This window comes from Podarcis raffonei, chromosome 1, assembly GCF_027172205.1.
Source record: "Podarcis raffonei isolate rPodRaf1 chromosome 1, rPodRaf1.pri, whole genome shotgun sequence".
Classification (NCBI taxonomy): Eukaryota; Metazoa; Chordata; class Lepidosauria; order Squamata; family Lacertidae; genus Podarcis; species Podarcis raffonei.
The window spans coordinates 14994826-15139004 of NC_070602.1; the positions used below are offsets into that span (position 1 = coordinate 14994826).

General features: G+C 45.6%; 1 protein-coding gene across 2 annotated transcripts; it reads right to left on the minus strand.

Moving 5' to 3' along the window:
- Positions 1 to 38220: 38220 nt before the first annotated feature.
- On the minus strand, positions 38221 to 91506 carry LBHD2 (LBH domain containing 2). Of its 2 annotated transcripts, none has more exons than XM_053367654.1 (4): positions 91278 to 91506; positions 47372 to 47459; positions 42746 to 42935; positions 38221 to 38593 (listed from the first exon to the last, which is right to left on the minus strand). In XM_053367654.1, exons 2-4 carry the CDS (start codon positions 47456 to 47458, stop codon positions 38523 to 38525), a joined length of 348 nt encoding a protein of 115 aa, XP_053223629.1. In that variant the 5' UTR covers position 47459; positions 91278 to 91506; the 3' UTR covers positions 38221 to 38522. The 2 variants fall into 2 exon arrangements, with proteins under 2 accessions (XP_053223629.1, XP_053223708.1); XM_053367733.1 differs by lacking the exon at positions 91278 to 91506 and adding an exon at positions 48168 to 48301.
- Positions 91507 to 144179: the final 52673 nt, after the last annotated feature.

Here is a 144179-nt window from a genome sequence, read left to right on the forward strand (position 1 = left end):
AATTTCATCTATTAACAAATCATTTTTACATACTCCTTTTTAACATTGTTACTAAAACCGCCTCATTTCATTCCAACATCATTTTAACATTCATTTATTTTGCAGTGTTTCTGTAAATAGTCCTTAAATTTCTTCCAATCTTCTTCCACCGACTCTTCTCCCTGGTCTCGGATTCTGCCAGTCATTTCCACCAATTCGATATAGTCCATCACTTTCATCTGCCATTCTTCCAGAGTGGGTAAGTCCTGTGTCTTCCAATACTTTGCAATAAGTATTCTTGCTGCAGTTGTGGCGTACATAAAAAAGGTTCTATCCTTCTTTAACACCAATTGGCCGACCATGCCCAGGAGAAAGGCCTCTGGTTTCTTCAGGAAGGTATATTTCAATACCTTTTTCATTTCATTATATATCAACTCCCAGAAAGCCTTAATCCTTGGGCACATCCACCAAAGGTGAAAGAATGTACCTTCATTATTTTTACATTTCCAACATTTATTATCGGGCAAATGGTAGATTTTTGCAAGCTTGACTGGTGTCATGTACCACCTGTATATCATTTTCATAATATTCTATCTTAAGGCATTACATGCCGTAAATTTCATACCTGTGGTCCACAACTGTTCCCAGTCAGCAAACATAATATTATGTCCAACATCTTGTGCCCATTTAATCATAGCAGATTTAACCGTTTCATCCTGAGTGTTCCATTTCAGCAGCAAGTTATACATTCTTGAAAGTATCTTAGTTTTGGGATCTAACAGTTCTGTTTCCAATTTTGATTTTTCCACCTGGAAGCCAATTTTTTTGTCCAAATTGTAAGCCTCCTTATTTGATAATAATGCAGCCAATCTCGCACTTTATCTTTTAGTTTCTCAAAACTCTGCAATTTCAATTTATCTCCTTCTTGTTCCAGAATTTCCCAATATTTCGGCCATTTGGCCTCAATATTGAGCTTTTTCTGAGCCTTTGCTTCCATCGGTGACAACCACCTTGGGGTTTTATTTTCAAGTAGGTCCTTATATCTTATCCAGACATTAAACAATGCTTTCCTGACAATATGGTTTTTAAATGCTTTATGTGCTTTAACCTTGTCATACCACAAGTATGCATGCCACCCAAAAACGTTATTAAAACCTTCTAAATCCAAAATGTCTGTGTTCTCAAGAAGCAGCCATTCTTTCAACCAGCAGAATGCTGCTGATTCGTAATAGAGTTTAAGGTCTGGCAGGGCAAATCCACCTCTTTCCTTTACATCAGTTAATATTTTAAATTTTATTCTGGGCTTAATTTTGTTTGCCATTCTTCTTTCGTCGGAATCTCTTCTTGCTTCCATTTCTGGGCTAACAATACTCTTGCCGCTGTTGTTAATGTCCCACACAATTTTCAACAGGTATTGAAGCAAACTTTCAAGATGGAAAAGTTAAGCTTGCATGGCAAGAGAGGGGGGTCAGATATCCTTAGCCAGTATGGCTAATGTTCAGGAATAATGGGAGTTGTAGTCCAACAGTACTTGAAAGGGCTGCATGCTCACTGCTCAACAAGGGACACATTCACACCATAAAGTGCTATGATACCATTGTAAACAGACAAGGCGACCCCAAAGAAATCTGGGAGTGGTAGTTTGTTCAAGGTGTTGAGAGTTATTAGAAGTTCCTCATCCCCCTCCCAGAGCTACAATTCCCAGAGTTCCCTGGAAAGAGGGATTGATTGTTAAACCACTCTGGGAATTGTAGCACTGGGAAGGGACTAGGAGTTTCTTAACAACTCTCAGCACCTTCAACAAACTACAGCTCCCAGAATTCTTTGGGGAAGCCATGACTGTTTAAAGTGGCATCATATTACTTTCAAAGTGTTAATGCTGACCTTTAAAGCTCCGAATGGCCTCGGTACTGTATACATGAAGGAGCGTCTCCACCCCCATCATCCAGCCCGGACACTGAGGTCCAGCACGAATGGCCTTCTGGCGGTTCCCTTGCTGCGAGAAGTGAGGTTACAGGGAACCAGGGAGAGGGCCTTCTCGGTAGTGGCACCCGCCCTGTGGAACGCCCTCCCAGCAGATGTCAAGGCAATAAACAACTATTTTACTTTTAAAAGACAACTGAAGGCAGCCCTGTTTAGGGAAGTTTTTAATGTCTGACAATGTATTGTTTTTAATATTCGGTTGGAAGCTGCCCAGAGTGGCTGGGGAAACCCAGCCAGGTGGGCAGGTTATAAATAATAATAATAATAATAATAATAATAATAATAATAATAATATGCATGGTGTGGATGTGACCAAAGACAGGATGAAAGAAATCTGCTTTAAACATCTCTCCTTGTCAAGCAGATAGAAATGTATTTTTCTGGTGAACTTCTGAATTATGAGCAAGAATCTCCTCTACAGTAAAAATAGTTATTATTTTCTGGGGCCGTGCTGCCTACCTACCACAGAGCAAATGCTTGGTGTTTGCTGAGTGGCAGCCAGGAAAAGGTCTGTCCTTTTTCTGAGCATGCAGAATGTAAATGTAAATAATGTCCTTTGGCAAGGAATATCTATGCAGTTTCCATTCAACATCTGTAGAGGACAGTGGTGGCGACTACTGGAAAGCACGACTGAGTGAAACGAAAGGCCACAGGCACGGACAAAGGCTTACAAGGATCAGGCCCCGAGTAATTGGATGCATTAAAAAATAATGGTGTCCTCTGCTGAGCTGGCTTAATAGGGAACTGATGAGGGTGACATTTAGCAAAGAGACAAAAATTGATATATAGCTTTGGATCACACAGAATCTGTCTCTGTTGGAGTCCTCACCTGCTCGCCGTTTCATTCCCTAAAGCCAGCTATGCATGTGGCTTCTGTGGCTTCTATACTGACAGAGTTGGAAGGGACTTTTGAGGGTCATTTAGTCCAACGAGGGATGGCCCAAGATATGGCACCTGAGGCGGACCCCAAAATGGTGACAAGGAAGAAGGGTGAGGAAAGATTTACCTCAGGAACAAGGCGGGAAGAACAGTTTTACATCAAGATCTGCTGCCCTGGTGGATCCTGCCACCTGAGGCAGTCTCCTCACCTTGCCTCATGGTTGGGCCGGCCCTGAGTCCAACGCCCGGCAATACAGGCAAGATGCAGTGTTGAATTCATGGAAGATACGGCACCATAGCCTGCCAACCAGGTACCGGCCAGATATTTTGGCCTGCAGTTTCTATCAGAGCCAGCCATCCTGTTCATGGTGCGAGCCAGCCATGCCCTTTCCCAAGCTGCACCATTTCATTCCCTTCCCCCTGTCAATAGCCAGGCATTGTTCTCTGTCCACTGAGCATGCACAGTCTTCATTGGTCGGTCTTTGGCAGTGTCAGATTTGGGGCAATGTGAGCAGTTCCCCACACAGGGTATCGAGCCGAGGGGGCGCAAAATTGAGAAGATCCATGATTGAGAAGATCCATTTTGGGGCGCCAAACCTTGGCCTTGCCCAGGGCGCAATACAGTGGTACCTCGGGTTACATATGCTTCAGGTTACAGACTCCGTTAACCCTGAAATAGTACCTCGGGTTAAGAACTTTGCTTCAGGATGAGAGCAGAAATCATGCTCCGGTGGTGCGGCGGCAGCTGGAGCCCCTATTAGCTAAAGTGGTGCTTCAGGTTAAGAACAGTTTCAGGTTAAGAACGGACCTCCAGAACAAATTAAGTACTTAACCTGAGGTACTGAGGCATCTGATCATAGCCTGCATTTTAATCAAGGCTTATATTTTGATCAGATTCCTGTATTCTAAAAATGACCTTAAAGAAATATATATTTGTAAATGTTTGTATCTCTCATGCCAGGCAGAAACCATACTCTGGCAGCTGTTTATCTTCTTGATCAAGGGCCCCCCTGATCTATAGCAGTGTCTCAGGGTTGTAAAAGGAAATTACAGGCTAGGAGCAAAAGGTCACACTGACCATACAAATTATAGAATACAATCAAGGTTGCAAAAACACAATTAAATAGTAATAATTATTGTGCCTCCCATTAAACTTGAGCCACATCTTCCTAAGGTTAAAAGGGCAAGAGCTAATACAAACAGCAACTGCACTAGGCGAAACTGCTTTGAATCTTTAGAATTTAGAATTTAGCTTAGCTTTTGCTAAGTTCCCTTTCTTCTAAAAAAAAAAAACTATGTTATGAAATATATTGGCTTAAATGTAATTATGCAAAGGATTTAGAAAGTAAGAAATCATAGAATCATAGAAGAGTTGGAATAGACCATGAGGGCCATTGAGTCCAGACCCCTGCCAAGCAAGAAAAACACCATCAGAGCACTCCTGACATATGGTTGTCGAGCCTTTGCTTGGTGACCTCCAAAGAAGGAGATCTTTCATTGATAATGTGTGGGAAGATGAACAAAAAGATCTGTTCAGATAAAATTAGCCACCATCTGTTTTGGAGTGAATAGGGCAATAGGGCAAAAGATGAAATGTTAGTTAAGGCGCCTAGTCTAGGGCAAAAGGTTATTTGGTAATTAAGGTGCCTGGTCGAGGTAAATGTAAGATATATGACTACTTATTTGCCAATTATAAATAGAAGGAAATATAGCTCTTTGTCTCCCATAAAAGGTAATAGGAAATGGGTGTATCTTTTATGATTGGTTCTAGCAAACAGCCAATAGGAATTTTAACCAGGCTGATTGGACAGAGGCAGCCAAAGGAGGAGCAAGGGGGCTGAGCTGAGGGAATATAAGTGCTGGCCATAATGGCAGGAGGCCAGGCCAGAGCTTGGTAACCATATACCACTGTGCCTCTTATTTATTTGTCTGACAAATAAATTATTATTTTAATTTCTCTATTGCTGCGTTGAATATTTCATTCCAGCTAAGCGTTAACCACAAGCAGGGTGCTACATTTTATGGTGCCTCTGTGACTCGGATAAGTGGTCTGCTGGAACGCAGCCCCTTCGCCTTACTGGGCAGGGTACAAGAGGGATGACCACTAACTGCTTACCCAGCGCGCACTGGAACATTTTTTCCAGGGGAACGCAGAAGTCTCGTCTGTCTGATACCCTGCCCACCGACGGCGACGGACCGGGGGGAACCAGAGAAATAAACTGGGAACCAGCTAAGGGTAAGTGCACAAAGGGTTTTGGCCCTCCAATTAATTAGGAGGAAGAGAAGTCCTGATCAAACTTCTGCGTCTCAGTAAGGGGAAACTGAGTACGCTACATGGCTGGGTACATCAGATGGTGATCTGATGTAGGGAAAAGGGAAAGGTTGGGAGGTAGAGTGTGGTGAAGTATCCAGCGCATTGTATGTGTGAGAAAGTACAATCTGTAAGTGTGGAGTAGGTACTACTTCGTTTCCCAGTAAGGCGAGTGTGTGAGTGACTGAGTGGATACTTCACAGGCCCATATAATGGGAGTTGGAGGTTCAAAGGGGGGAAATACACCTCTTGAATGTATGTTAAATAATTTTAAGAAAGCCTTCTCAGGGGCATATGGAGTCAAAATGACGCCAGAGCGCTTGAGAACGTTATGTGAATTAGAGTGGCCGAAACAAAATACTGAATGGCCATCTCAGGGAACCTTTGATATAAATTTAGTAAGCAAACTTTGGTCTAATATCGCCAAAGAAACTGGAGGGTGCCCAGAACAATTTTCATATATAGATTCTTGGCTGAGCACATTAAATAATAATCCTCCATGGATAAGGGAATGCAAAGTCCAATGATGCAAATTATTGGCTGTAAAAGCCGAAGCTAGGAAAGGAATCTTGCCAAATAAACTCAAACCCATTTTTGAGGGACCAGAGGAAGAGGTGCTTCCACCTCCACCCTATGCTCCACATCGAAGGGAGCCTAATCCAAATACTCCACCAGTTGTAACCCCAAGGCAAGAAAGTGGAATGAATAATGGGGGTGGAGTCACAGAACTTGATTCCTTGATAGATTATGATAAATATCTTCAGGAGGCCTTGGAGTCCTATAATAAAGCCCAAGCAGAAGTGGTTATTCCACCTGTGAGTCCCAGTAGAACTCCATCTACAGTCTCCTTTAGTGGAACAACCAATTGCCCACCCCAAACCCCTGTACATCCAAGTCCTAGAGAATTATTACAGGAGTTACAGGGAGACCTTGATCGGTCAGCAAGCAATACAGCAAGGCGTATAAAGCTGCTAAAAGAACGCCTTGGGACAGATACCATCCCCTATGATTTGAGGCCTCTAGAGCAAAGCGAAGAGAAAGGTCACGTAGTAGCCCCTCTCAGAAGAGTATTTGATGCACTTGAGGAGCCTGTGCTGGTTAATGGGCAACCCGGACCACGGCCACCTCGAACTTCGACCCTCCAGTACATTCCATTCACAACTACGGATCTGATGAATTGGAAAACACACACCCCATCTTTCGCAGAAAAACCTCAGGCTATGATGGACTTGGTGACTTCAATAGTAAATACTCATAGTCCTACTTGGACAGATTGCCGCCAACTCCTGAATACTCTGTTCACCACTGAGGAAAGGAGAGACATAATTGAAAAGGCACAGATATATTTGCGTGAGCAGGCCAGAATGGGAAATATTTTTAATATTGCCCGTCATCTCCAGGATAACTTTCCCTTGGAAGATCCTAATTGGGATCCAAACAATGCAATTCACCTGGCCAGGCTTACCACCTACCACCAGACGCTTGTGCAAGGTATCCGCAGGGCATGCCAGAAGCCCACTAATATGTCTAAAGTCTCAGAAGTAGAACAGAAACCAAATGAGAGTCCGGGAGACTTTTTAGAGAGGCTGCAGGAAGCCTATCGTATATGGACTCCTTTTGACCCTGAAGCCCCTGAAAACAGCAGAATGATTACTGCTACATTTGTGGCCCAGTGTGCTTCTGACATTCGTAAGAAAATTCAGAAATCAGAAGGATGGGAAGGGATGCTGATGAGCCAAATTATGGCCATTGCACGCCGAGTTTATCGGAATAGGGATGAGGCTGAGAAACAAGAGAAGAAGAAGTGGCAGAAGGAAAAGATGGTAATGCTGGCCACAGCAGTGATGTGTTACCCATAACACTGTTTCGTGTTCAGTGTGCACCCACAAAAGACTTAAGTTGTCACCTTTTGAGCTCCTGTATGGGAGGCCACCCTCCTTTGTTCAGGATATTCCAGCTGACCTCAAACAAATAGGAGACCATGTGACACAGGGACAAGTGCAATCTCTCTCCCGTGTTTTTGTCTCTCCCCCGTGTTTTTTTGTTTGTTTATCTTAACAGGTGGGCCCTCAAGCACACGCCTTGCAGCATTGCCGAGCCGATTCATCAGTTCCAGGCTGGCATAGCGTATGGGTGAAAGAGTGGAAACATGATCCACTTGCACCTAAGTGGCGTGGACCTTACACCGTCTTGCTCTCTACTCCAACAGCGGTGAAGGTAGCTGAGGTGACCCCCTGGATTCATCACTCCCGTTTGAAGAAATCCGAAGGCAGTTGGACGTGCAAAGGTGACCCCTCTAATCCTTTTTTAAACTGACTCTCTCCAAAAAACCCCTGTATCTAGCCCTATGGGGAACGGGCTAGGTCACGGGCAACATTAGACGACTGGCCTGCTGCAGCCACAACCTGGAAGCTGGCTGACCTGCGCACGCCTGAAGCTTGAGGAGCGTCTGAACCAGCGATTGTGAACGGGAAGATTCTCTTATACAATTGATTGACTGCCCCCCCCTGTGGAACAATTATTAGAGATATTACTCATTGGGGATCCTTGGGATATATGTTTTGGTCTTGGTGGTTCCCCATTTCTGTCACTGGAGGAATTATATTGGGGCTAATATTTTTTTGTTATCACAATAAGGTAATCTTTTGTGGAAGGAATGCATATACTAGACATCAACATGATTTTATTATTAATCCTGATCCCTTGGGAAGGGGAAGGGTCCTTGAATTTGAGCAAATTTGCTAAATATGGATTCCGCCATGACCACAATATGTGGGTAGGCTTAGCTGAGATGGTAGCCAATGTTACAAATAGGACCAATTGTCTTGTTTGCTCTCTTGGGCCAGATGATTCAGAGGGAGGTATGCCCTTATTACCGATACCATTAAATGCCATTGGTATGGTAAGCGAAATGCCACACCAAACAGAAGTACAGAATTTCCCCGGATGGAACTCAACTAAACCGATACGAGTTATACCTGTACAAGGGGAATTCTGTGTACATAAATCATCAGAGGCAGCTGATTCTACCATGATAGGCTCTTCCCATTGCCACTATACTTGGGATTATATTAAGAATAGTCAAACCTGGGCAAACGGTACTACCTATCGAACTCGGAATACCTTGCCCTGTGCACCTCCTTTTATTCATGCATGGAAAATGGTGTGGAACATAACTGTGACAGAAAAAGGCAATCTAACTTACTGCACTGTGAACTCTGTACCCCTTTTGATATTTCGCCTTATGCACTCCACATACCAAAAACCTCAGACCCGATGGTTGTGGTGGATATGTGGAGAATGAGCATACAAGAAACTCCCTTCCAAATGGAGTGGGACTTGTTTCCTGGGATGGGTATTACCACCAATGTGGATTATGCCCACTAGTTCAGCCAAGCGTACACGAAGAAACGCTGATATTTCTCATATAGCAGGAGGAAGTACCCAAAGTTGGAGCGATACTGATGATTGGCCACCAGAGCGCATTATAGCCTATTATGAACCTGCCTCCTGGAATCCTGATGAGCTCATACAAGGGGCTCGGGATCCTATTTATAATCTAAACAGAATAATTCGATTGCAAGCAGTAGTGGAACTTGTAACCAATGCAACGGCCCAGAGTTTGAGACTTATTGCACAACAGTTGGATGAAAGTAGAGCCGCCATTTTGCAGCTGAAAATGGGAATGGATTATGTACTTGCCAGGCAGGGAGGCCTATGTGGAGTCTTGAACTTGACAGGGAATGCCTGTTGCTTTAACATTTCTGATAATGGTGAGGCAATCCGTGTGTTGGCCACAAAGATGGAGAATATAGCACATGTCCCAGTACAAACATGGGAAGGATGGGATATGGGATGGCTCACCAACTGGTTACCAAATGTCGCAGGACTCAAAGGGATACTATTGTCTTGCTTGTTTTTCTTGACGGTAGTAGTAATGGTTTTGTGTATGGTGCCATGTATCATTTCATGTTTTAGAAGTACAATTAGCAAGATGATTTCAAATGAAACTCTACCTCATATCATGGCCCTATACAGAGCTTTACCTCAGGAATATGATGAAGGTCAAGCTATCAAGGACACTTGGGAAGGTCCTTGAGCTTGAAAGGGGGGAATGAGGCATCTGATCATAGCCTGCATTTTAATCAAGGCTTATATTTTGATCAGATTCCTGTATTCTAAAAATGACCTTAAAGAAATATATATTTGTAAATGTTTGTATCTCTCATGCCAGGCAGAAACCATACTCTGGCAGCTGTTTATCTTCTTGATCAAGGGCCCCCCTGATCTATAGCAGTGTCTCAGGGTTGTAAAAGGAAATTACAGGCTAGGAGCAAAAGGTCACACTGACCATACAAATTATAGAATACAATCAAGGTTGCAAAAACACAATTAAATAGTAATAATTATTGTGCCTCCCATTAAACTTGAGCCACATCTTCCTAAGGTTAAAAGGGCAAGAGCTAATACAAACAGCAACTGCACTAGGCGAAACTGCTTTGAATCTTTAGAATTTAGAATTTAGCTTAGCTTTTGCTAAGTTCCCTTTCTTCTAAAAAAAAAAACTATGTTATGAAATATATTGGCTTAAATGTAATTATGCAAAGGATTTAGAAAGTAAGAAATCATAGAATCATAGAAGAGTTGGAATAGACCATGAGGGCCATTGAGTCCAGACCCCTGCCAAGCAAGAAAAACACCATCAGAGCACTCCTGACATATGGTTGTCGAGCCTTTGCTTGGTGACCTCCAAAGAAGGAGATCTTTCATTGATAATGTGTGGGAAGATGAACAAAAAGATCTGTTCAGATAAAATTAGCCACCATCTGTTTTGGAGTGAATAGGGCAATAGGGCAAAAGATGAAATGTTAGTTAAGGCGCCTAGTCTAGGGCAAAAGGTTATTTGGTAATTAAGGTGCCTGGTCGAGGTAAATGTAAGATATATGACTACTTATTTGCCAATTATAAATAGAAGGAAATATAGCTCTTTGTCTCCCATAAAAGGTAATAGGAAATGGGTGTATCTTTTATGATTGGTTCTAGCAAACAGCCAATAGGAATTTTAACCAGGCTGATTGGACAGAGGCAGCCAAAGGAGGAGCAAGGGGGCTGAGCTGAGGGAATATAAGTGCTGGCCATAATGGCAGGAGGCCAGGCCAGAGCTTGGTAACCATATACCACTGTGCCTCTTATTTATTTGTCTGACAAATAAATTATTATTTTAATTTCTCTATTGCTGCGTTGAATATTTCATTCCAGCTAAGCGTTAACCACAAGCAGGGTGCTACAGTACCACTGTATTATGTGAAAGATTACAAAACTCTGTCCCTGTTATTTGGTCCTGTCCTAGGTTTCCTTCTGCTAACCTTGTTTCTCCCTCAGATGTGGCGATGCCTTTCTTTCTGGTTCATGGATGGTGCTAATTTGATGAATAAAGGATCTTGCTATTCCTATACAGCAGAGAAGAGGAGCCTGGTCAAGTTGATGTGACTGAAGCAAAGATTCTGTTCTGAATCTGTGTATAACATAGAGATGCATGTTATATGCTGTGCACACAACTAGATCTTTAGAACACATTCCTTCCCTCAAAGAATTCTGGGTACTGTAGTTCACCCATCAGAGAGCTGCTGTTCCCAGAAAGGCTTAAAAAACTACGGTGCCAAGAATTCTTTGAGGGGCGGGAATATGCTTTCAAAGCTTATTGAAAGTTGCTTGGAGTTGCTGCATGGCAAAAAAGGCGACCAATAAATTTAAATAATATCCCCTATTGTAACTGAAGCCATGGCTGCTGCTGCTGCTGTTGGTAGCCTTGAGGGCATTCACAGTGCATGTATATTTGCAATTGAAATTACTGAACTGTACTTTTGCCCTTTTGTGCTGCAGGGTTATGTTCCTGATTACATAATCCATACAAGTCAGGCAAACCCTTTCCCTGTTATCAGTGATTCCATGTAGCCCTCCAGATGTCGTTCAGCTATAACTTCCCTGACCGCTGGGCCATACCGCTTGGAGCTGATCGGGTTACATATGCTTCAGGTTACAGACTCCGCTAACCCAGAAATAGTACCTCGGGTTAAGAACTTTGCTTCAGGATGAGAACAGAAATCGTGCTCCGGCGGTGGAGCAACAGCAGGAGGCCCCATTAGCTAAAGTGGTGCTTCAGATTAAGAACAGTTTCAGGTTAAGAACAGACCTCTGGAACGAATTAAGTACTTAACCCCAGGTACCACTGTATATAGGATAGCCAAATAGAAGCTTCATGTTCAGATGCAGTGTACCTTTATTTATTTACTTCGTACAATTTATATACCTCTTGATTGTGAAAACCAAGCAACCAACCAACCTACCTCAAAGTGGTTTACCACAAGAATAAAACAGTAAAAACAACAGCTACTGAAAACATTCAAATTATAATTAAAATCGGTAATGAGCTAAAAAAAACAGATGAAATCACATGTAAAAATTATGCATAGCTGAAAAGCAGACACTATGAGCAAGTGGCAGAGAAAGTCACTAGCTTCACTTGTGAACTCCCAGAAACTTCTGAGTTTCAATTTAGGAATTGGAATAGCATAGATGAGGCCTTGGACTTCTCCAGCGAGGCTGTTCTAACGTTCTTGACATTTCCACATTGAAATTGCTCTGTCCCAGACTCTCCCCAGTTACCTTTCAGCAAGGCAACTTCTGTCTCCCCTCCAGACATTTCCAGCACTGTAATATCCTGTTGTCACGTAGCATTGGGTAGGTGTTCAAGCCTTTTAAGTGTGGGTTTCACTGACAATTTCCCAGGGTTAACAGCAGACAGTGTGTTTATTTGAGAAAAATAGAAAACAAATTCACCGTAAACCGGAGCAGTGCATGGAACTCACAACCTCCAGATTCATCTCTGCCCAAGTAATCCCCTCAACTTGCATGCCTCTCTCACTCCCAATTATCAGCAGGCAAAATCCAAGCAGAATGTCAAGGCTGCCTTCAGCTTCAACTCCCACATTCATTTACTAAAACACACACACACCTCTGCTGCCTTGCGAGATATCTTCAAGGGTGGAAAAGGCTCAAGAGTAAACCTTACACAAATCCAGAGTTCCTCAGATGGTTGGATGGCACCTTGTAACCTTCCGGCAACTCCTGCAGCCAAGCTGGTGGCAATAATAATAATAATAATAATTTATTTGTATCCCGCCCTCCCCGGCCAAAGCCGCCCTTCCCGGCCAAAGCCGGGCTCAGAGCGGCTAACAACAAGTAAAAATAAAATCACACAGTCAATTAATTAAAATACATTCTAAAATCAATTCAGAATCAAATTAATAGCAACCATTGGGCTAGAGTTCTATGAGGATTACAGAAGGAGGGGGTCAGACTGTGCCTTGGCCAAAGGCTTGGTGGAACAGCTCCGTCTTGCAGGCCCTGCAGAAAGATGTCAAGTCCCGCAGGGTCCTGGTCTCTTGTGACAGAGCGTTCCAGCACGTCGGGGCTTTCCTTTGGACCACATCAGCCAGGCTTGTCATCTGGGCAGCCCAGGACCTCCGCACACACTGCCCAGGCTTGCAGTCTGGGGAGGTCACTTTGGTGCTGCAAATGCAGCAGAAACAAGGGTGGGAAAGGGAAGGTTCAGTATCCCATCCTGCATGCAGTTGTACTTATGGAAACCAGGCCCCCCTGTCCATTCTGCTAACCAAGGGGTGGGACGCTGCTGTAGTTTGGGGAAGAACTCTAGCTCATAGAGGCTTGGCCATTTGCTTAGCCTTCAGAAGGTTCAATCCCTTCCTGTTGAGAATTCCGTTCCACCTTAAAGAACAGACGTGTGGAATTGTTGCATGGCACACGTCTGTTTACATTCCAGCACAGCTTGCTGGGAACTTCCGTTTGTGTATAGCTTTTGCTTTAGCTGTTTTCTCCAAGACGACATGAGAGAGAGACACCATGTTTCTTTGTTCTGATTTATGTGTAATAAATCTGTAGCTGTAGCATGATTTACGCCTCATGCCTACTTCTGTGTGCGAACCACACTCTGCTAATTGCATGCCCTGGCTTTTGAAGTTCGGGTCGCTGATTTACGTTGGAGCACGGGCCAATGGAAGGAGACATCCGAGCTGGGCTTGCCAGCTGGCCTCCTGGCCCCTCTGCATGTTGACACTTCCTGCCTCCAGGTAGGGATGGGAACATTCCTTTTTTTTTTTTTAAATAAATTTTTATTGATTTTCCAACACATATTAAATAACAATACAAAACAATACAAAAACAAACACACATATAAACATGTATAGTTTCTTAACCTTCTTTTCCTTAAACCTTCTTTCAGCGACTTCCCCATACCCCCATACCCATTTCCTAACCTGGAAATTCTGGAGAGCTGTTCCTAGTCTGTGTGGACAGTACTGAGCTAGATGGAGCAAGGGTCAGACTCAGGGGAAGGCCACTTCCTGTGCTCCTAATGACATTCTTAGCATCCCACGCAGTTGGGCCATTTGTTGCAGCAGGGCGTGAGGACAGCATCGTGAGGTCGCTGGGTCCCCCTGAAAACCCTCGCCTCTGGAGAGAGTCTTGCACCTCCTTAGCGCCCATCATGACTTATGAAAATGTTTACCATGGTGTTTTTATCTTCACATTTGCCCTTTACAAATAATTGATATTAATCCAGTACGAGCCTTTGCTGCTAGACTGCTGGCTCTGCCCAGGGATTTCTTTTCAAATTTAGCACCTGCAAGCGCCTCGGCAAGATGGGAAGAAAGTGGTGCTCTGGGGCGACCTGCCATCACCGCACCACGGAGGCGGGAGATGTTTCTGTTCCTTTGATGGGACCAGAACTTCCTGCACTAATTGCTCGGCGTTTATTTCAGATGCTTTGCTCTATTGTGCCCATCTCCTATTTATACCCACCCTCTTCAATCCCTTCGTGAAGCACAATGAAAGGAGAGGTCGAGAGGACACATTACATGAAAAGCTGTTTTCAACTGGCTTCCGCATCTCAGATGGATGAGGATAAAGGACTGCATTAAACGGGTGGGATAAATTCTGCAACTGTTATGGTGTAAGAGCGTAAGAAGAAACACAGCTGGATCAAGTCAAGGCCCATCTGGTCCAGCATTCTGTTCTCACAGTGGTCAACTCCATCCATCCATCCATCCATCCATCCATCCATCCATCCATCCTTTTGTTGGTATGCTGCCTTTCCATAGCTCAAACCATGTTCAAGGTGGCTTGTTGTTGTTTAGTTGTTTAGTCGTGTCCGACTCTTTGTGACCCCATGGACCAGAGCACGCCAGGCACTCCTGTCTTCCACTGCCTCCCACAGTTTGGTCAAACTCATGCTGGTAGCTTCGAGAACACTGTCCAACCATCTCATCCTCTGTTGTCCCCTTCCATTCTTAAGGAAATCAGCCCTGAGTGCTCACTGGAAGGACAGGTCGTGAAGCTGAGGCTCCAATACTTTGGCCACCTCATGAGAAGAGAAGACTCCATGGAAAAGACCCTGATGTTGGGAAAGATGGAGGGCACAAGGAGAAGGGGACGACAGAGGACGAGATGGTTGGACAGTGTTCTCGAAGCAACCAGCATGAGTTTGACCAAACTGCGGGAGGCAGTGGAAGACAGGAGTGCCTGGCGTGCTCTGGTCCTTGGGGTCATGAAGAGTCGGACACGACTAAACGACTAAACAACAACAACAGTGCCCTGAAACCCACGTTTTGTGCCACCCCACAAACTGAGTAAATGACACAGCAAACCAGGGTCACAAGTTAATGCCCCCCACCCAACTTCGTACATTATTATGGTGCTGAAGTGTGAAGAGACGCGTGATGAAGAGAAAACGTGAATCACTGATATCTCCTGTTGCATCACCGCCATGGTTTGTAACAGCTGGAGCTGTAACGGAAGAGGCAGGAAACCAGTGGCCATCCAGATGTTGGCGAACTCAACTCTCCCCAACCTCAACCAGCATAGCCAGTGATTCTGGAATGATGTGAGTTGGAATCCAATAACACCCAGAGGGTCAAAGACTCTCTGCCCCTGAGCTATAGCTACTTGCAGGTAGCTGCTGTGTCACTTGAAATAATCTTGCTAGCCTGTTTGGAAATGATACACCATATATGAGATATGGAATCCTTTTGACTTACTGAATGCGCTTGCTGTGTGTTTTTCTTAGAAATCTCTGAGGGTTCGTATAAACCCAAGCCCCTTCTCAGAACTGCGAGGCAGAGATAAAATTGAAGGAAGTAGGATGGCAATGATATCTCTTGATTAAATGCTTGTTTGCACGATGCACCCTCAGCATTTGATCCTGGTATTCATGAGAGGTTGTTGCCATGGTGACACAAACCTGTCAATCTCGATTCATATCCTTAACATCTTCTGTTTAAATATCACCTGTTTCAACTGCAGTTTGCACAAGTGTCCCCCAAAGGCTCCGCTCATCAGCTTCCACAATCTCTATCTGAAATTATCTTGCTCCTCAGAAAAGATTTGTAATAAAAAAAAGAGCTTAGATAGAAATATGCAACAGAGAGGCTGGCTGGATTCTAACTTGAAAAGGCTTTTACATATCTTTCAACAGTCATTTTAATCCTGCATTATCCTTTACAGTAATTTCAGTTTGCAGTGAATATATGACAACAACATAACAATAAAATTATCACTAAAAAAAAAATTACAGTTAAAACCACAACAGAACACATGTTTGTAGCTATTCTCACAAATATATGTATTTTTTGTGCACACTTTGTCCGAGCAGAAACTGCATCACAAAATTTGGAGAAGTGTGAATTTCAAAGGATGGCTGTGTTCCAATTCTTGTATTGTTTGAAAACCATGGATTAGGTAGATTCACCTTCAAATGTTAACTGAATCAATTTCTATCCCATTCCTAACTGGAGGGCCTTATGATGCCCACCAGAGCATTATAACAAACAACCAAGAACATTAACTGAAGAAAGCAGAAAGCTGGTGTTTTCTCATTTCAGTGAGCTAAGCTACCTGGTGATACCCATCGCAGAGCACCTGAACTTCAGATCTCACAGCAGGAGAGGAAACTTGAGAGGTCAGAGATGGCTCATAGAATGGTAAAGGTAAAGGGACCCCTGACCATTAGGTCCAGTCGTGACCGACTCTGGGGTTGCGGCGCTCATCTCGCTTTATTGGCCGAGGGAGCCGGCGTACAGCTTCCGAGTCATGTGGCCAGCATGACTAAGCCACCTCTGGCGAACTAGAGCAGCATGGAAACGCTGTTTACCTTCCCTCTGGAGCGGTACCTATTTATCTACTTGCACCTTGACATGCTTTCGAACTGCTAGGTTGGCAGGAGCAGGGACTGAACAACGGGAGCTCACCCCATCGCAGGGATTCGAACCGCCGACCTTCTGATTGGCAAGTCCTAGGCTCTGTGGTTTAACCCCCAGCACAATGATGAAAAAGCTTAGGATCTCTCTCTGGGAGCAGAGAGAGGAAAGTTTACTGAACTGCATAAATGAAAAAGCTGGGTATGTTTAGCCTGGGAAAGACGAGACAGAGAGAGGAGATATGATAGCTACCTTCAAATATCTTAAGGGCTGTCACATGGAAGATGGAGAAAGCTTGTTTTCTCCTGCTCTGGAGGGTAGGACCTGAACCAATGGATTCAAGTTACAAGAAAGGAGAGTCCAATTAAACATACAGAAAAACTTTCTGACAGTAAGAGCTGTTCAGCAGTGGAACAGACTCCCACGAGAGGTGGTGGACTCTCCTTCCTTGGAGGTTTTTAAGCAGAGGTTGGATGGCCATCTGTCATGGATGCTTTAGCTGAGATTCCTGCATCACAGGGGGTTGGTCCCTTCCAACTCTTCAGTTCTATGATTCTGTGACATAGGACTGAACTGCATTGCTTGTTTGCAGTGCGTTACTTTGTTGTTTTGTTCATATACAGTGGTACCTCAGGTTAAGTACTTAATTCGTTGCGGAAGTCCGGACTTAACCTGAAACTGTTCTTAACCTGAAGCACCACTTTAGCTAATGGGGCCTTCTGCTGCTGTCGCGCCGCCAGAGCACGATTTCTGTTCTCATCCTGAAGCAAAGTTCTTAACCTGAAGCACTATTTCTGAGTTAGCGGAGTCTGTAAGCTGAAGCGTACGTAACCTGAGGTACCACTGTGATGCTTATATGTGTGTGTTTTAAGATTATTCTGCACTAAAGCTTTGAAACTCATTATTGGGGTGGAAAGCTCATTTATTCCTACACAAGATCAGGTTCAGGGATTCTGCTGAACAAGTCTAGCAATGTTAACGACTCATAGGCCACCAGAAGGCACTTCTGCGGATGCTGCGTTCCCTGCATAGCAGGGTCTCTCTGCTAATGATTTCCACTTGGCCTGATTGAAAGGTCAGTGGCACCTCAGGCCACCTATCCTATAAGCTATCAATGGCTTCCCCCTTTTCTCTTCCACTTATGTTTCACTCTCCTTTTCTGCAAACACCCCATTAGACACAAACAGCTATTTCTGTGCCATCAACACATCTCAGATGACTTTGCTCAGTGCAGTGTATAATTATCCAAACTGTGAAAAAGTAGGAAAAACTGATAACGGAACTCCTATGAATATGGCCGCGACAAAATGTGAGACGTTTATAAACGTCGCTTGAAAAAGCAGATTTTTTTTTTTTTAGGTTTTGGCTGGAGAGGTGAGGGAAGAAAACAGGTTCACAAGAGAGCTACTTCTCACCTGAGCACTTGCTGACCTCGAAGAGCAGCTTTTATTGATTTGTTCACCCTTCTGGACACAAACTGATGGTGCGTTTCATGAAATACATTTGGAAAGTGAACATTCTGTGCTGGTTTCACCATGCTAGAACTGTCCTTATTTACCTGGGTTGCTCCAGATTGCCAGGGTACAAACCTGCTTTTGCTGGTCTGAGGTTGTCTTGTGAACATTCTTAGCATGAGTTGCGAGAATGATCATCCTTCAGGGTTTACCTCCCTTCCCAGGATCTCTAGAGTGCATATATCAAAGGGGGATGTGGGTGCCTCTTGTGGGCAAACACAACATCTTGCTGCTGCACCTGAAAGGGGACCGGCCTTGTCCAAATGTTGAAGTCACTTGCAAGGGCTGTGTTGTGTGTCAGGCTGTTAGGCAAGGCTTACCTTTCCCCCTTCTCTGTAGATACCAGCACAGAGCGAAAGTAGTCTTTTTCCAGAATCAGAAAAGTTTATTAAACACAGCACAAAATCCAGCATCCGTTCTTACTGTGCAGGTGCTCCCAATTGAGTTCCTCCCACTTCCCTCTAGCTACTTCCATCTTCCTGTCTCCTAGCCACGTGATCTCTCCACCAATAAGCCTTCTGAGAGGCCACCTAATCCAATCGTCTAGCTCTAGGACTGATAGGCTACACACTTTCTAGTCAGGGAGAGTTAACCAGCTCTCTCCCCTCCTGTTCTTCTTCCCCTTGTTGTTCTCCTTCCAGTTCGGCCCAACTATCAGTCTCCGAACTGTGTCCCTCCACAAACCATTGCTCTAGGTCAATACTATCCTCCTGCTTGTGTGGAGCTTCGGGATCCCAGCCTTGCTCCCACCATTCCTCCTCAGAGCCAGTGTGGTGTAGTGGTTAAGAGCAGTAGTCTCGTAATCTGGGGGACCGGGTTCGCGTCCCCTCTCCTCCACATGCAGCTGCTGGGTGACCTTGGGCTAGTCACACTTCCCTAAAGTCTCTCAGCCCCACTCACCTCACAGAGTGTTTGTTGTGAGGGAGGAAGGGAAAGGAGAATGTTAGCCGCTTTGAGACTCCTTCGGGTAGTGATAAAGTAGGATATCAGATCCAAACTCTTCTCTTCTTCTACCCCTCAGCCTGACCCCTGACAGTGTGTGTGTGTGTGTGTGTGTGTGTGTGTGTGTGTGTGCTTTGTGTCTTGCAAAAGCATAGAGAGTGCTCAGCAGCCCCAAAACTCACCTGGTGCAGGGCAAGGGAAGACCGCAGAGGTTGCAAGCACTTTCTGACCCCTGGCAGAGAAAATTCCCCCCAGGGATGGATTGCAGAATCTCTTCTACAAGGCTGCTCCTCTTTGCTTCATTTTCACCAGGAAGAAGGCCCAAGGCCACCCAAATGCTTTTTAGGTCAAATATTTAAAAATCTGTGGAAGGCACACTATTGCAGAGCAAAATTACAATACACCGTAGAGATGCCAGCATTGTATAGTTGTGTGTACAGTGCCGGATTAAACCCAGTGGAGGTTCCCAGGCAGTCTAAATCTCGGGGCTACTCTTGTGCAAGAGCTCTAGTGCAGGGGCCTGTTCACTCCATTGGAGATTCCTCCATGAACTGGATTGCACATGCGCAGACGTGATTTCTGGCACCATGGAAGCAAGTCCCCACACCACGCTGTGCCAGTTTAGTGCAGCATGCGGGGACTCGCTGAATGGGCAGCTCAGCTCAGGGGCAGCTCATGGGCCGGTTAAACAACCCCTGTGGGCCACTTGTGGCCCATAGGCCTTAGGTTGCCGACCTCTGCTCTAGTGGAATAACATTGAACTAAGAAAGCTTAATTGCAATTTTCTTTCAAGATCAAATCAATATTATTTTGATCCGTTGTCATGGGGCCCCTAAAAGGTGTGGGGCGCATAGGCCAGTGACTACTCTGCCTTTTTGGTAATTTGGCGCTATGTGTTTATGTGGAGGGTGGGGAGAATGTTCAGGACAGTGATCTTTACTATGACAGTTGGGATATTGTGAAGTCTGTCCTTATTTTCATCTGTGAAATGTTGGAGGGTGAGTTTTAAGCCCTACCCAGGCACAACTGCATGGAAGGACATGCTGGCTGGCCTACAGGACCGGCCCTACCATTTGGCAAAGTGAATCAGGTGTTTCAGGCAGCGTGGGGAACGTAGCACAAGAACAAGATGGCGGGAGGACAGAGTTGTGTGTGCCACTGAAGATGTGACCGCCATCCCATAAGCTAGGCAGCTGGCCTCAGCGGTGGTGGAGGACTGTGTCCTGTTGCCTACATAGCCATGTGGAAGGAAGTATGTGGAATGGCCGGCAGGATGCCATCTTGTCCATCGCTTCAGGCAGCAAAATGTATTGGGCTGGCTCATGCAGAATACATGCTCTGCCACTGAGTTAAGGGCCGCTCCTGCTGTTTAGGGGCAAGCTAAGCAATGAGGTTATGTGGCAAGCAATGGATGTCTTCTAGTAAACCTTAAAATGCTTCTCTGCCTATGACGGCAGCTTAGCTGGCAGAAAAACAACAATAAGTGATGCTGTGTTTTTTGTTTCTTTGTTTTTAAATCAATATATGGGCTGCCTTTCAAGGTAATTGTTGTTTCTGTAAGTGTGGCTTAAAATCTAAAACCACAATGGACAACAAAAGAAACGCATAGCCATTATTGATCTTTCTGCTGCATTCAACTCTGTTAATTGAAATAGACGGCGGGAGAAATTTCAAATCACCAATACCGACTTCAGACATTTACTATTGATCTGAGAAAAGAGGGTCAGAGTAAGTTTACTTGGTGGGATGACTGTTGCAAGGAGTGAAGCAAAGTTGCATTCTGGCTCCCACTTTTTTAAAACTTTTATATTAATGTTTTGGTGCCATATTTAGCCAACAAAAACTCTCCACCCCTCCAAGAATTAGGAACAGAAATATATGCAGATGATTTAGTGCCCTTCTCTCTTTCCCAATCGGGACTTCAAAATCTCTTGGAGGTGTATCAGCACATGTTGTAAACACGAAAGATGTTGAAAAGCAGCGGGAGGCCCCCATTTTAAAAAACACGGATTTGTTGGATCTAGAGGGATTTAACATTAGATTCGGCTGGCATGCTTATTTGTGGCATGATAAAGGAAAGATCCACAGAGGCTTCTCTAATCATATCATTAGAGGCTCGTTATTAGAAGTTTGGAACAGGAACAAAAAGCTGATTGAAAGAGACACCCCTTGGTGGCTTTCACCAATTGATATCTTAACAACAAAAAAGTTAAATCTGGAATGTGAAAGATGGACATACGAAGATCTCCTAGTTAAATCAGAAAGAGGGTGGAAAATTAGACCGTACGAAGAGCTAAAGGATAAATTAACTGGATGGATACAATTTCACCAAATTAATGCGTTATGGTACGATCATAAAAAAATAGGAATGAGTGAAAAAAAGTCCAGGTACCAGGTGGAAATCTTAGAAAGTAATACTAAACTTTTATCCAAAATGTATAACCAACTGTTAGACTGGGATACTAAAGATGAAGAGGTGAAAGGAGTCATGGTCAAATGGGCCAGAGACCTTGGATATAATCTGGAGTTTGACAGATGGGTAAAACTTTGGAAGAAAGGTATGAAGTTCACAGCATGTGCTGCTCTCCGAGAAAACATGGAGAAAATGATGTATCGTTGGTACATCACCCCGGCAAAACTGGGGAAGATGTATAAGACCGGAGACAGCACATGCTGGAAATGTAAAACTAAAGAGGGTAATTTCTTTCACATGTGGTGGACCTGTGACAAAGTGAAAAGATTTTGGGGACAAATTTACGATGAATTAAAAAGAATACTGAAATACACCTTCCCCAAAAAACCTGAAGCGTTCCTTTTAGGTATGATCGGAGAGGAGATCAAAAATGAAGACCAAACATTCTTTCAATATGCAATGGTGGCCGCCAGGATTTTGTTAGCGCAAAACTGGAAAACTTCCAATATCCCCACCATTAGAGAATGGCAAATGAAATTATATGAGTATATAGAATTAGCTAGAATGTCACAAAAAATTAGGCATCAAAAAATCGTTAAGTTTACGAACGACTGGAGTAAATTTGTAAGTTACATTGAAATCAATCTAGGTATTACCAAAATCACAGTGGGCGGAATCTAAAACCTGCGATGTAAAGAGCTGATATAATACAATCTGCAGATAAGCGATGAGTTTATTTTGCCTAAACTGAGATGGAAGGAAGTCAATTGAGTGATGTTATGTTGGTTTGTTTGTTTTTTGTTTATAGGCGTTGTTTGTTGTTGTTGTTTGTTTGTTTGTTTGCTTTTTTTCTTTTCAGTCTTTTTTCTTTTTTGTATTGTTTGATGTCGTTTCCAAAATATCAATAAAAAGATTAGTAAAAAAAAAGAAAAGAAAGAAAAGCAGCGGGAGGCCCCATTAGCTAAAGTGGTGCTTCAGGTTAAGAACAGTTTCAGGTTAAGTACGGACCTCCGGAACGAATTAAGTACTTAACCCGAGGTACCACTGTATATTTGAAATACTGTATTTCTGTGCTATTCCCTCCCCCCCCAAATGAATTTCATGTGAGCGACAAACTCAGCAGTTATTTTAAATTTTTGTACTAGCACCACCTCGTTTGAACATTTTGCCCTGAAAGTTCACACAGTGATGGTGTGCTTTGGAAAGTATCATATATTCATATTATTCTGCCAGCTACCGTTTATTCTTCAAACCTGCACTATTTTGCAGGAATTGCAGGCAATAAATTTCCCATGGTGAACTTGTTCCTACACAGCCTCTAATGACACTCCCTAATTTGCAAAGTGACAGTGCTCCATGTCATATTATCTAGTCATTACAAGGCTTACTCTGTAGTCTATTAATTTTAAACCCCCGTTCAGAATGTCAGGCACAGAAACCGCTGCTTCTTAATTTTGGGTTGGGAAAAAAAAAGGCACAGGAAAGGTGTCTCAGTGAAGCAAAATACATTGACTTCTTGGATTCCTTACTGATAGGGGTGGCAACGAAATCTGATGTAGTTCATAGTTTATTTTTAATATATTTTATTAAATTTCTACAAGTTTCACATAGAATTCCAATACAGTGGTACCTTGGTTCTCAAACGCCTTGGTACTCAAACACCTTGGTTCTCAAACACAAAAAACCCGGATGTAAGTGTTTCGATTTTCAAACATTTTTCGGAAGCCGAACATCCAATGCTGCTGTCAGCTATTGTTTCCGGGGCGCCTGCACCAATCAGAAGCTGCGCCTTGGTTTTCGAACATTTCGGACATCAAATGGACATCCGGAACAGATTACGTTTGGCACTTTTGTTTTTGCTATTTATTTTGCATTTTTGTTTTTGAAGCTTTTTTGGTTAATTTGTTTTTGTGACTGTCTGGAACCCAGTTTAGCTATTGATTGATTGATTGATTGATTGATTGTGTGCTGCGGAAATGGATAAAAGCCACCCATCCAAACTATGCCGTGCAGGTAAGGGGAAAAAAATTTAATTTTTATAATCTACAATACTGTCTTATTTATTTTATAGTACAGTGCATTGATTATTGCTTTCATTTTATGGATCAGTGGTTTCGTTAGACAGTAAAGTTCATGTTAAATTGCTGTTTTAGGGGTTGATTTAAAAAGTCTGGAACGGATTAATCCGTTTTGCATTACTTTCTATGGGAAAGTGCGCCTTGGTTTTGGAACGCTTTGGTTTTGGAACGGACTTCCAGAACGGATTAAGTTTGAGAACCAAGGTATCACTGTACATTTAAAAAAAAAATCTTTGTTTTATCGACTTCCCATTCCATTTTCTGTGGGTTTTTAAAAGTCTCATTGCTGCACCCTATCTTTGCCCTTTTATATCGTAACCATAATACAATGATATAAAATGATTTCTGTTGCTCATAGTTCAAATCCTGCTGGCAAATTCATCGTATAATAATATTTCTTTAAATAGTCCGAAAAAGGCTTCCATCCTTCCATAAATGCAGTTTGTGGGATGTGAAACACAAGAGAAGTAAAGTACAACATCCCTAGAGTGGACATAAAAGGGGATGTCTGGACCAGCCAGTCGGAACTTCCTGTTTCTCCTGTCTGGGACAGACTTCCTCTGCATGTGACTAGAGGTGGGTGTGACCTCACCTGCCCAGGTAACAGAAGAGCAGGACTGGTCAGCCATCTCTCTCTGACCACATTCGTTGAAGAAGCAACATCTGCTTCCAGCCAAGAGAGGACAAAGAGACTGTCTCATTATGGGATAGTTTCCAGGTGTATATTACTTTTCTAAGCTAAGTCTGCCTTCTGGGATCCAATTGTGAACAGAATGTATGAGTAAACTCTTTTTATACTTTTATAGAAGAATGTGTCGTGTCTATCTTTTTATGAGGGACTAAATGAGGAATTACCAAAAGGAAAACGTATTTTAGAGGCTTTTAGAGCAAATGCATCCGCTGTGCAAGTTTAAAAAGGGGAATGTTACTCTGCTAAATTGTAGAACTTGTTAATACAAGTTTAAAAGGATAAAATCAAACAATATATCCTCTCCTGCATCCCTGAACATTCCCACACAGTTCATATTTTAATGTCGCAAGTACTGCCCTTCAGCATTGAATATTCCAGGATCACATTCACCCAGTGCTATACCAGCTGCACTGGCTCCCGGTGGAGTACAGGATCAGGTTTAAGGTGCTGATTTTAACCTTTAAAGCCCTATCCGGCCTAGGACCCTCGTACATACGGGACCGCCTCTCCTGGTATGCCCCATGGAGGACCTTACGGTCTGCTAAACAACAACACCTTGAAGATCCCGGGCCCCAGGGAAATTAGGCTGGCCTCGCCAAAGCCAGGGCCTTTTTGGCCGTGGCCTCAGCCTAGCAGAACACTCTCCCACAAGAAACCAGGGCCCTGTGGCATTTGACATCTTTCTGCAGGGCCTGCAAGATGGAGCTGTTCCACCAGGCATTTGGGCAGGATGAAGTTTGACTTACTTTCCTTTGTATAAAACAAGCATGACGGAGGCCCCCAACCCGCTCACAGGTCCTTGTATGATCAGTGGAAACAGTTGGTCCTGGCAAATATTAACCACTTTCAATTCCAACCTGATAATTGCCACCTGCCCACATTTTGACTTGTCTGAATTAATTCTGAGATGTATTTTAATTAATTGATGTCTGTTTCTATTCATATTGTGTTGTTTTTATGATGTTAGCCGCTCTGAGCCTGGCCTCAGCCGGGGAGGGCAGGATACAATTAAAATAATAATACAGTGGTACCTCCGGTTAAGTACTTAATTTTTTCCGGAGGTCCGTTCTTAACCTGAAACTGTTCTTAACCTGAAGCACCACTTTAGCCAATGGGGCCTCCTGCTGCTGCCGCGCCGCCAGAGCCCAATTTCTGTTCTTATCCTGAAGCAAAGTTCTTAACCCGAGGTACTATTTCTGGGTTAGCGGAGGCTGTAAACTGAAGCGTATGTAACCCGAGGTACTGCTGTATATGTTGAACTTAACTTGGTTACTGTTTCTTTAATTCAGAAAGGCTAAAGTATAAGGTTTCAGAATTATATTCTAATGAAAGGCATCATTTCTCTTAAGTGTGAAGTATCAAACAAAAGGCATAAACAAACAGAAAGCACTTTAAAAAGCCATCTCTGGATTAGCAGAGTGTGTAACCTGAAGCGTATGTAACCTGAGGTACCACTGTAATAATAATAATTGTTATTATTATTAATATTCCTGCTTGTCGTTTTCTTAGGTTTGTAATTGCTCTCTCTCTATATGTTAACTGCACTGCGGTCTTCTTCATCGCTGAATCCTAGATGCAACTTGGCAGTCCCCACCTTGAGAGAAAGAGGTCAAAACGGCAATCGCCCTTCCCTCGGCTTCTGTCACCCGCCTTCATTCTTTGCTCACTGGCTAATGAGGCTCCTCTGAAACATTTATGACCGTCTTCACACAGCCAGCAAAGTTCAGCCGGAATAAAGCTGGCAAGGAAGACGCCAAAGGAAGCTCTGTGCTCTCTGAGTCCCTCAGTCTGTTGGTGGGTGTTAATGAAAGCAGCTGCGCCACGCTGGGCAAGGTGCCTTTGGTGAAGGCGTCATTGCTTAGGACTTTCTTTGTGAAATTTTAATAAGTTTATTGGGGGCATTGGTTGTACTCGAAAGCAGGAACTTTTCCAGCAGCGCAGGGTACAGCTGAGACTGCTGATGAGTCATGGCCGCCTCTCCATTTGTACGCCTCACTGTGCCCAAAGTGGCTAATAAGTTGCTAACAGGATACACTTTAAGAAGTATTAGAATCAAGTAGAAATAATATCTATAAAAGGTAAAGGGACCCCTGACCGACTCTGGGGTTGCGGCGCTCATCTCGCTTTACTGGCCGAGGGAGCCAGCGTACAGCTTCCGGGTCATGTGGCCAGAATGACTAAGCTGCTTCTGGCGAACCAGAGCAGCGCATGGAAATGCTGTTTACCTTCCCTCTGGAGCAGTACCTATTTATCTACTTGCACCTTGACGTGCTTTCAAACTGCTAGGTTGGCAGGAGCAGGGGCCGAGCAACGGGAGCTCATCCCGTCGCAGGGATTCGAACAGCTGACCTTCTGATTGGCAAGTCCTAGGCTCTGTGGTTTAACCCACAGCGCCACCCACGTACCTTATAATAATATCTATAAGTGAATAAAAAAAAACCCAATCCATGCAACATCGCATAAAACAATATAAATAGGTTAACCCAGTGTTTCTAAAGTTTTTAATCACTTTCAGAGCAAAAATTTGCTCGTGCCACGCTGATTTTTCACTCCTCTTTTCTGATCTTTCATATTTGTCAGAATTAAAAATCCCTGTTCCACATCTAACCATATTCAGAAAATAAAGAATGTTATTTTGATACTGTGCAGGGCCGGATTTAGGTCTGATGAGGCCCTAAGCTACTGAAGGTAATGGGGCCCTTTATATGTCCAGCTGTCCTTTGTCAACAACAAATTAGCGCTGTTTTTTGTGTTGAATATATGCTATATGCTAATTTATGGACCTAATAGGTATCTAAAGCCATTTGCACATGAAGAATGTAGGCACCCTATATATAGAAATAAGCAAACCAGTGATATTTTAGGGAGCAGGCTAGCAGGCGGGGCTCATTACTTACATCATAGGAGCCTACACAACACAAAACACTGTTGCTGTATGTAGGTTTTGTTTGTTTTTTATCTTATATTTTGGTAATGTACATCCAGTTTTTCCCCCTTTAAATTTTTTTGGGGGCCCCAAGAGGGTGGAGCCCTAAGCTATAGCTTGTTTAGCTTAAACGTAAATCTGGCACTGATACTGTGCTATACTATGTTATTCTGAAAATGTTTAAATGTTTCTTTGATTGCCCTTGAATCTTCCTGCCACATTTGTCATTCTGTTTTGCTACACCAGTGGGGCTCACTGCAGCCTTTGAGAACTACTAAGTCAACTTGTTTCTAAGACTCAGAAACCAACTCCTGAGGGATAGCTCTGTTGGTAGAGCATCAGACTCTTAATCTCAGGGTTCAAACCCTGTGTTGAGCGAAAGATTCCTGCACTGCAGAGGATTGGACTAGATGATCCTCAGGATCTCTTTCAACTCCATGGTTCAAACAGACAGCTAAAGACGGAGCCTTTTCTGTGGTGGCTCTCCATTTGCGGAACGCCTTCCCCGGAGTCTCTCACCTGGTATCCATGCTGTGGCTTTTTGTTTTTTGTTTTGTTTTTTATAAAATTTTTATTGATTTTCCAACATATATTATAACACATTACAAGTGACAATACAAAAACAAACGAACATATAAACATGTATAATTTCATAACCTTTTTTTCTTAACCCCAATTTCAACGACTTCCCCATGCCTCCCTTTTCTGCATCCCCATTTTAGAATTTTTCAGCAACCCCTAATCTCAATTACTTATAATTCACTTTCTTTAACCTTTTTCTCTTACCCAATCATTTATCGCTGCAAATCTGCTTTGCCTTACCCATGACATTTTAGCACTCATTAATTTTACAAAGTTCTTAAGATAAAATTTGAATTTCTTCCAGTCTTCTTCCACCGTCTCTCTCCCTTGGTCACGGATTCTGCCCGTCATCTCAGCCAGTCCCATATAGTCAATCACCTTCGTCTGCCACTCTTCCAGTGTGGGTAGTTCCTGTGTCTTCCAATACTTTGCTAAAAGAACTCTTGCTGCTGTTGTAGCATACATAAAAAACGTCCTATCTTTCTTTGACACCAGTTGGCCTACCATGCCCAGGAGAAAAGCCTCTGGTTTCTTATGAAAGGTACACTTAAGAACCTTCTTAATTTCATTATAAATCATCTCCCAGAAGACCTTAATCTTAAGGTCTCATGCTGTGGCTTTTTGGTGCCAGATAGAGACCTTTTTTGTTTGTTTGTTTCCAGGCTTTTTAGAAAACATTTTCATGCCCCTTAGAACTTTCACTCTGCTGGTGTCCTGTATTGACAATCTTATTAAAAACACAGTTTTTAATTCTGTTTTAGATTTTAGCTATTGTTTATGGTTTTAACCTTTTTTTCTAAACTGCCCAGAGAAGTTGGGTTCTTGGGCCTGTTGGGAAAGACAAGTATTGACAAATATAAAAGTGCTGTGTGAGTGAAATATCTAAACACCCTGATGGATAGAAAATGCAAAAACTGCCACAGCAAAAAGCTGGGCAACTGTTTTGTGGCAGCATCAAAGAGCTCTTCGTCATTTAAATCCAGGTTCACCAAGCTGGGTCCCTGCAGATGTTTCGGAATACAGTTTGAGCTTGTCCCCAGTTGTTCCATCAGCCTTTCAACAACCTGTGGCCATCTGGATTTTTTTGACCAGCTCCCAATGACTATGTTGGCTGGGAGGCAGGGCGATGATGCGAGATGCAGGTGAAAACATCTGGAGGGCACCATGTTGGCAAAGCCTGATTTGTATCGTTTCCCATCAGCGCTCCCATGACAAAGTCAGTCAGTAAAGCGGGGAAAATGTGTCAGGAACCAGCAGATTAAATAAGGTCTAAGGAACTCGTACCTATTTTTAGTCAGACTCCAAGTTAAATAAAGTGGCTTATTCATCGGTGAGATCCTAGATGAATTCCAAAGAGGACAAAGAGGCGTGTGTCTCAGCCCTTCCTCCCTCTCCGGCGCTGAACACACACACAGAGCTAATGTCTCCCTGCCTTGTTCCCAAAGTGATTCGGAAAGAAGTCTAAAAAAGTGATTTGCTACATCAGCACAAGGAGCTGTTTGGCTGGTTTTCTGATTACTGCATTTTTCCTCATGAAAAGGACAGGAAATGATCAAAATAGCCTTGCCTGCAAGCCAGATGACTTCACTATATGCTTCCACATAGAAGAGTCAAAGTCTTGATCAGTTCCAGAGGATGAGGAAAAAAATGTTGGTTGTGTGTTTAGACAGAAATGCTCCCACTTACCTGAGTCAGAGAACTGCCGTGTCCATGGGCTGTTTCTGTTCCCCTGCAGTGAAATGATCATTAGCATTGATGGGACTGTGTGGGTTGGCTTGATGGGGCAAGAAGAAACACAAGAGAAAAAGCAAGTTCACTCACTCACTCTTTCTGACCCTGATATCTAATAGGTCCAGTAACGCTACTTTAAGGAGAGCAGGGAAGTAATATTTGGACTTTGCATTAGCTGAGCGCAAGTCAGTCCCCTGCCCCCTAGCAATATCTGCAGTTTATTTTAAGTTTAAACATAAAAGGTAAAGGGACCCCTGACCGTTAGATCCAGTCGCGACGACTCTGGGGTTGCGGCGCTCATCACGCTTTACTGGCCGAGGGAGCCAGCGTACAGCTTCCGGGTCATGTGGCCAGCATGACTAAGCCGCTTCTGGCAAACCAGAGCAGTGCACGGAAACACCGTTTACCTTCCCGCCAAAGTGGTACCTATTTATCTACTTGCACTTTGACGTGCTAGGTGGGCAGGAGCTGGGACCGAGCAACAGGAGCTCACCCCGTCGCGGGGATTCGAACCGCTGACCTTCTGATCAGCAAGTCCTAGGCTCTGTGGTTTAACCCACAGCGCCACCCGCGTCCCATAAGTTTAAGTATATTAGCACCCAAAAGTACTGCATATGTCTAATAATATGGGAGAAGCTGGTTGGTATTTTGTATGATTCATAAATTTAATTACCAGTTCATTCATTAAGGGGGGGAGTCCAAACTGTTGTAATCCTTTTTTCCCCTCTTTTTTTTAAAGAGAAGGTTAAGATTTGGGCTCCTTTCATAGGCTATCAGAATTAATAGACTTCCTAATATGCCCGCACAATCTCATGTAGTGTGCTGATTTTGAAAAGTTTAAAAATAGGCACATGTCCCTTATAATGGAAAGGACAAGCGCTTTCTCAGTGTGTCTGAAACACTGAGACAGATTAAGAATTTGCCTTGGCTTTTTTTTTTTTTTTAAAAAAAAGAAGCACTGTGGGTTTCAGTCCCCAAATGTAGTTACCATTTGCAGCACCAGGAAAAAATAATAATAAACTGGGGTGGCAGCAAAGAAGGGGTAAGGCTACTTCTAGGTGGGAGAGCTGTGCCCCACATGTTAAGATCTTTGAAAGAAAAATAACACTGTATGTCCAGGAGTCCAGCAATGCCAGTTTAGCATGTCCAGCATAGTGGGGGGGGGCATGGAACAGTTGTCCCAGGCGCAAAATTGCTAGGGGGCACAAAATTTCAACATCCGGTGCTGCACACTTTCTGTCAGGAGTCCAGTCCTCGGCTTGATCACATAGTAAGCATAAAAGGATGATTTATTGTCAAAACAACAGATAGCTCCATAAGGCTCTAACACACCTCCCAGATCACGATGACCCTTCTGAAGATTCCTTCCAGTTACAGAAGATATTGAACTTTCTCACTTTGCACCTCCTGCTTTGTTTCCAGTCTAACAGTCCTCCCCCTAGCCTACTCTTAGGAGGGATTGGTTCAGCTCCAATCTCTTCCCGTTCTGACAAACTGCTTCCTTCTCTGTTTGTGCCAGTTTGCACTTCTTGAGAACATTGGCTGGGTTCTGCCCGCTCTCAGCCATTCCCTTGTCAACTGGCATTCCAAGGGGCGGGGGAATTGGCACTAGCCGATGCTCAGCCTGCCTAGCAGTTAACCCTCTCTGTTCCTGGCTGCTTTTTCCAGCTGGCTGCAAACCTTTCCTGGGAGCTGGCTCATTCATGACACTTCTGTTGCTGGGTTCTGTTGAAAACGGCTTCTCCATGGGAACCAGGAAGTGACCACTCCAGACAATGGAACAACTCTTCTTTTCTTATCTCTGCGGCTGTGATGTGGATGCTGTTAGGCAGTTGAATGAGCATGCGTACTCCGTCTGTTTCTCTCCCTCCCACCCCACCTCTGTGTAGCCCTGTGTGCTGGCAACCCACGCTACACCACTGCAGCAATGTGGGGAGTGAGCTCCTTGTTTTGGGGTGTGTGTGCTCTGAGGAGAGGTTGGGAGGACTCCCAGAACAGCTTGTGGGGTGAGGAGAGTGGAAATAAATCTTTTTTAAAAAAGAAGAACTTTTTTTAAAAGAAATGTTTATTATACCAGCTCATTAAATCAGCTCCATTGTAGACTTTTTAATTGACCAAATACATCTACAGGCCACGCAATTGTTGAAGGTTATATACAGATGGCAAATTACAAAAAAATGAAAGAACTACAAAGGAGCAGGTTTCAACAATATATTATTCCATAAAATCTCCCCCCCCCTTTCAAAAAAAATGCACTGCATGTAATATACTACAAAAATATGATCAAACATCTCAAGGGGGATTTTCTTCTCATTTTTAAGTTTCTACAAAGCATTTTTATCTAGAAGCAAAAATAATAATACAGGAACCACCATTAGGTTTATCAGACAAGACAACACCACTGATAAAACAATGTGATATATGCAATTTCAATAAAAGATTTGTTTTCCTAAACAGTTCCCTCTCTTTCTCTTCTCAATTCCTTGCACAGGATCTTACGCCACTTCTCACTGAGAGGGAGGTAAAAAAAAAAAGTACTTAAGTGATAAAACATTTAAGTCCAGGATCAGTACATTAACTGTGTCACTGGAGGGGTAAAATATGAGAGGGGTGTTCTGTGCCACCCTGAACGCCGGAAACTGCAAAAAAAATAGATCCTATACCCATGCATTTTCTTCAAGAGAAGGGGAAAAATACATTAAGGTAAACCCATTCGAACTGAGCAGTGACTCAGGCCAGTTCTGGCAAACTGGCCAAGCAATCTGAGCCTAGGCATGTATGGATTGCAGGATGTGATTCCCCATTAAAAAGTCATACCCTGTCATCGACAACCAGGGTACGGGGGCTGGAGTTGGAGCAGGTGTGCTGGTGGGCAGGCAGGTAAGGTGTGCTCCACCTACCGACTCTAAGTCAGGGAGAAGAAGTGACAGTTCTGATGCAGTTCTACATCATTACCTACTGGTTTTAATGGGGATTAATCTATAAACCTATGTACACTTACTTGGGAGAAAGCCCTACTGAACACAGTTGGATGTCTCTCTGGGTAAGCATGTAGGTTTGCACTCTGAGTCACACCACTGATTTTAACTGGATGAGGGTCAGAAGCTATTAATTTTCTAAATGCATATAGCAGGGTTTTCTTTTAAGCGTTAGAGAGGAAATGCAGGCTATTTGGATTCACAAGCACTGGACTGTCCTCCTATAAAAAGAAAAAGGTAAAGGACCCCTGGATGGTTAAGTCCAGTCAAAGGCAACTATGAGGTTGTGACACTCATCTCGCTTTCAGGCCGAGGGAGCTGGCGTTTGCCCACAGACAGCATTCCGGGTCATGTGGCCAGCATGACTAAACCGCTTCTGGTGCAATGAGACACCGTTAACGGAAACCAGAGCGCACAGAAATGCCGTTTACCTTCCCGCTGCAGCGTTACCTATTTATCTACTTGTACTGGTGTGCTTTTGAAACTGCTAGGTTGGCAGGAGCTGGGACAGAGCAACGGGAGCTCACTCCGTTGCGGGGGTTTGAACTGCCGACCTTCCGATCGGCAAGCCCAAGAGGCTCAGTGGTTTAGACCACGGCGCCACCCGCGTCCCTCTTACTCTGCTCATGTTGCTGATGGTAAGCTCTTAATTTACTCTGGAAGTGAACCTCACCTAAGAAACAGCTGAGTCCAGTGTCCCCCTCTTCTGAATCACATCTCATTTGCTAAAGTGATGTCTCCTTGAACAAGCCAAGTATCGAAAGGGAAATGGGAGTGGAGTACTGTGGAGCTTTGGAGACCCTGCTCTCAAGATTGCTAAGCAGCTCCAAGCCTCAATGCTTAAACACATCCATGGCTCCCAAGGCTGCGCTGAGACGCGTTCTTGTTGACAAGCACGGCTATATTCACTTCTTTAAGAACAACAACAGTGTAGCACGCAAATCCAGGAAAAGACCCATGCTTTACAACTTTGCATGCCTGCAGGCGCTTCCCCACAAAGTCACGCAACCCCTTGAAATAATGGGGAGAAGACTTAGAGGGAGCGAGGTGCCTGAAGACGCTCTTGAAATGAATGCTTCCCATGGTGGTCGCAGAAGGACACTGGTCTTTCAAACCCCTGTACCTCCTTAAGCACAGGAAGGTTGCAAATAACTTAGAGCAGGGATGGGGAACCTGTGGCCTGCCTGGCGTTACTGAACTACAACTCCCACTGTGCCTGACTAATGGCCATGCTATGTTTTGGGCGGATGGGAGTTGGAGTCTGGGGGGGCCATGGGCTGCCCCTCCTTGGCTTAGATCATTCTTGTTTCAAGCCACATGCAAGATTGCAGAGGTTGTGCACAGCTGCAGGCAGGTGGAAGGATGTCTTCCAAGGGTCAATCCTTTGGCCCCCCTGGGAATAATGTACAATGCTTTTCCCACAGGGCATACATGGACTACATTTGTAGCACCCTGCTTGTGGTTAACGCTTAGCTGGAATGAAATATTCAACGCAGCAATAGAGAAATTAAAATAATAATTTATTTGTCAGACAAATAAATGAGAGGCACAGTGGTATATGGTTACCAAGCTCTGGCCTGCCTTCCTGCCCTTATGGCCAGCACTTATATTCCCTCAGCTCAGCCCCCTTGCTCCTCCTTTGGCTGCCTCTGTCCAATCAGCCTGGTTAAAATTCCTATTGGCTGTTTGCTAGAACCAATCATAAAAGATACACCCATTTCCTATTACCTTTTATGGGAGACAAAGAGCTATATTTCCTTCTATTTATAATTGGCAAATAAATAGCCATTAACCTCTACATGGCACCTTAATTACCAAATAACCTTTTGCCCTAGACTAGGCGCCTTAACTAACATTTCATCTTTTGCCCTATTGCCCTATTCACTCCAAAACAGATGGTGGCTAATTTTATCTTTGGAGGTCATTAAGCAGAGGCTTGACAACCATATATCAGGAGTGCTCCGATGGCGTCTCTCTGTCTGGCAGGGGTCCGGACTCAATGGCCCTCATGGTCTATTCCAACTTCTTCTATGATTCTATGATTCTATGAAATAAGAATCTTACTTTCTAAATCCTTTGCATAATTACATTTAAGCCAATATATTTCATACATATATAGTTTTTTTAGAAGAAAGGGAACTTAGTAAAAGCTAAGCTAAATTCTAAAGATTCAAAGCAGTTTCAGAGAGAGAGAGAGACCTCTTCCCTTGGCCAGCTGCTGTTTGTATTAGCTCTTGCCCTTTTAACCTTAGGAAGATGTGGCTCAAGTTTAATGGGAGGCATCATAATTAATTACTATTTTTGCAACCTTGATTGTATTCTATCATTTGTATGGTCAGTGTGACCTTTTGTTCCCAGGCTTTAATTTCCTTTTACAACCCTGAGACACTGCTATAAATCAGGGGGCCCTTGATCAAGAAGATAAACAGCTGCCAGAGTATGGTTTCTGCCTGGCATGAGAGATACAAACATTTACAAATATATTTCTTTAAGGTCATTTTTAGAATACAGGAATCTGATCAAAATATAAGCCTTGATTAAAAATGCAGGCTATGATCAGATGCCTCACATTGGTAATTGGAGGGATATTCTGATATGTTGTATTTCCCCATTTATTTTTGGTCAGTGCAAAGTTATTCAGAGCAACTGGTGAAAGAAAGACAGGAGAGAACTGTCAGGTACCAAGGAGGCATCTGAGACACTCCTGAACGATTACACTATAAGCTGGGGGTTCCAGATATTCTTTGGCAAAACACATTCAGCCCACAAGGTCATTTGGTGACAATAAAAATGCAAAATTCAACTGAATTTAACATATTGTTTTCCAGGACAACTACTTTATTTTTTAAAGGGGGGGCACACCAACCTTCAGTGCCCCCAAAATAAACCACACCTTTACACACTAAGGTTGCTTTAATGGAGAAAATGTTTCTTTCCCCTCTACTACTAAAACGTCTACTGCACAGAAGTCTTTAAGTAAGTACCGGTATATTAAAATCCAGCTACTAAGAATGTATAAAAAACTGTCTTATTAAAGCATTTGTTGGTCAAATATCTCAATATGTTCCCCATGCGCTGGGGAGAAAATGTCAAGTCCGTAAGACATCTTGGAAAGGAGCCAGGAGCAATATTAGTCTGTATCACTTACCAGTGGAAAAATCTAGAATTCGGTAACTCCAAAGTTCGGAGACTAGAAAACCCTGGTTCTGTGAGTTTGTTCAACTAGCCTGCTTTATTCTGTTGCACAATATATAACAGAGTTTGAGCACTGTATATTCATTATAGGATGAACAGAGAAGCAGAAGCATTTTAAGAGCAGTCACACCAGGGTGAAGCCTAACTCTGTAAACTGAGTTATCCCTTAAAAAAAAAAAAAGCAGCAGATGCACATTTGTGCACATGTCTATGTACATATGTGTTAATTCTTCATCTTACTTTAAAAAAAACACAACCCCACTTAAAAGCCACTATTGGGAGAGTTGGTGATGTTACAGGAACTAGCCAATAGGTACCCTTCCATGCTAGCCTTCATGAATTCCAGCTAAAGCACTCTAAAAAAACCCTTCATATGTGGGTTTTCAAGAGAGGTGGGAGAAAAAAAACTTCATACAGAGGATTGTTATTAAACCACCTCTGGTGGGAGGAAAAAGCTGTTTACACAGAGGGCTGGAGATGTTATTAAATCGCCTGCTACACTTACAATGTCAGATATTTCTTCAGCCTTATTTTTCAGGGCCTGTCATTGAAAGGGGGGAGGCAGGGAAGCAAGTGATGCAAAAATGGGGGGAAGCATGAAAGGATGACTGAGGAAAAGACTTTGGGTTGTGTGCAATGTTAGTCATACATAGATCTATTGAAAGGAATAGACATGACCGACTTAGGCCCATCATTTGCGGAAGATTACATTTTCTTTAGAGTTTGATTCCCCCGTACCCAAGCACATAAAGAGTGAACTTTGGTTTCCACCATGTCCTGGAGAACTTTGGTCATCAAAGGTTTTCAAAATATTAGATCAACAGTACATTGAGAATGAAAGGTCCTTCATGCTGAAACAGATTGTGGGGTGGGTCATCGCCTTGCGACATAAAAATGAGGGCAAGAATGAGGTGCAACCGGGCTCCTCTGTCAAAGCACACACCATACAAACCTCTATTAGCTTCACCCCAGTCAAACTGTCATGGCTTCCCTCCCAAAGAATCCTGGGAACTGTGGCTTGATGAGAGGGCTGACAATTAGGAGATTACTAGGCATCACTCATGAAACTACACAGAACTCTTGTGCCAGCTTAAGCTTACGGTGCAGATAAGGCTGCTAGTATCAGTGGCTCTGTTCACGGCACCTGCCAATTTAGGGAACCTTTTTCAACCCAGTGGCTGCATATCCTCACAGGGAACATTCAAATGGCGGTGATGGATGGTACCAGAGGCAAAAATCCAGTGGATATGTAACTCTTACTTTCAAATAGCAGGCAACATGAGAACGGGCCTTTTCTGTGGTGGCTCCGATTGTGGAATGCTCTCCCCAGAGAGGCCTGGCTGGCACCATCATCACATGTCTTTAGGCGCTAGGAAAAACATTCCTTTTTACCCACTGAATCTATGGGCTGTTAAAGCTGTGGGGTAGGGGGACTGTTATTATGACTGTTTTAGTATTATTCTGTCCGTTGTTATGCTTTTTATTATGTTTTCATTATTGTGCTCTGTAAAATGTCTTCTTAAGGTTGTACACCGCCCTGGGATCTTTGGCAGTGTAAAAATTGAATAAATAATGATAATAATAATAATAATAATAATAATAATAATAATAATAATACATTCCAGCCACACACAAAAGTCAGAGGTTCCTGCAGCCACAGCTCTCTGTCTTCCATGCAGGCAAGCAAGAGGCATTGTCACAGTTCGAGCCAGGCAAAAGCACTTGAGGAGGCCACGGATCAAGGCCAGGGAGGGGTGTGGCCTGTGAGTTAGGGGCGTTGCCTATTGACAGTCCCGAGGGCAGCAGGGACAGGGTGTCAACCCCCGGGGCCTGAGGTTTTCCGCCCCCTGTACTAACGCCTCAGACCTGGCCACACACATGCACAAAACCCTCAGCAGACTAAATAGTCAAAATAAGACATTATGGTGTGAGGGACAGTACTAATTAGGCAAAAGATGCACCCCTTACCTGTTCCAGCCAGTCTTGAGACCCCAAAAATGTATGTAAAAAAGTCAGCAGGGTGTATATATCTATAACTATATATGTGTGTGTGTGTAGATATATATATTTGTATATTTAAAATGTCATAAAAATAGCAACAATATTTCCTATCAACACCCTGGAGTTAATTCGACCTTGATGTAAATAGCAGCAATTGTTCCCCTGGTTTGGCAGGGGGCGCTCAGTTACACCACGGCAGAATTTGGACCACGAGAGCATCGTTTGCACAAGTTGTAAGCAAAGCCCAGCCAACCAAACTAACACAGAACTGATTCGATTCACAAGCACTGGTGAACACCTAGTAAATGCACACTGATAAAGATCTCCTTAAACTTTTGTTTCGTTGTCTTTAAAATACACTTCGTCAGTAAAAGGCTGGTTCATTTTGATTTGCACACAAAAAGAGAGTTTGGGCAATGGGATTAGGTATATTTCCCTTGTTCTGCGCCACTTAAAAGGCAGTCCTAAATATTCTATATAGCCCAGATTCAAAAGTTAAGCTCATGTCTCTATACAAAAAAAAAAAGGTACAAAGTCAAATGGTGCCATTATATTACATCAATTATCCATAATATCACAGTGCTAGTTTTTAAATGGCTAAGAGAAAAGAGGCTTAATAGATTTAAAGAGTTCTGTAGCCATGCAAACCCTTTTCGCATTGCCACGGATTGCTGATCGTAGCCTTACTCAAACAAGGCAATTTCATTTAAAAGTGCTAACTGCGACAAATTCAGCTTGCTCATGTTTAGTTTACATGTTTCGTGATTACTTTACTAATCACTGGAATGTATTTCCGCAATGCGATCCGCTTCCTCCCAAAGGAGATTTAAATGATATGAACGCCAGCCTGAAAAGGTAAACTTTTTGAAAGGAACAGTTCTAAAGCCTACAAATTCCTGGTCACATACTAACTTAATTTTTTTTTTAGGAAAAAAAACCCTTTTGCAATTTTTAAATAGATCACTCTGACATGTCTTCAGAATATGCTAGCTTTCTGATTAAGTTCACACCAAATCTCCAACTTCTGGCCCACTGAATGAAGTTCCTCAGTCATCATCTTCAGTTCTGGTTTCAGCGGATTCTGTACTGTCTCCCATGTCCTGATGTGGCGAAGCACCTGGAGGAGAAAACGTTTACTGGCTGTTTAGTTTCAGATGAACTTTCACTCGTCTGCAACATTCAGCCGCCTGAAGCAGTCCCTATTTCATGCTAAGATCAACACTCTTGCAGCACTGTCAAGATACCAGTCCTTGATTTTATCTACCCCTTTCTCTTTTTTAAATTAATCCATTTGTTTATTAAAAGTGCCAATGGAACAAAAGGGAGGGGGTATCAAAAATGTAAACTACAAAGTGTCACCCCCGGGAAGGACAAAAATACGAAGATACAGCTCCAAAGGGATAATAATACGCATGTCATCTACCCCTTTTTCAGCCTCTTCATAGGAACACAGAAAGCTGTCTTATATGGAGACCTCATCTGCACACTTAAATCAACATCATAGTACAGTCATACCTCAGGTTATAGACGCTTCAGGTTGCATTTTTTTGGGTTACGGGTGCGCCAAAACCCGCAAGTACCGGAACGGGTTACCTCCGGGTTTCGGCGGTTGCGCATGTGCAGAAGTGCTAAATCACGCTTTGCGCATGTGCAGAAGCACCAAATCGCAACCCACACATGCGCAGACGCACCGTTGCGGGTTGCAAACGCTGTGGGTTGCGAACGTACATCCCGTATGGATCACGTTCGCAACCCGAGCGTCCACTGTACATTGGTACCTCAGGTTGCGAACGGGATCCGTTCCAGAGGTCCAGTGGGATCCCGAGGATTCTGCAACCTGAGGATCACTGTTCTGCGCATGTGCGCAGCGGCAGACCGCTTCTGCACATGCGCATGCTGTGAAACCCAGTCCAATACTTCCGGGTTTGACGCTGTCGTAACATGAAGTTTACATAACCAGAGGGTTACGTAAGCCGAGGTGCTGCTGTACCCTAAAACCGTCATGGCTTCCCCTAAGGAATCCTGGGAAGTGTCATTTGTCAGCAGCACTGAGCGTTGGTAGGAGACTGCCCTAATCCCCTTGCAGAATTGCAATTCCCAAAGTGGTTCAATGTGTCAGAGGGGTGCATAATGTAAAGAAAAATGCAAAGTAAGAAATGTAAAGTATTGCACTTGGGCAAAAAAAATGAGAGGCACAAATACAAGATGGGTGACACCTGGCTTGAGAGCACTACATGTGAAAAGGATCTAGGAGTCTTGGTTGACCACAAACTTGACATGAGCCAACAGTGTGATGCGGCAGCTAAAAAAGCCAATGCAATTCTGGGCTGCATCAATAGGAGCATAGCATCTAGATCAAGGGAAGTAATAGTGCCACTGTATTCTGCTCTGGTCAGACCTCACCTGGAGTACTGTGTCCAGTTCTGGGCACCACAGTTCAAGAAGGACACTGACAAACTGGAACGTGTCCAGAGGAGGGCAACCAAAATGGTCAAAGGCCTGGAAACGATGCCTTATGAGGAACGGCTAAGGGAGCTGGGCATGTTTAGCCTGGAGAAGAGGAGGCTAAGGGGTGATATGATAGCCGTGTTCAAATATATAAAAGGATGTCATATAGAGGAGGGAAAAAGGTTGTTTTCTGCTGCTCCAGAGAAGCGGACACGGAGCAATGGATCCAAACTGCAGGAAAGAAGATTCCACCTAAACATTAGGAAGAACTTCCTGACAGTAAGAGCTGTTCGACAGTGGAATTTGCTGCCAAGGAGTGTGGTGGAGTCTCCTTCTTTGGAGGTCTTTAAGCAGAGGCTTGACAACCATATGTCAGGAGTGCTCTGATGGTGTTTCCTGCTTGGCAGGGGGTTGGACTCGATGGCCCTTGTGGTCTCTTCCAACTCTATGATTCTATGATTCTATGATTCTATGATTCTATAAGCGCATCCTTGCAGAGAGAAAAGTTAAGAAATGGTTAAATGAGTGTTCTTGTCTTCCACCTGCAGCTCAAGGTTATGAGCTCAATGAACTTGTGAGGTGTGTCAGAGGCAAATAACTGCTCTAAGGAGAGTATAAGTGGTCTTGTGTTATCAACAATCTGTGGGATGGAACCTAACCTTCCTGTGTTGGGTCGCTGCTGTGAGGGTGCTTTGCTGGAAACACTTCATTGCTCTATTCTGCAAGCTGCCAGTCTGGAATGAGAGGTAGACCGAGGTATGACCCCTTTCTACTACAGTCCTGAATGTGTTTAACTACACAAGCGATTGAAACCTCTGAGGACCCTAGGAATGCTAGAGAACTGTTCTTCTACTAAAGGTAAAGGGACCCCTGACCATTAGGTCCAGTCGTGGCCAACTATGGGGTTGCGGCGCTCATCTCGCTTTATTGGCCGAGGGAGCCGGCGTACAGCATGAGTACGGTGGCCAGCATGACTAAGCCGCTTCTGGCGAACCAGAACAGCGCACGGAAACGCCGTTTACCTTCCTGCCGGAGCGGTACCTATTTATCTACTTGCACTTTGACGTGCTTTCAAACTGCTAGGTTGGCAGGAGCAGGGACCGAGCAATGGGAGCTCACCCCGTTGCGGGGATTTGAACCACCAACCTTCTGATCGGCAAGCCCTAGGCTCTGTGGTTTAACCCACAGCGCCACCTGCGTCCCTTGAGTTCTTCTACTACCTGTCAGTAAAAATATACTGTTGCTGACCGTACTCAACTATCTGGCATATTTTCTTCTACAAGCAACGTTCTGTGTTCAATGCATAGCTGTCAAGCTTTCCCTTTTCTTGTGAGGAATCCTATTTGGAATAAGGGAATTTCCCTTAAAAAAAGGGGAACGTTGACAGCTATGGTTCAATGACACAATTTGACGTGGAGCTGTCTGCGCTCTGCTCATGCCGTAACACAACAATGAATTCCTCTTCCCAGGAAAAGTCTGGGAACTTTAGCTCTGTGGGAAGCCATGGCTGTTTAAAGTGGCATGACACAGCCTTATAGCAATATAGAGTGCAGATGGGGCCTTCATCAGAGCAGCAGTTAATCTACCTCAGCAAGGTTGCCAGAAGTCAACAAAGCCTTCTAGGAAAGCACTCTGGCAATTGTCAAAGGGACGTACCAGGGTAGAGATGCTTCATCCTGCTGTATCCCTTTCAGAGGGGGGCAGGCCTCTCCTTGGAAATATTGGGGGGGCCTGCCCCCCCAGATGGTGCCCCTGCAAGGAGGGCCTCTAAAAGAAGGTAGGGAAACTTGGAGAAGACCACTTCTGCATTCCCATGGTCTTCAGATAAGCAGCTTGGAAGGTGACACAGAAAGGAAGACCGGAGGCCTCACAGCTCTCAAAGAGCTGGGAAGGGATGTCAGGAAATCGGCAGATTATACCCACAGTCCCTGTGGCTTCAGAGGCAAAGGGGCATGTGGGATTCTGAGAGGAGCCAGGAGGGTTGCTCTTCTTCCTCCCCGATGAAGAGCAGGACCTCTTGCGCCCGAGGAAAGAGCGAGAATGAATTCCAGTCGCCCTCTGAGGGCGAAGTAAAAGAGGTTCCGTAACATTTCGTGACTCACGAGGTGCAAAGCAAGTTCCATGGCACTTCGTGTCTCTGAGGGGCAAAGAAAGAACCGGTCCTATGAGAGCAGGATAGCTCAGTCAGGAAGAGCAAGGCACTCTTAATCTCAGGGTTGTGGGTTTGAGCCTCACGTTGGGCAAAATATTCCTATATTGCAAGGGGTTGAACTAGATGACTCTTGTGATCCTTTCCAACTCTATGATTATGTTACTTTATTACTTCAGTACAGTGGTACCTCGGGTTAAGTACTTAATTCGTTCCGGAGGTCTGTTCTTAACCTGAAACTGTTCTTAACCTGAAGCCCCAATTTAGCTAATGGGGCCTCCTGCTGCTGCCACACCGCCGCTGTGCGATTTCTGTACTCATCCTGAAGCAAAGTTCTTAACCCGAGGTATTATTTCTGGGTTAGCAGAGTCTGCAACCTGAAGCGTCTGTAACCTGAGGTACCACTGTACTCTGAAGGGTGAAGAAAGAAGCTTTGCCCTATAAAAGGTGACCTACGAATACAGTCAACCAACCAACTAATCAATGCAGCAACTAGGGGCAATATTTAGGGACAGTCAATGAAGAGGCACCATCTTGTCATATTCTTTTCCTAGAGATGTTGCACAACAGTGAGCTGGTATATAGGCATGGTCTACCCTTCCGCCATTTTGAAAGTGTCGTTTCAGGCTCCCCTCCCACCCCCTGGTAGAGGTTAAATTAAATGACCCATACTTTCAAGATCCATTTTCTGCTGTTGAGCCCTCTGCGCAGCGAGAGCCTTCTTGTCCTCCATGGATTTCAGGTCGTCCGGTGGCCAACGAAGCTCTCCGCTTTCAACATCCCCCGTCTCGGATGGCTCCACCACAATGGAGGGTAATCTTTTCGACAGCTTGGGGTACTTTTCGTGTGCCTCTGGAAAAGCCTAAGGTGATATTTCATTTCATTTTTTACATTATTTATTATTTTTTTACATTTCTCAACAGAGAGCAAGGGGCAGACAAGTCTGGCTCTCAGGCACATCAACCCACTGGGAAATTCATCAGGACATGAGGCCCTCCGAAAATGAACGTGAACTACACAAATGCAAGATCTTGTTCAGCTCAAGGAGGCGCATGGAGGAGAATTTTCTGTGGATCATGCTCCATATTAATGAGTGGAAGTTGAGAACCATTTGCATTTTCTGCTTCACACACCAAAAGGATTTTGAATGGTGGAAGACAAAAGCAAAGATTCATTAACAAGCTGATTTTCCAAATTTTAAAAAAGAAGAAAGGTCTTAACATCATCTAAAGGCAAAGGTAAAGGACTCCTGACAGTTAAGTCCAGCCGTGAACAACTCTGGGGTTGTGGCGTTCATCTCGCTTTACTGGCCGAGGGAGCTGATGTTTGTCCACAGTTTTTCCGGGTCATGTGGCCAGCATGACTAAGCTGCTTCTGGCAAAACCTGAGCAGTGCATGGAAACGCAGTTTACCTTCCCGCCGGAGCGGTACCTATTTATCTACTTGCACTTTGACGTGCTTTCGAACTGCTAGGTTGGCAGGAGCTGGGACCAAGCAACGGGAGCTCACCCTGTTGCGGGGATTTGAACCGCCGACCTTCCGATCGGCAAGCCCTAACAACACCTACTTTTAAAATAAATAAATACCTATCATGTTTGTGGAAGGGGCAGCTTCTTCATGACCAGTAGCTTTGAATGCAATGTCTTCCTGTGGCTGTATGCCTTGTTGAGAAAGTTATTTTACTAGAGAGTAATCTGGAGGAGAGGGGACGCGGGTGGCACTGTGGGTTAAACCACAGAGCCTAGGACTTGCTGATCAGAAGGTCGGTGGTTCAAATCCCCGCAATGGGGTGAGCTCCTGTTGTTCGGTCCCTGCTCCTGCCCACCTAGCAGTTCAAAAGCACGTCAAGGGCTCCGGCGGGAAGGTAAACGGCGTTTCTGTGCACTGCTCTGGTTTGCCAGAAGCGGCTTAGTCATGCTGGGCACAAGACCCAGAAGCTGTCTGTGGACAAACGCCGGCTCCCTTGGCCAATAAAGCAAGATGAGCGCTGCAACCCCAGAGTCGGTCACGACTGGACCTAATGGTCAGGGGTCCCTTTACTTTACCTTTAATCTGGAGGAGAATGGATTTAACTGATAAAGGTTTATTTTCACTCAGCTTGAAACATGCCAGAACATTGAGAAAATGAGTTTTAAAGAAAACCTTCCTTGCACCCATGTGGTTGCCTCTCTACAAATTAATGATTTGAAGCTGTTCTCATTGGAACGAGAGCCAGGGGTCCCTCCACCCACAACCTCCACGTTGCCTGCTGGCTAAAGTAGTTGCCGACCAGACATGGTTGCCATGGAGGCAATTGAAAAGGAAAAACGGTTTAACATTCGCACTCGGTCTCTGGTAACAAAAGGCAACGTTTGCACTACTAAATCAAGACCTTCATCTTCAACCCTTTTTTGCTTTACTAGCGGTGCTGCGTTATGAGTTATTCATGGTTTCTTGGGGCAACAGTCGTTTGCTGTGATGCGTTGCTATCGACGCCTCATCATTCTGGGGAAGAATATGGCACAATGCAAACAACAACTGGTGTTTAATAACCCGCTGTGAAAATGCGTGACAATCCCCAACCCAAAGCATGGTGTATGCTCAATTAACAAATATATTTTGGTAGGTGCAGAGAGGATTGCCAGTGAGCCAAATAAATAAATAGCTGGAAATATAAGAAGAGCCTGCCAGAACATCAGTTCCAGCATCCTGTTCTGGCAGTGGCCAACTAGAAGACTCTTGTAAGCTAGCATTCCGACAGTGGAGGTAGCAAATACTTGAAATGGATCCATCAGTATCAATAGGGATGGTTGAATCCATTGATTCAAGTTGATGACTAATGTAAGTCCACGGATCTCAATGAGGGGTCTACCCCAAGTAGGACTTATTTAGATACGACACTCTGTCCCAGGCCACCACCATTATATGCTTTCTCACTCATCTCGGTGCTGTCAATGCCACTTGTCGGATCATATTATTCAGGAGAATGAATGCAGCTCTGCAAGGGAAAAGATGCCTCATTCATTCGAGCACATTTCTGGCCTCAGCCCTGAATAAATATGTGTCGTCTGCCTGACCACCTGTTGAGTGGCAATGGTAGCTATTCTCAATCTCAGAGCTGCCTATGCAGTTAGCAAGAATCCTTTTTTTTTTAAGTGTAACACTCAAAATGATAAAAGCTCGTTCTGTTGTGAAGGACTACATGAGTCCTCTATACCCAAGTACCACTGAAGGAGAGAACCGTAAGAAGAAGAAAAACACTTAGTAAGTTAATATGTCTGTGTGGGTGTACATGTTCTGTTGCACTAAGTTCCAGAAACTTGGTGGATCGTGACATTTACTTGTAGTTCTTCAGTTTCTTCTGAGGGCTGGAGGAACTGGTCAGAAATATTTGAAGGTCTATCAGTAAATTTCAAGTCCTCCTGACAGCTCTCAGCAAAATGTCATCTTCATTCTCATCACTTGCTGGCAGAAGAAATTTGCCACGCACCATGGGCGTATAAATGTTAAACCTCAATACATTCATGACAATTCCCAGTAGGCTGCCTAAACTCTTAAGAATTACCAGTAAATATAAACCACAATACAAGTTCTGACATTTACTGTAACTAACACATATTGAGAAGAATTCACACAGTAGGCACAGGAATTGTTACCAGTAATATCAGAGGCGTGAAGAAACATGTGATATTCTAGCATCAGACATAATTCCCCAAAAGGTGCCATCCAGATCTGTGGCAACATCTGGGTAAGAAGTGCTCATACCTTTCGTACCTTGTTCCAAACCCCAAATTAATGAAAAACTTAAATCTCTAAGAACTGCAATGCTCTACACTCAGTTGGGCTTAAATTCTGAGTAGACATGCTTAGCCTGGTAACAGTGCAATTCTACATTCATTTAATTTGGTGTAAGTTCCACTGTGTATAATAGGATTTACACTGGGGACAAGGATGAGTTCCAAACGAGGATCCTTATTTATTCATTTGTTTATTGAACATGCACTGGCTGTGGCTGATGTAGTTCAAAACATCTAGAGAACACCAGGTTGATGAAGGCTGCCATAAAGGTGCAAATTATTATAAAGAAGTGTATGTTGCTTTAATGGAGGTAGGCAACCTAAGGACCAGGGGCCGGATCCGGCCCAATCGCCTTCTCAATCCAGCCCAAGGACGGTCCAGGAATCAGCTTGTTTTTACATGAGTAGAATGTGTCCTTTTATTTAAAATGCATCTCTGGGTTATTTGTGGGTCCTGCCTGGTGTTTTTACAAGAGTAGAATGTGTGCTTTTATTTAAAATGCACCTCTGGGTTATTTGTGGGGCATAGGAATTCGTTCATTCCCCCCCCCCCCAATATAGTCCGGCCCACCACATGGTCTGAGGGACGGTGGACTGGCCCACGGCTGAAAAAGGCTGCTGACCCCTGCTTTAAAGACATTAAGACTGCAATCCTATCCACACTTGCCTAAAGCTTACCCTTGAGTAGGATTAGACTTAACCGTGAATGCTTTTAAACCAAGCTGCAAAAGTTTATTGAATTACTACTGTTGGGTCCTGGGGGAAAACTGAGGTCTCGACTCAGGTTAAAGCCTGGCCTACTAAACCTCTGGGGTTATCAACTCAGTCTGAAAAAAGTTCATTTGGGGAACACCTTGGGATGCCTATGGATTGCTCTGACGGCATCATTCTCACCTTATTATTTTGCATGTTAATCCCCTGTAAATGGACGCCAGCCAGGACAGAGAGCAGCTCTCCAGTCTCTAAAGCAGAGGTCCAAAAACAGCTGTCCAAAATCGCTGCAGCCAGAACGGGGTACCCATTCCAAGTGTTGACCATTCCAATGCATAAATCAGGACTGGGTAACCTGCGGCCCTCCAGATGTTCTGGACTATGATTCCCATCATCCCTGACCATTGAAAGAGGCTGATGGGAGTTGGAGTCCAACATCTGAAAGGCCACAGGTTCCCTATCCCTGCTGTAGATCCTGGGTATACCTTTTTGGTTTTATGCACTTAACTGATGACATGTCCAAGTGGCTGCACACCTGATTGCTCTGCCTGGGCTATGATGAAACATTGTTAGCTGCCATTGAAGCCGGCATGAATTTCGCCCCAGGCTTCAAAGGAACAGCAAAAGAAGGAAAGAAGAAAGCCAGGCTCCTACTCCTTATAAAATGTTTTTTAAAAGAATTCTATTTATATATACGGTGTACCTGTAGCATGCCCTTCTCAGTGGCTCCAGGAAGCTAAATACTTTTGACAAACATTAAATAGATAAAATGAGTTGGCTGTAGCATGGTGTGTAATTTGCCTACATTTACCTGGCTGGAGGTGCCCCCTTCTTCCTCAGGCTGGCTCAAGGTAAATTCCTCCATAACAGGTTCGCGTGTGTTCATCACCTCCGTCATGCTGCAATTAGGAGAGGCTTGGATGAATTCCATACACAATTTAAAAATCTACTTCGAGGGGTGGCCAAATGTGTCAATGCTGGTTTCTTTCCACCTCTCAGTTTCCCAGTCTTAAGTTCAGCTTGCCACATTTCTACATCATTTCCCATTATATAAAAAAACCCAACAACTCACAAAAATAATTGCTTTTGCACATTTTGTTATGTAGCTCTCCCCAATTTACACATATTTGCAAGTACTTGCACCTAATGCATTGTAACACTGTATGCAAAATTTCCCCATGTATATACATTTTTGTAAACCTTTTTTTTTTTTTTGCAAAATTTGGAGAGGTGAATATTTCAGGAACTGTGAAACTGATAGGTTCACATTAAAGTAAGAACTGAGTTGAATTTCCTACCCCAATATACATTATAAAACTCTGTGCCCCTTTAGAATTTATATATCTATATTTACACTATACAAGTGAAGTAACCTTTGACATTTGAGGTGCATATTTTTAGATGCTACTCTATTCTTGAGGCTATAATTTGTTTTGAACTGTTAGTAATGTTGTACGTTCAACGGTTGTGTCCCACCCTTAGATCTCAGGGCGAAGAGTGAGCAATCAATCAATCAATCAATCAATCAATCATCACCAGCAGCATAATAATAACTGTAGATCCATTAAATGGAACTGTGGGGGAACTGTTCAGCACAGAATAAATACCTTGCAGCAATGCGATTGAACCGCCCTGCTCACAGCTCTGCCAGATGGTTGCTCCTCTGTCTGGGTTCTGTTATGCAAAGCTCTTTAAGAATCCTACCCTTATGAGGTATGCTTGGAATTCATAGGCACGCTGATGCTATTCTAGGGTGTTTTGAGGTTCTGCCCAACGGAACAGCCTGGAGCAATTGTTTCATGAAACAGGTGAACTGTCAGTTCTCCCCCCGGCCTCATTCACTTCATTACAAGGGAACACATTCGGGGTTAAGTTTGCCAACACCTGTCCCCTTCCCCACCTGCTCTGGCGCCCTTCCAGAAAGCGGCAATGACCTCAGCGAGACGCGAATTCTGGGCTAAGGACAATTGTACACAGTCGGCGTGGACTTAATCTGAGTCAAGGTCAAGTCTGTAAAAAATTTTTAGTAGTGTTGCTGATAGGCAATGTTCTGCCTTACCACACCAAACATATTGTTATCTTCACCCACATTATTAGGGTCTTTTTTTTGTCCTCGCCAGCCTTTTTCAACTGCTCCACCGACATTTGACTTCAGCCCTATCCACCACCAATACGTGGCCCCAACAGATGACCCCCAAGGGAATGCAGCGGTCAACTCTTACACTAGGAAAGAGATTGAAGTTACATGGACAATGCTTCTTTGAAACATATGCTTTTACTCTGTCCCACACTTACTAAGTTTTGGGAGAAAGTGCTGGACACTTGTAAGATTTTCAGAGGTGAATATGCTCTTGAACTATATACCCATTGTATGGAAATTGACAACGGGACAGAGAAAATGGATTCTACACACCCTAACGGGGTGGCATGACAACATTGGCAACAAATGAGCAGACACCTTATAGACACAGACTTTCTTTGGATAAATACAATGCTATTTGGAATGAGTTGACGCAGAATATATTAGGTTATCGGAAAGTATATGTGTATTAGGATAAGAACATATATATATTAACGTATGGTAATGTAACACTATTGTTTCTTTTTTCATTCTCGCTCACTTTTTTCTTCTTCTTTTTCTCTGTCTTCTCATAAATGAAATTCTCTTAACAAAATATTAATAAAAATATTGAAATAAAAATAAATAAATCAAAAGTTCCCTTGCTGTAGCTGAACCTCAGGAGCAGAGAACAAGCAGGGGGCAGGATGACCATTCCCCCGACACCAGAGGTGGAGAACCTCTGCCTTGTGGGCTCTCCATTTGACCTGCCAGGCCACTTCGCCCAAGTCACACCCACCTGCCCTACACCATAAGAACATAAGAAGAGCTCACTGGATCAGGCCAATGGCCCACCCAGCATCATGTTCTCACAGTGGCCTACCAGATGCCTGTGGGAAACCCGTTAGCAGGACTTGAGCACAAGAGCAATTCTCCCCTCTTGTGGTTTCCAGCAGCGGTGTACCTTGATAATATGGCACCCTGTGCGAGGCCAAAATTTGGTACCCCCTAAGCCCCCTCTCTGCGGGACGTGGGTGGCGCTGTGGGTTAGACCACAGAGCCTAGGACTTGCCAATCAGAAGGTTGGCGGTTCAAATCCCCGCAACGGGGTGAGCTCCCGTTGCTCGGTCCCAGCTCCTGCCAACCTAGCAGTTCAAGAGCATATCAAAGTGCAAGTAGATAGGTACTGCTCCGGTGGGAAGGTAAACGGTGTTTCCGTGCGCTGCTCTGGTTTCGCCAGAAGCGGCTTAGTCATTCTGGCCACATGACCCGGAAGCTGTACACCGACTCCCTCGGCCAGTAAAGCGAGATGAGCGCCGCAACCCCAGAGTTGGTCACAACAGGACCTAATGGTCTGGGGTCCCTTTACCTTTACACCCCCTCTGTTGCTTCCCAAAGCCAGGTAAGCGAGGTGCCAGGTTTTGGCAAAGGGGCACGAGGCTCTGAGAGGGTCCAAGAGCCCTTTAGTCTTCTTTCCAAAGCTGAGCATGCAGTCAGGACCCCGCCAGAGCCCTCGCAACTCCTTTCCAAATCAAGCACTTACTAGGCTTTGGGAAGCTCGGCGCCCTGTGCACTGCCCTAAATCCGCCTCTTGTTTCCAACAATTGGTATTCAGAAGCATAACTCCTCTGACAGCAGAGGTAGAAGACAGCCATTGTGGCCAGGAGCTGCTGCTGCACACCTCCAGTGTAGGGCAGGTAAAAATCTGACTCAGCTGAAAGGCATTCTGCCGGCACTGGTGAACAGCTGATTGGCAGTGCCTGCAAAGGCCTATGCAAAATGCTGGGCAAGATAAGAGCTTTGAAAGGGCCTTCTGAAGACACGTGTGGGAAAAGAATAAAAATTAAAATAAATCACACTATGACAGGTGTCTGGCTCCACTCGCCTGCCAAATGTGGCCCACAAGGTGTGTGTGGGAGATAGCTACCTGGCCCTTTGGCCAGATTCATTCCTCCTCCTGCCCTGCCCTACAAAAACCCTCAAGTTGTCCCTCATTCAGCACCAAAACAGCAGGCGTTCATGTGTATCCGTAATCATAAGAGTTACCAAGCCCCACAATTTTTACTCCCACCCTCCACCCACTCTCCTGAGCAATACTCTGCACTGTTGAGATTCTAGTGTGTGTGTGGGGGGGGGGAAATCATTTTGATTCCGAAGGCAAATGTTTTCAGGACAAATAATAATTACTGTCAAGCCTCGCGGGCTGCTCACCATGTTGATATGCATCCAGTTCATTGCCACGGACTCTGTGAAGCATATCATTAGGAGATTTAGGGCAAGGTGTCAGCAGGATGCTAATGATACCCAGCTCTATTTCTCTGTAACATCTGAATCAAGAGAGGCTGTGTGCATGTCCTAAGCTGGTGCCTGGATGCAATCACAGGTCTGATATGGGCTAATAAACTGGGCCTGAATCCTGATCATACGAAAGACCCTATGGATCAGGCATAGGCAAACTCGGCCCTCCAGATATTTTGAGACTACAACTCTCATCACCCCTAGCTAACAGGACCAGTGGTCAGGGATGATGGGAATTGTAGTCCCAAAACATCTGGAGGGCTGAGTTTGCCTATGCCTGCTATGGATAGTCAATTCCCAGGTATGGAAACTGGATTGTACACTAGTTCTGGATGGGCCTGAGCTGCCTTTAAAGGAGCTGGTGTATCACTGGGTGTGCTCCGAGATCCTTAACTGTCATTACAAGCCCAGGTGACCTCACAGCACCAACTGCCAACTTCAACCAACTACAATGATTTCTGGGCAGGGAGAGGGCCATGCACTATAGAACCATCTAGTACAACCCCTTGCAATGCAGGAATCTCAGCTCAAGCATCCATGACAGATGGCCATCCATTGGTAATTAAGACAATTAAGACTACTGCAATGTACACGGACAAGAGGGCTTTTCCAGATCTTCTAACTCAGCTCTTTTAGTTGAAGATGCACGAGGCTGAATCTGAACCTGGGACCTTCTACACCCAAAGCAAGTGTCCTGCCACTGAACAATGGTTGTACCCCCAGTTGGAGTACATGCGACTCCCCACTGACACAGTTGGAGAGGGTGTCTGTGCACATAAGTGAAATCAAATAAAGTGAGGAGCACCCTCTAAACCAATGTTTCTTAACCTTTTTCTGATTGTTGCCCCCTTCCAACCTTGTTTCCTTCCTGTGCCCCCCCCCATCCTACCAGTAGAAAGGTAGCTATTTAAATGTTTTGTTTGTAAATAGAACATGTTTTATTTAATTTTTTTATAATTTATGCAAAATACAATTACATAAAAATTTATACTTTAGGTATTTCTCAATCAATGTGACCCTTGGGCTTGATGACCAGAAACAAACTTTTTAACATCTGGCTCTGTTGTTGTGAGGGATAACCGGAGATCATTATGTTAAGGCGATTCCGTGTTAGGTTGAATAAATAAATTCACATGACTGAAACCTCATTCTCCCAAATACAAAATGCCATGAATGTTTTCTTTTCTTGGTCACTTCTCTCTTTTCTTCACTTCTCACTTTCCTCTAGTCTGTGGCTCCCTAATCTTGTGCCTGCCATGGGCCCCCATTTGCACAATTTTCACCTGTGCCCCCCTTAAAATATCCTGGGGGGCTCCCAGGGAGCCATATGGCTCCTGGTTGAGAAACTAAAGACCCTCCCTGCAACATGCTCTCCAATCCAGACCAAAAATACTGTATCCAAAAATACCCACAACTAGAATTAAGGCTCGGGGACTGGGAGGATGGAGGACAGGCAGGAAAGCAGCAGCTGCTGCTGCTGTACTACCACGCACGTCAGCTGTTAGGCGGGGAGGCTGAGCAGCTGAAACAAGACTTGCTGCACCTCCGGTCTCTTTGGGGCTTACTCCAGCCTCATTGATGTCCTCTTCCGGCCCTTAGGATGGTCTCCTTGCAAGCCACAAGGACCGTCCAGCTCTCTCCCACCATTTCCGGGTTTAATTGTTTCCCATTGCTGTGCATATGTGCTACGTCATGTGAGTCTAGCAAGCGTAAGTGGAGAATCGCCTGTACCATGTTTAACACAGGCCTAAAAACATCCGCGAACCTCTAAGCCAGATGCAGCCTATCTGCAATGTATGGCGGATCTCCAGTGTTTCAAAAAGTCTCCTGTGTTGCCAAGCATCAAGAGACTGCAGAAATAAAAGGGCCCACCCCCCCAAAAAAAGAAGACGAGGAAGAGGAGAAGAGGAGGAGGAAGGGGGCATAAATTGAGATGCAATACATCGCTGGCAAACTGCGTTCAGTTGTCTGGGACACTGCGACAAGGGGCAATTCCACTGGGAGTAAGTTAGTACTGCTTTAAGGAGGAGGCACTAACTTTCCAAGGGCGAAAAACCTCATGAGCAGACTAGATCGGGGCCTGTAATGAGATGCTACTGGCATCCCAGCTGCTCGCCACGGGACCTATCCCTCAAGAAACAGCTGCTGCAGACATGCCCAGAATTAGGAAAGACAAATGGCTCCGTCTGGGAGGGGGAAAGCGGAGAATGTTGCATGCCACAGCCACAACAGATGCCTGAATGAATCAGCTTCTGTGCTGATTAAATTAGACCATTCTCCTCTCTCTTCCCTGCTTCCGTTGCACGTAAAGGGGGGATTGTGTGGCGCAAGATGGCAGGACGGGTTATACTTTATGCCATTCCGGGGGGGGGGGCACAGAAAACCAGATACATGGCAGAGGATCAGGTTTGATCTAGGAGGAATTAAAAACGGCTCACGAGCTCCACACAGAAGTGCTTGCCCGAGGGAAGAGGCGAGGTGGGCAAGGAGCGCGCGAGTAGATAATGCCGCCTGCAAGAGCAGCGAGGCTTAAATATCGAGGTATCTCCTGAAAAATACTCCGCAGAAATACGGCTAATGGGGAGGAATTGCACCTGCCCATCCATGCAGTTGCAAGATAACAAATGGGCTCCATGCTAAGAATTCTTTATAGCTGACTGTCAGTCACCAGGAGGTTCAAAATCCCAGAGGATGGGATGCAGGGGCTGAAGCCACTGTCCTAGACTGAGGTCAAACCATAAGATGCCTCCCTTATAGTCCACAAGGGAGATGGGAAGCAGTGGGGGGAGAGCTCTCGGACAACTGGCAGAATAAAAAATGATGCGCACAGGATGCTTGGGAGCTGGCGGTTTCTGGCTAGTGTGGTCTCCAGGAAATCCAGATTGTTGCAACTTGGCACTGCGGCTTGGTGGGAAACATTGGCAGGGAGAATTTAATCGCTTCAGGAGCAGAGAAATATGGTGTGCATACCAGCCTGTAAGTAATGTGAGGGCTGAATTTCCAAAACCAAAGATTTTAAAATAAATAAATAAATGATTTAAATATGTAAGGTGCTGGTCTTCCTGACCACTGATATCAGGGGTAAAGGTAAGATAAAGGACCCCTGGGCAGTTAAGTCCAGTCAAAGGCAACTATGGGGTTGCCGCGCTCATCTCGCTTCCAGGCTGAGGGAGCCGGCGTTTGTCCACAGACAGCTTTCTGGGTCATGTGGCCAGCATGACTAAACCGCTTCTGGTGCAATGGAACACCGTGACGAAAACCAGAGTGCATGGAAACACCATTTACCTTCCCGTCGCAGTGGTACCTATTTATCTACTTGCACTGGTGTGCTTTCGAACTGCTAGATTGGCAGGAGCTGGGACAGAGCAACGGGAGCTCACTCCATCGCGCGGATTCAAACTGCCAACCTTCTGATCGGCAAGCCCAAGAAGCTTGGTGGATTAGACCACAGCGCCATCCAATGTCAGGGGTGGATCTGTAGCGACTCCACAGTGACAAATGCCACTCCGCAGATGTGCAACGGACATCTTTCCTTTGTCGTCTTTTTAACATGTTGCAAGGATGGCTTTCAAAATCAGGGCCCAGGATTGAATTCCGGCAAACAAGAGCTCCACCTGCACATGGAAAGCAAAGGTTTAAAATATGATGGCTTTTCTGGAAGCAACTTTGGAAGGGCTGTGGCTCAATGGTAGAGGATATGCTTTGCCTGTGCAAGGTCACAGGGTCAGTCTTGAAGAGCCACTCTCTCAGTGGTTTGGTTCGCACAGCAGACTAAGCCAAACATCAGCTTAGCAAGACTCTGCAAGCTCCTCAGTGGTCTTCTTTTGCTGCCATGCTACACTAAACCAAGGTTTGTTTTAGTGTGCCATCCCAACTAAGGCTCGTGGTGAAGCTCTCTCCTCATCAACTATGAGTTGTAACAAACCTGGCTGGTTCTAATTTTCTCTCCGCAATTGCTGCAGCAGGCATCAAAAACGTGTGCTGAATAGTCTGCCTTTGGGGGGGACTACAGAGAAAATCATGAATATATACAGGCTACCCCTATTTTGTGCCCATTCAAAGAATGTGCAGCCATGCACAAGTAGGCTGTGGACCATTTTCGGACCTGGAAGAGGGAGGAATGGGGGTGGAACAGGGGCAGGGTATGAGCACAGTGGGGCAGACTTAAGCATGCTCTGCTGACATGCACAATGACCCAGAATGCAACCCCCATGCAAAGCAGAGGTTGCCTGTATGCAGTGCTTTTTTCCTGGGGGTACGCAGGGGTACGCATACCCCTAAATATTTTGTGAATCTTTGTGCTTTTGTCCATTTACTGTATTTATTTTTCCCGATTTGAACTATAAAATGGTGATTTTCTTGAGTTAAAATGAGAGTACCCCTAAAGATTTTTTTTAGAAAAAAAGCACTGTCTCGTGTGTGTGTGTGTGTGTGTGTGTGTGTGTGTACACACACAGAGGGATGCTGGTAGCCCTGTGGTCTAAACCACCAAGCCTCTTGATCATCAGGTTGGTAGTTCGAATCCGCACAACGAGGTGAGCTCCCGTTGCTCTGTTCCAGCTCCTGCCAACCTAGAAGTTCGAAAGCATACCAGCACAAGTAGATAAATAGGTACCACTGCGGCAGGAAGGTAAACAGCTCTGCTATCTGTCACGGTGTTCCATGCGCCAGAAGTGGTTTAGTCATACTGGCCACATGACCCGGAAAAGTTGTCTGCAGACAAACGCCGGCTCCCTTGGCCTGAAAGTGGAGATGAGTGCTGCACTCCATCGTCAAATTCGACTGGACTTATCCGTCCAGGGCTCCTTTACCTCTACCTTACCTTTACACTCACACACACAAATAATGACAATTAAACAGCCCACAGTGCCTTTATAGGAAAAAAAACCTGGTTCGTCATATAGAAGCTGGGAATATAATGTTGACCATGCCTCTTTCAGGCATATGTCCTGCTGTGTCCTATAGTGCCTTCTTTCAGGTCAATAATTACTCTTCTTGTAAACTTTGGTTTAGAAGAAATCCTTGATCTTTGCGGATGTTCCCACACTTTTAAATTATATTCCTGCGAGGACTAACAGATGGGCAACAGAAGTGAATTCTGAGAGCCCTTATGGCTTCAAAGAGACTTATACTTCAAGGCTGGAAGGATAAACACTCACCATCCATTTCTCAGTAGACTGAAAATCTCACTGCCCTTTCTACATCTTGTAATAGCCAATATCTGGATTTCAATTCGGATGTATGGACCGCTTATACAAAGTCAGGAATGACAGATTGTTACATTGTTAATGTCAGCTGATGATGTTTTCATTTTTTGATGTTTCATATTTGCAATAATAATAATAATAATAATAATAATAATAATAATAATAAATGCACATGATAGCACCACTTGATCCATCATGGTTTGAAGGTTGATGGCATTATGAAGAAATAGCCTGTGCTCCGGTACTTTCTAGGGTTGCCATATTTTAAAAAGTGAAAATCCAGACACAAAAGTTGTTGAGCTACTTTTCTACAAAATCTCCCCAGTGTGATGTAGTGGTTAAGAGCGGTGGACTCGTAATCTGGTGAACCGGGTTCGCTTCCCCACTCCTCCCCATGCAGCTGCTGGGTGACCTTGGGCTAGTCACACTTCTCTGAAGTCTCTCAGCCCCACTCACCTCACAGAGTGTTTATTGTGGGGAAGGAAGGGAAAGGAGATTGTTAGCCACTTTGAGACTCCTTCGGGTAGTGATAAAGCAGGATATCAAATCCAAACTCCTCCTCCTCCCCCATCCCCAAATATAGTTTTTACCAATTTCACACAGAAAAAAATCAACACTTCCGATATGGGTCTGGTTTTCCCATACATTTTTGCCACTTTTTGAAAATTCCGCCCAGATGCCATTTTCGACAGATGAATCTCAGCTATATCCAGGAAATCCCAGACGTGTGGCAGCCCTAGTCCTTTCTGGACTGTACCACTTCGGCAGGAAAAGTGAAGGGTTCAGCTCCCCACAATAAAACAGTGCATGTGAAAAGGTTGCATATTGGCAGGGCAGTTAGAAGAAGACAATTCGGGGCCCGGGGCAGATTTCAGGGTTCATATTATTTTTTATTCTCACAACAAATTCCTTAAGGCAGGTTAAACTGAGGAAGAGGCTGTGTTTGGACTGTGTGCCAAACCATAGTTTCTAAAAACAAACCATTGGCTCACACTATGAAAGGGAGTAGAGAGGCCTACCTCAGTCAGGAGCCTACCTCAGTCAAGGGCCTACCTCAGTCAGGGTTCCAGGATCCAGGGAAGCCTGCAAGGACAAAGGAAATGTGCCACCTCAGACAGTCACGCCAATTCATGGATGGCAGAGGAAGAGCTGAGGGATCAACCATAGGACCAAGGCAAAAAGCACAGCCCCACAGGCCTCTTCTGCTTACTTTGCCTATTTGCATGAGAAGAGAGTGATTTTATGCTTTTGTGTATGGCTTATCCAACCTTAATTAATGTTTCTGGTCTAAGGCACGGTGAAATGGAAATCAGTTTTAGTTCTGAAATCTCTTTATTAAGCTTCCTCTAACTGGCAATATCACCGAAGAATTGATGCTTTTAAATTATGGTGCTGGAGGAGACTCTTGAGAGTCCCATGGACTGCAAGAAGATCAAACGTATCCATTCTGAAGGAAATCAGCCCTGAGTGCTCACTGGAAGGACAGATCGTGAAGCTGAGGCTCCAATACTTTGGCCACCTCGTAAGAAGAGAAGACTCCCTGGAAAAGACCCTGATATTGGGAAAGATGGAGGGCACAAGGAGAAGGGGAGGACAGAGGACGAGATGGTTGGACAGTGTTCTCGAAGCTACCAGCATGAGTTTGACCAAACTGCGGGAGGCAGTGGAAGACAGGAGTGCTTGGCGTGCTCTGGTCCATGGGGGTCACAAAGAGTCAGACACGACTAAACAACTAAACAACAACAACAAACTGGCAACAAAGAGACAGAAACCTACGAATTAGAGAAAATTTAAAAAGATATTCTGAAATCATCATTAAGTGCTGTCAGAAGGCCACTGAACTTCATCCATAATGAACTCAGTCAATATGAGATGATTCACTAAATGTAAAATTAATCTTTCACCCAGGCCGCATTTCACTGTCCAATGTTGTGCAAATTTCTTCCTGTCTTTGTCTAAAATTTAAAACACTAATTGCTCATGCACAATAAAACATTTCCCATTTTAATGGCACTTTTTACCATCTCTCACGTTACTATTAAATGCTAAAATTGCCAGTAATAAATAGTAGCCATAGCAATGGAAATGAAAACAATAAATAGTGCCTAATGAAGCAAAGGACTGAGTTCTCCTTCGATGGATGAGCTGCTCATATGCAGCCTTTATTGTCTTCTAGCAGGGAACTTTTGGGACATTTCTACTTACCTGCAGGCCTAGTTAAACTGGAATGCAAAAATGTTTTTTATAACTGATTTGTTTGTTTTTCTTTTGGTGGGGGGATCACTTTGGAAGAGGAGCTTTGCAGAGGTCAGCAGTGGGCCTGGCGAGGTTTCTGCACTCCTTAGCCAAGTGTAGCTTCAGATGTTAAAACAGGACACCTCCCTCCATGGCACAGACCTGGATTTAAACCCATGGATCTGCTGCCATTGAGCCTTGTCCGGAAAGGAAAAATGGTTGCTATACTATTCAGTGAAAGCAAGTATCTTCAAAGTCTTCTAGCACAGACCTGTGGTCTTGTTCAGAATATGTGCTTGGTAGACAGCCCTCACTTGGGAAGTGAAACTATCCCATATAGTTACATAAGAACATAATGTAAGAACATAAGAACAGCCTGCAGGGTCAGGCCAATAGCCCATGAAGTCCAGCACCCTGGTCTCACAGTGGTCAACCAGGAAACAAGCGAGCAGAACTTGAGCACAAGAGCAACACTCTCCCCTCCTGTCATTTCCAGCAACCAATATTCAGAAGCATTGGCGGTAGAGTAAAAGGTAAGAAAGGTAAAGGTAAAGGACCCCTGGATGGTTAAGTCCAGTCAAAGGCAACCATGAGGTTTGTGGCACTCATCTCACTCTCAGGCTGAAGGAGCTGGCGTTTGTCCACAAACAGCTTTTCCGGGTCATGTGGCCAGCATGACTAAACCGCTTCTGGTGCACGGAGGACCGTGACGAGTGCCAGAGCACATGGAAATTCCGTTTACCTTCCTGCCACAGCGGTACCTATTTATCTACTTGCACTGGTGTGCTTTTGAACTGCTAGGTTGGCAGGAGCTGGGACAGAGCAATGGGAGCTCACTCCGTTGCGGGGTTTCGAACTGCTGACCTTCCGATCAGCAAGCCCAAGAGGCTCAGTGGTTTAGACCACAGCACCACAGGTAGAGTTTGGTCATCTTGGCTAGTAGCCATCCATAGCCCTTTCCTCCATGAATTTGTCTAATCCTTGGTAGTTTGTTGAAGCTACCAAGTGTTTGCACAATAACATAGATAGATGCAGCTTTCTTGTTCTGCCAGTGAACCATCTATGGCCACCCGTGGTCTTCTGTCATGGATGCTTTAGCTGAGATTCCTGCATTGCAGGAAGTTGGACTAGATGAACCTTGGCGATCCCTTCCAACTCTATGATTCTATGATTTTGCGACCCCACAAAGGCATTATTTCTTTTCTATGAGAAGGAGCTGGGACGCAGGAGGCGCTGTGGGTTAAACCACAGAGCCTAGGACTTGCTGGTCAGAAGGTCAGCGGTTTGAATCCCCGCGACGGGGTGAGCTCCCGTTGCTCAGTACCTGCTCCTGCCAACCTAGCAGTTCAAAAGCACGTCAAAGTGCAAGTAGATAAATAGGTACCGCTCTGGCGGGAAGGTAAACGGCCTTTCCATGCGCTGCTCTGGTTCGCCAGAAGCGGCTTAGTCATGCTGACCACATGACCCGGAAGCTGTACGCTGGCTCCCTCAGCCAGTAAAGCGAGATGAACGCCGCAACCCCAAAGTCGGTCATGACTGGACCTAATGGTCAGGGGTCCCTTTACCCTTTACCTTTTATGAAAAGGAGCTAAGTTTGCAACTGGGTACAAATGCTCTCAAGAGTGCAGTCTGCCAGGAGGACACATGATCTAATTTTGAGAATTTAAACCACACATGAAACAGTTTTTGGGGGGTTTTGTTTTTTAAAAAATTAATATTTTTTTTACAAAAACAGGAAGAGGAGGTTGAGCACATGCTAATAGCCACAGCATCTGAGCATAAATATCACATTTACCTTCCAAGCACATGAATGGATGCTGTCTCCAGAAAAACCTATGCCTGCTGCCAATGTTCGCTTTGGGGAGGAAGTGTTTGTGCAAATTGCGTCAAACACTTGACGTATCTGAAAATGACAACCTTGGAGTGAATCAGAGGATGTAGCGAAAGTGAGGAAGCTTGGAGAAATGGCAAGGAAGGATGAGTGTGACGAACGTGACGGACAGGGAGAGAAGAAAGTCCTGCGTTGGAAGTTTCATACAATTCCAAAGCCAAGAAGAAAACCATATGCCAGTTCCGGTGTATAAATTTGCTGGGACCAACCAACTCTCCTTTCATGAGTAGAAATGATATTGTCACCTTATCTTTGTGAAGGCTTACCTGGCAAAGCTATTTTGGGTGATGCTGAGTAGTCTGCAATACCTGGGGTGTCTCCACCCAAAAGCTAAATCATCATAGGGAGGTAAGAAGCTGCCTATGGTGAAAAAGTGGCCTAGGCCCAATATACCTGAAGGAGCATCTCCACCCCCATTGTTCAGCCCAGACACTGAGGTCCAGCACCAAGGGTCTTCTGGCGGTTCCCTCACTGCGAGAAGTGAGGTTACAGGGAACCAGGCAGAGGGCCTTCTCGGTGGTGGCATCTGCCCAGTGAAACGCCCTCCCATCAGATCTCAAGGAAACAAACAACTCTCTGACTTTTAGAAGACATTGGAAGGCAGCCCTGTTTAGGGAAGCTTTTAATATTTGATGTTTTATTGTATTTTTAATATTTTGTTGGAAGCCGCCAAAAGTGGCTAGGGAAACCCAGCCAGATGGGTGGGGTATTATTATTATTATTATTAATAATAATAATAATAATAATAATAATTATTATTATTATTATTATTATTATTATTATTATTATTATTATTTTGGTCCATCCAACTCAGTATTGTCTAGACTGCCTATACTGGGTCTAAGATGGGAGTCTCTCCCAGACTTACCAGGAGATGTCATGGATCAAACCTGGGTCACTGCTAAAATGAAGCGAGTTTCGGGTAACAAGGAATAAGGTCTGGTTGGTGTATGTACAAGAGGTTCAAGACTCCACTCAATTCTGTTAATCCATTTCCTGGGCTCAGAACTTTTAAGTTCTTAAGTGTATGGCTTTTGCAACAGACTCGAGCTGGCGGATTTGGAGATTCTGGTTGAAAGAAAATGAAGTCCATCTCACAAGGCCTAAACAATTCCCACCCCTGATCTAAACAATTATTAAAACGGACAAGGATAGCCCCCCTGCCAAAAGCACATACTAAAGAAGAAGAAGAAGAGTTTGGATTTGATATCCCGCCTTTCACCCCCCTTCAGGAGTCTCAAAGCGGCTAACATTCTCCTTTCCCTTCCTCCCCCACAACAAACACTCTGTGAGGTGAGTGGGGCTGAGAGACTTCAGAGAAGTGTGACTGGCCCAAGGTCACCCAGCAGCTGCATGTGGAGGAGCGGAGACGCGAACCCGGTTCCCCAGATTACGTGACTACCGCTCTTAACCACTACACCACACTGGCTCATTGGAACAAAATGAAATAACACCAGCAGCTAGGAAACTGAACCAATAAGACAAAGCAAGCAAAGAACAGAATGTTTTTTTTTAAAAAAAAAAACAGACAATGCAGTAAATCAAATTAATTCCACCCCCCCCCAAAAAAAAACTTTGAGTAAGCAAGACAGACTTTGCTTGGAGCCTAAAAGATAAGAAAGAAGGTGTGAGATTACCCTTTCAGTGGGTGGGTAGTTCTCAAGCATTAAACATTGCTTACTTGTTAGATACTCCTACTTTTAATTTTTCAATATTCCACATCGGTCTCCCAGCCCGTGGATGGAAACGTGGTTCTCTAACCTCAGCAGGCTGGGAGTTACAGATGGAAGTGGACGGCAGGTGACAACGGGTTTGGCATCCCTCCTCCCACCGGCTATGTCTCCCCTCCAAATCACCCCTGGTGCTGCTTCCCCTCATAGCCTTTCCAGCCCAGGTTCCCTCACACGACGGCCACAGAACAGCTTATCGCTGCCACATGGGTACTGAATAAGCCCAGTTTTATTTTCCCCTGGTAGAATTACAGCAGGGCCTTGCTTCTTCGAAGTTCCCGCATTCTGAAAAGTTAAGTGAAAAGCCGCGGTCATGAAAGCTGCTCAGCACACAGGCTTTGCTGCTCCCCACCCCCAAGGAATCCTTTGCCAAAAGTATTTTTATGCCAGCCACAGCTATTTCCTCAGACGCAGAAAAGGCGTTTTCGCCAAAGTGAATAGCAGCAGTTTGTGCGCTGCGTGTCCTCCGGTGACTTGGATCCCAGCCCAAGCGATTAAACAAACCTTCTTGTTTAGGAACCCCTTCTTTTGCCAGGATTCATAATAGCAGATTAACGACACACTGATTTCATTCAAAGAGGGTGATTAGGCAAAATTGTCCCTTGTCTTTAATGCCTATTCCTTGACCAAGCCCCGGGCCCATTAGAATGAGAGAGAGCACACACAGGCAGCATTCGGGTTGTGCGAGTGCACAGCAATTACCTCCGTGTTTCCAAGCTAATATTAATAATCCTGTTCCTCTTAACACAACACCCCCCCCGCCACCGCCCCCAACTCCCTTCCAGAATTCGGCTGAAAGCTCCAGGCAATTTCACCCAATTATCAAATCAAAGACGATGACATCTTTCCTCCTTGTGAAATTCATCACCCAGTTCAAGTTGCTAACATCTGTTTTGAAAATGAGACCAGGGACAGTAGCCCTGGGAGAAAGCTTTCTGCTCATGATATCAGCACCCGCCAAAATTCTGCCTGGTCCAGTTGACCTCATGTTGCTTTTTGAAAAGACAGGTAGTTACAAAAGCTGCTATTGTGCATGGAACAATCCATCTGCATGAGAACACGTAAGAACATAGGAACCTTCTCCATGAAGCCAGTAGTCCATGCAGTCCAACTTCCTGTTTTCACAGTGGTCAACCAGAGGTCTATGGGAACTCCACAAGCAGGACCTGATTTGTGCTTCCCAGAGACTGGCGTTCAGCCATGGTAGAACATTGTCATTGCGACTAGCAGCCACTGATATCATTATCCCCCATTAATCATCTTTTAAAGGATGATACCTGAAGGAGTATCTCCACCCCCATCATTCAGCCCGGACACTGAGGTCCAGCACCGAGGGCCTTCTGGCGGTTCCCTTACCATGAGAAGTGAGGAAACATGGAACCAGACAGAGGGCCTTCTCAGTAGTATCACAGACCCCATGGAACACTCTCCCATCAGATGTCAAACAGATAAATAACTATATGACTTTTAGAAGGCAACCCTGTATAGGGAAGTTTTTGATGCTTGATCTTTTGCTGTGTTTGATGTTTTCATTTGTTGGAAGCTGCCCAGAGTGGTTGGGGCAACCAAGTCAGATGGGTGGTATAAAATAATAATAATAATAATAATAATAATAATAATAATAATAATAATAATAATTGCCATCCAAGTTGGTGATAACCACTACCTTTTGTGGGAGTGAATTCCATAAACCAGGCGTTTTGGTGTTCAACGTTTTGGTGCTGACCTTTAAAGCCCTAAATGGCCTTGGCCCAGTATACCTGAAGGAGTATACACCACCATTGTTCAGCCCGGACACTGAGGTCCAGCTCCGAGGGCCTTTTGGCGGTTCCCTCCCTGTGAGAAGTGAGGTTACAGGGAGCCAGGCAGAGGGCCTTCTCAGTAGTGGCGCCCGGCCTGTGGAACGCCCTCCCATCTGATGTCAAGGAAATAAACAACTATCTGCCAAGTCTTAATTGTCTTATTTGTCTTTTGTTGCAGGCATTCACCCCATTTGTTTCCCACCCTACTGTCAAGGATCTGAAAGCAGCATTCATGTGTTACCTCATTTCACCCTTACGCCAGTTTTGTATGGTAGGAAAGACTGAATAGCCAAAGGTCTCCCCATCAGCTTCATAGCCGAGTGTGGATATGAATTCAGGCCTCTCTAATCCCCACAGAGGCTCTTGCAGTACAAGTGCTGAATTAGTCTGTTCTCTGGCTCACTCTGATCCAGTGTGGCGATCCTTATCTGCTGTGTGCTGAGTGCTTCTCTGTGGTGACTCTCTCAGGAGGGATTGGTGGGCAGATATGAACATTTAGCACTTTGGAAGGTTCCTGAAACCAACGGTGGCAATGATATAAAATGTGTAAAATTATTCTCCGAACACGACCCAGCAGAGATAAATTCTCCCTCGTGTGGGGGATCCTGTTTAAAACCTCCCACTCCTTTTTGGATTCAAATCTCTTCTCTCTTCCTCCCTTCTCTCTCCTAAGCAACTGGGGAAAGCGAGGAATGTCAGGGACTACAAATTAGAGAGTTGTTTTCTATTCTCTGTTTCCAGAAGCCGCTCTTGTCTCCTCCCACCCACGCTGTGCTTGAGTTCCCCCTGGTTTCTATATGGCCGGAGATACCTTCCTCCACACAGATGTGTAGATTAGCTCTAATGATGTTGGTTTTATCTCCAAGAGCCAAGGAGATAAAGCAACTTATTGATGTGAAGATTCAGACGTCTCCGAATGGAGCACATGGCATGTTCTAGAGAGCGAAAGGGAGTGGGAGGCTGCTCTTTCTGGATAATATAGTGGGGGGGGGATCCTGCAAATCTTCTGGGGGTTGGAAAATGCCTTTAATAGGCAAAGCCATCTCTTTCCGCAGTAGAGAAAACAGAAGAGGCTTTTGGCAGCACACTTTGTAAATACAAATATAAATGCCACATTTCCAAGGGCATGTACACACTGGGTGATGTGCATTCAAGTGCTGGATGCAAGACACCTTTTTGGGGTGCTGTACATCTCCATGCCTCCCCTGTCCCAAACTATTTGTTGATCTGAAGTGAATTCTGCTGGAAGGGTTACAAAATCTATCCCTGGGATATCTCAGTTGGCAGAGAATGAGACTCTTAATCTCAAGGTTGTGGGTTGCGGTTCGAATCCCCGCAACGGAGTGAGCTCCCATTGCTCTGTCCCAGCTCCTGCCAACCTAGCAGTTCGAAAGCACGCTGGTGCAAGTAGATAAATAGATACCACTGCGGCAGGAAGGTAAATGATGTTTCTGTGCGTTTTGGTTTCTGTCACAGTGTTCCGTTGTGCCAGAAGCGGTTTAGTCATGCTGGCCACATGACACAGAAAGCTGTCTGTGGACAAACACCGGCTCTCTCGGCCTGAAAGTGAGCTGAGCGCCACAACCCCGTAGTAGCCTTTGACTGGACTTGACCGTCCAGGGGTCCTTTACCTTTACCTGCACTTGCTAGATACCTGTATATGCAGAGGGTACTCTTTCGGGTCACCTCTTTTGGGGTCAAGCCTACCAACATTGCAGGGCTAAACATGCTTAACTTGCCTATGAATGAAATGGGCACAACATGAAAGCAGTTCAGCAACTTACCCTCCTCTGTATACCAATAGATACCCTCTGTTTATCAGTATATTGACACACCAATTCATTGAACAACTTGCCATGGGTGGATGGGTCCTTCCTTGGTTACGATTGTCGCCATCTTGCGTTTGGGGTGCTCAGATTCTCCAAGTCCATAAGGACAAACTAGAAGCAGAATTTTTGAGGTAGATTCTCATGAAGACATTCTTGCCAGCCAACTCGAAGCATTTCCCCCTTGATTTAGTTTATTGAAGAGGGATCCATATTTTCAATAGCTCTTACTTTTGTTTGCTTCAGAAAAAGCTTTTACTGTCCCTGATTTCCAAACAATGCCTTTATCTTCTTTGGAGGGAAAGAATGAAAGTATTCTCCAATATGCAGCATATACATGTTTGGGGTACTGGGGAGGTGGAAGGTACAGTAGAAGATACCTTTTGCATTGTACCTTGTATAGAGATCTCAGAACTTGCCTTTTGGGATACTTTTTGAGATCTACAAAAGGTTGCAAACTGTCTGATATTACTTGTGATCTACTGGATGTTGGGAAATTTCCATTGCATCTTAATGAGTAGACATGGAACTGTTACATGTCACATGTCTGTTTACATTCCAGCACTGTTTTGCTGGCATTAGCGGAACTTCCGCTGTGTTATTGCTTTTGCTTTAGACTCTCTCCAAGAAGACAAAGAGAGAGACGACATGTTTCTTTGTCCTGATTTATGATTAATAAATCGTATTTGAAGTATGCTTCCACAAGCCTCACGCCTATTCTGTGTGCGCAGTTTACTCTGCTGATGTAGTGTGCCCTGGCTTTGAAGCCAGGTCGCTGATTTACATCGGAGCCGAGGCCGATGGGTCTTTGCAGCGGGACGGCTAGAAGGAGATGACCCAGCTGGGGCTAGCCAGCTGGCCTCGCAACCCTCAGGCAGGCCACAATAATGATAATAATAATAATTCTATTCTTTGTACCTCACCCATCTGACTGGGTTGCCCCAGCCACTCTGGGAGGCCTCCAACAAATTAAAACACAGTAAAACATCAAATGTTAAAAACTTCCCTATACAGGGCTTTGATGCTTTTGAACTATGGTGCTGGAGGAGACTCTTGAGAGCCCCATGGACTGCAAGAAGATCAAACCTATCCATTCTGAAGGAAATCAGCCCTGAGTGCTCACTGGAAAGACAGATCCTGAAGCTGAGGCTCCAATACTTTGGCCACCTCATGAGAAGAGAAGACTGCCTGGAAAAGACCCTGATGTTGGGAAAGATGGAGGGCACAAGGAGAAGGGGACGATAGAGGACGAGATGGTTGGACAGTGTTCTCGAAGCTACCAACATGAGCCTGACCAAACTGTGGGAGGCAGTGGAAGACAGGAGTGCCTGGCGTGCTCTGGTCCATAGGGTCATGAAGAGTTGGACACGACTAAACCACAACATACAGGGCTGCCCTCACATATCTTCTAAAAGTCAGATAGTTGTTTATTTCCTTGACATCTGATGGGAGGGCGTTCCACAGGGCGGGCGCCACTACCGAGAAGGCCCTTTGCCTGGTTCCCTGTAACCTCAGTTCTTGCAGTGAAGGAACTGCCAGAAGGCTCTTAGAGCTGGACCTCAGTGTCCAGGCTGAACGATGGGGGTTGAGATGCTCCTTCAGGCTACAATACAAACAAAGTGGCCAGATTCGCAATAGCAGCTCAAGAAAATTGCCACAATTTTCTTAACATGTATGCCATGGGTTGCAAGGAGGACCATTCACAATAGTATTTTGTTCTAAATGTATGGTGCGTGTTCAGCCTATATAAACAGAACACTCTGAGGCAATTCTAACTAGATCTCCAAAAAATGAAAAACCACTCATCCATCATTCATGCTTATCTCCATTCATGCTGCAAAAACCTGGGTGTAGCACTCTTAACTTCTAGACTTTAAAATGCAGAGCTATCTAAGAACTTAAGTGAAGAGGTTTTTATCTCATCGTCATTATTCTGAGACAACACGCGATACGTGGGAAAAAGAATTTGGGGGCATTTCAGGATTGCAGGCAAATACTAGACTGCAGGAGCCACAATGGAAAGCTGCATATATTTGTGAGGTAAAACCAGGTCACCACAAAAATAAGGCTGAAATTATTTTCGGGGGGGGGGAATCAGACTAGTGCACAAGTGAGACTTAAGGGGTTCTACTAGAATCTCAAAGTCTATCTCACCTGGAGCTCAGGAGGAAAGATACATCCCTAAATTTTAGCTGGTAGTTATTTTATTATTTAGACCGCTTAAGAGGGGGTTGGTTAAGTGCTCTGTGCATTTTCCTAAATATAAATAAATAAATAAATGAGGTGCTTTTGAACACATGGCTCAAACATGTGGCCCAAATCTGTTAACAGTTTCTGAAAAATGAACTCCTGACTTTCTGCTCCTCCTCACAAACTTTCTTCAATTCAGTAGCCTAGTTTGCAGGGGTCACTGGAGCGAAACAACTTGCAGATATACCACAAATTGCCCAGGGATCTAACAGTAGATCCCAACCAACTGCCTGCCCACAACTGGGCTGGCATACTTACTGAACGTTGCAATGAATGTCCACTTTGATGCGGAATCGGCTTTTTTCATCGTTGATTGCTATTGGAAATGGCAGAAAAGTAGCTACCCCTTGACAGTGCAATGGGTTGTGGTCAATGTTGGCCATACAGAGGCCCTGTTGGTGGTGGCTCCACTGGGGGTTGTCTGGTTGGCTGTGAGCTATGAAACTGTCTTCTTGGTGGTGTCCCCCACATTGGTGGAATGCCTTCCCTAGTGAGGTGCCTCAGTCTCCCAGCATGGGACCATTCCTGTTACCCAGGCATTTGATGGCTGGAAGTTCTATGCATGGAAACCCTGAAATTATTAGCTTGAGAGCAAGTCATTAATTTTAGGTTTAAACTGTTTAAATAGTGGTTTTAATTGTATTGATATGGTTTCCACCCTGGGCTCCTTTGTAGGAAAGTGTGAAGTATAAAGCAATTACATACTAATACTAATAATACTCATGGTATAGATATTAATGGGCACAAATAACTTAGTTCATCTAATTTCAGTGAGTCTACTCCGAGTAACACTTAGTTGAATACAACCCATAATCTCCATATTTGGGGGTGAGTACCTCCTTTTCTTTCTAAATTAGTTTTTCAAACGTTTAGACATGTCAGCAAGGCAATCTGTCTCTCTTTCTTATCAGTACAACAACAATTAGAAAAACCCAACATGTTGGAAACTAATCTTGTAATTTTCCTTTACTGCATCAGCCTTAGCTGCTGTTTATGTTAACTGCCACTGTCATAATCTTCTCGCCCACAGTCTCATCCGGCTCAAGACTTTGTCTGAGCACAAGACACATTGGAGCAAGGACCCTTCGTGTCCTTAAAAAGCTGGTTCATGCCCATAAACAGATGAACAAGGAACTTGAAGGCATCCCATAGGCATTGGGTTGGCCACTGTGAGAACAGGATACTAGATGAGAGAGAACTTTGGTCTGATCCAGCAGGGCTCTTCTGATGTTATTGTGCGCACTCCAAATTAAGAACATAATGTTAAGTCAGACTATGGCTTCGTGTGAATGAACACAGGGTGTGTTGCAAGCGTTGGAATGCAACTCAGTTTGTACTGGAGGCTGTTGAGTCTGCATGGGGAGAAAGCAGATAGAGAGACGAACCTCCAAGCTTCCTAGGACGTCCTTTCACCCATGCCCTCTGACACTTTGAAGCCAAATTCCAGGACGCCATTTTCCCAGATGCCATCTTCCCATTTTTTATCGTGTGAGGATTGCTGCACACTGCAGCTCACCCCCCCCAAACAAAAAAACACATTTCAAGGGTGCAGCGGCCAGAAACATGCAATTTGGGGTGTATTGTAGCCTCAAAAATGTTATTTTTTGGGTGGGATTCATGCAAGATCACAGGGAACACGGCAGAGGGCCTTCTAAGTAGTGGCCCCCTTCCTGTGGAACACCCTCCCTTCAGATGTCAAGGAAATAAACAACTACCTGACTTTTAGAAGACATCTGAAGGCAGTCCAGTTTAGGGAAGTTTTTAAGGAATGATGTTTTTATTATATTTCTAGATATGTTGTAAGCCACCCAGAGTGGCTAGGGAAACCCAGCCAGATGGGCAGGGTACCTTTGGAGAAGAAGCATCTGAGAACAAAGACAAGGCACAGCTCTTTGTATTGTCACCTTAGTTAGCTTTCAGGCTGCGTGTTTACCCTGCGCACATATTCCAAAAGACTCCTTGAGGTCACAGTGGCGTTGCTCCTACGCCAATTAGCAATAATAATAATAATGATAATAATAATAAATTTTTATGTATACCCCGCCCTTCCCAGTTCAAAAGCTGGGCTCAGGGTGGCTAACAACAAATTTAAAACACAGTGGTGCCTCGCAAGACGAAATTAATCCGTTCCGTGAGTCTCTTCGTCTTGCGGTTCTTTCGTCTTGCGAAGCACGGCCATTAGCGGCTTAGCGGCTATTAGCAGCTTAGCGGCTATTAACGGCTTAGCGGCTTTAAGAAAAAGGAAACAAACTCGCAAGAACTCGCAAGACGTTTCATCTTGCAAAGCAAGCCCATAGGGAAATTCGTCTTGCGGAACGACTCAAAAAACGGAAACCCTTTCGTCTAGCGAGTTTTTCGTCTTGCGAGGCATTCGTCTTGCGAGGCACCACTGCACTTAATTGTAAAAGCAGCATAAAATACACTATAAAAAGAAGAAGAGGAGGAGGAGGAGTTTGGATTTGATATCCCGCTTTATCACTACCCTAGGGAGTCTCAAAGCTGCTAACAATCTCCTTTCCCTTCCTCCCCCACAACAAACACTCTGTGAAGTGAGTGGGGCTGAGAGACTTCTGAGAAGAGTGACTGGCCCAAGGTCACCCAGCAGCTGCATGTGGAGGAGCGGAGACGCAAACCCGGTTCACCAGATTACGAGTCTATCACTCTTAACCACTACACCACACTGGCTCATGAATAACAATAAAATTCAAAATTCAGAAATCAATTTAGAAATCAATTTAATTCTGCTGCTGGTGCACTTGCTGCGAGCTAAGTTGCAGCTTGACTTAGAGCTCGCAGCCAAGTGTGTTGCCAAAACCTGGGCTCGCGATTTGCCTTGCTCCAGACGAACCGTGAGCTGCAGCCAAGGTTTAATGTGGGATTCACAGCTCACACTTTTTGTCTGGAGGAGATAAACCATGAGCCCCGGTCCAAACACGCTACATCAAACTGTGACCCAGCTCAGGATGGGGGGAAGAGTGCAGCAACTGCAATCTCCCCTTTAAGGAACCGTAGCATTTGCGCTGAGCCATAGTTTGCCTTACTGTGCCACCTGAACTAGTGCAATGTCTTGCGCTCAAAACAAAACAATGGACCGGATGCAATTTTAAGCTGTATCATTGAGAACGCTCTCGTGGAGGCAAGGCTTTGCCCCGTCAGCCCTGTGATAAAGGCAACCTGATCAATAAAAGGGCTAATAATGTATTGGCAATATTTATGAAACACTTATCAATTGTTTCTTAATTCAAAATCAAAAGCCATATAATATGTGAAAGAAGTCACAAATGCTTAGAATGGTGTGTGACCACAAAGAAACTATTGAAGTTGCTGGGATAACGAACTGTAGTACACTTTTGAGTGAGAGCTGATCCACAATCACCTTATGTACCTTTGGGGACTATTAACCTGCTGATGAAGAAATATCGTTGACGCAGTTCATTATCCCGGAAGAACTGTTCTGTTTGCTGTTTGTTGCTGCTGTGCTTACAGCACCACCTGGCTCCAGTTCATTCTCAACCAAACTTTAATATACATAGGAACCTCGCAAAGGCTTTCTGCCTCAACTTCAGCGCTTCTTTGTGGTTACACACCATTCTATGCATTCCTGATGATGGAATATTTATTTGACATCTATTAGTTTGTGACTTCTTGCACGTATCATATGGCTTTTGTTTATGAATTAAGAAACGATAGTGTTTCATAAATATTGCCAAAGTGGTACCTCTGGTTGCGAATGGGATCTGTTCTGGAGGCCCGTTCGCAACCTGAAAAGAACGCAACCCGTGTCTGTGTGTCTGTGTGTGCGCGGGTCGCGCTTCGCTGCTTCTGCGCATGCGTGTGGTGTCATTTTGCTTGCCTGTGCATGCACGAGCGGCGAAACCCAGAAATAACCCGTTCCGTTACTTGCGGGACGCAAGCTGAAAATGCATAACCTGAAGCAAATGTAACATGAGGTATGACTGTACATTATTAGCCCACGTGTTGCCTTTTGTTGATTAGATTGTTTCGTATTGTAACACAGGGGATTCTCTTTGTCTGTAATAAGGGCAGCAGGGGACGCAGGTTAAACCACAGAGCCTAGGACTTGCCAATCAGAAGGTTGGCGGTTCGAATCCCCGCAATGGGGTGAGCTCCCGTTGCTCGGTCCCTGCTCCTGCCAACCTAGCAGTTCGAAAGCACGTTAAAGTGCAAGTAGATAAATAGGTACCGCTCTGGCAGAAAGGTAAACGGCATTTCTGTGCGCTGCTCTGGTTCGCCAGAAGCGGCTTAGTCATGCTGGCCACATGACCCGGAAGCTGTACGCTGGCTCCCTCAGCCAATGAAGCGAGATGAGCGCCGCAACCCCAGAGTCGGTCACGACTGGACCTAATGGTCAGGGGTCCCTTTACCTTTACCTTTAATAATGGCAGCCTGACAACAGGGGATGAAAAACCCCATGCTCCATTGAGCTGAACATGGCAACTTCTAGGATGTTCTTTTGTATGCTAACCAGAGCGTTGTCCCAAAAACTTATCTCTTCTGCAATTATTTTATAGTTTGCATGCATCTTTCACTACCATTACTGGACTAAGTTATATCTCAATTAACTTAGGATTTCCCTCAACATTCAAGGGTGAAGAAACATTTTAAGTGCAGAAGGAGAGGTGGTTCTACAAGCCCCCCCCCCTTTTGCACTGGAACATAAAAAGGTAAAGGACCCCTGACTCATACATATATTTTATTTCCTGGTTCCCAAGTTTCTAGCATGCCATGGAAGAAGAATCATCAACATCATTTTCTCCTTCACTGGAGATTTTTTAACAGAAGTTGGATGACCATCTGCCAGAGATTCTTTAGCTGAGATTCCTGCATTGCAAAGGTTTGGGCTAGATAGCCATTGGGTTCATTTCCAATGCTACAATTTTATTATTCTATGGCTGCACTGCATTTTTCAGTACCTACAGGGAGCTGGTGGCAGACATGATCCTAGTTCCTCCACCACCATCTCCTCTTCATTTCATTTTAATTTTGGGCAGGGTTTTAGAAATGCGAATGTTCCCAATCCGTCAGACAGAGACGCATGCTGCTCACTGTTCTTTACTGAGCTTGAAGTGCAACGACCAAATGTCTGTACATGGCTTCCCCCGAGCAGAAGGCTGTGTGGGCAAGTCTTTCGGAACATAAGCAAGGACCAGACAATTGTCAAGACAGTGGAGGGAAATAAAATGTGGGGAGGGGGAAGAAAAAGAAGCACAAAAGACTCCAAAATGTCTGCTTCCCTCTCTCTCTCCTCCTGTCGCTGACCTCTGACCAGCAAATAATGTTCCAGTTTGTTCATCCCACACAGTTAAGCTACAGAGGCAAATTATTTACGGCAAGAAAAGAGCAAATTACTGTATTTTTCTGTGTATAAGACGATTTTTTTGCTTAAAAAATTAGGCAAAAGTTGGGTGTTATCTTATACACGGATAGTGGATGCAGAGGGCAGATGTGCCATTAATGGCAGCAGCAAGCAGGAGATCGGCAGCGGCGATTGGGCGGGTGATTGGTGGCTGCGGCAAGGCCTGCTGGCGATTGGCTGCAGCTGCAGTAATTGGGGAGGCAATTGGCGGCTGTGGCAAGTGGGTGGGTGACTGGGCTGTTGGTGGCAGCGAGCGGACAGACAATTGGTGGCTGCAGCGAGCTGTGCGATCGGCAGTGGCTGTGGCAAGCGATTGGCAGTGGTGGGCAGGCAGGTGAGTGACCGGTGGAAGTGACCTCCCCCTCCCCAAAAAAGCTAAATAACTTAATTTCTTAATTTTGGGTTTTAAAAAATAGGGATTGTCTTATACATGGGAGCGTCTTATACACGGAAAAAATACGGTATGTTCACTGGTGATACATACTCCTAAAAGCTTGGGGCACAAACTGGCTGAAGTTCAGTACAGTGGTACCTCGGGTAAAGAACTTAATTCATTCCGGAGGTCCATTCTTAACCTGAAGCTGTTCTTAACCTGAGATACCACTTTAGCTAATGGGGCCTCCCGCTACTGCCACGCTGCCGCCACGCGATTTCTGTTCTCATCTTGAAGCAAAGTTCTTAACCTGAGGTACTATTTCTGGGTTAGCGGAGTCTGTAACCTGAAGCGTCTGTAACCTGAGGTACCACTGTACTTCCATCCCCCACTGAAGTCCTGAAATCTTTGACTGGGTTGTGTCCTTGGTATCTACAACAATGGGCAATGAAATATAATCAGACTTCTAAGTGGTTTAAGAAGTAAAAAGGCCAAATACACAAGCATTAAAATATAAACATCCATATCCAAAATACCATATTTACTCAAATCTAATGGGGCCAAATTACACTGCAAAAATTAAGGTGTGCATTAGATTCGATGGTGTGTTTGACTTGAGTAAATATAGCTTACAATAAAACAACCCCATTAAGACAAGAGACTCGGGTCAAGAGACCAGTGGAATCCCTGTGTAAATAGGTGTGTCTTCAAAAGCCGGCGGAATGCCAATAGAGATGATGCCTCATATTTCCAGAATACTGGTGTCACTAGCAAAAAGACCGCTTCCGTATCACACGTGTAGGATTGCACTGTAAGGCTGTAGTCCTATGTGCACAATTCCTTTAGAATAAGCCTCATGCAATCCAATGAAACGGAGCAGATGGAGGGGAGGGGTGGTGCTGCATATATGGCCACCTGGCCGCCTACCGTTAACTGGGATGTCAGGGGGTGGGGTGGTAGCAAGGTTAGGACAGTTTGGTCACAAAGATTGGCTCTGCTGGTGCAACTGAGCCACCATGACCTCTCTGCCTTCTGCCCCACCATCCAGATATGAAGGAGCAACACCACTGCTAGGAGGAGATGTCCACAGCAGCACCCCTCTCCACCAGCCATTCCTCCTACCCAGGAAACATGCATACAGTGGTTGTTCAAATTCCTGCTCCATGATTGCAGTCATGGGATTGTTGTCTATCACATGACGGTGTATGTTTTGACTCCACAGAGTGGGAAGTGGCGGAGACAGGATGTTTGTGTTACTGTGTTCCGTGAAGTGGGACTATTTTCCTTTGTTCTTTTTCTCTTTGCTGTCTGATGCTAGAGAGAGGGGGAGCCATGTTATGTTGCAGTGCTCCGTGTGTGTTTATATGTAAATAAAGTAGATTAGCCAAAATGCTAAGTTGCTGAGGTCTGTCACGCAAGGTGCGAAGACTCTGCGGATCCCTGAGTGTGCCGGTGTCGGTTGGCATCGGTTGCTGAGATGTACGGGCTGAAGAAAGATTTGAAGCTCCCAAACGAAAGACCAGGAGGGAGAGAACATGCCAGTCAGGTATGTGTCTCTGCCAGGGTCCTACTTGAGTGTAGGCTGAACTCCTGACAGTGGTACCTCCGGTTGCGGATGGGATTCGTTCCGGAGCTCCAGTCGGATCCTGAGGTTTTCACAACTGGAGGTGCCTGTTCTGCGCATGCGCCTGGTGCGGTAGAGTGCTTCTGCACATGCGCGCATGGCGAAACCCAGAAAAATACTTCTGGGTTTGCCACGTGCGTATCCCGAAGGATACATAACCAGAGGTGCTCGTAAGTAGAGGTACCACTGTATTACGCTTACATTTTGCTTGGATCGACCACAACCTGGCCTTATATGCACGCAATGCTCATTCCCCATGCTCAACCAAAACACTTCTTGCTTTGTCAGACCTGAAAGCCGCAGAGCAGGCCACTCCATCAACTGGGGCACAGGATCCCCTGACTCCGTTCACTTCCACTTGCACAGACCGTAAGAAGCACCATATAGTTGCATGAAAATGCAGAACTTTATTAAGTCAAGACAGCATACAGCATGCCGCACCGACAACGGTGGGTGCCATCGCATCGTTGTTGACCGTGTGCAATTCAGAACGCAGACCAACTTGGACAAATATTGTGAGTCACCTAATAAACAAATGCCAAAAGCAAAGAGCATTTTATGGCAGCGACAAAAATAATATTGAATATGGGTAGGCAATATTCACTCAGCTCTAGCAGGAACACAGGGAAAGAGACAGATGGGTTAGAGTGCAATTCACTAAAATTTAATGGGACATCTGTCAATCATTGCAATTAACTACAGACTGAACCCACAGATTACAGTTATAATAGGTACTCTCTGTTCTATGGGAGTTTATTTCGAACAATGTATGTATGGTTAGGTTTGTACCATTATAAGAAATTGGGGGATGTCTTGTTGTGATTTCTTTTGTCTTCTTCTTCTTTTTTTTTTTTACAAAAAGCTAAAATCAATTTAAACTCAGTTTCCAATGAAATAAGGATTGCCACAGAGCAATGTAATGTAGTGTCTTGGAAGTTAGTTCAGTTGCACAGAAAAGGCTGCACTCGACCACGGGGTGAAAAAGAAAGGAAATTGTTAGTGAACAAAAAAAAAACCCCAGCCCTGTGGATTCCAAAGCAAGAAACTGTAGCCGATGTGCTGAAGGTAAATGTAAAAGCAAGAGAATGAACTGAAAATGACAGGCCTGCCACCATTAGATTATTGCAACTTGATGTGCGGTTTTAAGGTCGTGACCCTGCGCTCCCATTTGGCATTGGGAGTCCTAGGGGAATGTTTTTTGCTTTTTGGTGTAGCTTTATCATGAAACAAGGACCCATACCTTATCCCCCCCCCCGCTTTCTTTGATAGAATTCTTTTTTAAAGTTTCAAAAGTAGTTACAGAATGCCTTCAAGAAAGCCCTTCCCTGGAAGAAACAGGAAGCTGATTTCTACCAGACCACACTATAAGCAGTATATAAATACTTTCTTAAATAAATAAATGCGAAATAGGAATTCGTTTGATTAATTTGGTTGGGCTTACGCACACCCCCATGCCAGAGAGACCGAGAAGTGCCTCTGAGCATGAACAGATTGCCCTTCCTCACCAGCCAACCCCATCTCAGTCTCAAGCTTTCCTCCTAAGAAAGGTGCCTTTCCATTGCAGACGTTCTGTTTACAGGCTTTGGGCAAAGACAGATGCTGACAAGAAGAGGCACAACTTTTCCAAATTCAAACCAGTCCATGAGCACATGTGAAATACGACAAGGCACACCAGACTTGATTTGCTTAATGGCCTGCAATAAGTACAAGGCCTACGGAGCAGCACAGAACTTGGATGCCCTATGCAAAGGAGGCTCAGCGGTTGCTATGGTAACAGGACAAAGTACTGCCACACAGGAGACTGGCACTTGTGCTCCTATCTTCCCCTTGAAAATTATCAGGAGTTATTTGTTTGCTTATCTTTATCCTTATTTATTGGGAGAATTTATATATTGACCTGCGCAGGTTCATAAGCAAACAGCAAAAGCACTAAAAGTGCCTATACATACAACACAGTCACATCATCATCGCACAATAAAACCATCTGTGTTTAAGAAGTACGTGAAAAATAATTCCAAAGTCTGGGAGGCTAAGAAGGGTTTTTGCCTAGAGGATATCCCATTGCAAGTCCGGCTTGTGGGTTTCTCATATGTATTCAGTTGGTTGCTGTGAGAACAGGACGCCGGACAACTTGGGCCTTTCGCCTGAACCAGCCAGGCTCAGCAGCTGAAAAGGCCCTTACTCTGGTCCCCACTTGCTTTATCTCTAAGGTAAAGGGACCCCTGACCATTAGGTCCAGTCGTGGCCGACTCTGGGGTTGCAGCGCTCATCTCGCTTTATTGGCCGAGGGAGCCGGCGTACAGCTTCTGGGTCATGTGGCCAGCAGGACTAAGCCGCTTCTGGCAATCCAGAGCAGCGCACGGAAACACCGTTTACCTTCCCACTGGAGCGGTACCTATTTATCTACTTGCACTTTGACGTGCTTTTGAACTGCTAGGTTGGCAGAAGCTGGGACCAAACAAAGGAGCTCACCCCGTTGCGGGGATTCGAACCGCCAACCTTCTGATCGGCAAGTCCTAGGCTCTGTGGTTTAGCCTACAGCGCCATCTGCATCCTGCTTTATGTCTAGCCTTCTTCTAATCCAGGAGAGGATCATTGGAGAGGATCTCAGCAACAAGCATACCAGCTTGGTCCCCTCTCCCTTCCATTGCCATTGCTGTCCATGAGCTGAAGGCCACCTGTCGGAAGCACGGACTTGTAGATGTTCTCTGTGCAATGGAGAACTCTGGGAAATAAGAGTTCTGCGTAGCGCAGGAATCCTCCATGAGTGAAAGCTGAATCCCTGCAACTCACAGAAGTGATGGGGACCAGGGATCCCTGAATTTTGAGAACACCCAAAGCAGGTTTCGGATGACAGGGGCACCAGAGAAGGACCTCTACAGAAGATCTAAATAGCCAGGGTGTTGGACGTTCTTCAAGGTACCTGAATCCCTAGCCATGCTAAGGCTTTAAACATCAGAAAGAAGACTAGAAATCATCCTCAATAAAGAGCGTTTGAAGAACCAGACACCATTGATTTGCCACCTGGCTTGTTTTGTACTTATTCTGACAGCTCCCCTCCCTGCCCCTACATCTCCGCACAACAGTTTCTTTTAAGTCGGTTTCCTTGCATAAATCAATTAGCACATGCAAATGAGCATGCATGCCTGAAGGGGGGGTTGCAGAGGCGTCCCCACCCCACCCCACTGCCCATTTCCTCTAGGAAGGATGGCAACTTATATCCACAAGTCAGCTTGGCATGCCCAGAATTGGACCTATGATTCTTGAATCCCAGGCAAAGTTTGAAAAAAACAAACTGTGCCGGCTCTCAGTAGAAAGAAGCTAAAGGTGAGAGAGACAGATAGCGCATGATTAGACAAAATTGGCAGGATCGCTTATTTTCTGATTCCTCCACTCTAGGCATCGTTCGGTGCCAGTTCCCTGTAGGGCTTAAGCTGGGAATAATGAGCATAAGGTAAGATAGCAAATCCAAACCCTCTTCAGGAATTCAACTCCAACCCACAACAAAAGTTTGAAATGTTGGGTGGGGGGAAACACTGGCAGCCATGTATTAAAAAACGAAAAAGATTTATATTCTGCCCTTCATAATAAGATCTCAGGGCAGTTCACAGAACCCATAGCCTTCCACGTATTGGGACCTGAGCTTGTTCAATTTCAAGATGGGCAGTGAGAACACACAGCCCCATCATTCTGCCCTGACATTGAGGCCCAGCGCTGAGCGCCTTCTGGCAGTTCCCTCACTGCAAGAAGCCAAGTTACAGGGAACCAGGCAGAGGGCCTTCTCAGTAGTGGCACCCGCTCTGTGGAACGCCCTCCCACCAGATGTCAAAGAGAACAACTACCAGACTTTTAGAAGACATCTGAAGGCAGCCCTGTTTAGGGAAGCTTTCAATGTTTGGTGCGTTACTGTATTTTAATATTTTGTTGGAAGCTGCCCAGAGTGGCTGGGGAAGCCCAGCCAGATGGGTGGGGTATAAATATTATATTATATTATTATTATTATTATTATTATTATTATTATTATTATTATTTCCTGTGATTGGCGCCTTGGTTTTGGAGATTGCATTTAACCAACTATCTGTCCCAGCTGAAAAGGCGATGGGTCCACCAGCTCAGAGGCAGAGCAAACGAACTCCGAGATCTTCAGCAAAATTCCCAGCATGCCCAATTAAAATATCCCCATTAGCAGAGCTTAAGAGAGTCGTTGCATGTCCAAGGAGGCCACGCTGAGCTGGAGAGTTATCAAGGTCTATCTAATCTGCTTCCAGCGTGGCCTGACTCATACATTTATGTAAGGCACCGTCATACATCCACTGTAGAAAAACTGAAAGTGGGCTCATCAGTTGCACATGTTAATTCATTTGAATCTGTGTTAAATAGTTTAGCTGCATGGTGGGGGTGTGCATGCAAAACGACTGTTGCTTAAGAGAACCCACAGGCAGCGTCCTCTGTACCCATAATATTGACTCCAAAATCAGCCGTCTAGGCTCTGTTTTGCTTTCGGAGGTGTGTGTCGGGGGCAGGAATCGCTTCTCAAAAGGCTGTGCTGTGTGACATTTTTTCCCTTCCTTCCCACCAAGCACTGAATGTCTTGGTCGCCAAGCTCAGGGACATAAAATGCTGCCTTTGTCCAGGTTACGTGTAGGCGGGCAACGCACAAGTTTCCTTGCTCCCTTCCTCCACCTCCGCTTCAAGGCACTTCAGTCGAGAAAACTGTTCTTTCAATCCCTGGCGTCTGTCAAGCAATTTATCACTCAATGGTGGCAAATTAAGGGATGGCTTTGTAAGTGCAGGTAAATAGGGACTTAAGAGTAGGGGCCCTCCACACCCCAGGTGTGGCAGCTGCTAAGTTGCAAGGATGGAGACAGAAGTCAACAAGACAATAAGAGCCCATGCATTGCATAGAGGTCCCAGATTTATCCCCAACATCTTCAGGTCAGGCTGGGGAAGACTCTGGTCAGACAATACTGAGCTAGATGCACCAATGGTCTGAATCAGTGGCTGTGTTCATCTCTGCCAAGCTAAGCAGTTGGCTCCTTACCTCTCTCGCCCTGACCCAGCCACTGTGATCCACGCGACGGTCACCTCCAGACTGGATTATTGTAACTCGCTCCACGTGGGGCTGCCCTTGAGACTGACCCAGAGACTCCAGCGTGTGCAGAATGCCACGGCGAGACTCCTCACTGTGGAATCACATTCGCCCAGTGCTATACCAGCTGCACTGGCTCCCGGTGGAGTACAGGATCAGGTTTAAGGTGCTGGTTTTAACCTTTAAAGCCCTATACGGCCTAGGACCCTCGTACCTCTCCTGGTATGCCCCACAGAGGACCTTACGGTCTTCAAACAAAAACATCTTGGAGGTCCCGGGCCACAGAGAGGTTAGGCTGGCCTCAACCAGAGCCAGGGCTTTTTCAGCCATGGCCCCGATCTGGTGGAACGCTCTTTCACAAGAGACTAGGGCCCTGAGGGACTTGACATCTTTCCGCAGGGCCTGCAAGACAGAGCTGTTCCACCAGGCCTTTGGCCAGGGCACAACCTGACCCCCTCCTTTGGCAATCCTCACAGAACTCTAGCCCAATGGTTGCCATTAATCTGATTTGAACTGATTTTATAATGAAATGATTTTAGAATGTTGTATCATTTTACTGTTGTTAGCCGCTCTGAGCCTGGCTTCGGCTGGGGAGGGCAGGATATAAATAAATTATTATTATTATTATTATTATTATTATTATTATTATTATGCTCAGTCGTGGCACGTGGTTTGTTTAAACCAGGGGCAGCCAACATGTTACCTTCCAGACTATATATATATTTTTTTTATTTAGGAATTTATTTGCTGCTTGCATTTTAAGAGAGCGGAGAATCTCTTAGCGGCCTACAACATATCTTAACACGTCATCAATAAAGACCAGTACAACAAAATCCCACATTGTAAAACACCTTACGAATTAGGGCATCGTCTTAAGACTCAGAACAAACGCTGCACATGGAAAACAGCTACAAAGATACAATGAAAATCCCACGTTTTGAAACATCATTACCAGCTAGACAAAATATCCTCTTGCTAAACATCGAAATAAAGGGTTACAGATGAAAATCAACAAAACAGAAATCTTTTGTGGGGCTCCAACTCCAGTCATCCCTGACCATTGGGGATAGCTCAGTTGGTAGAGCGTGAGGCTTTTAATCTTAGGGTTGTGGGTTTCATGTTGGGTGAAAGATTCCAGGGGGCTGGACTCAATGGCCCTCATGGTCCCCTCCAACTATGACTCTATGATTCATTGGCCGTGCTGATGAGACCTGGAGTCCAGCAACACCTGGAGAGTGGCACATTGACTAACACTGGTTTAAACCAGGGTTCAAAATTCGCCAGGGCACAAGGCACATTTCACACCAAGTGAAGATGCCCAGGCGCCAGGATGGCGTCTGACGTTGTCACCATCTGGAGGTGCATGCCTGGGGATCCTTGGGTCTCGACTGTTTTCACACACTAGCAACACATCCTTTTGGGGGGCGGAGCTCAGCATTCTTTAATTTCTTCTTTTTTTGGAATTTGCATTTTATTTATTTGTTTACATTCTTATATTACATCAGTATACGTTGTCATATTACATTACAGGACTTACTGTAATATAATTTCCAAAATGTATACAACACATCCTGTATAATTCTATCCATTATATTTTAGCTGCACAATCAGAACGAAATTCGGGAACCAAAAGTATTGAAGTTGTACTGACTTTTGAGCCGTCTGGCTGAAAAACGGCGACTAGGCATTCCATTTTGGCGACTGTAACCCTGGTTTAAGGAGCCATTCGGCGCCTAGTTTATACATCTGAATTTCTAACAATGGTTTAAACCATGATGTTGCATGATTGAGCTCTGGAGCGCTCCCATTCCACTTTCCCCTTAGCCCATCCAGGAGTAAGTCCGGACTTAACATGACGCCCAAACCAACATTCATGGTTTGTTACTCTCCAAACCACAATGTGAAGCCAAGGTTTGTTCTTGGCTTCCCACTGGTTGTGGCTTTCTGAGAGAAGCAAAGCCCCAATGCTGGTTCAGACAGCCGGTTGTTTGTTTGTTTGTTTGTTTGTTTGTTTGTTTGTTTCCAGTTGGAGGAAGAGAGTTGTGCAAAGAGGAGCCCTTGAACTGCATGCACCAACATGCAACTCTTGCACATTGTGGTTTAAGCAAACCACCCACCTTGGCTCAGCGTTACAGGGAAACGCAGCCAGTGTAAGGTGTCTTCCTATGTCCTAACAGTGTGGTACCAACCACAACTGTCTCATCTCAAGAACAGCGGCATCAGCGATCTTTTTTTGTTCACAAAGTTGTGCATGTTTTGGTGCTGTTACTAAACTCCGCAAAACAACCACCAGAGATAACAGTGGGGGGAAAGGAAGAAAAGTATGTGCTCATCACAGCCAGCAATAGCTCAATCACACTCCCTTAATGGCATGAAAATGACAATTCCTAAAACCACTCCAAAATATAGAAAATGGGTTCTCACTGCTTATGTCCAGCAGAATCAAAACTATTGCAGTTTAAGGGATTGGGTTTTAATCCTCCACCCACCCAACTCCCCTAAGCCTGTTAGCATACAGGGGAAATGCTAGCTTTTCCCCTAACATGAGGAGGTGAAAATGCAAGCAGGTATCTGTGCAAATTAACGGGAACATTCTTACGGTGATTTCCTGCCTGGCAGTCAGTCTCCGGGATTCATAGAATCATGGCCAGCCAACCTCTGCTTAAAAACCTCCAAGGAAGGCTATTCCACCGCCTCTCGTGGGAGTCTGTTCCACTGCTGAACAGCTCTTACTGCCAGAAAGTTCTTCTGAATGTTTAGTTGGAATCTCCTTTCTTGCAACTTGTAGCCATTGGTTCAAGTCCTACCCTCCAGAGCAGGAGAAAACAAGCTTGCTCCCTCCTCTATATGACAGACCTTAAGGTATTTGAAGATGGCTATCATATCTCCTCTCAGTCCCCTTTTTTCCAGGTGAAACATACCCAGCTCCTTCCAGTGCTCCTCATAAAGCTTAGTTTCCAGATCCTTGATCATCTTGGTTGCCCTCTGATGCACACCTACCAGCTTGTCAACGTCCATCTTAAATTGTGGTGCCCAGAATTGGACACAGTATTCAAGGTGTGGTACTATTACTTCCTTTGATCTGGACACTATACTTCTGTTGATGCAGCCTAGAATAGCATTAGCTTTTTTTGCTGCTGCATCACACTGTTGACTCATGTTCAGCTTGTGGTCCACCAAGACCCCTAGATCCTTTTCACATGTACTGCTAGTGATCCAGGTGTCCCCCATCCTATATTTGTGCATCTGGTTCTTCTTGCCTAAGTGCAGAACCTTACATTTGTCCCTATTTAAATTCATTTTGTTAGCTTGCGCCCAGATCTCCAATCTGTTAAGGTCATTTTGAATTCTGGTTCTGTCTTCTGCAGCATTAGCTACCCCTCCCAGTTCAGGGTCATCTGCAAATTTGATGAGCATCCCCTCCAAGTCATTTATAAAGACATTGGACAACAATGGGCCCAGGGAAGAATCCTGCGGCACCCCACTTGTTATTTTTTTCCAGGATGAGGAGGAACCATTCATGAGTACTCTTCGGCTTCAGTCAGTCAACCAGCTACAAATCCACCTAACAGTTACCTTGCTCAACCCACATCTTATCAGCTTCCTCGCGAGAATATCACGGGGGGACTTTGTCAAAACAGGGAGAAAGTTCATACCTTCTACCAGAAATGAACGTTGCTGCCAGTTTTACAGGGCATAGTGGATTCATTATTTCTATAAATGTAATTGTAGGTGTGAAATTTGCCAACCTGATGGGAAAATGTCAGAAGGCGGGGGTGAGGCTTGCTTTTTTTCACACCACCAGGTTAACTGCAAGGGAGAAAGAGAGCGCTGCTGGGCTGACTAAATTTGGAGCCTTTGGAGTTTCTGAAGAATTGGGAAAAGGTGGAACAAACGAACGCTAAACATAGATGCCGTGGTAATTTGCCAGGTTCCATTTGTGACATAGTTGTGGTGGTGGTGCCCCTGGTGCGGTAAAAAAAAATTCCCCAACCCTTCCTTGTACCCAGTTCTACCCAGTTTACTTTCATTTGTGGGAAGGATTGGCAGTTAAGATGCCTAAACTCCTGTACACAGTGCTTTTTCCTGGGGGGATGCAGGGATATGCATACCCTAAACATTTTGTGAATCTAAGCTTGGCCTCATTGAGGGCCAGTATTTCAGTATGAGGAGGAAAATGAAGGTAAAGGTAAAGGGACCCCTGACCGTTAGGTCCAGTCGCGGACGACTCTGGGGTTGTGGCACTCATCTCGCTTTATTGGCCGAGGGAGCCGGCGTACAGCTTCCGGGTCATGTGGCCAGCATGACTAAGCTGCTTCTTGCGAACCAGAGCAGCACACAGAAATGCCGTTTGCCTTCCTGCTGGAGCAGTACCTATTTATCTACTTGCACTGCATGCTTTCGGACTGCTGGGTTGGCAGGAGCACGGACCGAGCAATGGGAGCCCACCTCGTCGCGGGGATTCAAACCGCTGACCTTCTGATTGGCAAGCCCTAGGCTCTGTGGTTTAACCCACAGTGCCAGTCGCATCCCTAAACATTTTTTTTAGAAAGAAAAAAGCACTGCCTGTACATACCAAGTGGAGAAGAGTGGGAGGGAAAAGAGGCAGGATGTACACACAAGAGCATGCATTTAAACCCAGGTGCATCTCTGCACGGCACTGCTTTCAATGGGATGCACACACAAGCTAATCCGCTGCTGTAATGCATGTCAGTTTGTGCAGCTGCTGCTTTTTCGGAAGGAGGGAAGCCAAGAATAGTGCTGGGTCTGGGAGGGTGAAAGCGGGAACACTGCTAGGGGGCATGTTAGGGGGTGGCAAGATTACTGGCTTGTTGCGGAAGCACTGCCCTGTTCCCCACCTGGAAGTGAGCAGCTGAAGCAGCCTCTGCCTTCTGGGGCGGCATTTCTTAGCGTCACTAAATTGGATTCTCCGTTTGGCTCACCCCCCGCCCCACCCCGAACCGCAGCAGGTAGACTAAAGAAGAATGCAAAGCCTTTCTAGCAAGGACTAACACCCGATTGCGTGGGAGGAGTGTAACCCTGCTCCTTATCAGTGTTGATTATGGCAAACAACCAGCATACTGCCCTGCTTCTTTATCCCCCGGCACCCCTCTGTGGAAGCCCTGGTGCAACTGGTGGGGCTCAACTCTGAGCGCCTGACTCCTAGACTGTGCAAACTGCCCCCTCATCCTGCCCCCATTCAGCAGCAGACTTCCGCTTTGGCAGCTAGGGGAGAGGCCATCCTCAGCTTGGCTGTGTAGCCAAAGCAGAGAGTGCACTGGGGAAAGCAAGACACAGTCGGTTTCAAGCACTGCATGTCTTCACTGATGGGCAGGACCCATCAGTGCCAGTGCTCAAGGTGGCACCTGGCGGAAGCTTCGCAGGGGAGGAGAGGAGTGAACAGAGCTCCTTGCCAGCAGCAGCAACAGCAGTGTCAGGCAGTGCCTAGCTGGGCCACTGAGACCAGCTAGAGAGGCTGAGAGCAGGTGCTACAAACTCGCAGGCTGCGCTGGCGATGCTGTTCCTCCAGGGGGCACTATCGCCGCTCCATCACTTCCTCCTCCTCCTGGCAGGCTCCTGCCATTGTCGCTGCTTCCTTAGCAGCCCACTAGAGGGCCCTGGACCACAGCCTGGTGAGTCTTGGCAAAACGGGACCTACTGGAAGCTGGGCAAAAAAACAACGTTCCCTTTGTCCGTCCGTCCGTCCACCTCAGGTCTCTTGAACAAAACTGGGATGGGGGCATTTGAAAGAGTGAACAGAGATGGAATGTGGGGGGATCAAGAGAGAGAGAGATTTCTAGTATAATAATAATGATGATTATGATGATGATGATGATGATGATGTTTTGGTAGCTTTTAGTTTAGGAGCCACTTCTGCACCATGCAAATGCATCAATCAGCATCATATATATATATGCTGCATGTTGCAGGTGGCAATTTAGTGCCACTGCCACAAATGAGGAGTGCCCCCCCCCGAGTTCACAGTGGGGGTGGAGGGATGGGGGCGGCAGTGCTGCTTTTACCACCTGCGGCAAGATTTACAGCTCTGCCCCTGGCCAAGTACCCCTGCAAACTCAGAGGTTGTTCAGAAAAGCAGAAATATCAGAGACACGGTGTGGAATTTCCAAAGACATGAACTGAGAACATAGAGGGAGCCAAAGCAAGAAATTCGAGAGAAGTAAAAGCTTCAGGTTTCTCACATTCCTAGCATCCAAAGATCCATCTTTTAAACACTGCTGTCATTCATCAAGGATGTTTGGGCAGCGATGCAACAACAGAGACTTTTTTCCAGAGCAACCACCATTATTGCCAAACACTTTGCTTAATATTCTCTCCCACTACCACCCCCCCCCCAAAAAAATCACTCCTTGCACATCATTTCTTGCTGGCAGTACATTTTAACAAATGCAATGCATGTGGAATGGCGGTGGAGAACATACTTGTCATGCACTTGCAGGCACTTTGGTACAGGTGGGAAAGATGAGCTCTGAAACCCTAGAGAATGGCTGCCAGCCAGAGTGGACACTTCTGGCCTAGAACAGGGATAGGCAAACTCAGCCCTCCTGATGTTTTGGGACTACAGCTCCCATCATCTCTAGCTAACAGGTCAGGGATGATGGGAATTGTAGTCTCAAAACATCTGGAGGGCCGAGTTTGCCTAAGCCTGGCCTAGCTGGACTGAACGCTCTGGCTTGGTGTAAGGGAGTTTTATGTGCTTGTATTTGTTCTTTCAGATATTATGTGCTCAAGGTACACAAGCACTTACAGGAAGGAGCACAATGCCTTTTCCAAGCAGCCGTAATACAATGCACAGGAATCTGCGCCCACTTGTTTTCTGCTTTCACAAGGCTAAGGAAGAGGCGGGTGTGCAATTTGCAAAGTACCGATGCTAAACAATGGCTCAAAAAAGACGCGGCTGGAAGGATGCTACTAGCAGCATCCCTAACTTTTACACCAGCCTTCGCCAGCCAGGTGTTCTCCAGGTTTGTTTTTTTAGGCTACGCTGTGGCTGTTGCTGGTTGGGGCTGAAAGATTTATACAGCCTGGAGTTGAAGCCAAATGCCCTACAGGGTTGCTGAAAGCTGTTTTACATGTTCCCCTGTCACCATCCTTGGCCTTAAACCTGAAAGATGTGGTACTAGGATCTGCCACATCACACTGTGGACTATTTCACCCACATACATTTTTAGGTGCTCGAACTGAAACCGAACGTGCCTGAGAGCGAAACACTTGCTTACAAACCCATACATCACACAAATACAGAGAATCAGAAGTGGAATTGGGGGTTGCTTTTGGGTATGTTCAGCAGCCAGCCTGGCTTTGCAACTGCAGAATGCATTCCAATAGTTCTGTAGGCAAATCCTTCACTTTGAGACTTGGTTCGCCTTCTGGGGGCTCCTGAGCTGGGACATGCAAGACAAGCTGATAATTATAGTTGCAACTTCTCTGTGCTCAGTTTGCAAGTACTATGCAAACTATCAATAATGGCAAATTGGAGACATGCAATTATTTCACTGATGTTCACGCAGACAGCAGTTGCTTGCTCCGACACGTACAGCAGCCAGTTTGCTATTACCGTCATTTTTGTTCCCTTTTGGGTTGTCTGTTGCAAATCTTTATCATTTCTCTCTTTCCGCTTCATGCAACACACAGGATGTTTCGTGACTGAGGGCGAAAAGCTGCAGGTTGTAGATTAGACTACGATTCCATATACCCATCTTATTTCTACAAATAAAAGGTTGCACTCAAAAACTGGAGCTAGGAGTCAGAAGTGTTTTCATTCTTCCTCTCTCCTTCCCACTTTGCTCCTCCGTGCTGCAGGCTGCAATCCTAAACATACTTTTCTGGGACTAAGCCCTGTTGAGCTAAATTCTATTTGCTTCTGAATAGACATGTATTGGACAGCACTGCCAGTTCCCGGCTGGCGATGCCGCGTGCCAATGAATTCTTGTTAGCAAACTGACGCTGAAATCTTAACTTTCTCCTAAAACCTTTCACCACTGCTCTACATAAGACACAAACCCCTATGATAGACCAGAGGAAAGCATCACCCTGGTTTAACTTCTGGGAAAGTAAGCGCTAGGAGAAGGGAAATTACCAGATCCTCCGATTTAACTCCCCAAAGAAAATCCTCGACCACAAAAATGATCCTAACTCACAGGTTTAACAGCTACTGTTGTTCTGATTCCTTCATGCATGTGTGGTGCTAGTTCTGCTGTTGATACTTAACCTTGGTTCTTTACCAATTTCCTTCATATCCTCTCCACTTATTCCTCTCCCCCCCCCCAGCTTAGTCTTGGGATTCTGCATTCTCTGGCTGCGCCTCTTCCTTCTGCCACCGATCTGTGCTTGCCAAAACGGTAAGTGTTTGACTTCCCTGGGCATAGCTCAGTTGGTTAGTGCCGATAACGCCAAGGTTGCAGCTTAGATCCCCATGTGGGACAACTGCATATTCCTGCATTGCGGGGGGGCTGGACTAAATGATCCTTGGGATCCCTTCCAATTCTATGACTTTTTGGATCTACTCCCCCCCCCCCGTTTATTCTTACATTCACCAACTTGAGCCGCGTGCAAAAGATATATAGGTTAGCGTACAAACCCCGTTTATTCTGCATCCATGGATCTCCCAGTGCTGTTTGGGAAGCATAGCTCAGTCATTATGAGCATGAGACACATAATCTCAGGGTTCTGGGTTCGAATGTCGGGCAAAAGATTCCTGCATTGCAGGGGGTTGGGCAAGATGACCCTTGGGGTCCCTTCTAGTGTTTTGACACACTCCCCACCCCACCCTTTAAACCAGCTTCAATCCAAATTAAGAAAATGTCCCAACTGCCTCTGAACACCTTCCTGAGCTCAGGAACAAGTTTTGGGAACCAGAACTAAAGAGGGCTCACTCGTCCTTTTGCACAAAAGTCACAATCCCGCTCCAGTTTGCTCCTCTGAGCACTTCTGGACGAAGGTTGGCTATTTAATGAGCATTCCTTCTGATTTGTTTGTGCAGAGGTAAGAGGACCCATGGCGTCAAAGTTCCCTCACGCGTGCCAGTAAATGTTCCCATCACTTTCCTTATCGCAAGAAGCCTGATCTGTTCAGGAAAGCAGGTCTGTTGCACAAGACTTCCTAATCAACGCCCATGGTGAGACTTGGATTTGCCAGTATATGGCTGAATCCCACCCCAAAATAGCAGCCAGTCCAGAAGAGCTCTTTGTTTCTTTAAAGGGGAAAAGGGCACCTTCTTTTTCCTGCTGTTGCTGATGTTAATCAGTCGAAAGTCAGCAGCCCTTGACAATCTACTGCAAAACACGCAGAGATCTACCAGAACAGCCCAATCTACCTTCTGCCCATCCCTGGAGTAGGGACTACTGGAAGGCTTGCTTGGGTTTAAAGGCATTTGCTGAGAAAGCTCCTGGCAACCTCCAGGTTAGCTCTCCTGAACCTATGCACAGTTCTCTACACAGTTCCTTCAAATTTCTGCACCTTACATCAGCCCAGACTCAGCTCTCGCCCTTGTGCTCCCCAGTCACCTGCCCCCGTGCTTGCTCTGAAGCAGAGGTTTGGATGCCGCCCCCTTGGCCTGAATGCTGTAGTTGAGATTCCTGCATTGCAGGGGGTTGGACTAGATGTCCTTCAGGGGTCCCTTCCAACTCTACCGTCCCATGATTCTTCTGCTTCTACCTCATCCTTTCCACCGCCTCACCTCTGTTCCTTCCACCCCTCAAGCTGCCATCCAAAGCATGCTTTCTTGGAAGACAGTCCCGGTAAAATCAACAGGGCTTACTTTGGAGTAAATATGGCTTACAGCCTACTCTTTTTGCTCCCCATCTCTGCTTTTTCCTTCTGCACTGTGACACTTCCACACAGCCCTCCTCCAAAGGCCACTGCCAGAGAGAGCCAACAGCGCAGGGTTGTTGTTGCTGCTGCTGCTGCTGCTTTTAAAGGGCCAGACAAACACCTGCAGGTAACATTATCAGAGACAGGTGAACCAGAATATCCATATCTAGACAAAGGATAGCTCTGGTGAGGGGAGGCTACAGCTCTTGCCTATGAGCTTCCCTGGAGCAAATGTTGGGAGACCCCCGACACTGGATCAGGCAGGCGGATCATTATATCATACCTGCCTTACAGCGAGCCACATCTAGCTAAGTATCGCCTACACTGGCTGGCAGCAGCTCTCCGGGGTCTCAGGCAGGCTTCTCTCCAAGCCCCCCCTGGAGATGCTGAGGAATGAACCTGGGACCTTCTGCATGCCAAGCACCAGAGGAACTCAGTGCCGGCACATCTCAGGTGGGTACCACAGCCATTCTAAGAGAACAAGGGTGATTGCATTCATGGTGAGTTTCAGAGAAAAATAGCACTGCCAGGCACAGCTACCGCTTTGCCCTCCAGCTATGGCTGCATAGCTCAGTTGGTTAGAGCATGGGGCTGATAATGCCAAGGTTGCAGGTTCGATCCCCATATGGGACAACTGCATATTCTTGCACTGCAGTGGGTTGGTCTAGATGACCCTCAGGGTCCCTTCCAACTCTAGAATTCTATGAATGCCTCTTTTCCTGCCTCCTTTCCAGCCCCTCAACTGTAACCCGCTTCTTCCTGCCCCGCTCGTCGTGCCTCCGGATCCACAGCTGTCAACTTTTCCCTTTTCTTGCGAGGAATCCTATTAGGAATAAGGGAATTTCCCTTTAAAAAAGGGAAACGTTGACCGCCATGCGGATCCCTCCCTGCCTCCCCCTGCCTCGGGTCCCAGGACCCTTTCCCTCCCGGCCCCCCTTGTCCCCCTCCCTTGCCCCTCCCCACCGCTCCCCCTTCTCCCTGCGCCCTCGGGAGCCGGGACGGCATCCTTCCTTCGAACCCGGCCACCACGATCCCCTTTTCCTGGGGCGGGGAGAGACGCGGGAAACCAGCACGTCTCCGCTGCCCTGGCAAGTCCGGCGCAATCCACGCGGCTCTTGCGCTTACCTGTCCGCGGCGCAAAGATCCGAGGCGCTGCTGCCGCCGCCGCCGCCGCCGCAGCTGCTGCTGCTGCTGCTTCTCCTCCTCCGCGCGCGCGCAGCCGAGGCGGAAAGAATCGGCGAGGCAGCTTTAGGAGGCGCGGGGCGGCGATCCAAGCGCGGGGCGCGCAGCCTTCCGGAGCAGCGAAGCCAGCGGGAGACGACGACTCAGCACGCGCAGCACCGGGCACCGCGCAAAGCTGGCAGCCGCTGCGCCTCGATCGTGGCACGCAAAGCCGTGCGGGGACTTCCAGGAAAGGGGGCGGAGTGGAGAGCTGGGGCGGAGGAGAGGCGAGCAAACCCCACCCTCGGGCTGGGGTGGGGGGAGAGCTGTGCGCGGCGGCGAGCCCTCGGGCGAGCGGGAGCCCCACGTCGGGCCGCGGCTTGGGTTCCTCCCTTGGCGATCCCGGCGCGCCCTCTTCCTCTCCACCCGACGCCGTCTCTTGCCGGGCGCTTCGTAGCGAGTGCGGACGAGGCTGCTGGGGTTGGCGAAGTTCCCCGACGCTGGAGACTGGAAGAAGGCATCCACGCCCCTCTCTCTCCGGGAGCAGAGGGCTCTAGACAGCCTTAACTTTCCCGCCCCGACCTGGCCACTGTGATCCATGCGGCGGTCACCTCCAGGCTTGACTACTGTAATTCGCTCTACCCGGGGCTGCCCTTGAAGCTGTCCCAGAAACTCCAGCGGGTGCAGAATGCTGCAGCGAGGCTCCTCACGGGGTCTTTGCCATGGGAGCATATTCACCCAGTGCTTTTCCAGCTGCACTGGCTCCCGGTAGAGTACAGGGTCGGATTTAAGGTGCTGCTTTTGACCTTTAAAGCCCTTCAAGGCCTAGGACCCTTGTACCTACGAGACCGCCTCTCCCAATATGCCCCACGGAGGACCTCAAGGTCCATAAATAGCAACACCCTAGTGGTCCCAGGCCCTAAGGAAGTTAGATTAGCTTCAACCAGAGCCAGGGCCTTTTCAACACTGGCTCCGGCCTGGTGGAACGCTCTGCCTCATGAGACCAGGGCCCTGCAGGATCTGATTTCTTTCCGCAGGGCCTGCAAGACAGAGTTGTTCCACCTGGCCTTTGGCTTGGAGCCAGTTTGATTCCCTCCCCCTCTTTCTTTTTTCCTTTCTCCTCCTGTGATGAGGCTGCATTTTAATGTTTTAATGTTGTGTTTTAATCTTGTTTTTAAGTTGTATTCATTCAACTTGTTTTTATTATTGCTTGTTAGCCGCCCTGAGCCCGGCCTTGGCTGGGGAGGGTGGGGTATAAATAAAAATTATTATTATTATTACTGCCCTGAGACCTCCGGGTATAAGGCGGTATATAAACCCAATCAATAATTATAATTATAATAATAATACTGCTAGCCCCGATGGCTCAGCTCTGCCTCCGCAATTGGAGGCAGCAAGAGCCGCTTCACCGTGGAGAGGGGCCGTGGGCTTTCCTTCCTTTGAGGTTTCCAAGCAGGGGTTGGGTAGCCATCTGTCATGGACAACCTAGTTCAGGTGCCCATAGTGTGGGGTCGACTAGATGACTCTGGGTGCCCCTTCCAACTGTTCATTTCTGTGATCATAGCCGATTCCTAGGGGCCAAGGTCCTTTCACCCGCCCCCGCCCCCCTCAAGGTTGATGGGCATTGGCATTCAGAAGGGGGGGTGTGTGCCACGATGGATCATGTGGGGCGGGTCTTCCTTGGGCCACCCCAATATTTTATTCAAGTTGGCATCCCTGTCTGTGTTTCTATGAATACCAGTGGCTGGCCTCCACTATGGCAATACAGTTGTACCTCAGGTTACAGACGCTTCAGGTTACAGACTCCGCTAACCCAGAAATAGTACCTCGGGTTAAGAGGTACTGCAGTGGCGCAGCAGCAGGAGGCCCCATTAGCTAATGTGGTACCTCAGGTTAAGAACAATTTCAGGTTAAGAAGGGACCTCCAGAACGAATGAAGTTCTTAACCCAGGTACCACTGTGTGTTGGGACGTGGGTGGCGCTGTGGGTTAAACCACAGAACCTAGGGCTTGCCAATCAGAAGGTCGGCGGTTCGAATCCCCGTGACGGGGTTGTTGGCTATTTGCAGTATAGTAGCGCTGCAGAGAGCTTGCTGGGGAGACCATGCATTAAAAAGGGACTCAAAAATAACTTAAACAAGGTTTTAATTACAAAAACTCCTTACACACTAAATACATCAACAACAAACCAGACCCAACCACCAACCCATCCCCCAGGATAATGGGAGAGCTAGGTGCTACTCCTTATATACTACACCCAAGTGCTGACACAGCTTAATCAATACAACTCAGCAGCACCTGCTATGCTTCACAGCTGTAAAGCTGGGTCTCGTTATTTTGCTCTGGCCCTTGCTCTGGCCCCTTAAAGACATACACATGGAGTGGAACAATGATGAACCTTTACATTTAAAGAAACCATTCAACAGGGGTGAGCTCCCGTTGCTCGGTCCCTGCTCCTGCCAATCTAGCAGTTTGAAAGCACGTCAAAGTCCAAGTAGATAAATAGGTACCGCTCTGGCGGGAAGGTAAACGGCATTCCGTGTGCTGCTTTGGTTCGCCAGAAGCGGCTTAGTCATGCTGGCCACATGACCTGGAAGCTGTACGCTGGCTCCCTCGGCCAATAAAGCGAGATGAGTGCCGCAACCCCAGAGTTGGTCACGACTGGACCTAATGGTCAGGGGTCCCTTTACCTTTACTTTACCTCCCTACGTGGTGCATTTGTCACCATCATTTTATACAGTGGTACCCCGCAAGACGAACACCTCGGAAGACGAAAAACTCGCTAGACGAAGGAGTTTTTTGTTTTCTTAGCCGCTTCGCAAGACGCATTTCCCTATGGGCTTGCTTCGCAAAATGAAGCTTGCCCCGCAAGCTCCGGGGATAGCGGGGAAGCGCAGCGCGTCTTCCCCGCTGTCCCCGGACCTCTTTTGAAGCAAGGGGCGGCAACGGGGAGAAGCAATCTTCTCCCCTCCGCCCCTTCCCTTGCTTTAAAACAGGTCCGGGGACAGAGGGGAAGGTGCGCAGCGCTTCTGTCCCCGGACGGTCTCCATAGGAACGCATTGATTGATTTTCAATGCATTCCTATGGGAAACCGTGCTTCGCAAGACGAAAAACTCGCAAGAAGAAAAAACTTGTGGGACGAATTAATTTCGTCTTGTGAGGCACCACTGTAGTTTTAAGACACCACTTTAACAGCAAGTGTTTGGAGCAGGATAGACCTGCTGCTATTAGTAATTGTTCTTTCGTGATTTGATATGTATTTTTAAGGGTTGTGTTATTTTGTGCATTTTTTAAAATCTGTCTTGCAAAACATGCACACACACGGCTTGTGCAAAGTGTGGTGTAACATTTAAAGTAAGCAAAATAAAATACTAGAAAACAAGTCCAATCCAAACAGTTGAATCCTACCAGGAAGGAGCCGGCCTTTCCTCCTCCCTCTCAAAAAGGCCGGAAAAGAGAGGGATCGGTCTGGATCTTCTCAGTGGGATCCATTCCACGTTCTCGAGGCGATTGCCATGAGCGCTGCCGTTCTCCCCCTGCGGAAGCATTTGTTCAGAGTCTATATTAAGGACCTCTTTTCACAGAGCTGTTTTGATTAGGGAGAGAGTTAATCTGAAAGCACTTTGCAACACACTAAGCAGAGAAATTAGTAATATTAATAATGACTGGGCTAAAGTGGACTAGTAAATTGAAGTCAGGGCAGGTGCCAGGATCCTTGCTGAATTCCAGGACAAGCAGCACACTACTAAGCACTCAGTGCTTGTAAGTTTGTCACACAGTTTGGCATTTTTGTTATCGTCGTTTAACCATTCATAGGTGCAGTGCATGTAACTCTTTGTCCCATCATGACCCCAGTAAGAATCCGCCACATTTATGTCAGTGGAAACTTCCCTCCCGTTGCAAATTGGTGGTGTGCAAAAGGCTGTGTGCAAACAGGACGGGGCGGGGGGGGCAAAGAGTTAAAGCAGGGGTCAGCAAAGTTTTTTAGCAGCGGGCCGGTCCACTGTCCCTCAGACCTTGTGGGGGGCCAGCCTGTTTGGGGGGAGGCGGGAATGAACGAATTCCTATGCCCCACAAATAACTCAGAGGTGCATTTTAAATAAAAGGACACATTCTACTCATGTAAAAACACACTGATTCCTGGACCGTCCGTGGGCCAGATTGAGAAGATGATTGGGCCGAATCCGGCCCCTGGGCCTTAGTTTGCCTACCCATGACTTAGTGGGTACTGAAGCCAGAATCTTAAATTATCAGCTTATTCCAGGTAGAGATGCACCATTTTGGTTTTTCTCAGTATTCCAATCTAGTTCACCCAATTTCCACATCCGTTTGCAAACTTTAAGGGGGAAAATAATGAAAATTTATAAACATTTCTCTTAATACACGCATTCCTCCTAATCTGAACATTTTTTGCAAGCCTAATGTAATGCATTTATGTACATCATATGGGTGTGGCTGTGCACACTTCCCCCTAATACAGGGGTCAGCATACTTTTCAGCAGGGGGCCGGTCCACCGTCCCTCAGACCTTGTGGGGGGCCAGACTATATTTGGGGGGGGGGAATGTACGAATTCCTATGCCCCACAAATAACCCAGAGATGCATTTTAAATAAAAGGGCACATTCTACTCATGTAAAAACACACTGATTCCCGGACCATCTGTGGGCCGGATTTAGAAGGCAATTGGGCCGGATCCGGACCCCGGGCCTTAGTTTGCCTACCGGTGAGTTAAAGCAACCCTCCCTCCTATATGCATTTTTGTGTGTTTTTCTATAATTCTTATTAAATTTTCTGATTTACATTTTAGAATATTCATTTAAACAACCTCAAAATATCAATGACTTCCCTTCTTCTCTTTGCATGGTTCATTTTGCATAACATAAATCTCTGCATATTTTATACATACTAAACCATTCAGTGGGGACACGGGTGGCACTGTGGGTTAAACCACAGAGCCTAGGACTTGCAAATCAGAAGGTCGGTGGTTCGAATCCCCGTGACAGGGTGAGCTCCCATCGCTCGGTCCCTGCTCCTGCCAACCTAGCAGTTTGAAAGCACATCAAAGTGCAAATAGATAAATAGGTAGCGCTCCGGCGGGAAGGTAAACGGCGTTTCCATGCGCTGCTCTGGTTTGCCAGAAGCGGCTTAGTCATGCCGGCTCCCTCGGTCAGTAAAGCGAGATGAGCACCGCAACCCCAGAGTCGGCCATGACTGGACCTAATGGTCAGGAGTCCCTTTACCTTTAAACCATTCAGTATTCCATTATTACATCCATCAAAACTTATTTACACTGTTGAATTTATCTTAATGCTGCCCATGTTTTCAAATGCACACAATTTCCCCCATATATTCAATGAACATTTCCCAATCTTCTTTAAATGCACCTCTTATATGCATTTGGATCTGCAGGTCTAGAGTTCCGATCCTGTGTACGTTTACTTCGGAGTAAGCCACCCGTCAACCCAGCAAAGCTTGCTTCTGAGTAAACAACATCCCACAGCGCAGGACCCAGGATCGAAGAACTCTGGTCTTGAAAACTTCCCAGGCTCCTCTGCAGGATGTGGCAGTTCTATTGCAGAGGTACTTGTCAGATAATTAGATGTGGGAATGGTTTCTTGAGCTGAAGCGAGAAAGTTTGAAAACAACTTCTTTAGATTTAAACCTCCGTATTAGAAATAATCGAGATGTTATTTGAAAAAGAAACCTCTGAGGACAAAACTCAACCTGAGTAAGGATTCTAACAGACTAGACGGATTTTGGAGACATTTTGCTAGAATACCATGACATTTCCACCACAGCTGGTGGACTGCCTTCCTCTTTATTCAAGTCTTAAGATATTTGCATATTTTTCTCTTTTTTTAAAAAAACAAATAAATAAATCTACCCACCACCATCACACAGAGGATGACGTTACTTCAAGGCATCCAGACAAAACCATTATTACGAATCAAGTCTGCTGCCTTTATGCAAGAAGGATAAGTCAGCTTCAGAACTGACGGTCAACGTTCAGTTTGTAGGTATAGGAAAGGCCTAGTAAAATATTGTCCTTTCATGCAATAAAATCCCACGTTCAGTTCCTGACACATCCAGGAAGGACTGGGAATGTTCCTTGTCTGAAATCCTAGAGGGGATTTCAGGCAAGGTTTGGAGGGGATCCAAAAATGTCAATATTACACATTAATGAAGCTCAAATTCAGGGCCACAAAACAGTGCAGGCATGTGTTGCTCCCCCACCACAACAATGGGGGAAAGGCACCTATATCGGCCTGTACTGTACTTGCTCACACAAAGAAGATCTTTGTGCCTCTTCTTTGTTCAGAACAAAGGTGGGTGTCAAATTGTGGCATTCAATGAAATGTGGCATATTTAAAGGACAGAGGCTAAGTCACATGCGCAGCTTGGGAGTCATTTTGGACTCACAGCTGTCCATGGAGGCGCAGGTCAATTTTGTGCCCAGGGTAGCTGTTTGCCAGCTCCATCTGGTACTCAGGCTGAGACCCTACCTGCCCGCGAACTGTCTCGCCAGAGTGGTGCATGCTCTGGTTATCTCCCGCTTGGACTACTGCAATGCGCTCTATGTGGGGCTACCTTTGAAGGTGACCCGGAAACTGCAATTAATCCAGAATACGGCAGCTAGACTGGTGACTGGGAATGGCCACCGAGACCACATAACACCGGTTCTGAGAGAACTGCATTGGCTCCCAGTACGTTTCCGAGCACAATTCAAAGTGTTGGTGCTGACCTTTAAAGCCCTAAATGGCCTCAGTCCTGTATACCTGAAGGAGCGTCTCCACCCCCATTGTTCTGCCCAGACACTGAGATGGGCGGAGTATAAATAATAAAGTATTATTATTATTATTATTATTATTATTATTATTATTACCAATGCAAACAGGAAGTGAGCAGGAAAAGCAATAAGTCTCTTGTGCATTATGGATATTTGGGGCGACATTTACTGAGACTGTTCACAGGTGCCATTGGGGGTACTGGCAGGTTGCTGAGCTGGCAATCCCTACTGTAAAGATAGCTGCCCAACTGAAATATACTCAGAGTCAAGAGTGGATTTCATGCTCTTTATTCAGCTCATAGTGGTGAGGAGGAATGGAAGTTCCCCCAGAATGTCTGCTTTATACACATTATTTACGCAATGGGCCCCACGTGATTGGCTAATTCTGGGATTCTCCTGTAGGTCAATCAGGTTGCGGATTCACTTCCACCTGGAGCTGGATTGGATGGCTCCTGTGGACCAATCAGACTGCTGCATTCTGGATCCTATTGTTCTAGGACCAATCAGACTGCTGCATTCTGAATCCTATTGTTCTAGGACCAATCAGACTGCTGCATTTTGGATCCTATTCAACCCAGTACATAACACCAACCGTATGTTGAAATGGGCATTCTGGCTCCTCTTTGGGAACAGCCAGTGTGGCAGAGTGGAGAATGTGGGACTGGGGGGATGCAGGTTTAAATCTCCTCAGCCATTAAACTCCCTGGATGACTTCTCTTCAGCTGTGTGTCAGCTGAACCTGTTTCACAAGGTGGTTCCTAAGCTGTAAGGGCATTATCCCATTGTAAATACAGATTCTGCGCTTTCAGAGGTTGCTTTGTTTTCCAGGCAATGGTCTGGGTGCTGAGCATATGTTTGGAGACACTGGCTGATCTCTTTGGATTTGCTCAGGATGTTGATGTCCATCTACTATGAGGGGCTTAAATTATGGAGCATCCAGTCATAACCAGTGTTATTTTTCTAGAATAGAAGGTGCCGGAACTCATCATGAAGACCTCCCTCATTATCGTATAACGGCAATGGTGCCTACCTGAGAGGTGCTGTAACTGAGCTTTGGCGAGTTCCAGCTGGGGGAGAAAAGCCCTGGATATAACATTGTGGACTCCATCTCTTGCAACTTTTAATGAGTTTACCCAGCCACCCCTTTTCCATGCAGTTGAAACTGATTAAAATAGTAAAGTGGCCCCTTACCCATTATCAAAAAAGAGGGTGACAGGTTTCCATTTAAAAATGTACATGGTAATTTATATGTCCCCCTCAATCACTTTTTGCAAAGCAAACACAAAACCCGATCTGTTGGAGAAATGAGTTTGTTATCTAGTATTCCTCTTTCTAATGCTCCTGGCTCTTCTCCAGATTCTTTCTGCAAATCTTCTTCGTAATCTTTCAAAAATCTTTCTTTGTCATCCACTATTCTTATTTTTATCTTTCTTCCTTTAAAGCTAAAAGATAGGCCTTGGGGGAATTCCCACCTGAAAAGAATTCTGTTACTTCTCAACAGGGCAACCAAATCTCTGTAGTTAGATCTAAGGTCCAAAAGATATTTCGGGATGTCTTTAAATATCTCCACACTTGACTGATGTATTTCCAAGGTCTTCTGAAAATGCAGACGCCAGATTTTGTCTCTCTCCTCTTTTGTTCGGAGGGTAATCAAACAGTCTCTCACCCTGTTCTTTCCCCCCCCCTCTTCCAAGCCTAAAAGCACTCACTATCTTAAATTCTTCCTTCTCCAAATCTGGTTTCCAAAAGTCTGCAAATTCCTGCGTAAGGAAGTCAGTCAGGTTATCTTTCTCAAGTTCAGGCACAGCCCTGATCCTCAGGTTCGTTTGTTTCTCCTTCAATTCAATCATAGACAATATCGACCTGTGGTCCTCTAATTGTCTTTGTATAGGTGGTATCTTCTCCTCTACAGCAACTGCTTTTTCCTTAGCTTCTTCAGCTGTCTGTCGGGTCAAGGTAGATTCCTGTAGCAATTTCTCAATAGTTTCTGTATTAGTATTCACCTTCTGTCCCAGGTTATTAAATGCTGTCTCAAAGCAAGTGTTACCCCATCCTTTTTGGTGCATTTCCCCCTCAATCACTTTTTGCAAAGCAAACACAAAACCCGATCTGTTGGAGAAATGAGTTTGTTGTGCAAGATTTCTCAGTCAACTATAACTGTGCAACCTGAATTTGCCAGAATGTGACTGAATCCCACCCCGGTCTGCTGTCCATCTGTCGACAGTTGATGTGATTTCAAGACCCACTTGATCTCCCATTTTCAGATTATTGATCTTTAAACCAGACCCAGACTGTCAATAGAGAACTTCTCAAAATTTAGGCCAGTCCTCTGTAACATAGGACACATGGCCACATTAGTCCATAGGGGTAGGATTAAGAGATTTGGAAGAGAGAGCCTACTCTTCAGTAGCAGAGTTAAGCACAATGATGATTGATTGAAGCACGTTAAAACTTTGTTAGATTTATATCTACCTTTAAACAAATGTCTGCCATGAAAATACTTAGGCTAGAATAAATCACAGACACTTAGCCTTGCATATGTGAATGTTTTACTCACCAAGTTTTCAGCAAACAAATTACAGCAAACAAATTTCCATCCTCTGGCAGAAAAATAAAGAAGAATACAGTTCCAAACAACTTTTAAAAGAAAATAACTTGTTTTCCTTACAAAAAGGATAATACAATCTTTGGGTTAGCAAAGATACAGGCTTTAAAATCTTCTTTAGAGAGATTCAGTTCACTTGCCAGGGAACTATGGCTGCATGGCTCCTTCCTTGCTTGTTCCAGGAAGCACAAAGAGAGAGAGAAAGGGGGTGGCAGCAGAGGCTGCTGAGAACCTGCTAAGCCACACCCGCATTGGCAACTTGAGCACAGGGCTCAGGTTAACCCTTTCATGCACACAAGTGTGAGTCAGTAACTGTACGTTACAACGGTTATCCCTAGAGTGTGTCTGCCTGTGAAATCTTCTTTGTGATTTTGTGCTGCTCTACAATGCCACCCTAGACCCTTTGGCGGGGAAGGGTAGGACGTACATTTAACAATAAATACAAAAATAGCTTTAAGCACCAGATCATGGGTTAATGTGCGGCTGGTCTACGCACCTTAAGCATTTTATTGCTCATTTTATGTGAGTGACATTAAAAAAGAAAAAAACCATATACCTCAAGAGAATAACAAAAAGGTAACTTGATAAATTTTAAATATAAACATGACAAATAATAATTTCATTTTCCTGGAAGCTGGCCCATCATTGGAGCGCAATAAATGTTGAGTAGTGGAGGCCTGAAGCTACAAACAGGAAATCCAGTAGGCAAATGAGCCACCGTATAAAAGCATCACTTTCTAGAAGTGCAAATGTTGTGGGCCAAAGTAAATGGAAGTTGAAAAGCCTGGAAACCACCTAAGAATGAGCCTGTAGCAGGAATGGTGTAGTTTGTGCACCTGGAAGACAACGTATGACCTTAGACTTGAGAGTGCCTCCTAGGACATCTTTGTATGTTACAGATCCACATCTGGATTCCAACCAGGGCTGCTTCTTTTTTCCAGCCAGAGCACACCTGAGCGCAGTTCCGACACCTCTCAGGTGGGTACCATTGCAGGCTGGCACTCCCCTCAGCTGCTCCTTGCCATTATGTGCTAGTTATCTCCCGCTTGGACTACTGCAATGTGCTCTACGTGGGGCTACCTTTGAAGGTGACTCGGAAACTGCAATTAATCCAGAATGCAGCAGCTAGACTGGTGACTGGGAGCGGCCGCCGAGACCACATAACATCAGTCTTGAAAGACCTACACTGGCTCCCAGCATGTTTCCAAGCACAATTCAAAATGTTGGTGCTGACCTTTAAAGCCCTAAACAGCCTCGGTTCTGTATACCTGAAGGAGCATCTCCACCCCCATCGTTCAGCCCGGACACTGAGATCCAGCGCTGAGGGTCTTCTGTTGGTTCCCTTGCTGCAAGAAGTGAGGTTACAGGGACCCAGGCAGAGGGCCTTCTTGGTAGTGGCGCCTGCCCTGTGGAACACCCTCCCAGCAGATGTCAAGGCAATAAACAACTATTTTACTTCTAAAAGACACCTGAAGGCAGGCCTGTTTAGGGAGGTTTTTAATGTCTGATGCTGTATCGTTTTTAATATTCGGTTGGAAGCCGCCCAGAGTGGCTTGGGAAACCCAGCCAGATGGGTGGGGTATAAATTCTTATTCTTATTCTTATTCTGAGTAGCCCAAGATTAACATTTCAAGTCAGAACAGAAGCTGCCCATATGTCCCAGGACTCAGAAAGGTCAGCGAACCCTGGTGTAATCAATATAGTGGTACCTTGGGTTAAGCACTTAATTCGTTCCGGAGGTCCGTTCTTAACCTGAAACTGTTCTTAACCTGAAGCACCACTTTAGCTAATGGGGCCTCCAGCTGCTGCCGCGCCGCCGGAGCACGATTTCTGTTCTCATCTTGAAGCAAAGTTCTTAACCCGAGGTATTATTTCTGGGTTAGCAGAGTCTGTAACCTGAAGCGTGTGTAACCTGAAGCGTATGTAACCCGAGGTACCACTGTACTGAGTTGGATAGATCAATGGTTTAACTTGTGCTATGTCCACACCACATCTTTAAAGCACTCCAGACTCCTGGCAACTGTAGTTTGTTAAGGGTGCCGGGAATCGTAGCTCTGTGAGGGGCAAACTACAGTTCCCAAGATATTTTCGGGAGGCAGATGAGATTTAAAGGAATGACACATCTGCAACCTCTCTATTCTAAGATGTGTCGTTTGAGCTGGTCCTGTTTGCAAGTTTCCCCACGTACTCCTTTTCCTCCCTGGAGCAAAACGGTGTTGTTTGCTTCAGCTCCGCGGATGCTTTAAGATTTGGCCCCTCTCCGGGTTCAGCCTTCAATGAAGCTGCATCTGGGGTTGTTGTGCAAGGGAGAAGTGGGGAAAGAAGGAAGCAGGGCTGCATTGTTTCTGCCTTCCGGCCCACAAACTGAGCTTACACTGGCAACGGATGTGGGTGTCACCTCGTAGCTCGCAGCAAATCGATGTGACTTTTAGAGCTGCATGGCTCTGTAAGCAATCTGTACTGCTCTCGCTGCCAGCCCGTTTCCTTGTAGGTGGTTGTGGTGGAAAGCTGGGAATAATGTCCTTGCTTTCACACTGTATCCCAACAGCTTGTAATTCAATGCTGGCAAATACACAGGAGCCCGTTGACCTTTTCTTCCAGCATGCATATACTAGGGGGGCACACACCCAGAATACACACACAGAGAGATCAGCAGTTCCCAAACTTTGCCCCCCATGGATCACTTGGAAATTGCTGAAGGTTTTTGCGGACCACTTAATTATTATTTTCCCCCTGCTCGTTAATCGCAGTTGCAATGCACTGTGCTAAATGCTGCTGGGCCATCTTCAATTATATTTGCATTGCTTCTTTATATTTATATTATATTTGCATTCTTATCATGCAATCTATTGTATTGCTGTTTGAATTCCATAGAATCCAGATTATAAGTACTTCTTATATAAGACACATTGTGGACCACATGAATAGAAGCTTGCGGACCACTGGTGATCGGAAGACAACCCTTGCCATCGACTGCAAGGACCAGTTCATATAGTTGGCAGGATCAAGAAGTGAAGCTTTTCCTGATTAATAGGATGCAGGGAAGGACTGCGTATTTGCACTCCTGTGGGAAAAGAACTCTTCGCCTCATGTGCAGAACATTAGCATGGCAGGGAGAAGGGAGAAGCTGATTCCTGTTTCTTGAAATGCCAGAATTTATATGCAGTAGTTTGCTTCCTTGCTTTAAACCTGGGAGCATTCTAACATGCACCGTAATGCCTGCAGCCCGAAATAATAGAACCGTGGAATTGTAGAGTTGGAAAGGACCACAAAGGTCATCTAGTCCAACCCGCTGCGGTGCAGGAATCTTTTGCCCAGTGTGGGGATTGGACCCACGACCCTGAGATTAGGGGTCTTGTGCTCTACCGACTGATGGTGGTAGTTAAGAAAAAGTTTTTGACTGTGCAGACTGGGCGTATCTGGTTTATTGTGGCAATGGTCTTGCCTTTTTTCAGCTAATACTAGGTTTATGCAGTAACTCCTGGAAAAATTAGAAGCAACCTCATTAAACCATCCAGTTCTCTCCCCCCCCCCATGTACTCATATGCACTTTTTGCAGGCATGTGTATAGCCAGGGATGCCAAATTTTGACAAATCTAGATGGCATCTGATGTTATTAACAAGCCCTGTTCTTGTTGCTGCTGCAGCTATTCTTGTCTGTTCTAAAACAATGTTCACAAAACACTCTGGATTCAGAGGGTTCTCTCTCTCTCTCTCCTGTGTGTTTAAAAAATCTGGGCCACTTTGCTTGACTGAAACGAAAAGGGAACAGTTGACAGCTATGTGTTACTGACTTAGGGTGAAATTAGGTGTGATACAGAAAATGCACGTTGCTGTAGTTCGGTGAAAAGGCAACTGCCTTGCATGCAGAACGTTCCAGGTTCAATTCTTGGCATCTTCCAGTAGAGCTGGGATTGTCCCCAGCCTGAAACATGCACAACTGCTGCCTGTCCTGGTCTATATTACTAGGCTAGCTGGGACAGTGATCCAATTAGGTGCAAGGCAGCTCACAGGTGTCGAGTTGCACCCAACATTTGGGGGGGGCTGACCAGGCCTCCTCCCAATGCGACATTCATGTGCCAAGCCATGCTGGTCCACACAACTTCTCCTGATGCTGCACAGTACATGACGACATGCCGCCAGGCCTCCTCAAGGTTGGGGGAAGAGGTTGAGCCCCGTCCCAGTGGACATTGTGGGGGCTGTAGAGGCCTCAGCCCCAAAGAGTTGGCACACCTGAGTTGGCAGATTCCTCTTTTCCTCTCTTTCTGTTTGCCTGTGTGTGTGTGTGTGTGTGTGTGTGTGTGTGTGTGTGTTTTAAATACAGGTAATATCAGAAGACACCAATGATGAGGAAGTCAGAGCTGTGGTGTCCGGGAAAAGAGGACATCCCCTGCTACTTTCACAATTGTCTCAATTCCTTCTTGGCTGCTGCCACCAGAGGAGAAAGTGGCCACCCTGGCTATAGTTGATAAAACTGTGACACTGTACTCAGCAGCCAATGAGACAGGGCCTCAAAAATGGGGGGGGGGGGGAGAGAGAGAGAGAGAAGGGAAAGGGCCAGAATTCCTTTGCATGCAGAAGGTCCCAGTTTCAGTCTGCAGTTTCTCCAGGTGACACTGAGGTGCTGCCTGAAACTCTGGAAAGCTTCTGCCAGTCAGTGTAGACAACACTGAGCTAGATAGGCCAGCGGTCTGATTCATTATAAAGCAGCTTTCTACCTTCCTAAAGGTCCTTAGTTTTCTTTTAAAGCTGTCACTGAATTACTATTAAGGTAGATGCGGATTCAGGGCTGTGCAACTGGTTCTACTGCACCGGGCGCCAACCTGAGAGGGCACTGCCGGGCATTTCAGCTATAGCATATGTCAGGGAACTGCCATCAGTGCTGGAGGGAGATAGCAAAATCCAGAGGGATTCCAGAGAGTGTCCAGGGAGTGGGAGAGGTAGCCCATCTTCTGGGGAAGAGAATCAGCGTAGCACCAGTGGAGAAGGGGGGCAGATGGGGGAAGCGGCGAGGCGGTCCCATGACTCCTTGCCGGGGACCAGCGGGGAGAGTAGAGGTCCTCCGCTGCCTACGCCCTCCTTGCGCAGAAGGCTTTCGTGCAGAGAGAGTAGGAGGAGACTGGGCGTCAAAGAGCTTCTTTGCTGGAAGAAGTTTAAGAAACGCCCACTGACGGATTCTGCCAGCGATTGAGACAGCCACGAGAGAGTGGCTGTCCGGACAGAAAAGGTTCACTCAGGCAACCCAGCCAGGTGTTTGCACCGGCTTATGCACGAGCAACTCCTAGAACCATTACAGCATAGTTACTGAATTGAGCAGAACAGAAGGCGAGGGGCCATAGGGCTGTCCAATTTAGGCCCTGCACAGGGCGCCGCTGAAATCTGAAAGACCAAAGACCTCGGTACCTGAAGGAGCGTCTCCACCCCCATCATTCTGCCCAGACACTGAGGTCCAGTGCCCAGGGCCTTTTGGCGGTTCCCTCACTGCGAGAAGCTAAGCTACAGGGAACCAGGCAGAGGGCCTTCTTGGTAGTGACACCCGCCCTGTGGAATGCCCTCCCATCAGATGTCAAAGAGATAAACAACTACCTGACATTTAGAAGACATCTGAAGGCAGCCCTGCTCAGGGAAGTTTTTAATGGGTGACATTTTAATGTATTTTTAATCTTTGTTAGAAGCCGCCCAGAGTGGGCGGGGAACAAATAATAAATTACTATTACCCGGTTAAGGAACGGGTTTTGTTTTATTTTGCTCCACAACTCATCTCGGACTGCTCTCTAGCTGCTCACTGTTAATTGGGGGGGGGGGTTTCCTCCTTTTTACAAAACAAAATGAAACTATTTAGCAGCTTAGCATCTAATGCAGGGCAATAATTACCCAACAAACCATGAACTCTGCCAATCACTGGAGGAGGCCGGGCGATTTACAGCTTACCAAAGAACAGATGCAAGCGTTGCCTTTTCGTCTTGCTGCTTAATGCCTCTCTAATAGGCCCCCTTGAAATCCATGTTGTTTTCAAACTGTTCCCCCCTCCTCAACCTCTTAAATGGAGTTTTAAGTCGTCTCTCCAAATGCACTGCATACAAAGGGAGATTCAAGCGACTCTGGAAAGCTGGAGGTGGTGGTGGGGAGCTGTTTGAGATAATAGTTTTAGGTACCACAGGGCGGGACAGATTCTGACTTTCAAACAAATGTATTGTTAGGAGTTGCGGGGGTCAGTCTGGATGATGCCCTGGGTAGCCCTTTGTTGTTGTTGTTTAGTCATTTAGTTGCATCCGACTCTTCATGACCCCATGGACCAGAGCATGCCAGGCACTCCTGTCTTCCACTGCCTCCCGCAGTTTGGTCAAACTCATGTTAATAGCTTTGAGAACACTGTCCAACCATCTTGTCCTCTGTCGTCCCCTTCTCCTTGTGCCCTCAATCTTTCCCAACATCAGGGTCTTTTCCAGGGATTCTCTTCTCATGAGGTGGCCAAAGTATTGGAGTCTCAGCTTCAGGATCTGTCCTTCCAGTGAGCACTCAGGGCTGATTTCCTTCAGAATGGATAGGTTTGATCTTCTTGCAGTCCATGGGACTCTCAAGAGTCTCCTCCAGCACCATAATTCAAAAGCATCAATTCTTCGGAGATCAGCCTTTTTTATGGTCCAGCTCTCACTTCCATACATCACTACTGGGAAAACCACAGCTATAACTATACAGACCTTTGTTGGAAAGATGATGTCTCTGCTTTTTAAGATGCTGTCTAGGTTTGTCATTGCTTTTCTCCCAAGAAGAAGGTATATTTTAATTTTGTGAGTGCTGTCACCCTTACAAACTGTCAAATTGTACCTGCGAGGGTAGCATGCATATTGGGGGAAGCCTGCCAACTAGTCCCTTTGTCAAGGTAATGGCTTTAGGTGGCCAGTTATGTGCTCATCAGCATCTCAAAGAATGAGCCAAGTTATGATGTCCCCAGGAAAAGGGGTAGGCATTTTCCTGAACTCTCCTGGGAAGAGGGCTGCCTTTAGATGTCTTCTAAAAGTTTGGTAGTTATTTTTCTCTTTGACATCTGGTGGGAGGGCATTCCACAGAAGTACTGAGTTGAACAGGATCCAAAATGCAGCAGTCTGATTGGTTCTAGAACAATAGGATTCAGAGTGCAGCAGTCTGATTGGTCCATAGGAGCCACCCAATCCAGCTCCAGGTGGAAGCGAATCCACAACCTGATTGCCTACAGGAGAATCCCGGAATTAGCCAATCACGTGGGGCCCATTGTGTAAATAATGTATATAAAGCAGACACCCCTTCTGTGATGTAGGCGTGATGTTTCTGTGGGTGGTCTGGAGTTTGAGGGCAGGCAATTCCAAAAGTCTATACAGTGGTACCTCGGGTTACATACGCTTCAGGTTACAGACTCCGCTAACCCAGAAATAATACCTCGGGTTAAGAACAGAAATCGCGTGGCTTCAGCGCAGCAGCAGTGGGAGGCCCCATTAGCTAAAGTGGTGCTTCAGGTTAAGAAGTTTCAGGTTAAGAACGGACCTCCGGAATGAATTAAGTACTTAACCCGAGGTACCACTGTATAAGGGCGGGCACACCTTTGTTCTGGGTCCTCCTCCTCTCTCCTGCGTGTGGGGGAGCACCCTGTTGCAACAGTTAATAAAGATCAGGCTTACTAGCTGCTTTGCTTCTCAATATTCTCTGGCTGGCCTCTGTTATTTTCTCCTACTGATAGACAACCTAAAAAAGGACTCTATACAGGCTCTTGGGTACCTCATAAGGGAAAAGGAGCAGTTTTTATTCTTTTAAAATCCACCCAAGCCTGTCTTTGCATGCAGGGGAAGTCCTTAACTCACCAAAGGTTCGAGACCCAACAGCTACCATCACCTTCTTTACAGCCTCAATTATTACGCACAATAAATGTGCACAAGCTCCACGTCAGCTTTAATTGTGAATTTGCTGGCATGGGATTGAATCCTGCCCCCAAATAGCAAGGGTCTGGAAGTGCCAGCAGTTGAAGTCTTCCACACCCACTGCTCCCTTGAACTGGGACTTGAAAGAGTCCGATCCAGGCAAAGGGACACATCTGAACTCTCTGTCAGTTAGCAGATCTTTCTTGATAGCTTTCTTTTTCTCTGAGCTCCGGAGCAGGAATGTTGCCTGGATACCTCCGGCACTTTTTAACAGGCTGCAGAAGGGATGCTTGCCTTCAGCTCCCCGAAGCAGATCAAAGCCTGCCGAAAGCGGGAGAGATTTCTCTATGCCTGTTTTCACCATGGCTCAGGTGAATCACTAAAACGTATTATTAATTCCCTTTGCTCCTTGAATTAACCTTGGAATACCCCTGGAGGCATGTGTCACTTCGCACCAGGGAGGAAGAGACAGAGCGATGGGGTCATCAGAGCTGTGTTTGCTAAAGAGCAGAACAGCTTAATTAGTATTAGCACCTTGCCAGCCCAGAATGATGCCTACCCATCGCTAACAGAGAGGCTACAGGTTCGCATAGAATGTGCATATACTAATTTATATGTGTAGATGCAGATTTAGAAAGAATTACTGTAATTTAAATGGAAATACAGGGGAGAATAAACGTAATGGAAAGTAAATAAACAGAGCACAGAGAGAGGAAGCACAATGGTGCATCTGCCCCAGAGAAACCCGGACACCTTCATCTGCCCCAGATGCAACAAAACATGTCTCTCCTGTATCGTCCACTGCAGCCACAGCAGGCTTTACCTCTTCCAACGCTTTGACTTCACCCACAAAGGCACATTCTTCCATCGTCTCCCAATGCAGTCGGATGCCGACACAACACAATACACACCTCGCCATCATTGGAAAGACTGAACCCTGGCACCTTCTGATTTTTTTACTGATTTTAGCAAAAAGAGAAAAATTAAAGTAAGCAGACTGATGGGATGTAACTTTTGCTCTGCTTTTAACTTGGTAATCCTTGGAATAGATCACAACAATCCTGTGAGGTAGGTTAGGCTGAAGGACTGCAAATGGCCCAAAATCACCCAGGGAGCTTCATAGCTGAGTAGAGATTGAAACCCTGTTTTTCCAGGTCCTAGTCTGACACTCTTAACTACTAAAAAAAATTAACTTTTGCAGGAAACACTATTGGCACTTCAAAATTCACTTGTTTGCAAGTCACCCAAGAGTTCCCTGTTCCGTTGAAATTTGGCAGAGGGCCGGATGACACACACGGTCACGGAAAATATGTTGTACCAATTAAATAGGTACACTTTGCCAGTTAAATGGGCAAGCCGTTCCTATTTGCACTATTGAATAGGAGAATATTTACAGTGTTGAATGCTGTTGAATAGGGATAGGGGACATTATGTTAATCTTGTGGGAGAATGATTTATATTCCCCTACCCCATCCCATGCACATATATTCAGAAGCATGTTTGACCCAGCTTTGCTCCTGCACCCTTCACTGGCAAGATTCGGTGATGTTATACGCTACACCAAGGACAGTGTAGATTGGGTGGCATTCATGCCGCACAATTACAAAAGTGCACTCGGCACAGACTTTGGAATCATTAAAAAACAACCCAGCTCTTCTGCTTAAGTCCTAAGGTTCAATTAATACATAGCAGAAGCTAAGTAAATCTCACTGATTTCAGTTGAGGTTACTCCCACCAAGACAATGTGCACAGGGATTGCAGCTGCAGTGCATGATCAACATTAAGGGCCACTTTATGTACTGAGTTGAATAGGATCCAAAATGCAGCAGTCTGATTGGTCCGCAGGAGCCACCCAATCCAGCTCCAGGTGGAAGTGAATCCGCAACCTGATTGGCCTACAGGAGAATCCCAGAATTAGCCAATCACGTGGGGCCCATTATGTAAATAATGTATATAAAGCAGACACTTTGGGGGGACTTGCATTCCTCACTACTATGAGCTGAATAAAGAACATGAAATCCACACTTGACTCTGAATATATTTCAGGCCAACAATGCAAAGAAAAAACATGTAAAAGAACAGGTGTAATGGTGAGAATGCAATGGTGAACAGAATATGTCTTTTTAAAATCCACCAATTCATTTTAAGACTTAGACTGTGTGCATATGAACCCATCAGTAGCGCGAAAATATAGTTTTTCTCAATCCAGAATCACTCGTGCTCATCCTCAGCATGCTACTTTCTGTTGGGCAGTGTTCTTGAAGCTACCAACATGAGTCTGACCAAACTGCAGGAGGCAGTGGAAGACAGGAGTGCCTGGCTTGCTCTGGTCCATGGGGTCACGAAGAGTCGGACACGACTAAACGACTAAACAACAAGAAAAAGAAGATCCTGACGTCCAAAAGAATGGGTGTGGTTACTTGTTACACATTTGCAAACCCTCCCTTTGGTTAGATTATCTGTTTCATTTCCTTCTCTGCACAAGGCCCAGGTGAATGAAGATGGAAGCGGCGATTGTGAGGTTGGTGTGCGCCCACCCACAATGTCATTGGGCAGAGGCATACCCTCCAACACATTCAACCTCAAAATTAGGATGTGTGTCTTCCTGTCTGTGGTCCCACACGAGTCACGTGGCCTGCACAATATCATGGAGCCCCAAGGGCGCTTTTCTCGGGGTGAGACTGCAGCGCAAAATCGTGCAAAATCACGGCGACCACAATAGCCACCATGATCTCACAGGAGGGGGAAAAAATGGGATGTCCCAGTTTTTCCAGGAAGTTTGCAGCGTGTTCAGGTGCAAATAAACACACACATAGCTAGGACCACCTACATTTGTTCTTAGATGAACACACCGCAGTCATGAAGAATCCTTCTGCGATGAGCTTTTATTTTTGGAATGAACTAGTTTCTCAAGAAGCACTTTCCACGGGCAAAAAAAAGCTTGCCGTAGACCTAGGCTATATGTAGGCTATGTAGGAGGAAAAAACAAGTTCTCAAAGTCCATCGATTCTAAAATAAAATGTTGCAGGTGCACAGCCTTACAAAACTGCAAACTAGAACTTCCTTCCTTCCCCATCTATTCCACCAGCATTCTTTGCCCCGCTTCTCTACATGCTTAAAACGCAGCCAGATTAAAACTTTTAATTAATGAACTCATAATGTTGCTTCTCTTTGGGTGACCTTTAAGTTCGTTCCAATAAAGGCATTTAGATAGGAACTACCTCACTGCCAGGGACCTGTGCGCTCCTATCCATGCTAGAGCTGAATCACTGCTGGCTTGTACATTTTCATGCAGAGAACAGCCACGCATCTCTGCTGTCATATCTTTGGTGCAACCAGAGGGATTTATTCTGCCTTTCTTTCTTTCTTTCTTTCTTTCTTTCTTTCTGCACGTCCTGACCTAATGATGGCGGCTCACATGCTAGACCTCTGTAGGGCCAGTTAGACATTGCTTCTCCATAATTAGTTGGAGGTGGGATTATAATGGAGGTTCCTCACAACCATTCCCTGTGGTTGACATCCTTCTATAAGGTTTCCCCACTACGGACAGAGCGATCCTAAATGCGTATGTGAGATCCACTGCAGAGCCAACATCACCTTCAAAGCTGTGATAGCTTGCCCCAGCCAGTGCCAAGGGCATTTCCCCACCAAGAAATGCACAGGACAGAGAGTTAGCTCTTTATTGTCAAAGCTGACATTTAAAGTCGCTTCTACAGCTCTGAAGACCTACACACACCAATCTCGCATCTAGGCAGCTATTCCCTGGTCATTGCTCTATGGTATGGTTAAAGGTAAAGGTAAAGGGACCCCTGACCATTAGGTCCAGTCATGACCGACTCTGGGGTTGCAGCGCTCATCTCGCTTTATTTTTTTTTAAATAAATGTTTATTGAGGTTTTACAAATCAAAAAATTCATCATTTCAGATAGAACATTGCCATGAATAAAGCTCACATAAAAAACAGAAGAAAACAAAGATATATAGCAAAAAAAGAAAAACAGAAAAAGAGAAAAAAGAAAAATCCACTTTTTTTAAATTTACAAAATTCCATACCCCTCTGTCCTGACCTCCTCACATCTCCCTTTTTTGTATTCCTCTTTATTCCAATCAAATTCAGCAAATTCAAACCCTTATTTAAACCATGCTTAAATCATATTCTTCTAATTATTATGTCCCAATTTTTCATTATTTTTGCCCATTCCTCATCTTGAATACTATGACATAATATTATTCTGATCATAACCCCTTCTCCTTTTTAACATTCTTCTTTTCATTCACATTTAACCAGATCCCACAAGCCCTGTTACCTTCACTTCCCACATCATATTAACACTCAAACATTTTGCAGTGTTTTTGTAAATAGTCCTTAAACTTTTTCCAGTCCTGTTCCATCAGTTCTTCTCCCTGGTCACGGATTCTGCCAGTCATTTCAGCCATCTCCATGTAGTCAATCACTTGCATCTGCCATTCCTCCACAGTGGGTAGATCTTGTGTCTTCCAATACTTGGCAAGGAGTATTCTTGCTGCTGTTGTTGCATACATAAAAAATGTTCTATCTTTCTTTGGCACCCGTTGGCCAACTATGCCCAAAAGGAAGGCCTCTGGTTTCTTAGGGAAGGTAAATTTAAATACCTTCTTCAGTTCATTATATATCGTTTCCCAGTAAGCCTTGACCCTTGGGCACGTCCACCAAAGGTGAAAGAATGTTCCCTCAGCTTCTTTACATTTCCAGCACTTGTTGTCAGGCAGGTGATAAATTTTTGCAAGCTTGACTGGGGTCATGTACCACCTGTAAATCATTTTCATAATATTCTCCTTTAAGGCAATACATGCCGTAAACTTCATACCGGTGGTCCACAACTGCTCCCAGTCAGCAAACATAATGTTATTACCTATGTCCTGCGCCCATTTAATCATCGCTGATTTGACCGTTTCATCCTGTGTATTCCATTTTAACAGCAAGTTATACATCCTTGACAAAATCTTAGTTTTTGGTTCTAACAATTCTATTTCCAATTTTGATTTCTCCACCTGGAAGCCAATTTTTTTGTCCAAATTGTAGGCCTCTCTTATTTGATAATAATGAAGCCAGTCTCGCACTTTGTCTTTTAATTTCTCAAAACTCTGCAGTTTCAATCTGTCACCTTCTTGCTCCAAAATTTCCCAATATTTTGGCCATTTGGCCTCCATATTGAGCTTTTTCTGAGACTTAGCTTCCACCTCGGGGTTTTACTTTCCAGCAAATCTTTATATCTTGTCCAGACATTAAACAGAGCTTTCCTGGGCAATGGCCACCAGCCCATGACTCCTGAGCCTCCCCCATCTCCTTCCCCCTTCCCCTTTTGTTTTGACTGATGGGGGAGGCTCGGGAGTCGCAGGCGGGTGGCCATTGCCCAGTATTTTGAAAATTCTGCACATTTATGTTTCACAGGGTGCAAAAGAAGGGCTTTGCACCTTACCCGGCGGAGAAACCGCGCGCCTTGCACCCCTCCTGGGCAACGGCCGCCCACCTGCGACTCCCGAGCCTCCTCCGATCTGGAGGAGGGGGAAGGGAGCAGGAGATCTGTACCGCCGGATGTCCCTGGTTCCCCTTCGGCAGTGGCGGTGGCAGCGAGCAGCTCTTGAAGCCAGCCAAAGCCAACGGCACTACCAGGCTGGTTCCGGGCTGCTGAGACTGCTGCTGCCACATTTCCCGGGGACAGATTTGCAAATCCTGGGACCGTCCCCAGGACAGTCTGGTGACCCTACTCTATGGAGCATTTGCAGCTACTGGGGACCACTCCCCCTCCACTAGTTTATGTACCTTCCCATAATGGGCTGTGCGCATGCAGCCAGAGATTGCGCCTGCATGGAAGCTTCCTCTGCTCTTCCCTTTTCAGTCCGCTCCTGGTTCTGTGAGACAGTGGTGTAGGAGAGGGTGGGGGAGCACCTGGCCCTTCGCTTGCTTGGCCTTCCTCTTCTTCCTCCCCATCCTGTGCTCCACCCTCCAGCTCTGAACCTCCCCCTGCCTCCAACTCTTGCTTCCTGGCTGGTACAGTTCCCTACAGACTACTGCCCCCCTCTCCTAAGTCAGACTCTAGTCCTCCCCCCCCCCCCAGTGCACACCCCAGTCCCTGAAAGCCAGGGTGAAAAGTGGGGGGGTGTTGCTTGTTTCCCCACTGTGCTATTTTTTCATTTATTTTTCTCTTTCCCCCCTCTCACTGGCACCAGTCCTTCAGGGAAACAAGAGGTTTTTGAATCTGGTGGGCCCAAGGCCTCTCCAAAATATCAGATTTTCCTCCTCCACCTCCAGCAGAAACACTGGAAACAATAGATCTGTGACTACAGAGTTTTCAGTGGGTGTTCCAAGGGCCTCTAGGATAGATTTGCTGCACCACCCAGCAAAACTCTTTTCCACCATCAGAGGGGAGCTTTCACTCCAACCTAACCTCTTTCACCCAACCTTCAAGGAGAGTTGAGGATTGCTCTTTTGGTCTCATTCCACAAAGTTCCTTTCCAGTGTTCGTTAAAAGGTTCCTGTGTACATCTCCTGTCCATTTTATTACTTCTTGTTGAACATGGCTGGGGTGATTAATGAGGAATATGCCCTCTGAACTATTCCTTGAATAGCCTCCCTTAATTGCCTCAGCACCAGTTTCTGCAAGAGGAAAAGCTTTAGGTTTTATTTCACTTTTATAGCAAGAGCAACATGGCTATATTAAATCTGAATAGGAAACCAATAACAAAAGTCTACCTCCTTGCCCCTCACCAGGGAACAGAAACTACAACTGGGACAATTAAGAGAAGCGATCCAAGGGGTTATTAAGAGTTTATTCAGAATCACTGAGTTCCTCAGCCAAGTTCAACAGGAAGCAATAAAACAGGTGGGATCTGCAAACAGGAAACTTAATTAAAGGCACCAGAGTCCTGAACAGACTTAATAATATTTTGAAGGACAGGATACTCCGTGGACAGGGTGGTGCTGTAATTCTATTCTACGGCAAAACAAAAACTTGAGATCTCAAGAGAAAGTAACAGGAGAACATACTGAACTGCAACAAGAACTGATTACATCTCTTGAAATATCTGTAAAAATTGTGAAAATAAAGAATGACAATTCCAGGAAAAAAGAGTCAGCATAGGAGCAATATTTTTTAGTGTGACACCACTGCCATTTCTCTTAATACTTGTGGACTGTAGGACCAGTGCCGGATTTATGTATAAGCTAAACAAGCTATAGCTTAGGGCCCTGCTCTCTTGGGGGCCCCCAAAAAAATTAAAGGGAAAAAACCTGGATGCACATTTCCAAAATATAAGATAAAAAACAAATAAAATAAAACCCACATACAGCAACAGTGTTTTGTGTTGTGTAGGCTCCTATGGTGTAAGTAATGGGCCCCGCCTGCTAGCCTGCTCCCTAAAATATCACTGCTTTGCTCATTTCTATATCAATTACTTTGACAAAATACATATTCTGTTATGTGCAAATGGCTTTAGATCCCTATTAGATTCATAAATGACCATATAGCATATATTCAACACAAAAAACAGCAGCAATTTGTTGTTGACAAAGGACAGCTGGACATACAAAGGGCCCTATTACCTTCAGTAGCTTAGGGCCACCTCAAACCTAAATCTGGCCCTGTGTAGAGCACAGCCTTTTCTCTCTTCTAGCCCAGGCATATCCCTTCCTCCTCTACCCTGGCTAGTTTTTCTTTTGCTTAACTTTCAGGCTGTCGTAGGCTTGGTTCATGCAACACGGTAGGCCAAACCGTAGTTCACTGTGACTGGGCAACCGTGTAGTGCTCCTCATCTTTTTTACTGCTGTGTTGCTCATATCATCGGAACCAGGACTTGTAATTAAGCACTCTCCTCACTATCCACAAGCTGTCCCAAGCCCAACATTCCCAGCATGTTCGCATTCCTGTCTCAGCGACATCTAAGCTGGCTTGGTCATATCCACAGCATGGAAGATGGCAGGATCCCAAGGATGAAGAAGAAGAAGAAGAGTTTGGATTTGATATCCCGCCTTTCACTCCCTTTAAGGAGTCTCAAAGCGGCTAACATTCTCCTTTCCCTTCCTCCCCCACAACAAACACTCTGTGAGGTGAGTGGGGCTGAGAGACTTCAAAGAAGTGTGACTGGCCCAAGGTCACCCAGCAGCTGCATGTGGAGGAGCGGAGACGCGAACCCGGTTCCCCAGATTAGGAGACTACCGCTCTTAACCACTACATCACACTGTGCTCTGTGGGGAGCTGGCTTCAGGCACCAGGCTCGCTGGCAGACCAACTCTGTGTCACAAAGATATCCCTTGCCAACATGAAGGCTGGCAACCTCAACCCTGCTAGGTAGCAATCCCTTGCAGATGACCACAGGGCCTGGAGACAGACAGACAGGTTGTGTATCCACAGCAGTGACCAAAGGAGGAATGAGCACTGGGAGGAGCCCAGAGAGAAGAAACACCATGTTGCACCTGCAGCAATACAACCAGACGCCTTCATCTGCCTGCCCCAGCTGCACCAAAACATGTCTCTCCCACATCAGTCTCTACAGCCATTGTAATCTTCCAACAGTTTGACTTCATCCCCCAAAGGTGCACTCCTCCATTGTCTCTTGAGATGGATGGATGCCAGCCAGATCATTAACCATAAGCCAGGGGTCAGCAAACTTTTTCAGCAAGGGGCCGGTCCACTGTCCCTCAGACCTTGTGGAGGGCCGGGCTATATTTTTTGGGGGAAATGAACAAATTCCTATGCCCCACAAATAACCCAGAGATGCATTTTAAATAAAAGGACACATTCTACTCGTGTAAAAACACGCTGATTCCCAGACTGTCCGCGAGCCGGATTTAGAAAGCGATTGGGCTGGATCCGGCCCCCGGGCCTTAGTTTGCCTATCCATGCCATAAGCTGTAGCCAAGAAGAAAATTACAGCTAAGAATGGGCAAATCTGTCAGTTTCAGTTTCTCTCAGTTTCTCGTTTTCCCCCACCATAAGTTCAGTCCTCCACATTTCCACCTCAATTTGCATATTTATTTTAAGAAGCAAGTCCTCATGAAAATTCAGCAGCAGCTCAGTGCAAATTGCTTCCAAAATACACGTCTTTGGATAGAATCTCGCCTAATACACGTTCTTTGCAAAGCAGAGATTTCTTTGCAAAGGAGTTTCCCCATATATGATGCCTTTGTATATGCTGTTTTCACTAATATGTACGTTTTTGTGCACATTAGTTGGAGGGAGAACTGCGTTGCAAAATTCAGAAAAGTGTGAATTTCGAGGGATGGCTGCATTTTACTTTGCATTGTTTCGGAAAAGGCAAATTAGGTAGATTTGCCTATAAATGTGGACTGAATTGAATTTCAACCCCCTCCCTCCCCCCCAGCTACAGCTCATAGTTCATGAGGAGAGGGCTTAACCAGGAACCCAGGTTCTAATAACATGCCAAGTCAAATCTTGGCTTAGCTCAGTGCAGTGTGGCAATAAAATGGACCAGGGAGAAGCAAAGTGACTCTCCTGGAGCCTGGTCATCCCTGAAAGCTATAGTTTGGCTCACTGCAGGGGCTGGCAATCATTTTGAATTTTGAAACAGTGCTGTGGGTGCCCAACGCAAAATGGCTGCCATGGGGTTGGAGCACAGAGCTTTCTAAACTGTGTGCTGCAACACATTAGTGTGTCAGTTGCAGTGTGTAGGTGTGTCACGCAAGCACTCCCTGTGCTCCTCCCAGGGCTGGAAAGGAGTTAGTTTAACCTCTGGTTTGCTAGTAAATCTGAATTACTGTGTTGCGAAAGGATGCATGTCTAAAAAGTGTGTCGTCAATGTGAAAAAGCTCTGCTGTGGCATATCACACAAAATGGCTGCCATGGGGATCAAGGCATAGCAGACTAGAGAGAGTTCAGTCACGACGAAGCTTTCCCCCCATATTATTAGAATTATTTATTAAATTTCTATACCACCCTTTACCCAAGGATAACAGGGCGGTTTACAAATAACTCCCACCCACAGTTTAAAAGATCATAGATTATTTAATTAGCCAAAGGCCTGGGAGAAGAGAAATGTTTTTGCCTGGCGCCTAAAGATATGTAATGAAGGCACCAGGCAAGCCTCTCTGGGGAGAGCATTCCACAAGTAGGTTTCTATAATCATATTTCCATACAAGAAGAGGCTTAGCCTGCTGAATTTATGCCTAGAAAATGAGACAGAAGCAGGAAAAGGGTGTTAAAGGGGAGGGAGGAACAGCAGCAATTTAGGACCCTAGGGATTCCTATTGCTTTGTGTCTAAACAACTTGCCTGATAGCATCTCCATCTTGACTGATAACACTGACAGACGGGAGCAGCCAGGTAACTCATTTCACAGCAATCGCTTAGAAGGGTACATGCATGTTTTGCTTCATAAGTTTATTTCGGGGGGGGGCAGAGACTTACTTTATAAGAAAGAAGAAGCTCCGAGTCGGGGGGCCCTTCCTGGAGGCACCAATGAAGTCATTAGACTGGTAACTCCTAGCCAGGGGCAGATTTTGCTAATATGGCATCATGAGTGAGGGCAAAATTTGGCGCTCCCCCCCTAAATATTTCTTATCTTCGCAATATTCCTTTTTGTTAAGTAGTGGGTGGACATAGCAGACGACACAGAGATTTCTCCAAGCAGTTCTTTATAAGTAAGCTGGAACTGAACTGAACTGAACTGAACAGCTCAGATAGCCTGCTTATGTAGGCAACTGGCTGTCAGCATTGTAACAACAAATTAACTTAACACCTAAATTAACTCACATGGACCTGAGTGAAAACTATATACACAATACTCCTGGTGGCCAGGGTGAGAACTTCAATACATAACACCTTTGGTACTTTGAATAGGTACCTGCATAAATATAGCTTGTTGTTGTTTTGTGCCCCCTCAGCTTGACGCCCGGCCGGGGGGACGACTGCCCATACCACCCTAAATCTGGTGTGTCCCTGTCTTGCTGCCGTGTGTGTGATCCAAGTCATAAAGTTTTAACTGATTCAAACTAACTTCATTGTTACATATTACTATTAGCCTACAGCTAGCTTTGGATTGTGCCCCCACTCCCACCTTACTGTGGGTCCATCATGGCTACCTGTGGTTTTCTCAATGAGATGTTGTTGTTGTTTTTAACATGTAGGATTTATTGTCGGTATCAGGCTTGCAACAGCACCTCAGAGGAGAAAGAAACCATCTCTTTATGTCAAACCATTTTCAAATTGGTGTGTGCAGGAGAGGAGAGGAATGAGCTTCCTTACCCCTGCTGTGATCATCTCTCTCTCTCTCTCATTCTCTCTCTCGTTCCGTGATTGGATCACCTTCCCCATTCAATACTGTGCGACGGCTCCTTAGTAACGGAACGAGAATTCAGCTCCTTCTTCCTGGTGTTACATGTCAGCCACAGAACAAGCATTTAACTGAAGATACTGTTTCTTCCGCAGGCCTTCACCTCGCTTCTCATGGTCATTGTTCTCAGCGTGAGATATAAGTGATGGCAAGCGATTATCGTGAAAGGGATCGGTCACTGTTTCTACACTGAACCAGAATCTTCTTCTTTTTAAAAGCTGTGTCTCCTCGACCCACAGATTAATTCAAGGGCGGCTTGGCATCCATTTCAGCCTTTAATCCCAAGATGCCCTTTGACAGAGAGGGGTGTGTGTGTGTGTGTGTGTGTGTGTTGTACAAACATGTTCAATAGAACGCCAGTTTCTTTCTTCTCAGATTGTACCATTATCTCCACACACACACACCCAGCCTTTTAGCACTTGGGACCTGAAAACATTTATTACTGTTTATTATCCTCCTGTTTAACTTTGATGGCTTTAAAAGAGGGTTGGGCAGATTTGTGGAGGAGAAGGCTATCAATAAGTACTTGCCATGATGCCTACGCTCTGCCTTCATAGCTAGAGGCAGGAAATGATGACTGAATATGAGTTGCTGGAAGCCACAGGAGGGGAGAGCGCCCTTGCACTCAGGTCCCATTTGGGGGTTCCCCACAGGCATCTGATTGGCCACTGTGAGAACAGGATGCTGGACTAGATGGGCCCTTGGCTGTCAACTTACAGATTTGAAAATAAGGGACCAGCAGCCAAAATAAGGGATTTTAGTCAACCCGCTCCTTTCCTTTCCCCCAAACCAGTCAATCGAAGGAGCCTCCAAAACAAATCCAAAGCCCCCCCCACGAGATTGTCGCCCGCCATTGTATTCAACCAGCTCCTTTCCTTTTCCCCCACTATGTGCCCCCGCTCCAGACAGACCTTTTCCCCGGCAAGGGTGAGTGGGCCGTCGATGTCATATCCATCCGATTCTAAGCACAGGTATGTTCAACTTCTGAGCCCCTCCGAGCCAAAGGCAGAAAGCCCAGCCAGCAGGCAAACGAAGCCTCAAGCTGTGGTTCCCACAGAACAGCAACCCGGCAAAGGGGATGCAGCAAGGAAAACCACCGTCACCTCTCCACTGGGAAGCGCTGAGCAAAGGCAACGGGGCGGGCACAAGGCATGCAAGCTCCACCCCCCAGCCATTCTTAGACTTCTTATTGGGTGAGCAACGCAGCCAAGCAACACAATTGGAGCCTCCCTCCTCTGGCAGGGAGGAAGGGAGAGGAACTGCTTCCTTTGAAACCCGGGAAATTTAAGGGACATCATCAATCCGGGACAGCAGTGGGAAACGGCGCTGGGATAAGGGAGTTTCCTGCCAAATAAGGGACGGTTGACAGCTTTGTGCCTGAGTCAGTAGACTCTTCCTAGGTTCAAGGCATACAAGGCCTTCTGCCTCCCACTTTTTACCCTGCAAAACTGTTGGGATGCTTCCAAGGAATCGGAGGCAATTAGCAAGCCCCAGCTGGCTCCAGCCCACCCGCCCGTAGCCAGGCGATCTCCGGTCTTTGGCTCAGCATGAAACAGTGACCCACAGCTTCAGAAGCCTTCAGAAACTGGAGCATGCGCTAATCAGCAAATAACTCTTCGCAACAGAAGGGCAGATAGAGGCTGTGTAAAGCGTATTTACAGGCATTTTATTCAGCATCAGGACAAAGGGAAAAACATGTCTTCTCCCCTTCGTGTCCAAGCAAACAGCATAAGCAGAAGCTATACACACAACAGAAGTTACCAGCAAGCTGTGCTGGAATGTAAACAGACATGTGACATACAACAACTCCATACATCTGTTAAGGTGGAACCGAATATCAGAACAAAAACAACCTTGTAAGATAGGTTAAGCAATGGGATTGTGACTGGCCCAAGGTCACTCGGTGAGCATCGATGCTCAGTGGGGTTATGAGCCTACAGCACCCGAATCTTAATCTGACCCTCTAACCCAGAAGTAGCTAGTGTGGTACCCTTCAGATGTTGCTGGACTACAGCTCCCATCAGCCCCAGCGAGCCTAGTCAATGGTCAGGGGTGATGGGAATTGTGGTCCAACAGCAACCACATTGGCTACTCCTGCTCTAACCACTACACAGCATCACCCTGGTTTTGGATTACAAGCAATGCTGCTTTTCATTTCTGTGACATTATATTGTATGGCTCCTAGCACTTGGATTGAGCTGTAAGGCCACATTTTGCACATGTTATTTCAGTTTGCCAGCTCTTTTAACATTGGCCCAGATAAGGTAAAGTAGTAACATGGTAATCTTTAGCCATTCCTTTGGAGGGGACTGTACAGAAAGAGAAGAGAAAGACATGCAGTCTTGCTAGTCAAATTGGCAAGGGGTCCTACTAACTTTTTTCAAATGGTAACTCTCAACAGTATAAGGACTGAGCTGGGGGGGTCAGACAAGAGGGCGGGGCACAGAAACGTGTTGTCACAGACTGGTTGGACACAGAGGAACGGTGGGAGGAACCAAGTGGGAAACCACCAAGGGAAGAAGGCTCAAAGCCCAAGGGGTAGTGGTGGGATGGTGATGAGTGGTCAGAGGAAGAAGACTGAGAGAAGGAGGCGTTGGAAGATGAAGAGGTAATAGGACTCAGTGAGCTGGTAGAGTCTGAGGCAGAGAGAAGTCCAGAATCAGAGACAGAAGCTGAAGCAGTAGAGTGGGAGGAGGGAGGCGAAGAGGCAGAGAGAGAGGAGTTAGGCTGGGGAAGGGTTACAGGTGTCTTCCCCTCCTGCTGCAAAAAGCTCTCATCCCCTCTGGTCTCCCAGAACCAGAAGAGGCATGAAAAGAGCAGAGCAGCAACAGGCGCAGTCTCCAATTGCTTGGGAAAACCCTGGAGAAGAGGGGACATAGATGGCCGTGAAGATGCAGGGAACTTTCAGTCTCGGCAAGTGATTTTCATGGAGTAAGCTGGTTTTCATGGGAAGGAGCTGCTCTGCTCATTAGGCTTGACGCTCAACCAAATCTGCGGAGAGGGCCACCTTTGAACTGCGTGATTACTGACTGGCTCCTTTGACACGTGTGCAGGAGCAGGACAATGTATTTTTCTGCCCTAGGTAAAAGGCAAGGCTACATCCTCCCCGTTCCGCATACAGAAGTGATGGCAGCTGGCTAGCTCAGTGTGGCACATACAGCCCTGCTTTCCAACACCTTGTGGCCACCCTCCCCTCAGCATCTCTTGCCTAAGGGAGTTGCCTCACTCTGTCTAATGGTTGGGCCGGCCCTGGAAACACACAAGAGCCAGGAAGACCACTGCTGCTCAGGCAAAGTGTCAGTCCAAACATCCCTTTTAAAGCCCTTCCATGTCCTCTTTCTTTTTTTGCAATGTGCGAGTGGGCCACCCTGCTTCTTGCTGAAGCCCTGTGCACGCTTCCTTGGTTCTGCTAAACTCTGTTTACTTCTGAGTAAAATTGCATAAAATCAGTTGCGTTGGTCCAGAGCTCGCTTCAAAGCAGGCCTACACGGTTGTGAGTCATCCTTGCTCCATTATAAAATGAGGAGGGGGAAATTAACTCTATGGTATGGCTAACTCAACGACGCCGGATCCCTGCCTCCTTTCAAATTGGATCCCACAAAGACAGCAAGCCCACATCTTTTGCCTTCTCGGTGGAACACGGGACCCCAACAGCACCGAGTGGGTGTCAGCAGAGAAGCTAATTCTGAAGTCCCGAAAGGGTCGGTTTCTATGCTATAATCAGCTTGGCGAAGCTTTCATGGCAGCGTAAACAGGTGCTATAGCAGAACTAGTGCTGCCATCTCCACTTAAACTACACATCACTATTGTGCTTAAATGCACCATTTCGCACAGCGTTCATGGGCTTGCATTGTGCGCATGCTGTGTGGGCTGTGTGAATGGAAGACTCTATTGTCTGATTCTGTGCCCTGTTGCCTGATCCTTATGCAAGCGAGAGGCGGTGGCACAGAGTAGATTCATCAAATTATATCCTATAACTCAGCTAATTGAGGCTAATCCTACAACCCTTATCCAAAAGGGGGGGGGAATTCTCCTAGTCCTAATTTTTTTTTTTTTTTAATAGGGATAACAATTGTAGGGTCATGCCCACAGTGCTTTGACGAAAGAAGAAGAAGAAGAAGAAGAAGAAGAAGAAGAAGAAGAAGAAGAAGAAGAAGAAGAAGAAGAAGAAGAAGGAATAATCAGTATGTGCAGAAAATCTGCAGCTCACAACTCAAAAGAACACTTGAAATCTGCTTAGCAATTTGTAACGCCCACAGAAACACAGTGTGGGAATGTTTCAGTGTGATACAAATCCACTTATCCCTTAACTACAGCTCCAGGATTTTTCAGAAGCCAACTCACAACCAGAAAAGGCAGAAATGGTGAGGAGGAGGGGGATAGCTTACATGAAGCCTGTTTTGAGTAAGGGGGAGGTGGCGTGTTTCTTTTTCTTCTGTCTTCTTCTTACGCTGTTTTATGCCATTACTGTTATTTTTATTTTTTTTAGAACCCACTGCAATTATTACCAGCGCACGCCTTAACCCCAATCATCGCTTTGCTGTATTTGCTGACAGTTTGGAATCCAAATGTCTTCCTGCCCTGACAATGTTCCCTCAACAGATTCATCAATGCCTGAAAAGGCCACTGCAAATTTCGCAAGAGAGTCTTGCTTTTTGTTTGGGTTTTTTTTGTGTGTGCGTTGTGTTATTGTTCCTGGGTTTTTAAAAATCTCCACACATTTTTGACAAGCTGCTGTCTCGTTTCTCAGCAGGCTTTTAGCATCACATTAGTAACGTATTGCTTAACTGGAATGGCTTTGGGCAGCACAGTGGCCCAGCAAGACTCTGTGATTTGTGGTTAACCAAGCTGAATGCAGCCATCACTTCCATCTGAGAGGCAGGGTGGTGCAGTGGTTAGAGAGCCTGACCGGGAAGTGTAGATTCAGGTTCAACACTAGGACCCATTTCTCAACTGTAAAGTTCTCAGCTGGGTGAAAGTCTCTGGCCTGGTTCACACATCACAGTAAGCCAAAGTATAATACAGTGGTACCTCAGGTTACATATGCTTCAGGTTACATACGCTTCCCGTTACAGACTCCGCTAACCCAGAAATAGTGCTTCAGGTTAAGAACTTTGCTTCAGGATGAGAACAGAAATTGGGCTCCAGCGGCGCGGCAGCAGTGGGAGGCCCCATTAGCTAAAGTGGTGCTTCAGGTTAAGAACAGTTTCAGGTTAAGTACGGACCTCCGGAACGAATTAAGTACTTAACCAGAGGTACCACTGTAATAATAATAATAATAATAATAATAATAATAATAATAATAATAATTTATTTATACCCTGCCCATCTGGCTGGGTTTCCCCAGCCACTCTGGGCGGCTTCCAACAAAGTATTAAAATACAGTAGTCTGTTAAACATTAAAAGCTTCCCTAAACAGGGCTGCCTTCAGATGTCTTCTAAAAGTCTGGTAGTTGTTTTTCTCTTTGACATCTGGTGGGAGGGTGTTCCACAGGGCGGGTGCCACTACCAAGAAAGCCCACTGCAAGGCCATTTAGGGCTTTAAAGCACCAACAGTTTGAATTGTGCTCAGAAACGTACTGGGAGCCAGTGTAGGTCTTTCAAGACTGGTGTTATGTGGTCTTGGCGGCCACTCCCAGTCACCAGTCTAGCTGCCGCATTCTGGATTAGTTGTAGTTTCTGGGTCACCTTCAAAGGTAACCCCATGTAGAGTGCATTGCAGTAGTCCAAGCAGGAGATAACGAGCATGCACCAGTCTGGCGAGACAGTCCGTGGGCAGGTAGGGTCTCAGCCTGCGTATCAGATGGAGTATGGCTTATAGGTGGGGGAGGGTGGTCCATTGGAGCAAATATAGCACTGCTTCATCAACCTCAGCCTGCCCTCAGTCAGCCTTCAACTGCCTTGTTGGCATCTATCTGTCTCTAGAGACAATGGAGTGTGCCTCCAGGGGTGAAGTCAAATCACTGTGTTAGCAACACCAAAGTGACTTATTTGGAGCAAGCCTGGTCCAAAAGAAAGCAGAGCAATATGTTTGGTACCAGCTTGGCTGCAGGAGTTGCTGGAAGGAGGTGTACAAGGCACCATCCAACTGTCTTAGGGACTCCACTCCAGATTTGTGAGGTTCTACTCCTTAGCCTTTTCTTCTCTCACAGATGTCCTGCAAAGTGTTATGTACTGAAGTTCTCACCCTGGGCCAGCAGGGGGATACTGTAGATAGTTATGCAAATAAGGGATTGAAAGTGACGTTCAGTGATTGGATAGTTTTAGAAAATTGTTACAGTTACGTTGTACTGGAGCTCTATATAAGCAGGCTGACTGAGCCCTTCAGTTCAGTTCTGTTCTGGCCTGTGAATAAACAAGAGCTGTTTGAAGAATCGCTGTGTTGTCTGATATGTTCACCCACAACTTAACACAAAGCAGCAGATTTTTAGAATCAGAGTCTCATATTGGGTCCTTCACCAGCCATCCATCACCTTCCTGTGTGTACAGTCCCCTCAGTAACCCAGAGTAGAGGACACACACACTCAGGAAAGCAAGGAAAGAAGAAGAAATGAAAAAGAAAAGAAAGCAAAAGAGAGAGGGAAATAAAAAGGGCTTCCGATTTTCCGACGGTCAGTTATAGGTACAAATATTTTTCAAAATATTCACTCCAAGGTCTTAGCCAGCTGTTCCTCCTTTTGCTAGGCGATGTTTCCCCAGTCTTCAAATCCAGGCACCTCCAGTTCATTCATTTCCCCTTCCACATAACAAGTCTAAAGGAGGTTCTCCCATTATTATCATTGATAAATGTCCACAATACAGTGGTGCCTCGCAAGACGAAATTAATTCGTTCCGCGAGTTTTGTCGTCTTGCGGGGTTTTTTTTGTCTTGCAAAGCACGGTGTCGGAAAAGTTTTGGAAAAGCTTCAAAAATCACCAAAGTCTTCAAAAACCTCAAAAAAGGCTACCACACCGCGTGCTATGAGTTGCTCCTCGAAGTCAAGTCGCAACTGTATTTACGGTGTTAAGAAAAAGGAAACAAACTTGCAAGACGTTTCCGTCTTGCGAAGCAAGCCCATAGGGAAAATCATCTTGCGAAGCAGCTCAAAAAACAAAAAACCCTTTCGTCTTGCGAGTTTTCCGTCTTGCGAGGCATTCGTCTTGCGAGGTACCACTGTAGTCTTTCTCCAGTCCAACATAACAACTTTACCTCCAAAAACTTCAACAACCATTCCCCCGTGTTGAGATCACGGTTGAAAATGTCCCACTTTTCCTTGGTCTGTCCCTATTTTCATTGGATAAATGTTGGAGGGTATAGAGTTCTGTGAACCCCCTAGGCCAAGGGGATACCTAACTATACAATCTTCAGAAGACACCTGCATAGGGGAGTGGTGTTTTTTTTAATTTTCCATGTTTTATTATGTTTTTATATGTGTTGAAAGCTGCCCAGAGTGGCAGTCAGATGGGCAAGGTGTAAAAAATAAAATTATTATTATTAATTGCAAGAGCTGTAGAACTCTATCTCCTACCTGCATTGTATATTTAATCTGCAATTGCAAGAACCCTAAGAAAAAGTTATATGTCCTTGCATAGTTTTTATAGGAGGGGGGGAAAGAACTAATTAAAGGGTTAGACGACCCTGGGCTGACTTCTGCAAATGGGAACTAGAGTCTAATTCCCACACCTTTCCCAATGAAAACCTGCTTTTTAGTGTTAAATCGGAGCAAATATCAAGTCACAGAAAACTCAGATTGTCCGAAAACCAGATTGTCCTTCACTCCTACTGAGCACTACAGTGCTGTTTTCCCTGAGGGGGAGCAGCAGGACAAGAGGAAGTTTGGATCAGCCCTCAGCAAGTGGCTTATTTCTATACATCGTACAGAAATAAGAAGCTGTTTTAACTCCTCTGCATGTTGAAAGGGCAGTAACAAGTGTTTCATTTACTTTTAGCTCCCTCTTGTGGTTATTACGAAGAGGCTTTGTTAGCAACGTAGCATTTTTCTCCCGTTACAAGGCCAGTGCTTTTTTTTAATAAAAAAAATGTTTAGGGGTACAGTGGTACCTTGGTTCTCAAACTTAATCCATTCCGGAAGTCTGTTCCAAAACCAAAGCGTTCCAAAACCAAGGCACACCTTCCCATAGAAAGTAATGCAAAACGGATTAATCTGTTCCAGACTTTTAAAAACAACCCCTAAAACAGCAATTCAACATGAATTTTACTATCTAATAAAATGTCCATAAAATGAAAGCAGTAATCAATGTGCTGTACTATAAAATAAATAAAACAGTATTGTAGGTGATAAATTTTTTTTTTTCTTACTTGCACGGATTATAGTCATTGTTTGGATGGGGGACTTTTATCCATTTCTGCAGTCACACAATCAATCAATCAATCAGTAGCTAAACTGGGATCCACACAGTCGCAAAAACAAATTAACTGAAAACGCCTCAAAACAAAAAACACAAAATAAATAGCAAAAACAAAAGCACCAAATATAAGCTCCACATATCACCTTAGAACACCACAATTGGAAATGGAAGTCTTGAATTACAATGGGCGGACGCAAATAAGCAGTGCAACAGGAAACACAGGGGGACTCAAACAGAGCACTTTCGGCTTCTGAAAAACGGTTTGAAAACCGGAATACCTACCTCCGGTTTTGAAGCGTTCGGGTTCCAAGTTGTTCAGGAACTAAGCTGTTCAAAAACCGAGGTACCACTGTACTCTCATTTTGACTCAAGAAAATCACCATTTTATAGTTCAAATTGGGGAAAATAAATACAGTAAACGGACAAAAGTACAAGGATTCACAAAATGTTTAGGGATATGCGTACCCCTGCGTCCCCCCCAGAAAAAAGCACTGTACAAAGCTATATTATATTGGCTCCCTCAAGAAGAAAACTACACATGCTGATATTGTGTTTGAACATATATTGTTGTTGATAATAGTCATTGAAAAACTTATGGATGTTGTGGTACTAATATTACTTGTTTACCTCATATCTTGGGCATCTTTGGGCATGGGCATGTAGCCAGGATTTATGCTGGGGGGGCAGGCTTCATGTTGAGGGGACAGAACCTCAGTTAGTTTAGTATTTTTATTGATTTACTTGATCTAAGGGGGGCCAACTGTGCCCATGTCTTTGTGGAAGGGCTGTCGCTCAGCAACAGGGCATCTGCATGCATGCAGAAAACCCCAGGTTGGATTCTGCAATTCTACAGCCCCTCTCTATCCTTCTCCATCCACACAAGCAAAATGCATCATCAGTGTTCAATAACACATTTTAGTCAGCCAAAAAAAACCCACATGAAGCAGGGACAGCAAGGGGATGTGGCTGTGGAGGCATGAGGTAAACGTAAAAGTAAAGGTAAAGGACCCCTGGACGGTTAAGTCCAGTCAAAGGTGACTATGGGGTTGCGGCACTCATCTCGCTTTCCAGGCCAAGGGAGCCAAGCCGGCGTTTGTCCACAGACAGCTTTCCGGGTCATGTGGCCAGCACGACTAAACTGCTTCTGGCGCAATGGAATACCGTGACGGAAAACAGAGCGCACGGAGACGTCGTTTACTTTCCCGCCACAGCGGTACCTATTTATCTACTTGCACTGGTGTGCTTTCAACCTGCTAGGTTGGCAGTGTCAACATGCAGCTCGGCCGTCTCCTTCCAGCCGTCTCGCTGTGAAGACCCACCGGCCTCTGCTCCGACGTAAATCAGCTTCAAAGCCAGGGCACACTATCAGCAGATCGAACTGTGCACACAGAATAGGCGTGAGGCTTGTGGAAGCATACTACAACTACAGATTTATTAATCATATGTCAGGACAAAGAAACATGTTGTCTCTCTCTCTGTCTTCTTGGTGAAAGAGTCAAAAGCAAAAGCAATACACACAATGGAAGTTCCCAGCAAGCTGTGCTGGAATGTAAACAGACATGTGACATGCAACAGTTCCACATGTCTGCTCCTTAAGGTGGAATGGAAATTCTCAACAGGCAGGAGCTGGGACAGAGCAATGGGAGCTCACCCTATCACAGGGATTCGAACCACTGACCTTCCGATTGGCAAGCCCAAGAGGCTCTGTGGTTTAGACCACAGTGACACCCGCATCACAGGTGTGCTGCAATTAAATAACTACAAGCAGCAACCGCTTTTCGCGCAAAATGAAGTCCAAGCTAGGAAGATGCTGCTGCAGTTCTGTATCTTTTCTTTTGTGCTCCATCTGCAGCTCTCAGTTCCATCAGGTGGGGCAGGGGGGGGAATAGCGCCCGAAGTAAACCCGCAGATCAGTCATCTATGCTAGTCTACCACTACAAATCTATGGGAGAAGCGCTTGCGGTCCTTCCCTTGTAGCCCTTAGAACACCTGCCCACACCTCCTCTTCCTCCTCTTCCTCCTCTCTCTGACCTGCTTTCTCTATGGTTGCCCTCGTTCTCCTCTCAAGGCTCCTCAGCAACTCATAGACCATGCCAGGCTGCCCATCTCATCTGGGTCCTTCGGCAGCACAGCCGCAGTACGGCCTAGCGGGAGTGGGAGCGGCGGTGACAGGCAGAGGGGAGGCTCCAGGCAGAGACGCTCAGTTTGGCGGCCATGAGAAGGATGGAGGCGGAAGGGCCCGAGGCTCCCACCAGTCCCGACGGGGAGGGGCTCCCGGGGGCCGAGGCTGGTGAGAGGAGGCCGGAGGGGGGGTGGGCCGGGCATCCAAGCAACACAGTTGGAGCCTCCCTCCTCCCTGGCCAGCAGGGAAAGAGGGAGAGGAGCTGCTTCCTTTGAAACCCGGGAAATTTAAAGGACATCATCAATAAAGGACAGCAGCGGGACACGGCATTGGGATAAGGGAGTTTTCCGCCAAATAAGGGACGGTTGACAGCTATGCCCTGGATGTGGGGAGACTCCTGAGGGCCAGATAGAGATACTCAGAAGGCCCCTGAACTTTTCCAGAAAACGCTGCCCCGTCTCTCTTGCATTTCTGAGTGTCGTGTTGGCAAAGCCTCTGCGCGTTCTCTCTGAGGGCAGTGACCTCCGCTTGACAGAGAGCGAGAGTTTCTTCAAGCTGAAGGAGATTTGGGTGCCAGCAGGAGCGACATTCTTGCCAGCAGGAAGGCGAGGAGAATGCTGGAAAACAGAGAGCGCTCTAATTAAGGAGATCGGTTGGGACCTGTCTGTTAAGTGCGCAGGCCGAAAACAGGGCTGTCACTGGAGCTGTCGTGATGGGCTACCGGAGAAAAACACCTGAACCACAACAGCTAGAAATCTGTTTGTGTGCCAAGTAAAGGAAAGTATTTATTTAATCTCCTCTGTACCCTGACAACACCGGTCTCTTTGACGCTACAGGGAAGTGACAGCACCAAAAATATAGCCTGAAAATTAGGGGCAGGAGGGGAAGATGTTGCAGAAGAGATGTAGTTAGTGCATAGAGCTTCAGATGAAACTGCTTTATACAGTGGTACCTGAGTTTTTGCTGTTGAAAATAAAGAGAAAATCACAAATTAAAGTCTATGTAATATTCCAACCTTGCAAGTAATCCCACAAAGGTTACTGGAATGCCATCTCACCTATACAGGTACAATGGTACTCGGGTTAAGTACTTAATTTGTTCCGGAGGTCCGTATTTAACCTGAAACAGTTCTTAACCTGAAGCACCACTTTAATAATAATAATAATAATAATAATAATAATAATAATAATAATAATAATAATAATTTTTTATTTATTATTTATACCCCGCCCATCTGGCTGAGTTTCCCCAGCCACTCTTTAGCTAATGGGGCCTCCTGCTGCTGCCACACCGCCGGAGCACAATTTCTGATCTCATCGTGAAGCAAAGTTCTTAACCTGAAGCACTATTTCTGGGTTAGCGGAGTCTGTAACCTGAAGCGTATGTAACCTGAGGTACCACTGTACTGAGAATATTGGACAAATTCACTAGTGGCTACTAGCCACGATACTGTTGTTATAAGAATCTCAAATATATAAATTAAATGTTCATAAATTTACAAAGCAAACACATACATACGTATGTAAACCACGTGTCTGAAAGAGTACAGGAGAGCAATCCTGAAACCATTTTGACTCTCCCAAATTGACCTCAAATGTTTCTCGGCAAGGAGGAAGGAAATGGAAAAGCCTCTCCATTGTGTTTTGCTTACCTTTCTTTAGGGCATCTTTGTATGAACAGGGTGAGCCCGTGACCTGGATTCAGGAATTAAAGTAGCGTATTTTTCCGTCTATAAGACGCCCTCATGTATAAGACGCCCCCTATTTTGGGGGACTCCGATTTAAGAAAATGGGGGAAGATGTATAAGACGCCCCCAAATTTTTGACATTATTTTTAAGGGAAAACCCTAGTCTTATACATGGAAAAATACGGTATTTACCATCACAAAAGAATGACCAGGCTGCCCAAGTAAGCAGTCACTGGCCATTGTCGGGTATCCTGGCAGACAGGATTTCTGTTGTAGACCGCCTCCTTCTGTAATGTATGTATGTATGATGTTTTTGGGGGTGGTCTTCAGCTACAGGGTGGACAGTTTCAAAAGTCTATATAAGGGCTTGCACACCATGGTTCTTGGTTCCTCCTCCCTCCTGCATGTGGTAAGTGAGGACCCTGTTGCAACAGTTTAATAAAGATCAGGTTTACTAGCTGCTTTGCTTCTCAATATTCTCTGGTTGGCCTCTGTTATTCTCTCCTACCAATGGGGAACCTACTTAAGGACTCTATACAGGCTCTTGGATACTCCATAAGGAAAAAGGAGCAGATTTTGTTTACATCACTGTTATATAGGGTTGCCAAGTTTTGAGCTATTTTTAATGGAATTCGCCACAATCTACACTTTCTCAGACATTTAAGCAATTTCTGCCCGGACACTGTTTACTAGGGCCGAATCACAGCCATGTCTGTGTGCCATATTTTGTGGGTGCCATACGTCCTAGATTTAATAAATGGTAGAATTTAACCAATACTTGGAGTGTTGGTTGGAGTATTAAGAGAAGGTGTCAGATGTTGAATTTAGCAGTGTAAAAAAATAACAGAAAAAAACAGGCTAAACTTGTTTTTCCTGACCAGGGAATCACCTGGAGAGAAGCCATTAAGAAACAAAGACAGAGTCATGACCCATCTAGATTGGCAATCAGCAAAGAAAAGGCTGTGCCAGTCGCAAAGGGGATAGTTAATAAGACAAAAGACCAGTAGTTTTGGTTTAGGATTGCAGTTTGTGAACAGGAAAAAAAAGTGTCCATTTAGCAAGCTGGAGAGAGGGGGCCAAAGAGGAAGGCCGGCTATCTGTCTTATGCTGCAGAGAAGGTCAGAGCACCATGTGGGCTGACTGTGACTGGTTGTAACAAAGCGGCAGAGAGCATGGCTGATTTCTGTGTTTTGGACCCAAATGCCTTTGGGAGAAGCAATAGACCTTTACTACAGCAGAGGCCTGCTTCTTGGGAGAAAAGTAATGACAAACCTAGACAGCATCTTAAAAAGCAGAGACATCACCTTGCCAACAAAGGTCCATATAGTTAAAGCTATGGTTTTCCCAGTAGTGATGTATGGAAGTGAGAGCTGGACCATAAAGAAGGCTGATCACTAAAGAATTGATGCTTTTGAATTATGGTGCTGGAGGAGACTCTTGAGAGTCCCATGGACTGCAAGAAGATCAAACCTCTCCATTCTGAAGGAAATCAGCCCTGAGTGCTCACTGGAAGGACGGATCCTGAAGCTGAGACTCCAATACTTTGGCCACCTCATGAGAAGAGAAGACTCCCTGGAAAAGACCCTGATGTTGGGAAAGATGGAGGGCACAAGGAGAAGGGGACGACAGAGGGCAAAATGGTTCTCGAAGCTACCAGCATGAGTTTGACCAAACTGCGAGAGGCAGTGGAAGACAGGAGTGCCGGGGGTGCTTTACCTTTACCTTACCATCCCAATCAGGCTCCAGGAGGAAAGCAGAATCAGCCAAGCAGACAGGACCCATTGTGTAAATAATGTATATAAAGCCTGAGGTTTGGGGTGGGGAATTATCCACTGTTTTACAAGCTGCAATAAACAGCATAAAATCACTATGCAGCTCCGAGTATATTTCACTGGCGATGAGGATGGGATCCCGCTGAGCTGTCTGCCGCGTACCGCACCGCAGCCCGGCACAGGCCACACCACTGCATCACCACACATCCAGGCAACAGCTCCAGAACCCAAGGACCCAGAATGGCAACAGACAACAGCTTCACGCCATTCAGCCCAGCCTCAGGAGACTGGGAAGGATACGGCACCCACTTCTAGTTCCTCTTGGAGGCAAAGGACATCACCGACACAGCCAAGAAGAGGGCGACATTCTTCAGCATCTGCGGAGAAGAAATGTTTGAGATCGCCCGAGCCCTCCTCGCACCCAAAAACATTGTTACGCGACTCCAAGTATATTTCATAATCCAACTCCCTGCAATGCAGGAATATGCAGCTGTCCTGTATAGGGATTGAACCTGCAACCTTCATGTTATCAGCACCACGCTGTGACCAGCTGAACTTGTGGGTTAAATTTCTTATTAACTGATTTCTTTACTTTCTAATGTTGTTCTATGATTGCAAGGTAATGTCGTATATTTAGCAGGATATGTTTCATGCAGAGGAACTAATTTTTATAGCATTACCTGACATTTTCAGAACGTAAAATTAAAATTCTTTGCTTTTCTGAGAGCAGTTTATGTACTTTTAAATCAAACCTAGATTTACCAAGCTAAATGTTGTCAAAAATAATCGCAGATTTGAATTCCTCATACCCCAAAACATATTTTTAAGACCCCTCAGTGAAGAAATTTACAAAAATTCAGTTTCACTCTCTAAAATGACAAGCCCTAGCTACTCTTAGAACCATAGAATCATAGAAGTGTAGAATCAGAAAAGACCCCGAGGGTCTTCTGTCCAACAATCTGTCTTGCAGGAATCTCACCTAAAGCATCCATGACAAATGGCCACCTGTAATGTTATGGATACCTCCACCCTAGGCTCAGGTTCTATATATGTGTGTAAATCAACCATATATCACTACAGTCTCTACGGTGCTTCATTGTCCAAAAGGAAACACAGACCCCGGTAAACACACCTGGTACCCCTGGAATCTTGCACTTCTCAGAGATTGGGGTGGCATCTAACAATACGTTCTATCTCTACTGTGGTTGCTTGGAAACACAAATGGGGAGAGTGCTCTTGTGCTCAGTCTTGTGGACTTCCCACAACATCTGGTTGGTCACTGTGAAAACAGGATGCTGGACTAGGTGGGCCATTGGCCTGGTCCCGCAGGTTCTCCTTATGCTCTTAGATCTTTACGGTATCCAGATATTTACAGTTGTTTGACCTTTTGATGGGGGAGGTGAGGTGTGGCCATCACCTGCCCCTCCGAGCTTAAGGGTAAGGAATCTGGGGGGGGGTGGATCTTGTCCGAAGCCCGGAGCTAGGCTAGGGCCATGACCCGACCCCATCAGGAACACCCGGGGGGGCTCAAGTTGGTTTTCATTGACGGGGCTCCCCCTTACTGGACTTCCTGCACATCGGGCAGGAGTCAGCTACAGTCGGGTCCATTCAATGCCTAAGCCAATTACCTCTCACATTCTGTAATCAATAAAGTCGTGGCCAAAATTTGCCCAGTAACATTAACCTAATATCTGTGTCCTGGTGTGTTTTATTCCTCAACGAGGGGTGGTTGCTGGGTCTAGACACGCAACATGAATTTCCTGGCACAAAGGCAAACAGCAACCAGCTACCAAATACCAACAACTTACCTGTTTTAAGAGCAGAATTTTATCAAGAGTTTGGCAAGCCCACTTGAACTCTTGGCTTGCCGGAAGTGGCAAAGAGGAGCTCTTTATTCTCCGAACTCCCACAGAACCCAGTAAAAACATTCCTATTGATTCCAACAAGTGCATGATCTTGAACTTCTTAAAAAATGGCGCTCCCTGGGGTCTGCAGTTCAAATACTTTACATTCTGAAGGCCAGTGCCCTAAATCCTGTGCTAGAACTTTGAACGGCTGAGACATAAAGTGCCGCGCTTGTGCTACCCACCGACTTACACAAAGCTCATAAATGTCAATGATCTGGTATTTGCTGAAGCAACACTTTTCTATTTCAAGGACTTTGGGGCCCACAAAACTCAGGAACTCCATTCATTTGCGTTTTTTCATTATTGAAGTGTATGCATGAATGAATGACTGAATGAATGATTGCTGGCTGGCTTTGGCTTTGGCTGCTCTGGATAACTTCATGCAGCAGCTCTGAACATGCCATCAAATGAAATGAGAGGGAAATGCTCTATTTCTCCATGCTGAAATAATTTCCAAGGAATGGCTCTGAATGTTTAAATTTGGCTGTTGCCTAATATTAGCCATGGCTGGATTCTTGAAAAAGCTCCATAGCTGCATTTATTTCCTCTTCATCAAGACTTTACTGGCAAAACCACACAACAGGCAGAGATTCAATATCTGTATCTAGCTGATCAAGGAACTTGGCTCTTTTAAGACATGTCGTATAAGCACAGTTTATTTCTTACTCAGACTTCATGTTAGTAATCATTCTTCCTAGAGCCAATGAGAAAATGGATTTGCCAGGTCTTCCCAGATGGGCACAATATCATGAGTGGTGAACCTGCTGTGAATCTGCACCCACCCCTTTTTGGACAAACCTATAAGCCTCCAAATGGTTTTCCCAGTAGTGATGTATGGAAGTGAGAGCTGGACCATAAAGAAGGCTGATTGCCAAAGAATTGATGCTTTTGAATTGTGGTGCTGGAGGAGACTCTTGAGAGTCCCATGGACTGCAAGAAGATCAAACGCATCCATTCTTAAGGAAATCAGCCCTGAGTGCTCACTGGAAGGACAGATCCTGAAGCTGAGGCTCCAGTACTTTGGCCACCTCATGAGAAGAGAAGACTCCCTGGAAAAGACCCTGATGTTGGGAAAGATGGAGGGCACAAGGAGAAGGGGACGACAGAGGACGAGATGGTTGGACAGTGTTCTTGAAGCTACCAGCATGAGTTTGACCCAGCTGTTGGAGGCAGTGGAAGACAGGAGTGCCTGGCGTGCTCTGGTCCATGGGGTCACGAAGAGTCGGACACGACTAAACGACTAAAAAACAACAACATAAGCTTCCAAGCTGTATTGAACTCAAAAGCTATTCTTCCCATTCCCTGGAGAATCTGGCTGTGCAGCATGCTGATTGGCTGGATCTTGTGGCAATCACAAAGTAACAACCCACTTTGTGAACAGTTGTAGTTTGAAACACACAGACACACACACACACACACTACTTGGCCTTAAAAAACAAAACAGAAGTCTGTCTTGAGAGTTAGGTAAAGGTAAAGGGACCCCTGACCATAAGGTCCAGTCGTGACCGACTCTGGGGTTGTGGCGCTCATCTCGCTTTATTGGCCGAGGGAGCCGGCGTACAGCTTCCGGGTCATGTGGCCAGCATGACTAAGCCACTTCTGGCGAACCAGAGCAGTGCACGGAAATGCCATTTACCTTCCCACTGGAGCAGTACCTATTTATCGACTTGCACTTTTGATGTGCTTTCAAACTGCTAGGTTGACAGGAGCAGGGACTGAGCAACGCGGGAATTCGAACCGCCACCATCTGATCGGCAAGTCCTAGGCTCTGTGGTTTAACCCACAGCGCCACCCGCGTCCCTGGAGAGTTAGGGATGCACAATTAAATTGCAGAAATTGCATACTTAACTGACCTTTGTTTTACTCAAATGCCCAACCTGCCTCCTTCCTAAGGGTCAATATGCTTCTTGTACAATTGATTAGCCTTTGTTTCGCCCAGACTTCCAACCTGCCTGAGCAGTAAATGTGCATCCTGCTACTACTGCTTTGACCGTGGCTTGACCTCTACTGGATAACCTAAGGCTGATCATGCCATTGCATCAGTTTCACAGGTATGTTCCTATAAACATGCAACCAAGTCCTGTGTTCAGGCTCTTTAGTTTAGAGTCAGCATAAAATCTGCTCCCTTCTGTTCATGCATCTTGTAGACAGAGGCTTTTGATTTCTGGCTCATGTACTGCTTTGTACTCTAGCTCTTCTACAGCTACAAAAGATAAAGTTTATCTGCCAATTTTATCAGGCAGGGCATATTTTAGATGTTAAAGCTAATACTGTGATTTAGTCTATATATTTCCTTGGCTGCGATTCTGTATGTTTAATTCATAAATCTGACTTATGAGTTGAAGGAAACTAGTGTGTGTTGATCTGGTGGGATATTGAATAACCATATCTCACCTCCGCATTAATGCCTTGATCCTCTCAGCCAACCCACAGCAAACCTATACCTATTTAGAAAAATAAAAAATCTGTTTTGTTGCTATTTGTATTTCTTGGATGCCTCATAAAATCGGTTCTCTAGGTGACATACAGATGAAGAAAACATAGCAATAAATCAATGGTGTAATGGAAACCACTGATAATCCCTAACACACACACACACATTTGTATAGAGTACTTGCCTGGAGAACTGCATTGCAAAGTGCAAAGAACTGCAAGTGTCAAATGATGGCTGTTTTTCAGATAAGCAGGTTCAAGACTGGCACAAGGAGAAAGGGAACTCGCCCTGCAGCAGAGAAACTTTCACCCATTCCTGAAGGGAAATATATTTGTTTTCATCTTGAATCACACTTCCTGTGTGCATACATATCGTTCATAGTAGTGCCTAAAGACATTTGAGTGTATAAACAGATCGTGAAAGGTCATATGCACTGGGCAAGGGAGAAGTGGCACACATGCCAGAATGTGAATGAACCCCAAGCAATTTATATCTTATTGTAAGCTCCCTGGGGCAGAAGGCCTGTCCTCTTGCACTGAAAGAGGATCATCATGCGCACTGAAAGTGATTTGTGTGTGTTTGTAATATCTATATATCTGTATCTGTATCTATATCCATTTCTTGCCAGCTACAGAAATATTTTTATTTACTTTTCTTACTTAAAAGCATTCATATCCCACTTAATATTTTTAAATATATATATATATATATATATATATATATATATATATATATATATATATATATATATATATCTAAGTGGCACTGGGAGCATGCTGAGGGAGGCAGATCAGGCTGAAATGTGTTTCTCTTTATTTATTTCTCTTTGCATTTGCATCTCTTCCCAAGGCACCCAAGGCAAATTGTTCCCCCTGGAAATCACTAAATACCAAGCTGCCACTGTGCATCTCCTCTAAAAAATTAAAATGCATTGTCTTTTTCTCCCAAGAGACTTGCATAGATGAGGCTAGCCACACCTGGAATTACGGTAATTTGCCTCTAAGGCTGGGCTAGTCGTGGAGGCTAGGGCAGCAATTGTTGAATCGACTGAGGCATAAGCTATCCAGCCTGTCGCTAGAGGGCACTCAAAGGTTTCTATTCCATCTTCCTCCATTCATTCTTAAATTAACTACGATGCTATATACGTGCATTATTTGGAGTCGCGAGGAAGGTTCTTTCAGAACTGTTCTATTTGGAACAGAGAAGTGGTGACAAAGGCAATACGTGTGTGCAATACAAAGGAACTTGAATGGAAGGATATCGGTGTACAAACCACAGCTTTGGTCTCGCCAGGATCAGCTCTTTACGAAAAACGCTGCCCAAAAATGGGAACATTGCGTCAGGAGAGGCTATGAAGGTGTTGTACTGGGGTTTGGAAGCAATGATGGGCTGGAGGAGGGCCAATGAATTGAGACCGGATCCGGATAAGATGAAAGTGCTGTGGGCAGCTGGTTCCTGAATTATGTGTATGACCTGCGCTTTTCCTGAAGGAACAGGTTCGTTGGGGGCACTCTTGGGTCCTATCTTGCCACTGGAGTCTCAGTGCTTTTTAATTATTATTATTATTTCATCCCATGTGAAGGTGCTTGTTAGCTTCAGTGCTATGTGCTCTGTTGACATCATGCCTGGACTACTGTAGTGCATTCTTCATGGGGCTGCCCTTGAAGACAGCCTGGAGGCTTCGTCTAGTGCAGAATGTGGGCGCCAGGATAGCAAGTGGAGCAGCCTGAAGGGACCATGTATTGCTGGCTCTGGAAAAGCACCGCACTGAGCTACCAGGCCCAATTTGGAGAGGCAGTGTGGTGTAATGGTTAGAGTGTTGGACCAGGACCTGGGAGATCAAGGTTTGAATCCCCCTACTCAGTCATGAATGGGAAGCGGGTGGCGCTGTGGGTAAAAGCCTCAGCGCCTAGGGCTTGCCGATCGAAAGGTCGGCGGTTCGAATCCCCGCGGCGGGGTGCGCTCCCGTTGCTCGGTCCCAGCGCCTGCCAACCTAGCAGTTCGAAAGCACCCGCGGGTGCAAGTAGATAAATAGGGACCGCTTATTGGCAGGAAGGTAAACGGCGTTTCCGTGTGCTGTGCTGGCTCGCCAGATGCAGCTTTGTCACGCTGGCCACATGACCCGGAAGTGTCTCCAGACAGCGCTGGCCCCCGGCCTCTTAAGTGAGATGGGTGATCAACCCTAGAGTCTGTCAAGACTGGCCCATACGGGCAGGGGTACCTTTACCTTTTTTACTCAGTCACGAATCTCCCTGCTTATTTAACTTATATGCAGAATTCATCATGCGAAAGGCTGGGCTGGATGAATCCCAAGCCGGAATTAAGATTGCTGGAAGAAATATCAACAACCTCAGATATGCAGATGACACAACATTGATGGCAGAAAGTGAGGGGGAATTAAAGAACCTCTTAATGAGGTTGAAAGAGGAGAGCGCAAAATATGGTCTGAAGCTCAACATCAAAAGAACTAAGATCATGGCCACTGATCCCATCACCTCCTGGCAAATAGAAGGGGAAGAAATGGAGGCAGTGAGAGATTTTACTTTCTTGGGCTCCATGATCACTGCAGATGGTGACAGCAGCCGCAAAATTAAAAGACTTAGGAGAAAAGCAATGACAAACCTAGACAGCATCTTAAAAAGCAGAGACATCACCTTGCCAACAAAGGTCTGGATAGTTAAAGCTATGGTTTCCCCAGTAGTGATGTATAGAAGTGAGAGCTGGACCATAAAGAAGGCTGATCACCGGAGAATTGATGCTTTTGAATTATGGTGCTGGAGGAGACTCTTGAGAGTCCCATGGACTGCAAGAAGATCAAATCAGCCCTGAGTGCTCACTGGAAGGACAGATCCTGAAGCTGAGGCTCCAATACTTTGGCCACCTCATGAGAAGAGATAACTCTCTTCAAAAGACCCTGATGTTGGGAAAGATGGAGGGCACAAGGAGAAGGGGAGGACAGAGGACGAGATGGTTGGACAGTGTTCTCGAAGCTACCAGCTTGAGTTTGACCAAACTGCGGGAGGCAGTGGAAGACAGGAGTGCCTTGCTTGCTCTGGTCCATGGGGTCATGGAGAGTCGGACACGACTAAACAACTAAGCAACAACAAATGCCAGACTGTGGTTTAATAGAATTACAGTGGTACCTCAGGTTAAGAAATTAATTCGTTCTGGAGATCCGTTCTTAACCTGAAACTGTTCTTAACCTGAGGCTAATGGGGCCTCCCGCTGCCGCCACGCCGCCATTTCTGTTTTCACCCTGAAGCAAAGTTCTTAACCCAAGGTACTATTTCTGTAACCTGAAGCATCTGTAACCCAAGGTACCACTGTATAGAATTTAGAGTTGGAAGGGATCCCAAGGGTCATCTAATCCAATCCCCTGCAATGCAGGAATCATAGCTGAGTATTGCCTACTCTGTCTGGGGTTTCAGACAGGAGACATTCCCAGCGAGACCTGGAGATGCCAGAAATTGAACTCAGGACCTTCCAATGTAAAGAAGATGTCCTACAGCTCCACACAAAGTGCAATGGTGGTGAGTACAGAGGGCCTGAATGACTCTGGCAAGATCTGATTTTGTCAGGAAAGGTCATGGCTGGTGAACTATGGATTTACAAGGGGTTGGACAAATTCATGGAGGCCAAGGCTATCGATGGCAAGTAGCCACCATGGCCATGCTCTGCCTCCATGGTCAGAGGCAGTGATGCTTCGGAGTGCTGGTTGATGGAAACCACAGAGAATGCTCCTGCGCCTGGGTCCTGCTGGAGGGTTTCCTGCAGACACCTGGGTGGCCACTGTGGGAATGGGATGCTGGATAAAGTGGTCCATTGGCCTGATCCAGCACCCTTTCTTACGTTCTAACCAGCCAAAGCTGGGAAAAGGCACCCATCCCCACTGATTTCAAGAATGCTAGACGAAGAAGTACCCTCACGCTGGAACTGTGCATTGCTATTCCAGTGTCATGAACAAACAAGTTTTCCTTCCGAGAACCTTTTGATCTCTCTGGTAGCTGATTGAGTTATTTGGAATTACAGTGGTACCTCAGGTTAAGTACTTAATTTGTTCCGGAGGTCCGTACTTAACCTGAAACTGTTCTTAACCTGAAGCACCACTTTAGCTAATGGGGCCTCCTGCTGCTGCTGTGCCGCCGGAGCACAATTTCTGTTCTCATTCTGAAGCGAAGTTCTTAACCTGAAGCACTATTTCTGGGTTAGCGGAGTCTGTAACCTGAAGTGTATGTAACCCGAGGTACCACTGTATCTTATAGGTTTAACTAGACTTTTGATTCTTGTAATCTACTGGTTTTGTGAATCCCTTTCTACACACGCACACACACACACACACACACACACACACACACTGCTGTTGTTTTTTATATTTTATCTTGCAACAAGTTGTAAGCGTTTCAGGGACCAAAAGGTGAGTCATCCAATTGATCTGTTTTTGCCACCTGAAAGCCCCGGCCAGAGTCCCCATTGTGCTAGGTACTGTACATGAATAGCGCTGAGGTCACTTCCCGAAAAGCCTTGTGGCCGCTGCAGAGAGACAACAGATGGACAGAACAAAGAGCCCAGAGGACCACAAGGTAGTAGCAAGGCAATTATGATTAGCTTAGTAAGCCTCTCTCCCCACACGCCAGCTGCCTGGCCATTGTCACTAATTGGTACTGGTATTTATCGAATTAGCTCCTTCAATGTCATCATGAAACGTTAACGAGCACCTTCACAGGGGATGAAATAATAATAATTAAAATATCCTGATTATTTCCCTTAGATCGCATCAGATTGCATTATTTACAATTGTCCCGCTGGCTTAAGTCTGCATTCTAGCAGGCACCATCCTACTGCAAAATGGTACACCTCCGACTTCTCTCTTTTCACCCCCCCCAACTCCGCCCCCCTACGAATTAGCCTTATACTATGCACTCAGCGAAAGATGCCTGAAGTGCTCCGGAAACTAGCTGGCACTTGAAAGAGCATATAAAAGATGTTCTCCCTTCTCTGTCTAGGGAATGTATGCTCCTTCTCACCATGATCTCCCTCCCTCCACTGCAGTCACAAAACAATATTTGGGAATTGCCTTTTGCCTCTTCTTTGCTGGTTGCTTACAGAGCTGGACCAAAATTCTAAGCAACTGTGTTAGGACAGGATCCCATCCCTCTCCATTCAATCCATATAGCATTTGCATCGTGAAAGAGAGCAGCTCATGTCTCATATCCAGAGGAGGGAAATGGGAACAGGCTTGGGAACTTGTGAAATTCTCTAGTCTTTCCTGAATTGTTGCCGATAACCAGTAATATAATTAGAGATACAAAGGCGACACCCTTTTGTCTGGAAAATGATGGATGGCGCAACTATTTCCAGCTTTGCTGGGGTTAAAAATGAGTAGGGTCAAGACTTGTTGCTAATTTGTGGGTGGGATTCAATCGCACACTGGCAAATTCACCTCCTGCAGTTGTGGATTGGGTGCTGCTGTGCAAGAAACCTGCAATTCGACTGTTAGCTGTAAGGAAAGTGATGGGGAGGCACTCAAAAGCCCCTGTGGGCACCCCTCTCCTCTGCCACCAGTGGCGAAGTGGAGTTGGCATCAGTGCTGGTTTTGGTCAATATCTCATTGCAAATCTGCGAGATCCTACCAGAAATTGGCACCGATGCTGGAGCCACTTCTCTGCCAGTGGTGGAGATGACTGGGCAGGGGGCATAGACAGCAGAGGCAGGGCAGGGCAGGGCAGGGCACACTTCCCACTTTGCCTCTAACAGCAAAATGGGATGTGACTGGCCTGGTGGTTGGGGTTATAACACTAGACAGAAGTAGCAATTATTCAACAGGAAAGGAATAATAACACTACAAATGTAATAGTGGCACTGGACATTGGTAGGTTTTTTCTGTTCAATGCCTTGAGAAGCCATCCAGCTTGCTTTGTGGCTGCTCTGGTGTGAGCAAGCAGAAGGCGACTCTCTTATGGGAGCCTTGAACACACAGATGGTCCTTG

Excerpts from the sequence above, each read along its gene's own strand:
- LBHD2 (XM_053367654.1), bottom strand. The coding sequence starts at position 47,458 with ATGACGGAGGTGATGAACACACGCGAACCTGTTATGGAGGAATTTACC. Across the intron at positions 42,936-47,371 it reads AAGGGGGCACCTCCAGCCAG|GCTTTTCCAGAGGCACACGA; the intron begins GTAAATGTAGGC and ends ATATCACCTTAG. Across the intron at positions 38,594-42,745 it reads GCAGAAAATGGATCTTGAAA|GTGCTTCGCCACATCAGGAC; the intron begins GTATGGGTCATT and ends TTTCTCCTCCAG.